The 141,458-nt window shown below is 51.7% G+C and overlaps 2 protein-coding genes across 5 annotated transcripts; one reads left to right on the top strand and one right to left on the bottom strand.

The window, feature by feature from the left end:
* Window positions 1-23,071: 23,071 nt before the first annotated feature.
* NEURL1B (neuralized E3 ubiquitin protein ligase 1B) lies at window positions 23,072-57,970 on the top strand. The gene is made up of 5 exons (XM_074604105.1): window positions 23,072-23,196; window positions 49,186-49,746; window positions 52,304-53,011; window positions 53,966-54,091; window positions 54,531-57,970. Exons 1-5 carry the CDS (start codon window positions 23,166-23,168, stop codon window positions 54,773-54,775), a joined length of 1,671 nt encoding a protein of 556 aa, XP_074460206.1. The 5' UTR covers window positions 23,072-23,165; the 3' UTR covers window positions 54,776-57,970.
* Window positions 57,971-61,275: 3,305 nt separating this feature from the next.
* On the bottom strand, window positions 61,276-138,643 carry SH3PXD2B (SH3 and PX domains 2B). 4 transcript variants are annotated; one of them, XM_074603906.1, is made up of 15 exons: window positions 138,441-138,643; window positions 125,647-125,727; window positions 105,940-106,015; window positions 95,062-95,138; window positions 90,711-90,802; window positions 80,161-80,186; window positions 79,761-79,796; window positions 73,508-73,642; window positions 71,894-71,998; window positions 71,103-71,186; window positions 69,689-69,806; window positions 68,178-68,404; window positions 67,555-67,604; window positions 66,949-67,074; window positions 61,276-66,023 (listed from the first exon to the last, which is right to left on the bottom strand). In XM_074603906.1, exons 1-15 carry the CDS (start codon window positions 138,510-138,512, stop codon window positions 64,527-64,529), a joined length of 2,802 nt encoding a protein of 933 aa, XP_074460007.1. In that variant the 5' UTR covers window positions 138,513-138,643; the 3' UTR covers window positions 61,276-64,526. The 4 variants fall into 4 exon arrangements, with proteins under 4 accessions (XP_074460007.1, XP_074460009.1, XP_074460008.1 ...); XM_074603908.1 differs by lacking the exon at window positions 71,103-71,186; XM_074603907.1 differs by lacking the exon at window positions 79,761-79,796.
* Between the last annotated feature and the right edge of the window lie 2,815 nt (window positions 138,644-141,458).

Below are 141,458 nucleotides of genomic sequence, written 5' to 3'. Positions count from 1 at the left end.
CTCTTGCTGTCTCACAGCTGTGCAGATGTTTCCCTCGTAAGCTGCTGTTTCTCAGTTCTGATAGATCTCCCAAAGGGCAAAGATGGTCCAGGCATCCCGAAGACGGTTTTGTTTGCTGGTCGATGCAAAGGCTTGAATTAGTGCATGGAAAGGTTAAGATCGAAGATACTTGTATTAGCTTTTAGTATGCCTTGGAGAAGGTGTGTTGGGATTTGTAGGGGTGGCAGGTAGAAACTTCTCTGTCTTGTGAACAGGAAAAGCAACATGAAACAAAGATTGCGCTGGTGGTTCTTCTCTAGGGGGAAGACTAAAACTCTGCAGCCAGCACAAATGTTTTTGTAAGCAGGTATGGCCATAAGGAAAACATCTGAGACATTGGGTGCATATTCTTGCCAAATGTTGAGGTGTCTTGTTTTCCGAAACGAGAGCAGCACTCATTTTTTTTCACACATTTTAGCTCATGCATCCATCTTTTGAATGTCTAGCTACCTTAATATCGTGCCTTTAGCAAGTCTGAAAAGCAGCTCTGCAAAACGACGAGCCATATGGATAGAAGCACTGAGTCTCTTCTCCCCACCAAGTCGCTCTTGTCTGGCACCAGCCCCGCTCAGAGCAGCGCTGCCTTTGCTGCCCCAGCACAAACAGGCCCGACATCTGAGGAACGGCCAATATTCACCACTGTCCTGCTCGGTGTCGGACTCCCCAGGCTGGGATGGGTTGAACTGGCTGAGGAGATGGTCTTTGGAATTCCACTAAAAAGGGGATGCTTTGGGGGAAAAACCCCTTCGTTATGGGAGTCACGTCACTGGTGCTTCACGTGAATTCATATTTGTAGCTTGAGAATGTGCAATAAATAGGTATATAAAGTTAAATCTGTTATCCGGCTTAAGTCTCATGCAGATGAAGGCAATGCTGTTTTCTGGAAAATATCTGACCTCCTAGAAACACCAACTTCTGCTGCGTGCTACCCGTATGAATCTGTCTTTGAGTTAGGGTTACATCCACGCTTAGTGAGAGCAGCCAGTCTGCTCAGTTTAGTATTTGGTTAAGAATAAGATAATTACATTTGTTTAGTTCTTGGTATGATAAAATCAAGGTCTGGCATGCTTGCTGATCTTGTCTTAACCCCAACAGTATGCACAGACTTAAGTTTAATACCACGGGACCCGTTCTAAGCTTACCTGCAAAAGGCACTGGAGCTCTGGAAGCGTGTGCCATGAACACAGACCCCTTTAGGATGAGGCCGTACATCCTCCTCTTTTACCCCTCACTCTCCTGAACCCCAGTAGTGGGCACAGACCTTACCCGGTGACAAGGGTCCTTTCTGGGCCAAATTCGAAGGCAAGAACTTGCCCTCCGAATTTTCCCTCCGAACTTTCCAGGACATAGCAGCAAATCCTCTTCTGAACCCCAGTTCTGCAGTCGGGAGTTGGACAGAAAAGCAGCAGGGAGGAAGTGGCGGGTGCCTGCTCCCCTGGTGTGTGTGTGAGAGCCACCTGGGTGCCTTGGGTTAAGAAGAACAAGGACTGAGGATGATGGGTGATGTCCGCATCCTGCCTACCACAGAAAGGTATGTTTAGGGCTCCCTTTTCCAAGCGTGTCATTTCTATCTTTACGTTTTGGGTTGGAAACGTCCTTTTCTTGAACTGCCCAGGGACTGTAGTGCAGGTGCTCCGGTTAGGGATTTTTATGTCAAGGGCTGGTGATGCCAGGCCTGGGCACAGTGTCTCTCTGGCACCGGGAGCGTTTTCCCTGATCAAATCATGCTCAGCCACTATGAGCTGTCCTGCAGATCGTATTTAAAGCAATAGATTTATATCATAAACTGTTTGCTGAAAGCACCATATTATTCCTAGTCCTGTGCCAAGGCTTACTTGACTGCACCTGCACTGTGACTTGGAGTAAAGGCTTCTTTCCTGCGAGCTGGATACAGTTTTCTTTCTCTGATTCACAGGACTTCCGGGGCAGTTTTACTGAAACAAGTGGGGAAAGGGGATACAGGCATGTTTTGGCAGGGCACAAGGGTGGGACCAAGCAGCAAGGACTGCAGGCGTCTGAATCTTGCTGTGCTGCTGGATGCTGTGTATCCTGGTCCCAAGGAGCCCCAGGCGCAGGCGTGAGAACGGAGAGCTGGAGAGGGAAGCAGGAGCTGGATGATGCCACATACCAGCGCTGCTGTTTGTCTCCAGTCCTTGCATACCAGTCCCATCGTTGTCCCCAAAGGGGCAAACTGGAGCAAAGTTAACCCAGGCCTGGTATGCGGGCAAAAGCATGTGGGCAGGCACACCAGCGCGCACCCCCTCATTGTCAGATGCAGATTCGTACTCCGCGTGTTGTCCATATGGTACTCGGTCACACAAAGCAAGCATGGCTCAGGGAAAATGGGAAAGCTGTCCCAGGCGAGATGGTTTAACTCTCTCCAACTTTTCCTCATCCTGGGAGGAGATTAAGTGGAGCTAAGGGCCCCACCTCATAATTAAAGGCATCAGACATGAGGGGCATGTAAGACAATTACTCCTAATTAGTAGCTGCGTGGGTTAAATGCCATCTTAGTTTTCCTTCTGGATGGCAAGGCGAGCAAGTGGCAGAAAGTCCTTGGCTGGGAGAGGGAACTGGTTGGCCTGCAGCTTTCTCCTTCCCCATTAGGAGAGCCCTTTGATGTCTCCGAGCGGTGACTCTCAGCCCATTAATTCCAGGCAGGTTTCAGTCTGAAGTGCATGGCAGCCACAAAACAAATACTCAGATGTCAAACCTTCTGCCCTTCCCTGGAGTAATGGACAGAGGCTAGAGAACATCTTTCGGAGCCTTTAAATACATATATTCTGTGTGTTGTTTTGTTTCTCCGCTTCCTCCTCCCATTCTGTGGCTTCACCTGATGGTCTTTGGGGAACAAGTGGACTATTCTTGGAGACCGTCCTCATCCTAGAAATCATAAACCTGACAGCTACCCTCGCCCTCTCTTCTTGGACTCGACCCTATCTGAAATGCTCATGGCACATCAAAGGAGCCAACACGTGCTCCCAAAGGGTCTGCTCTCCATTAAGGACACAAGTGCCCTGTCCTCACGCATCGAGCTACTCATGGCTTCTGTTCTCGCTGCTCAGTCACTTTTTACTGCATCCCCATGACCTGGGAGCTGCCAAAAGCCTTGCATCTTTAAAAGGGAATATTTGAAAAATAAAGTCGGGCTAGGATAAATCGCAGGGAACAACATCAGCATGTGAATAATATGGATAGGAGAAATTAGGTTGTAGAACTAATAGTTCTGTGGGTGGGACTGCAAAGCCTCCTGCAGCCCAGAGCTCCATCTATATAAAACGAGAGCCGTGCTCTCTCTCTCTTTCTATTTTTTTTAAAATTTTTTTTAAGAGCAGCCTTTTTGGTTCACCCCCATTAGCATTTCCTTAATAGGGATCCTTTCTCCATGTCAGCCCTTTTAAAGATTACGAATGAGACCATGGCTGCTAGAGGAGCAACTAACCTCATGGCCTTGTCCCATCCTCTGCCCCCAGAAGCAATCGGGCAGGGGACAGCCCAGGACACCGACCGAAGCCTTGGGCGACACTTCAAACATAGGCAGGCTGGTTTCCAAAGGTTCCCCTTGGGCTTTGAAGGAAACTAAGTTAAATGGAGGGAGTATATTAGTCATTTTAGCTGTGCAGGGTGTGTTGAAGCCCTGGCAGGGAGGCTGGCTGCTGGCAGGGCTAGGTGGGCTAGCAGCCAGGCTGGTCCCCAGTGCCCCAGGCACCCCAGGATTGTGGCCAAGAGCTCCCAACAGGAATCCACCTCGGCCTCTCACACCCTTTGCTAGCGACGATGGCTGCTGTCCTGCAGAAGCAGGTTTCGAAGCACTGTGGGCAGGGTGGGCTGGGGTAGCCACAGCTTGTGGCCTGTTCCAACTTGGGCCACTGGAAACCCAGAGGAAGTGTGTAGCCATGGCCTTGAACCTGTCCACAGGTATGATAGTTTGTGGCATCTATGAATGGCAATGGAAAACGGGGTGCAGTTGCTTCAGGGGCATCACTCTGGATCTACCTGTGTAGTCTGAATTTGTCCTGATTGGCCAAAAAAAGCTTAATTTTAAAAATTACTATTTATTTTCACATCATCCAAAACTGTGCAGAGTGTGACCCGCAGAAAGAAGCAGCAGTGTGATGGAAGTGGTTACTTTTCCCTCTTGCACTGCTCCTGGCTTGCACCAGATGCTTTTGCTGACACAGAAAACACCTAAGGGCAGGGTTTTACCTACACTTTGAGAGGCAAAAGCCACCACTTCCATGGGAAGAAGCAATCTCGCCCATCGTCCTGCCCTCCCGCCATCTCCTCCCATGTGTGTAAGCATGTGAACTGATTAGATAAAGTGACCTGGGTGACAGCTAACCTGGAGGGGAAGGTAGGCAAGATTAAAGGAACAATGAATTCATTTCACCGGTGCTGTTGGGTTAGACCGACTGCGAACGCTCACGGGACCGCGGGTCAGCGGCAGCGTTCACAGCGGGGCTCACGAGAGTTCGCTGAGCGATGCACGTACCTGGAGGTTCTGTAATCAAAGGAGTTTGTGTTGTTCTCTTTCTTTGTGGTTTGTTTTTTTTTTTTTTTTTTTTTTTTTTAAGTCGTCCTAATTAATTAAACAGCTGGTGGAATGGCAGGGCAAGCACATAGTGCAAAAACTCAAAGCTGCACAGATTTTTGGCGTGCACCTGATGAAAGGGCTTCTTCGTGTACCCTGGTGTCTCATTAGCATAATTACCTCTGCTCTGAGTCAACTGAAACATCAGCAGGTTGGCCATTTTCAAAGCAGAAGCGATTTTACCATGGCGAAGTTGATATCGGAGCATGTGAAATGCTGAAGAAAAACCTTTCTTTTTGCAGTGGTTCTGAGTTTTTCAACTGCATTATTGTTGTGGGATGTTTTTTTCTTGTTGAACATTTTGACAGAGAATTCACCTCATTTTCATGCAGTTTTTGGCAGGGTAAAAGTCAGCATTTTCTCAGTGAGAACTCAGTGAAGCAAAGAAACAGGACTAGGTTAAGGAGCGTGGCTAACTCCAGTGTAATTATTGAAAAAAAAAAACCCTAAGTGTGTACTGAGCAAGTGCCTCTTTGGTTTAGTGCTGTAACAAATTATCTATATAAGCCTGAGTTATTCCTGAGATTTTATTTCAGTTCAGCTAGTTTAATCCCCCACTGGCCCTGGGCACAAACTTCGCTGAGGACCTTGCTTGAATAAGGAGATGAGCGCAGAACAGGCTTTGCTGTTGCAGGCTTTGCTCAGTGAGCAGCATTGATTCCTGTAAGTGATGTCATTCCAGTGAGACCTTGTTAAGGGTTCGGGGCGTTGGGGATTCAGCCTCTGAGCAGCGGACATTGGGCATGTGGTAGATTTTTGGGATGATGGAGTTTGAAGGATGGGCAGTTTGAATTTGGTACTGGGAAAATGCGCAAGGCAAAGGATGGGAGCTTTGTTCCTTTGCACGACTTTTTCTTCCTGCAGCTGGGTTTCACGGGGTCAGGATCTGGGAGGTTGTTATTGGAGCAGACCCCAGACATATGGGTGCTGCGTTCAGGTCAATCACCTAAAGGAAGTCCAAGTTCCCTTCCCAGTCTTTCCTACCCCTTGCAGATAATCTATGACCAGTATCTGTAACACTGGGAACAGCTTTTGTCTGGAGCTGTCGGACCTCCTGGAAACTGACATTAACGAAGGGGTCACTGTCCCCCATCTATGGGGAAGTCGGTGGGGTGGACCACTCTGGTAAGGGCCAATCTCCACAGCACAGAAATGACCCTCTAGCAGTTTGACCCTAGCCGACAACGCAGGTGGCAAGCGGGTCAGGGAAGCTCATGTGTCTTTGGAAACCATCCCTCAAAGCACGATGCTGGGTAAGGTGTCCTTGAATCCTTTCCTCCTGGAGACCTGGGAGGAGAAGGAGGTGCTCCTACATACCTGATGGACCATGACCCTGACGGGCGCTTTGTCCTCATTCTCCCAATCCACTCCATGGCTGCAATGAGTGTGGCAAAGCTGTAAAACCGTAATCTTTTCCTCTCTAAAGAAAAAACGTTCTGAAAACATCTCTGCATACGCTGGAAGGACTCGTGCCAGAGCAGCAGGGAGGGTTTTCTCCCCCGGTGTCTGGCAGGCACAGTGGCTGCAGCAGCCACGATACAGTAAGCTGATAGCGTGCTCATGAGTCACTTCTCAAACACAGAACTGGCAAAACAGGCTGCACGAGGCCTCATCAGTGCTCAGGATATCGTAATTACCGTGGCCTAGCTCGCTGAGGGAGGGCAAACTCATGATTATTTATAGGGCAACCTTAGTGCAGTCATAGGCTCCTATGGAAACCCACGGCTGCTGTCGGGACACGGCCACAGCCTCACTGGGGAAGTGAAGATGAGCCTTTGGTGTCCTTGCCTCGTTGCCTCTGGTAGCAATTCAGTTCAGCAGGAGCATTTGTGGTTGAGGTGTTCTCTTGATGATTTTCTCTTACCTTTTAATGACCTGCTTCCACTTCAGCAAACCTGTTCTCCCCTCTGCTAAATAATCCCTTGAATGAAGATTTCTGGTAACTGGGAAAATACCACAAGTTCCACTTTGCTACAATCACCTTGGTTTTCTCTTTTTTAAGAGTGAGCAATTGTCCCCTGTGTGAGGCACGCGGGGTTTTGCGCTGTCCCGGAGCAGTCGTTTGTACCTGCTGCCGAGAGTCTCTGCCTGCGCAGTGCCCGAGCCCCTGCTGCTCAAGTTCTGGCTCCAGCAAAGGTCTAAGCAGAGTCTTCTGCACAGCCCGTTAGTCAGGTTGGTGCACATTCCTGGGAGCAGCCACTTACCCTTTTATAGCTCTTGCTTCAGCTGCAGTCTATGACTGCCTTTTCCCCAGCCAGTCTCAAGAACAAATCTTTCCTGTCGCTAACTGCCCATTTAGATTAAAAGATGGCAAAACAATGGGACCTGAGCTGGGACAAGAGGTACAGTCGTATGGATGGTATGAGCCTGTTGAGAGCTTGGGTGACCCTCTGGGAGCGATGACTGTTGAGGACAGACGATGAGCTCTGGCAGCAGCCGCAGGTAAAGGCAATTGCTGCACCTGAGCAGGTCTGGGTGAACGTACGTGGACACCAGCACCATGGGCCATCATACGCACCCTCCATCAGCTCCTGTTGATATCTGTCGTGTCCCCCAGGGCTGAGCTTGTTTCTGGCAGGTGCTTCGATGCAGCCAGTCGGCCCGAGCTGATTCCCTGCGAGGGGTGGGGGGCTGGGGGCAGGAAGGGTGTGCGTGGCCAGGGCTGAATGTGCCAGGAGGCATGGTCATCATGGCAGCCAGTCCACGGCATAGCCCGTCACACACCCGCGTTCCCTATGGATGTGACTCTACAGTGGTGTCTCGTTCCTCAGAAAAGAAGGATTTGAGATATATGTTTTCTTCCTAGGTGAGGAAAGGTGTGTGTGTAAAATGGGAAGCACTTTCTTTATCTCCTGTGGGGTCTTGAAAAGCATCCTCCATGAAAAAGAGGTCCTTGAGTCTAAATTTACAGCAGCCCGAGCAATTATGCAGCTGTATCTAACATCTGCAGCTCACAAGAAATCTCTTGCTTCCTTACCTTTGCATGTTTTCTTTTCTGATAGTCACAGGTGTGTGTGCAGGTGTGTGGTTTATTTAGTCTTCACGATTTAGGCGATAAATTAAACCAGGGCGCCCTTGGGTAGGATTGAATTCCCGTTGACTCCCGCTGGCTAAGCAGCACGTCCTGCTCAGCATCTTGTGGTTTTTTTGAAAGGAGAGGCGGGTCGGTGTGGTGTCTGGGCCAACACCTCATTGCCAGAATATCTACATTTAGCTGGTTTTGTCTTTGGACGCCTCTCTAAGTCTGCTTTACATCTGAGGACGTTAATGCACAGGAGCTGGGCAAAACCACAGAGGGAATTAGTGCCAGAGAGGAGCAGGGTTCGGCTGCGTCCCGTTCCCAGAGATATGCATGGACCTCCCCGTCCTCTCTCAGCTCGTGCCTGGCTGGGGAACGTGCCCGAGGAAGGCTGTGCCCTGCTTTGAGCGCCTGGTACGCGGTGCCTGGGCTGCATTTACCCTTCCCGGACTCTGCTGGCAGCTCAGCAGCATCGCGGTGGGTTGCCGTGGCACGCAGTCGCTCTCTGCAATGGCTGTGTGATACGAGCAGCCGCTTCGCAGTCCCCTAACATCTCTCCTACTCGTAGAAAGGGAGGGAGAGGGAGCCCAGAAGCATCTTCTTGCCCTGTGTGACAGTCCAGCACCCCCACAGCAGGGCTGCGGCGCTTGACCTGAGTCCTCAGGGCCGCCGCGCTGCAAGGAGTAACCAATTGCTCCCAAGTGACAAGCCCTGTCTTTCCATTTTAAGCCTATTTGTGAAAGGAGGGGTGTTCAATTTTTTTTTTTTTTCTTTTGATGCCAATCTCTATTGTTTGAGGAAACTTTTGCTAGGAAACCGGGACTAGGGAAAAGGAAACTCAAAGACAGAGCAGCCAAACCCTTTGCAGGAATCTGCTCTCCTCTGAAGGTTAAGGCTTGTCATTTTTTGATTTACCGAAAATGATTGGTGTTTCCTTTGTTCTCCTTTGCGGTGGCTGCTCTGATAAGCCCTGAGGGATGCTTTCCTTGGACAGATCTGGAACAATTACAGCAAAAGAAATAAGGAAAGTAAACCCATGTCCTGTTTTTCCTTATTCCATTTCTCGTTAATCAGCGATTTGCCTTGTTTCAGAGAGAGACTCAGGATTTTGCCTCTCTAATTGCCAAGGACTTTAAATGGCTGCAGACCCAGAAATACCATCCACTAGAGACGGCTGTGATGAGAGCGTTGCTGAACGCGCTATGTGGTCTGACCTTTTGGTTTTTGCAGAGCTGGCTTCTGGGGCTGACATGGCTCAGAGATGAGAGTCGTTTTGGAGCCCGATGTGAAGCTTGCCAGCAGTGCAGAGCCCTTTCCATACGCAGAGCAAGCCTGAGTCCCTTCCAGGACCGGGGCAGGGAAGTGCTGCAGCTCCCGGCGGAGCAGGGCTGTGTGTGGCCCAGAAATATGCGGGGAGATGCTGTAGGTCAAAGTCCACTGATAAAACCCAACCTGTTCTAGGAATAAGTATCTTCTACCAGGCTGGGTCCAGATGGTGGACGGGTGGGGACTTGGCCAGTCCTCTCCTGCTGTGTTGCAGAACACATGTCATGTGAAGTGGTGCTGCTGTGGGAAGCCAGCTCCGGGCCTGTTTTTTCCTAAAGTGGAGTCCTCTGGCACCCTGGGAGAGCTACTCAACAGGGTGCCATTCCCCTGGTTGTACAACAGCAAGCTTCGCTTAGCTGTGCCAGGGGCTTCCCCGTCTGGAGAAGGCTGGAGGCCCCAGCCCACATTCCCGCTGAAGCAGTAGGAGACTTTCCCAGTGACTTCAGCGGGCTGCAACCGGCTCCGTGACATCTCTGTGCCTTGGTTTCTCAGTGTAGAAATGCAATACAGCAGCCACCACCTCCTCGGCATGCTCTGAGGCTCGTTTGTGTTTTATGAAGTGCTGAGATGCGTGGGAAAAAATGTGTCGTGAAAACCCCTCCTGAGAAAGCAGAGCCTGAGCACTTGTGACTGCTGACTCTTTGAGCTGCGGGGACAAGCCTTGCCTACGGTGTTACTTGCTGTGGGCAGCTTTGCTTGGAAGCAGGAAGAAGGGGAGACCGCTGTCTTGCTGTTGGCGTAGAGCTTGGATCAATATGAACTTGAGGGAGACAGTAGCCAAATGACCCACTTGCCCAGTCCTCCTCCACCCCTCCCTACGTCTTCATGGCCCAGGCCTGGCCATGATGAGTTGCTCCATGCTGTGCTGGCTGCTGCAGCACGAGCACAACCCACCGAGTCTGAGGGAACATGAGGAGCCAGCAGCTGGTCTAGTTACCACCCTCGAGCCTTCTTCCTCTACCAGCCTTTAAGGCCAAACTGCAGGGTGACGGTGGTGCCCACCGAGCTGCTCCAGATGCCCCAGAAACCTTCCCTGTATTTTTTTTTTTTTTTCCGCTGGCATACAGCTGACAGCTAGCTAGTGGGAGCAGCTGGAAGGAGATACCCAGCAGCACTGTTCATAAAAGTCCAGATGAAGGATTGAAACACCTGCTAGCACCAGGAAAAATGTTTGCTATGGGACGTTAGGAATTACACCCTGTGGTGCACATGGCTGCTCGCATGCATAATTTCCTCATCATTGCCAGTTAAAAAGGCAGGTGATGGATGGGCTAGTGTAAGCCAAGAGCATAGGGAAGGCAGCAGGCTCAGTCCTTGCCAGGCAGTGGAGATGATGTCTTGCAAACTGTTGTCTTTAATACCTGTAGGTATTACAAGTATTGTTAGACATCACCTCCTTTTCAGTGCACAGAGATATATAATCGATGCTGCTCCCTCTTGCCTTTAAATAAAACCCCTCAGTAACAAAGTGCACTGCAAGAATGGGTCCTTCTGTTCAGAAGAGATGTGATGCTAAAATACACAGAGTGAATTCATAGCATTATGACAGATTTTCTGTTGATTTAATCTCAAAACTCAGTGTAGTTCTTACGCTGAGCAAACCCGGTCCAGATCAAAGGATCCCACCAGTGAGATGAGCTAGAATAGGTGCAAGATGAAGAAAGCTATCTGCCACCACCAGGGGACTCGGAGCTACATATCTGCTTGGCAGCATGAAGCTGGTCCAAGGGCAAAAGAGCTGGGCTAGCTGGAAGATACAGGGACTGAATGCCTCTCCCATGCTACACCCATCAACACAGCTTCCCTCCAAGAAGCTGATGAAGTTGACAGCTGCAGAGCTACCTCTGAACTGGTCAGGATGGTCCAGACAGCCCTGTGCCAGTGCGTGGTTCAGTTCACTTGCATGCGCATCCCCAACCCTTAGCACATCCAGGGGCAGCAACAGCTCTCCTGGATCCACCCCAGCTCATGGGCACACAGCTGAGGTGTCCCAGCAACACCTCGCAGGTCAGCCCAGGAAGCCGTGCCTTGAGCCCATGTCCCTTCCTGGCCAATGTCACCAGCCTCCTCGGGGAGCTGTGGCTCACCTTGCTGCTCTGGATGTGCTGCCGGGGCACTGAAATGGGAAAACTTATAGAAAAAAATTATGGCAACATTTTGTAGATATTGCTGCTTGGGGCGACCTCATTTTTCTCATGCATCTGTCTGAGATGCTTTGGAAAGATCTATTTTTCCAGAAGTTGCTGAGCCCTTCTCCTGGGCAAGCCAGCTGCCAGGAGTGAGCTGCAGCTCGGCTTGGGCATGCGTTGGTGCTGGCTGCTTCGGAAAAGCCAGATTACTACCTCATCTTCTCACCCCGGGCTGGCTTTGGCGTGTGCCTCGCAAAGCACAGATGCCCGAAGTGACTCACCAGTGTGGTCCTCGTTCGTGAGCATGCAAAGCCTGGGATGGGGCTCAGGCTTTTCAAAGGGAAGGGTTGAATGTCAAGCCCAAAGGCTGGCTCTCTGGCACTGCAAAAGAAAGGCTTTAATGTCCTATTAGGTTTCGTAACATCCCCGTCATCTGAAATTTCTTTGAGCCCAAACCCAATCTGGGGGCGTAATGAATTCAGCGTTCTCCCTCTATTAGACAGCTCTGATTTCTGCAGTTTTGTAAACATCCCCAAATCCACGTGGCGCGGTAGTAGTTGTCCTTCAGCCGCCTATCTCAAAGTGCCTCTCAAAGGAAGAGCAAAACCCTCTACCCTGCTACAGGTCGTAGAGGAAAATGCGGCAAGGTTCAGACCTCAGGCTGGTATACGGGAGAAAAACTGGCCAGACAGAGGTGTAGGGCCGTACCCGGCGCCAGCTCGCTGTGTGGAGTGCCTGCCGGGACGTAGCCCTCTGAGTGAAGTGCAGCCTGAGCAGACGGTCCTCCCGACGGTACTCAGGGGGGACCTGAACCGGCACCCACACCGATGTGGACGCATGCACTGCCATCAGAAACTGGCTCTGGGGAACTTCCCTGCTCTCACAGTTAGTCTTAGGCTTGGGATTCATTACTATAAATCGTTAAAAATTTAAATGTAGGTGAATAGCCATAAATCAGGTCACTGAGTTTAGGGGGAGAAACCCAATTGTCAGGCTTATCGTAGAGCTACGCCAGCGTTGCTGCTCATCTTCGGGAGGGCTGGCGCTGCTCCTGACTGATAGCTGGGCTGGGACGATGCGCTCGCTGCCCGTGTTGCCAGGTGCCCTGTGCCAGGAGCTGCAGTGACCCACCTGGGAGCACAGCAGAAAGCTGGGTGATGCAGCGGTGTGTGTTGGTTAAAAGGAAGGATTTCTGCAGCCAGCTGGTGGAAAGGGGCTTCCCCGTGAACTGAAGAGTTTGCCTAGCATATGCAACCCAGAGGCAAGATTTAGTAACTGGCGCTATTTATTGGAGTCTCTTTAAAACCGTGTTTCATGGCTGCAGGGCTGTTATCTTCAGTCTGAATTGTTGAGTCTCAGGGGGGTGTCTTGGTTTTTTTTAATAAAAATATCCTGTCTCTTTATTTAATAGCTGAGATAGCAGGTTTAGGCCAGTATCTCCTGGGAAGTCTCTAAAATTGGCAGCTAAAAATAAATCTGTAGATTTTAAGAATTACTGATGCTTTATAGAACATGGATGCATGTTTAATTTGGAAACAATTCTGCAGATGTAGCGCATCTTGGCAATTGTGTTCTCCCCTTTTTAGTTTGCTGATAAGAATGCATGGAAATAGGAACGTCATTCATTAGGAATCCTTCTGCTTTGTTCCTTTTGCCTGTTCCTTACATGTTCTCCTAACCCTCTCCCAGCGGCACCTGGAGATCTCCACCTGCAAAGAGTGTAAATGCCCGGTGCGGTGAGTCAGCCAGGCTTTCACCCCGGTCATTCTGCAGTGGTTTAAGATCACTGGTTACAGTGGAACCACCCTTGGGTTTTACTGTCTCTCCACCCAAGCTCAACCTTTTCCCCATAACGGGGGTGCAGAGGAAGGGCTTGGCTGGACAGCTGGTGGGGTCGTCACTGACGTGGGTGGCATCAGAGGACGAGGAAGGATTGAAGCTTGCCCTGTTGGCCGTTTGTCCTTTCTGCCAGCTCTGCGAGGATAGTAATGCTGAACGATGCCCTTAGACTCAAGTGTGTGTAGAAACTTTGATCCTGCTGTCACCCATGCTATGTCCAAGGGAGCTACATCTGGTTCTAAAGCCCTTAGGAGAGATGAATCAGCTGTTTCTCAGAAGGGTTATTATTGTTACTACGGCTATAGGCGAGCGCGCAGTAGCCCCAGCTGTGTACTGGGAATCCCTGTTGTGTTTGGTGCTGGGCTGCAGAGACTAAGACAGGCCGTGCCCCAGAGAGCTGCCTGCCCTTTAGGTTGCTGTCCTGGTATAATTTGCTTTTCATTACACACAAGCACTGGATAAATTTCTACAAATTTCTACACCGAGTCTTTCTGACAAAAGGTCTAACATGAAACCTCTTGCAGATTATTATTTTTCTTTTTAAAGTAGAACAGCTACTATGATTTTTTTCATCGCAGGGGAAGTGGCAACTCTCTAGGCTACCTGCTGTAGAAGAAAAACCAGGCACCATATGCAACGTAACTATCACTCGCTCTCTATCTCAAAAATGCCGAACTATGGGAGAGAATTCGTCCCACCAAACGCCCACTAAGCACATTTTTTAAATCTGGTTTCTCAGCCTTTCAGGAAAGGAGAAGCAAAATCTAGCTATGTTCTTCTTGCCTGCTGGAACTGGGCTCTGTTTCATGAAATTAAATGGCTAAGGAGGAAAAAAAAAATATATCCAAGGCAAAGATGGTATTCTCAACAAAGGGAACAGTATATGCAACAGCTTCTGCAGCATTCCTGCAACATGATGTCTTTCCCTGCAGACTCTCAGTTAGGGATTGATTGTCTAAGCAGAGAATTGCCCGATTCAGAAAGGCTTAAGGCACACTTCATGAACTGTTTGCTAAGAGGATGAATAGACGGGCATATGTGTATATAAATCTATAAATCGTGTCTTGTTCTGCGCTGAAGAGGACAGCTGAGATTGGATTCTTTGTCATTTGATTTCATGTTCTCGGGGCTAGGGGATAAAGGCAGCAGTGTTTCGCACATGGGGTCGGGATTTGATGCAGCAGCTCCGGAAGGACAATCTGTGGAAAACAGGAGATAACGTTTATTGTGAGTGCTAGAGCTAGAGCTGACAAAGAGAATAACAACATTCACGCTGCTCTGATGTGTTCACAGTTAAGGGAAAGTCTGGTGAGTTTGTCTCATTTGGGTTCCTCCTCTATATCAAAAGGCTTTTTTATACGAGCGATGCACGGGTTCTGGTTTGAAACCACGGCGTGTTTGGTCACGTTACTGTAAGTTATTGCTGGTCCTTGCTCCGCCGTACCCATTGGTGCCTCTTCCTGCTCTTCTGCTCAGAGATGCTCTGCTGTGTTTGTGCTGATTTGGCAGGACTTTTGATCAGGCTTTGCCCCACTTCGGCACTGGTGGGTTTTGGAGGAGGGGTGCTGATGGTGGGAGTTGGCACCAACCTTAGAGCTCAGACAGGCACTGCAGAAGAGCCCTGCAAGCCCCTGGGCTGTGACCAGGGGTCCTCTGGGAGATGCTCTGAGCAGGGAGGAGGGTCTGGTAGCCAGCTGCCCTGAGGAGCCCCCAGAGAGCCCCTGCTGCTGCCCAAGACGGTGGCCTTCATGCAGCACTGGCATACCAGCAGAAACGATGCTCTATGTGTCCCCCACCTCGGGGCGAGCTAGAGGAGGAGCTCACAGGAGGGGCAAACCTGAGTCCCTCAGCCAAAGACATGTTTTCTGCTAGCTGAGGCTGTGCCTGGGGGGCATCTCTTCTAGGAAAGCCCCTTGAGCAGAGCTGTTAGACCACACGGCAATCCCTACAGTGCCCACGTGAGCGAATGTGTAGCCCAGGCCAAGAGCAGCGCTGCGGCTGTGGGACATCCTGAGGCTGCTCTCACGTTGGTGCAGCTTCTCTCCAGAAATCCCCGCGGGTGGCTCTGCGATCCCAGGCAAACGTCGCAGTGACCCCATCTCCCCGGCAGCTCCGTGTGAAGCAGGCACGGCGGGATGTGGGCTCCTCCACGTGCAGGCAGCAGGGACGAGGGTGTGGGCAGCGCGGCGCAGAGCCGGGAGTGCCAGGGCTGAGCCCCTGGAGAGGCGCAGCCGGCGTGAGAGCCTTGACCCATCTCTCCCCTCGCTTGTGCTGGCTGCGCTGAATGAAACGTGGCAGATGTGCAGAACAAAAGGCTTTGCTCATTTCTATGTGGACAGTCTATCCACCTCGCTGGCCCCCGTGTGCGTTTTTCCTTCCAAGATGACGTGCTGGTGGATGGCCATGCACTGTCCCCTGTGCAGCCCCGGCCCGGCAGGTCCAGCCGAGCAGAGGTGCAGGGCTTTGGTGAGCTGTGCTCTGCCCCCGGCCTGTGCAGAGCTCTCCAGTGTGCCCCCAGCCCGTGCAGAGCTCTCCTGTATGCCCCCGGCCCGTGCAGAGCTCTCCCGTATGCCCCCGGCCCGTGCAGAGCTCTCCTGCAGCCCATCAGGCAGCAGCTTTGTGCCTGGATAGCTGGAATGGTAGCACGGGCATCCCCTGGGCATAGATCTTCCCGCTTATAAATTAACTCTAAGCCATCAAGGGTCAACTCCCTTTTGCTACAATATGCGTGAAAAGATTGGGAAGGTCAAGCAAGAAGTGAAATATGTTTTCTTCCTTGACAGTTTTCTGCACTATCCAGCATCCCTCTGCCCCTTTGCCCTCTCTTCCTATTTCATTTCAAGAAAGTAACTCCCAAGTAGAGACTTAAGAAGTTGGTCCCATATTTAGAAGGTGTTGGAGGTAGTATCCGTGGGTTTGGTTTTGTTTTCCCATGAGCTCCTAAAATGTAAAATGTTATCAGCAACTGTATTTAAAAGTGGCCTCTCAGTCATTGCCCTGTCTGGGGAAATGAGTAACAGGTGAGAGAGCTTAAAGGACGAGCAGACATCCTATGTTTGTGTTTCTCACTTGTCATCCCCTCCCCAAAAAGCTCCCAGAGGCCAGCCATTGCTGTCTGCCTGCTTCATCTGCCACAGCGGCCTCCCTTGCTTTACTAGGAAAAAGTTGGTCTTTAGTCAGCCCCAGGAAAGGCCAGTTATCTACCCCAGATGCGTCCCAATTCTGACAGATTTGCCTTGGCAGCAGCGTGCTGCTTTTCAAAGAGCTCAGAAGAAACCCTCCTGCCAGCAAATATAGATTGTGGTGGGGTTTTTTTGTTTTTTGTGGGGTTTTTTTTTTGTTTTTGTTTTTTTTTTTTCCATTTCTTCTGGATGGGTTTCTTTTTCTCTCTGGGGAGGATTTCTCAGTCTCCCAAAATTCTTCATGTGGTATTTGTGTCTCATAAAATGCATCCTCCTTTCCTGTAGAAATACTGCTCCCTGCTAATACCAGACCAGGGACTGCATGAATGGTGCAGACAAAGCCAGACTTCATGGACCCCGCAGGCAGCCAGCCGAAGGGAACGGGATAGCTTTGGAAATGGGTACCCGGTCTCCTCCCTGCCTGGTGACCCTTTGCTAAATATGGGCCAGTTTATATTTACCAAAAGCAGAGGGAATGGAAAGCTTAGGGGGGTCGGGAGCAAGAGTTGCAGATGTTAGGCTCTGGGTTTGTTTGTTTGGATCTCCCGAGCACACTCTGATCCCAAACTTTTCCGCTCTGAGGAGTGGGACTGGGTAAACGGACTCCGGTACTTTTAGTCCAGCCTGAAGTGGACAAGTGTCCACAGCTCCTGATTCACATGCACCTCCATTTCCTCCGGGCTGGATGTTCATCGTCCTAATTGCTCATCACCCTACCTGCCGAGCATAGCCTCTGCCCCCGGGGGTGGCAGGTCCTCCTTCAGGTGCCCCTGCCTGGGCTTCCCCACCAGCGAATGACAGCGAATCTCACTTCCAGGGCTGCTGAGCCAACGTTGCTTCTCAAGACTACATTATCCTGCGGTATTTGGGGGATGGGAGAGGAGTTTCCCCGAGGGTTCTTATTTATCTTCTGCATATCAATGTTTGTGAGAAGTTATGCTCGTTTTCTGAAGAGTCCCAGTTTGCAAATCTCTGTGTTTCCTGTTAGCGCTCCCTATTCCTCATGTTTCTGAAAATCATTCATTGTCTCTAATTAGCTTGTGACTGGTATACAGCACCCAGAGACTCTGTCCTCGTAGTTCTTCTTCCCAAGATCAGCCTGTTGCATCCGAAACAGAGTCCTTCTGCTTTTCTTCCCTTATTAAAATAGTCGTTTGCACTTACGTAAGTTCTTCAAATCTCCCGTGCGAACATTAGCTAACCCTGCTGGAAGGCACAGGCGTGTTTCTGCTTTGCAGACGAAGAAAGTGAGGCAGAAGGAGGGTAACTAATTTGGGAAGGTCACACAGCAGTGCAGGAGCAGAGCTAGGACAGTAATTCAGATAACCTGCTCTTTCCCTCCCGCTCCAGTCGCTGCCGCGCAGCACTAACAGGCCAAATTAAGAGATTATAATGCATAATCCATACTGGTGTGCCAAGAATCCTCTAAATCATATTACACTGTCACATAAAATGATGACTCATTTGATAACACAGCCCACAACCGGTTCCTTTATGTTAAAATTACGCGGACAAGACTGGATTTAAAAAGAAAAAGGAGAGCTTGTTATGTGTGTAGTGAATGCTGAGTTATAGATGCTTTCATGGATTTTATTTTGGCTGATGCTGAAGGAGCATTTGTGAGCCTGTTTGTTGACAGTGGTGCTTGGGACCAGAGATGCTGACATTCCACTAACAATAATAGGAACTGCCTCTGTTTGTTTCTAAATTGGAAATTCTTCCTTACATGGGCCCAACCCACCCTCCGCCCCCACCGAAGGAAAGGGCATTCGTCTGGGACTTGCAGATGGAGCATCTCCCAGCAGTGCTGGTGCCTCTGAGGCTGCAGGGTTGGACCTGTGTTCGGTCGTTGCCGGAAGCCCCTCTCCTCCCCAGGCCCTGTGGAAAGGGTGGGCAACGACCCAAGGCAATGCTTTTGGGTTCTCTGGAGAGAAAGCGCTGTTTATCTAAAGCAATTAATAACATGGCATAACAATCAGCCCAACTATGCTCTTCCCAGAAAATGATGCTTTCACCGAGTCTCCCTGTTGATGCCTCCTCTCTGCTGGCTCCACTCTCCTTGCTCCTCCCCGCTCATCGTCCTCTCTGCAACCCCGGCTTCTGCCCTTTGTGATGCCTCTGCTACAGATTGGGAACTGTGCTATTACACTTACCAAAGTCGTTTGGGATGTGGCTTGTGCAAGTGACATTGAACTGCGTTTTGCTGCACTGTGGTTTCACCGTTTCCTTTTCCTCTTTCTGCCTGGGCCGTAATTCCCGTGGCTGAGGAATCCATCGCGGAGTCCTTCGTGCCAGGAATGCCCACACATTCTCCGGCTGAGAGTTGCTCTGGCATCTCGTCAGAGATTACTTTTCCATATGCTGCGTGGCTGGCGCAAGTCATAGCCACTTGCTGCACTTTGCACGTAGAAGTGTGGTCAGGGCAGATGGTCACTGCTTCTTTGGAAGCCACAAAGGTCTTGCTGGACCATGGGACCGGTCCGTCTCTGTGAAGACATCTCTCCATTTCCCTGTCTGTGTCACAGCCCGTGGGTCACCTCTGGCCCAACACCATTCTGCCCTATCTCCCAGAAAATGTGGTTTGATCTCCCCAGCTTTGGGTAAATAAGCCTCACGGCAGCCAAATCTCCAGCAGGCAGTAAGGACTTGGATCAGGAAACAGCTTCAACTGCTGCATAGTCAAGGCCAGTTCAAGAAGCTCTTTGGAAGATTTTCCTACTGTTGTGCTGGAAGCTCCTGCTTCCCTTGATTTCTTAGAGGAAAAAAAAAAAAGTAAAACCCAGTTTCTGTGCGTGACCTGTGGAGACCCTACGCATCCTGTGCTAGTGCTGAGAGCAGGGGAGGAAAGTAATTGCTTTCAGCAGTTGGAAGGCGTGGGTGGCAGGATGGCTTTGCGCGGTGCCGGAGGACGCTCCGTACACGCATCCCTCCTAAACAAATACCTCTTTAGATGTGTATTATGGGAATTCAGGGAACAGCTTTGGTTTTTTTTGCTCCTCTCCAAGTAGGAGCGAGGCTTATTAGTACTCTCCATCCATAGGCGAGGTGCGGAGGCTGGGAAGTTGAGAGATGAGTAACTTTTGCTTTTTTCAGTCAAATCCGCTCTCTCCTGGACAGTCACTCCAACCAGTAGGATGAGGAAAGGAAACACAAGGTGCCGGCAGGAGCCTGACTTCTACAGGGGGAAGCACACACCACCGTTCAGTACAGCTACAGAAATGAGCTTTTTGCTGTGCCTGTGTCAGTTGGAAGGAATTATTTACGTGGTATTGCCTGGTGCATCCATGCTGGATATGTACTTGTCGAAGAAGGTGTGTTGTATGTCACTGATGGGCATGTCAGGGTAACTGTACTCTTTTAGACATGGTGGTATTTGCACGCTGGAAGAGCACTGTAGGCTCGTGCAGTCTAGACACGTATTTTTCCAGGGTATCTTTCGTCTGCAGTCTCTGAGAATTCCCAGGGAGCTCCTGCTAAGTAGGGGAGGGAAAGGGAGGTTTCAAGGTGAGACGTGATGGAAGTGGTTTGGACAGTCTCAGAGCTCCAGATAGATGGGGCTGAAAGAGAAATGGATGCTCCAAACGTCTACTCAGCTTTAGAGTCATGGACAAAAGGAAAAAAAGAACTGAAGGTGCAGGGGTGTGAAACCAGAGCGAGAGCCGCACTTGGGGAGCGGAGGAGATTGCTCTGCTCAAGCCCGGGAGGGCCGGCTGCCCTGAATGGGGAAGACACGCAGATTTTTTCAGTGTTTTATCTCACTGTTGCTGAAAGAGATGAGTCTGACATTATTTACTGCCATCTGTTAGATAGACAAGAATGGCAGCCGCTAACGGCGGTACCTTACATCTCACACCGTCTTTCATCCCCCAAAACTCGAGCCCGCAAGGGATTTACAAAGACAATGCAACCCATTTGATGCCATAAGAAGAGTTACACCTCAGGCTGGTATCTATCAGTGGAAATTTAGCTGTTCTTTGTAAGCTATTTGCATCTCCAGAAGCATTACATCTACAGGCGTGTGTTTGTGTGGCTGCTAACAGCCAGTACAGCCCATACCCTCTCCTGAGAGGTCTGGCCTGTGTACGTGGTTACAGGAGGGTTTGCATCATATCCCTCTCTGTGACAAACATCGGGTGGAATTCATCACATTTTCAATTCAGAAAGAAAACCGTCTCTCTTTTCTTTGTTTTTTTTTTTTTGTCCCATATTTTAAAGGCCTGGGTACACATTCATGCACAGAAAAATTTCAAGGTGATTAAAGTGAGTTGGGAAGCAGGTGTCCGACACCAGCATAACACAGAACGCCTTCCAGACTTTTTCCCTCGCGTGGTATTACCCTGATCTTACTCCACTGATCCCACTAAGATGAATTTATTATGGGGAGCAATAGAAAATGCAGAGGGAGAAGCAGCAGTACGGTGTGTGCAGCTACAAGCGCCCAGTGCTGCCAGTTGCATTCAACACCGTAAGTGTTTTGTGGCTCCTCCGCTCCCCAGTCTGCCCACGGGGTGACCTTGTACGTGTCTCCCGGGTTCCTTGTGCCTTGGTTTCATCACTTATAAAATAAGGATAACGTCACTCACCTTGTCTGCAAAATGGTTTAAGATCTAGTAATAAAAAAATACTAGGAAGGAGCTTAGGTGATATTACTATTTTATATCTATGAGACCGCCGATACCACAGCCAATGACACACGCGCGCAGGTCATCCCGTCCCTTCATCAAAATGAGAGTGAGAGAGGGAAGGGGATTTCTTAAGAGGAGCAGCCATCTGCTAGGCTTACAGAAGAAATTACTGAAGTGTGTTATCAATAGTTATCAAAACTTGCTGGAGTGGAAAGAATTTTAACATGCTAATGAGCTTTCATTTGCTGCTCCTCGGTCGGGACGGTTGGTTTCCTTTCTGCATTTCTCCAGGCTGAGCAGTGACTTTACGTTGCCTTTCAGTCGTGCCTCCCTCCCCCCCGTGCCGGTTTCTGGATCTCTTGCACTTTCTCAGTGTGGTTTCTGGGGAGGGTGAAGTCATCCTCGCCCAACTATTTCTCATACTTATTGTTTTGCATTGTGTGAAGCGGGTTATTTTAACAAACTCTACATTTTTACAATGCCAAGATGTAAGAGCGCTGATTGCATTCCTGGAGGCTGCCTCCGTGTCCTAAGGATGTGCATTTCCATTTTATTGTCTTCTATTTTTACCTCCTTTTTGGGGAGGAGGAAGGGCTGGAACACCCTTGGGACAGGCAGCCACCGTCTCGGGGCTGGTGTGGCCGGGGTGCGGAAGGAGGGACATGGGGCGTCTGCCGGGCAGCCCCCGGGGAGGTGACACACAGCCCACACATGGCAGCCACACGGGCTGCCCTGGCAGCCCCCGGGCAGCCGCAGAGACCCGGCTGCGGAGAACCCCCTCTGCCGCCTCTGGCTTTTTGAGGCTTATTTAAGCCCTAAAATAACAACTACCATCCCCTGCTGAGGGAAACCGGCCGGGATTAGCCAAAGCCTCCCATTCCCCGCTGTCTAGTGAAACAAGGACTTTCCCCTCCGTGTAAATAGGATGACATGGCTCCCCCCTCCCCTTCTCCTCCCTGAAGGGCAGCACGGTGCTCCTCTGACAGCCCCGGTGTGTGGTTTACGGCTCAGGGCACCAGGGACGGTGGGAGACATATGCTAACCGAAGAAAAGACAGCAGATGGGTGCAAGCACGTTTAAGAACAGCTGCTGATGTCTCGTTTGATAATCCCATTTTTAACAAATCCATATGATGGCAAAAAATACTGGAAATTAGGTTTTTCTGTCCCCCCTCTCATCTCCTGAGCCATACTTGACCCGTTCAATGCAATCTACGGATTAAAGGCTTGTTATTTTAGCTTCCCTACAATAGATCAGAGCCTCATCTCTGCCAGGCCATTGAGCCACTGGTGCTTGGCTCTCCCCCTCTTTCCACTTATTTTGTGTCCCAGGAGACGTGATCACCCACAGCTGTGACTTCTGCCGAGGGACACGCTGGATTTTCCCAAGCACTGTGCACCGCGGCATCAGCCCCGTGTGTTGGTTGCAGCCCGTTTTGTATCTCTGATCCTCCCATTTCTCCATTCTGAAAACTACAAAAACTGCCTCAGAGAAGAAAGGAGGCTTTGGCAGCATCACCCCCCAGCAGCACCAGTGTGACCAGAAAGAGAAAAGGAGCCCTTGCTCTTCTCTAATGGGGCTATAAACACGCTTTTACAGCGGAGATGGGAAGATGGAGAAATTGTGAGGCAAATCTTGTCAATATTGCACTTCAGGCTGTTGGCTGAGGTGTCCTTCGTCACCATGGTATCGGTGCGCTTCAAACTAATAACGAATTTGCCAACACAACACTCCTGCTAATACCCTCCATTCCCAGGTGGGGAAGCCGTGTCACTGAGACGCAAAGTGGCTTATCCAAGGTCACCCCGTAAGTAAAAGGCACGGAGGCAAAAAGAGCTCGGGGCTCCCAGTGCTTCCCAGTGCAGCTTGTACCCTTTGGGAAGGTGTTGCTGATGGAACAGGCTGTCCGGAGGGTAAAGCTGGAATTGCCAGCCGTGCCCTCCTGCTCCCCAAAATTTTTTTTTTCTAAGGGAGACAGAAGAATTTTATATATATCTATATATATATATATATTTTTTTTTTAGGGGAGAGAGGCAAAAAGTAGTTTCCTGGCGTCGCGGCTCTTTCCTGGACCCCAGGAAAGAGCCGCGGGCTGGGAGCTCCTGGACCAGCCGCCGCCCGCTTTTCACCGTCGTTTCTCCCCCCCGCTTCCCCGGTAACGACCCCGCCGCGCAGGGCGGAGCGCGGCCGGTGCCGGGGCGTCCCCGCAGCCTCGGGCGTCCCGGAAAGGCACCGTGGGGTGTGCGTGTGTGTGTGTGCGGAGGGGTGGGGGGAGGCGTTGCGGGGCGGGCGGCGGGGGCGGGGCGGGGCGGGGCGCGGGGGGCGGCGCGGCGGCGGGCGCGGAGCGGAGCGCGGCGGCGGGAGGCGGGCGCTGTCCATGGCCCTGCGGAGCGCCGGGCGCCGCCGAGCGGAGCCATGGGCAACACGGTGCACAAGACCCTGGCAGGTACCGGCGGAGGTGTGGGGGGGGGGGTGTTAAGCGGGGCGCGGGGGGGATGCGCTGCCCCGTCCCGGGAGATGCTAGGGGAGAAACCGGGGGCGAGCCGGGACGGCTTGTGCCGCCCCCGGGTGCCAGCCCCGCGCCCCTGCGGAGCGGCCCGGGATAAGCCGGATATTTTTTAAAAAATAATGTTTTTTTTTTTTTACTATTATTATTAATTTTTTTAATGGTCTCCGCCGCGAGGGGCACCGAGGCGGTGATGCTGGGGCGGCGGGGTGCAGCTTCGCCCATGTGGGAGCCACAAAAGCGGGTGAAGCGGCGCCGTTCTCCCGGCCGCAGCAGAGATCCCCAGCCTTTCAGCTGAATCCTTTCTTTTAGGGGCTTGCTTTTTCATTATCCCCCCTGCCCCGCCCCCCCCCCCCCCCCCCCGTTTTTTTTTTGTTAATCAACTTTTTAATGTGGCAAGACGTTAGTTGTTCAGAGTTGCTAGAGGAAAACTACTTGAAAGCGGGTCTGAAATGTTTGGTAGGCTGCCCTGGTTTTAAACTGCCTTTTTAGTGAATTCTGCTCTTACACAAGAGATGTACAGATTCTTTTCCTTTGCAAGTTCATATTTGTGGGGCTTTTTTCCTCCTCTGAGAATCGGTGCATAGCAAAAGCAGTTGGTCTCTATAGAATCAAGAGTATTGAATTACTGAGCCCTTGCCAGTCTGTATTTTCAGCTAGTTTGCTTTGCTTTGCTTTGCTTTTCTGCTCTTGCAGAGCTCCTGCGTTGCATCTTTTGTACTTTGGGCTCCCATAAATAAAAAGGGTATTATTAAACTTATTTAAAGAAGCAGGAGGACCTATTGAATGCACACACATGCCTCCCTGTAATCAGCCAGGGAGCTGAATATAGAAATAAAGAGAGGAATAGATTTGCATTTGGATGTGCCACATATTGTCTTTGCAAAGAGAGGGTGCTTGGGACTTCAAGGCACAAAAGAAAGCTGCTAGGCTTGTGGTTTAGCCATGAACCTGTGATTAGATTTCTAGTTGCATCTCCTCTTGTTCTCTATTACGTTTAAATGGGAAATTAGCTCCTTTCACAATAAGGAAGTTTTCTTTTTTTTTTTTTAAATACCTCACCAACTGGCAAATAAAGGCGTTGTAAGGAGTGCGTGACCTTGGCGAAAATTTATTTTGTGGGTCGGCTTTTTCAGCTAGAGGCAACATCAAGGGGCACATGCAAAAAAAAACCCGGGAGAGCCGGGGAAATATCCTTGGGTCAGGGGAGGTTACTTCGGTAAGGCTAGAACTTCTCAAAGAAAAAAATATCTGTACCTGCTGGGACGTGGGATCTGGCTGTGAGCTCTGTTCCAGAAGGCTGAGAGTTGTATCAGCCGTTCTGCCTCTTGCTAGAACAGTCTCTCCTGAGCAGCCTTCATACGCACAGCCTCACACACGTGAATTTAAAAAAAGGGATGACATCAGTTGTACCGCAGTTCTGTGATTAAAGAGTTCCTAGCGGTGCTTTCAAAAGAAGTCGCTAAGAAAGAGGAAAAAGTTTGATGGAAAGAACCGAAGACTTGATTTATGTAGACCTCCCGACTCTGACATTGTTCTGGTGGCCTAGAAAATTTCTGTCCAGAAAATCCAGCCTAGAAAATCCATCCTGCCAGGTGGAGACCGTCTGTAAGGACTGCTTTGCTGGGGATAGTCCATTTGCAAACATTTGTCAAATTGCGCAAGGCAAAAACACGCAGGATGCTTGAACATCGTTTGCTAATATGCTGGAAGATGCTGAAAATGTGTCTTTTCCCCAAATTCAGTTGTGTTTAGTTTTTACAGAGTAATGACAGTCAAAAGAAGCTGTTAACCTGTGGCTGCAGAAGAGATTTTGGATGTTTGCAATCTGGAAGTTTATAAACGTATTTTGTCAAGTTGGACACAATTCAGCAATTTTTCATATTGATGTGCGCGGATGCGTTGTTTGTCTTTCATTATCCAAATGGCATTACGGAGGGAAGCAGGTTTAGCACTGTTCTTGGAACAGTCCTTTTGAAAATTATAAAGTTTTTCTGGAAGACTGCATTGTTGGATGAAATCCTATTTATAAATGCTGTGACTGCTTAGAATTACTCAAAGATAATCAATCAGAATTAAGTCTTTCCTCTTCTTTGTTCAAAATGCACCTCTTTCTTCACCCCGGCAGACTAAGCAATGCACTTCCACTCTGGTTTTAACTAACAGAGGAATCGCTCTCCCCTGTCCCATGGGCTGAAGTGATTTATTTAGTAAAAAAACCTAAACCCCAGAACCAGAACACCCCCAAACTAAAATTTGCCTACCTGTTGTGTTAAATCGATTAACTGTAGAAGCCTACAGATGTTGTTTCCCTTTCGTCGTTTCATTCACCATTAATAGCTGAAGGTGGAAAATGTCTTTCCATTCTGATCAAATGCAGAGGAAATGTGGAGGGACCGTCATCGTTTGTCTCCTGGAAAAGCCGAACAGTCAACAATTCAGGTTTTATATAGAAATGGAAATACTCTTCTCAAATAGCAGAACTTAATTTTATATCCTAATGAAAGCAGTTCAACTCATTTTTATGCCTAAATTTGTTCGAATATGTTTTCCGTGCTTGTTGCATCTTTAAATCCGTGCACAGCCTCACCCTTTCTCTCCACGTTTCCATGCAATGATACAAGAGCACACGCTATCGGGTGCCGGAGAAATTTGTGTCAGGAGCTTGGGAAACTCGTGTTTGCCAAGTGTCTGATGGTTAGCACACAATGGATGGAGGCTTTGTCAAATTAACAGCGAGGTTTCTAACCAGAGTGGTATTGAAATGAGTAATAGGCTCGGGCTAATGAAAGGCAGCTTCTATATTTGAACCGGTTGAGGAGGCATTTGAATGGAAAAGAGCTGAGATGTGTCAGATACGCTTAACAACGGTCCTGAGGTGGTGGTGGAAATCGCTCTTATCTAGATGACAGCTAAATGATACATGACACATTCCTCCGGCAGGACGGTGGTTGCCTCCTGGGGCTGGCCTGGCCCCGGAGGGTGAGCAGGAGCTCCTCGCCGTCGGGCTCCTCTGCGGTGACGGTCCCCAACGCTTGGTGACAGCCCGTTGCCGACCCTTCCTGTATCTCCAGCAGGAGAATCTCCCACCACAGTGTGGGAATTTACGCTTGGACGTCAGTATTTTCTTGCCTTACCACTGCCCGTTGTCGGAGACAGTTTGCGGGCAGGTGGTTAGGCAAGAGCGAATTCTTTATTATTGAGGCATGCCGTTTTTCTGTCTCCTACAGGTGATAAACTAGGTGTGCAGCATTGCAGCCAATGGGTGGAACTTGTCCTGACCTGCAGCGTGGGCTGGGAGGCCGTGTGGATGCTGGTGGTGGTGGATGGGTCGCATACCGACATGGGGCTTTGTGGCTGCTCTTGCCTGCCGTGCTCCACGGAGGAGTTGCTCTCTTGAGTTAACTCACTGGTGAGCGAGGCAGCAAGCAGCGCACCCCAAACGTCATGGGTGGTGCTAATTCCTCCGTGCTAGTTAGCTTTCTTTGGCAGACACTTTGAACAGGGCTCAGAAAATGGTTAGTAGCCAGACGGGGGCATGAAGCCTCCCCTGAAGGATGCGGGGAGCCCAGGGGTACGTGAGGGCTGGCAGGCTGGGACAGGTGAAAATTCCCCTGACCTGGCAAAGCCCTTACATGGAGCTGCAAGGTGCAGGAAAAAAAAGCAAGGAATAACATCTAGGAGGGTTGGGCAGGCAGCAAGTGCCCTTGTGGTGGACGGCAGCTCGCCGTGGTGGGATGAGCATGGACAACTGCTGCCGTGGGCAGACAGGGCGGGCAGGAGGCACTCACTGGCCAAAGCACAACTAAAGGACTTTCCAGTTGGGATCCAGTTGTTGATCCTGGCCCAAATAGGGTCATTGGTATTTAACAAAGGAGCCAAATTCCCTTTTAAGAATCCTGCTGGGATCTGGTTGCAGTGCTTCTCCCACAGCCTTCCTCACAACTGCGAGGAATACCAAGTATGAGTGGCATTTGCGTCTGGTAAACACAAGGGAGAATGGGGCTTGTTCTGGCAGAAGTGACTTCAATTTCTTATTTTCAAGAAATTATTTTGTATTCTTAAGAAAAATGCTTTTAATAATTAACCCTTTCTCAGCAAGTCAGAAATCCCAACTTTAGACCTTGGCTGGGCTGAGGCTCCCATCTGCCAGCCTTTTGCAAAGCGGTGATGGTCGGTTACAGTAAGGCAGCAGGGGTTCATAGCTTATGGGTAAAAGATGATGTTTCTGTGTATCCTTTGTAAAATACTGATGCCTCTTACCATTATATACACAATTCTTTTTGTAAGAAATGAATAGCAAAGACCATGTAGTGGGAAAAGATATCTCTGCCTTTTCCAGGGGCTAAAATCTCAGCTTTCGGGAGCATTTTCATTTAGATTTGTTCTCTGGTCCCTCCTCCCCCTTCAGTTGCTAGTGGTGCACGGTGGGAGGGGTTCTCAGTATTTTGAATAGGGAATTAATTCAGTAAATTGGTTGGTTTGGTTCCAGTCTGACTTCAACAAAACTACAAAATAACACTTCAGGTTGTTCTGGTTTGAGTGAAAAAGGTACCTGTTCAGACCAGTTTTTGGTTTGGGTTTGGTTCAAGTCTGATCAACGCTGATTACAGGTGCTAATCCCGCCTCAATAACAGCCCCATTTTGCCTGTTTTTCTGCCTCTTTTAGTCCGGGACTTGAGCTTTCTAGAGTCTGGCATTGATTTTGCTGCTGACTCCCTGTGTGACCTTTGACTAAGTGGCTTTATCCTAGTCTTGCTTTGTATGTAAGGGAGGTAGGAAACACTGGCTCACATGGGTATACCAGAGTTAATTAATTAACATGCAGGCACAAAGCATCTCCAGGAGGAAGGTCGCAGAAGTGCAAAACAAAATAGATGCATTCGCTACTTCTTTTGTAGCTTTTTGCTTTTCCACTCTTCAAAAGGAAACCCGTGAAAGTGCCCAGCCTTCCCTGTGATTTAGAGCTGGAACAGGTTGATCGTATGCTGGGGACTATCTTTAACCGGCATCGCACAGCACATACCCAAAAACGTGCTGCAGCCAACTGGCGTGGTTAATTCAGCGCTACCATTGGCATCTCGGCTGTCGAGTCCCGGAGAAACAACTGTACTTGAATGCAGGCAGGCATCGCCTATCACGACGGCGCTAAGTGGAGCTGTGTGTCGTGCCCCGTGGCCGCTGTGCTGTCAGACGCACACAGCGCGCTGCCAAGTATGTCATTAAAGCCAGAGCTTTTCGTTGCTCTCCGCTCTCAGGCTGGATAGTGCCGGGCAAGTGCCCTCCCTTCTATTTTATTGTTTACGCTCTAGAGGGGAATTGCTTTACTAAGAGGTAGGATATCTGGCAAACAGCTCTTTTTCCCTCTTATTGCTTCAGATAATTGCCGCAGGTCGGAAGGAGCGGTGTGTCACCACCTGACCCTACTGTAGGTGCTTAAAATCAACCCCTGAGTCTGTGTGTGCAGGCAAAACTCTCAGAGAGCCCTCACCGCAGGCAAAGGAAATTGCTGCTTCCCGGCACGTTATAATTTGACAGCCTATGGAGGTGCTTAAGTATGTTTAAGGTGTTTAACTGTAGGCAGTCAAGTTTGAATTTGCGGGCATTAGTGTTTTCTTGACGTGAAAAGGATGAGTCACCTTGAAGCTTATGCCGTGCTTCTCTTCCCATTCTAGTAGGGATCCTCCTTGCGTATCACGTTCAGTGGCTTTTCAGTTAGGAATGCAAATAAGCATGTTCACCCTTGTTAGCTCCAGTGGATTTAGAGCTCAAGATCACTGAATTTTGGAATTGCACTTCGGGACAGTCAGTGTCCTGCTGCACAGTTTGCCTTGGAAAGAAACGTTTTCTTTCTCATCAGCATCCCACCATTTACAGAGCCCATCTGTGCGGGTGGGTAGCTAAAATAAGAGCAGGCATTCCTAAGGTGGAGTGTGCATGTCACTGTGATGGATGCGGTGGGTTCGGGAGAGAAGCAGGGAAGCAAATCTGCTGAACCTGGCAGGGGGTAGAGCTAGCGAGAACCCCGGAGCAGGGTTTCATGGGCTGCAAGATGGGATGAGGCCAGGTGTGATCCCCTGAAACACGTGTCAGATCCCATCTGAGCTTCCTTACGGGGAAGGTGTGTGCAATCTCCCCCATCTCTTCTCTTTGTATTTCCCTCGGTCTTATCCCTTTGTTTGTCTTCTTTCGTGTGCCTGGAGCAGTTTGGCATCCCGCTTCTGCTTCTTGCCACGGCAGCCAAACCGCACGGCTGACTCACGGCGTGCACCGTCCCTGCTCCTAATGAGCTCCTCGGCCACACGCTCATTTGGGGCTTCCTGGCATCAAAATATAGTTTGGCCAGCGAACCGTTCCCCAGCCTCTACCCAGAGGGCAGATGTGTGCTCGCTCAACCACAAGCGCCGAAAGAGGTGGGAGCCCGAAGGGCTGTCGGAAGGGACCTGGCACCATGTCACATCTCGGGGAGGCTTTTCTGTCTGCGGCAGCTGGAGGAAGTTTTGCTATGGGAGCATTTCCATACTTTGTTCTGTCTTCTCTTTTAGGCAGCTTCTCCACCCTTGCCCGTGGCGTCACTAATCTGCTGTGTCCTGGAGAGGACAGACCCTGTGCCAATGGTCTGTTTGATGGCCCCAGTGCCCTTAGGTTGTGAGGTCCTACCACTTCTCTGGAAACCTCCCCATCCCACCTCTTTGCATGCTGTAGATACAGCAGGACTGCCCAGGGGCAGTAGCTGGGGCAGTCCCTTCCCGACAGGCCCTTAGGTAAGATGTGTGCCCAGGGGAGGACATCCTTGGTGGGAAGGAGATGCTGTTTACTCTGGGTTGTTCCGTATCTCGATGATGGGTGTATTTTTTTTTCCCTCTATATGTTAAAAAGCATGAATCACTGGCACCGAGACGTCTGGTTGAAAGCCGTATCTCAGCGTACCTGTGCCAGCTTTTCCCTTCAGACCTGGATGCCCTGTTGTCTCAATTACTGAGTGCTGGAACATTAAATTCCTGGTGTCTGAACAGTTGAAGCGGGGCTTCGGGGAGGAGTGAGGGAGAGGAAGGTGATTTCTTGCTTGTTAATTTGTTTTTCCCTCTGTGTCCAGGGAGATACCTCCCTCTGCTTTGTGTAAGCAGGGCTTGCTTTCCACCCAGGAGTTTATTTCTCTCTCTCGGTGCTTTCAGACCTCTGGCGGTGGAGCAGCTCGGAGGTCTCCTGTTAAGAGGATCAGATCCCATCCCTTTCCCTGCTCTAGCAAAACTATGCTCTTTTTTCCTTTCTACACCAAAAGGACTGGTGTAAAGAAACCAAATCAGAGGATAAGAAATGACTTCTCGCTTGCTGCTGGAATTACGCAGGAAGATTCTTTAAAGAAAAAACATTTTAACTGCATTTCAAAGCTTTTCAGTGCAGCAGGGAAATCACATTTAGGATTTTTTTCAAGAGCTACTGATGCTTTGAAGGGAGAAAAAGGGATGGAGTTGTGTTTGTAGAGTTGTTGGGTAGGTAGTTGCATGTTACAGGTTTCATTTTCGCAGTTTTCTTGTTTCACTGTGGGTATTTACATAATAATGAGACTTTTGTGCTTTAGGAATTCGTCTATTTTAGCCATCCGTTTCTCTGTGACTCCAGGTTTCTTGTGATTGTACTCCTGATGGCATAATGTCTTATGGCTGTGTGGGAGAAATAAATAGCCCACATAAAAGCAAAACTCTTATTTTTCATTGCCCGGGTAGCGACACAGGGAAGACAGTCAGTCAGGAGAGCCTTTCCCCGAGTGAAAGTTTTCCATCAGGTTTCCAAATGTCAGGGAAAAAAAAGTTGTTTGATTTTTGCCCTCCTCCATAACTCGAATGTTAAATCTGCCAAGCCCTGCCTTGACAAGCCAAAGATAAAAGATAGAATATCCCATTTGGCAGCAGAAACGGAATAATTTCATTCAGGTTTATCTCTCTTTCCTCAGCGATAACTAGCACTGTGGCAACAGCTTTTCTCAGCCCGTTATCTGTTTTGGTCTCATCGGGGCACCAGCTTCTCAGCTTAACATATTCTGTAATTTACGGAGGGGAGTTCAAAAGTTATCTCCTCGGTGCGATGCTAAGGTCGAAAGCATAAATCCTAATGAGGGGAAATTGCTATTTCTTGGGGTCTTGAACTCGACACGGTCGGATAGAGGTTTTTTTTGGTAACAGAAAACACTTGGCGCTCGAGATCTCTCTTGTCTAGTGTCCTGGTGGTGGACAAAATTGCTGCTAAGAGACTGCAGTGCATTACAGGCTTTTGGGGAGGAGACAGGACCAGGCCCTCTGGGCACGTGCTCTCCAGAAAGCAGCCGGGCAGGTTAACACTGAGGGAAAGCCTTGGTGGAGTACAGTAAATTGGAATATCTGTGTCACTGGAGGTCTCGAAGAACAAGTTTGTTATTTATCAACTAGGAATGGCATTAGTAGAGCTGGTCCCATCAGAGGGTAAAGGTGGGCTAGATAATTCCTGCAGGCTTTTGTCCAAGAGGTGTGCCCCCAAGAAGCACCTCTTTAAGGGACTGTTCTTTGGTGGTCCTTTCCTCAGGCCACCATCAAAACCTCTTGATTACTTTGTCCTGCAAAGTGAAAGGGTTTCTAAGTATGAAAACTGAAATCATTTACTAACGGGCTGTTGCTTCACTTTTAGTGATAAAGAGCATTGGCTGGTGTATTGTGTGGTGGCCATTGTGCTGGCTTATAAAACAGAGATAACTTTCGTACGATGGTTCATGGGGACAAACTACACAATGGAAAAGAGTGTTTAAGTGGCTCGACTTTTATCTGCCGATCGGTGTGGGTTTGCTCTGGAGCAGGGTGCCCCTTGGGACTCCGGGGCTGGCTGGTGAACGTGGCCCTGTGCAGGACAGGCTGGGGACGAGCCTGCGGTGACATGGGGACACGGCACGGGGTCTGCATGAGAGCCTTGTGGGCGGAGAGGGCTGAAAAATAGAAGTTCAGCATTGAGACCATGTGTGCAGGGAGGGAAAGCTCGATGCCAGCGGAGCTTCCCTGCACTTGCGTGGAAGAAGGCTTGCAGATATTTCAGTATGCCAGGCATTTTGGTTGATCTCTCCTGGAAAGGAGATGTCCTTTGAAGAGTACGAGGCAGATCTTCACGCTGGCATCTGATTTGTGAGTCTTAAATAGCAATTACCGTGTGATTTGCCCGCAGCAGAACAGCACTGCTTGTGCCGCTGATGTGATCAAAGGGAGAGGGTGAGAAGGACAGATGCTTCGCAAGTCAGAATTTCAAGGAAAATCCGTCTCGGTTAAAGTTTATAAAAACTGTTCTTAGCCAACAGACCCTATAACGTGTCTTTAAATACCACAGCCTTGAACAGCAGTCTGTACTGAGTCATGCCTGGGGATTGCTGTTATTAGGGGATATTATGAGGGCTAGGAGAAGACAGAGAACGATACAACCACACACACACACGCAAAAAAAAAAAAGACCAAATGCTGTTAGGTATCCAAAAATCAATTTTCCGAGTCTGGGTGTTGTTTCCAAAAATGTCCGAGTGGCTCAGGGCACCGACTGCAGTTTGTTTTGCCCATCAGCAGCGGCAGTTGTGCTGTGGATGCTGGCCTCGCATGGACCAGCGCGGCAGCCACCCCCTGACGCAGGAAAACTTACGTCTCGCTTCACCTTGTAGGTTCAGAGATCTGGCAACAAGTGCTTTTACAGAAGACCTTTTGCATAAGTGGGACTGTGCAGGAAGAGATAATCTTTTTTTCTGAAATAAGAATGCCTTCTTCCAAATTCACTTAGTTTACTGCTTACGTTACCTGCTTTGAAAAGGCACGTAAGCATGCCAAACACCAGTGTCTGCACATAGAGACTGGCAATAATGAATCTGCTGTCCATTTGCACCCTGCCTTGTTCCAAAATAACTTTCATGTCTAGGCAAAGGATGCAGCTCACCTGCAAGGCTCGGCTGTCCCCTCTTGTTTGTTTAGCTATTGCATAGTAATTAAGATACTAATTTATTTTAAAGGGTTCCAAGAAATGCCTCTGCAACCCCAATGTTTATGTAAGCGAGAAAAAGAAATTCATAATTTATTGAATTTGTACGTGTTCTGCTGAGATTATTCATTGGAGAAACGTACTAAGTGATTTTTTGTATCCTAGTAACCAACTGTGGTTGCTTTTCCGTGAATAATCTTTGTAGTTTAACTTGACCAGCCAAATCTGGAAGGGAAAACTCAAGTAAATTAAATTTATCAAGGCAAATAATTACAAGGCACAGATAGCTTTTTGCAGGTGAGAGAGAACAGTTTTTTTTCTCCCTCATTTAACTACATAATAATCAGATTGACAGATGCTGTCTGGAAAGTCTGATTTTACTGAGTAGAACAATAGCGGAACTTTGAGTCGTTACGAACTGAACTTCAGAGCTTGATTTGTTTAATGTTCATAATTAATGAATTGCTTAAAACAGTCCTTTCCTCCCTCAAATAAGAAATGTGGCGGTTTTCAGCACTTCCTAATAGCAGTGCAGGTTATTTCCCATCTACGTCACAGAGGTGCCAGGGTGGAGGGCCCAGGGTTGGGGTCCCCCATGGCTTGGAATTCCTGGTCTGGGAGACCTAGTAAAATGCTTTGCGAAGCCCTTTCTCCCTGGAATGCCAGCCCCACGTGGAACAGCCAGAGCTTATCACTTAATAGAAGCATTGACATTTTTCTCCTTTAAAATTTATTTTGATTAAAAATTAGCCCCTTTCCAAACTCGAGTTTTGGGGGTTCGTGTTTCTTTTGAAATGCCTCTTGCTCTTAGAAATATTAAAAGCTAATTTTAGAAGCAAAACAAAAATAAAAATGTGCTTCGCAGCTCTCTCAGCATGTTTACTATTTCTCCCACCCTCCTCAAGCATTCAGCTGACCATCTCTAAGCAGAGAGCAGAGGTACATTCCTTCCAGAGAGGTCAAAACCGCTTCTCATTTTAAAACAAACTATTTTCAAACCATCTTTTTGCATGCATTCCTATTTAGTAAATGTTTATGCACCCGTGCAAAATAACTGCGCTCCTGTAAATACTGAAATCTATGGGCACGCCACTAGAATCGATCACCGAACCACGTCAGGCAGCCCTTAGCTGGTCGCTCAGGTTTTCCTTTGAGATGAGATTAATGGTAGAACCTCACGAGGCAGTCCCAGAGGGAGGGAGAAGCTTTCCTTGCGTGCCTCTGGAGCCTGGCCCTGTTTTCCCCCTCCCTGCTTTGCTCCCTGCCTCCCGTATCTTGACCACAGCCCTGCATCGAGCGCTCCTTATTTCCTCCTCTCCAATGGACTAAAGGTGTAGGGCTGGAACGTTAGGTAAATCAGTGCTGAGGACTTTTCTGTGCTTATATTCCTGTATTTTCCCTTTCTGAGCCTGAATACCTGTGCGGAGCCAGGGCATCACTTTGGAGTGGTTGCTGTTACGCATCTCCAGCCGTCATTCGTTACCGCAGACTCATCACCTCGGGCCTCTGCCCTACAGAGTCAACTCAATGCTCCTCCAAAGCTCTCCCTGTCTTTTTTGTAAGTTGTTTCCCCGGGGCTAAGAGCGGTGCTGGGAGCACTAGCTGTGACTTGTCTCTCTCTGTGGCGATGAAAGAGTAGCTGAAGGGAGTGATGCTGCCTTATAGCTCACCACTGCGCTGCCTTGGAGGGTTGTGGGTTTTGGGACCTGAAACGCTTTTTCTCCAGGGAAGTGACCGTTTTCCCTGAAGAGATGTTCGGGCAAGGCATGGTTGGTGGCAGTGGGGGTGTTTGGGGTGCAGACACAGCACTGCCTGGGCTATAGTGCTGGCGGATGATCGAGGCAGACGTGCCAGCTGAGCTCCATCCTTCTGGTGGCCCTGTGCAACCCCGTGTGCATGTGCTGCACCGGGGCTTTGCCCAATGTGGACATGTAGGTCCGTTCCCATGCCCGGCGGAGGCTCCCAGTGCTGCATCTGGCTTGGAAAGGTTCGTGGCTTGGCTGGATCTGCTCTGGGGAGGGTCTGCTGGTATTGCCCCCCCAGCAGCTCCTCCTTATTAGGCACCGCCTCAAGCTTATAAGGCGCTGTTTTGCAGGATCTTGTGTTCTCCAAGCAAAGGAAGCATTGCAATCAGAGAGCTTTTTTACCCCATTAATACACGACCGTATGGCACTGCTGGTGTGCAGGTGGGGGCTCCTGGTGGTTCAGCAATGGCATGAAACGTTTCTGCTATTGATCCTACTTGACCAGGGGGGCCTGGAGAAACCTAAGGGGGCACAGGAGGACATGCTGCTGTCTCACCGAGCTCTGCGGGCGTAGGAAGCTGGGCTGGAAAGCATCCCTGAATTTGCTGTGGTCAGGCAGGCACCTGCTCCGCCCTGGGGCTGTTGATGGGCAGAAGGTTGGCTAGTCCCATGGAAAAACCCCACTGTGGTGCTAATGAAGGGACTTTCTCATTAGGAACCAGTGTTTTTAAGCATATCAGCATGCACAAAAGTGTGAAATTGGAGGGGGTAAGGAGGGCTAGGTCGAGGCAGGCGTTTGGGGCATGTTGTACATCCCAGGGTGATGCTGTGGACAGGCTGTGCCACTTCCCAGCCTCTTTCCCTCCTAATATCTGCCACAAACAGCTCTTGCAAGCAGCGGGCTGGTTTCTCCAGCAAAGGGTGATGAGTTTGTCTTTGGTGGGTGCTCTGCTCTGCCTGTCCATCAGGAGAAGGTCAGACACGTACCAAAGCACATGCACACCTTGCTGTGGCACACACAGCAAATCGGTGCTGGAAGGTGGACCTGAGCCAACGGAGCTGTGCCAGGGTGGACATTGGCCACCGCCGTTTAGATGATTTTCAGTGTTATTTTTAGCTATCTTGAGCGCAGTTCGCTCCATTGAAGCCAATTCCTCGATGTACTGGCAGGCGAGGGACTAGACGGACAGGAGCGTGCCTCCTCGGAGGGAATGTGCCTTTCCGTGGGATGCAGGGAGGTTTTGGGGAAGCCGAGCCTCTCCCCTCCTCCTGCCAGCAGCAGATCGCTGCAACGGATGAGTTGCTTAGGAAAGAGCTTTCCTGCATCTCCTCAAGCGACCGCTCGGATTTGGTATTTCAAGAAGGCGCTGGGTGAGCGGTGCCACCAGTAACACCCAGTGCCCTCTGGATTTGGGACCAGGGGAAACCCCCTGTGGGTCTGTTTTGATGACTTCAGGCTTTCCATACATTTGGCATCCCTTTGTCAGCCTGTTTCCAGCTCAAAAATCCCTGGGAGATGGTGCGAGTGGCACATGCAGCATGGGAGACACTTGGTGCCATCTATTTTGAAGAAGCAGAGGGACAGCGTGTAGTCATGCCGCTGCCTGTGTTTTATTGTGGCCAGAACCACCAGAGGCTCTAAGCTGTCAACATGTAATTGTATATTTTTTGGCTGGTAATAAAATTTCGTTCTACCAAAAAAAAAATAATAACCAAAAGAACCACCCAAAGAGAAACAAATTCTTTCCCTCCACAGTTTTTAATGTGTGATTTATAGGTGTGTTTTTCCAAGTAAATCCAAACAAGGCCAGTGAGTGACTCTGAATTAAAGTTTGATTTGGTTAATTGAAACAAGAGCCATCTGGGTGGAAACGGGAGGTTTTAGACAGCTGTTTATATTGTTTCATGTGGGATTTCTAAAATTTCCGATTCTGTAGTTACTAAGGAGTGTGCTATTTGACCATACAGTGGGGTTTTAGAGGTGTAAATGATTTGTGAAGAATAAAAAAAAAAAGTAAGACTATAAAGAATATATAAACAATAAAAAATGCATAAAAAATAACAACAGCCTGCAGTTCCGTGGTAAACTGTTTTGAAGGCATTGACCAAGCGTGCTCTGCTGAACGATGGTCCGAGCTCCATCTTAAAAAGGTGGGAAGACATGATGAAACTCAGGACTTTATATTGCCTGGCCCTGCCCTGGGAGGCAGGCGACCGTGGGCGATCCCTGCTGAGATTGCGGTGTTTGCTTGCTGTGTAGTTCACACATTCACCCCTTCTCTTGGGAGCGATTCCTTCCTCCAGGGGAGGGAGCAGCAAAAAAAGGCTTTGGCCTTTCTCTGGCCAAAAAAAGCTGGCATTTTATCTTCAACAATGCAAGGAATTGTCTCTCATCTCCAGATTTCTTCGGTTCACCTGCCTTTATCGTCTCTTGGCTGGGGAGCCACAAAGGGAGAGTAAAGGGAGAAAAATGTTGGTGTTGACTTAGGTGTGCTGGGATCAAATCCCACTGGCGTTAAGAAGATTGACACGGAGGCTTAAAAATAAACCTCTCTTGCTTAAATCCTTTTTGTGTTGAAATAATTGAAGACAGTTGAGATGAAGAAAGGGGCTGAGGTCATTGTGTGTCCAGTAATGGTATGACTGTATTTTCTTTTGTTTGGACGGTTTAATGTCTTGAAGTGGCTCTTGTTTCCTCTTATTAATTCCTGTAAATATCACGGAAAAGGATCTCACAGCTCAGCCATGCAGCAGCCAAGTGTTGCACAACCACCTGCCTCTCAGACTGGCTTCATAGCTTCGCAGAAAACTATGCATTTTTAAAAAAATTTCAACCGAGGAAGAAAGGATGCATCCTTTTTTAGTGGAACATTTTCCTCAGTTTCTGGACCAGCAAAGAACACTCTTTTTTTTTTTTTTTTTTTTTTTCTTTTAAAGATTTTTGGCTTTGTTTCTGAAGATGTACTGTATTTAGAAAAAGCTATGACCTGCTTGTCCAAACATCAACTAAACCAGCCAAGGAAACGTGATATTGTTGTACAGGTTGGGCTGTCCGTGAGTTGAGTGAAGTCAACAGCCCTTCAGATCACTTGGAACGAGAGTTTGCCCAGTATGAAATTCATTTAAAATCTCCGGGCTGGGAGGGTGTTGGCCTCGGGCACCGGCCCACCCAGGGCAGGCTGGACACAGCTCCTGAGGAGTTACCCATAACCCATTACAGTTCCCAGCCCCACAAATCCCTGTCTGCTTTGCCATGCCTCCAGGGAAACTAGCCTGGCAGAGTGGAAGAGCTGTGCTTTCCCCCCACCCCGTATTTAATTATAACCAGTTATTCCCATTCCTTTGCCCTGTTTTGGATTCTTTACATATTGTTTCGGAAAAGCTTAGTGGGATCGCAGCCTTTGTATATATAAAATATAGGATGATTGAAGACCTGGCCACTTCTTTATTTAGCTTCCTCAGCCATGCGTTCCTCCCAAAGCATTTTCCCCTCTCGCTGCCAGATCACTGTTTAAACTGTGTGTAAATATAAAAGGAACTGCGGACAACATTTAAAAATGCTGCACCAAGTTGGGAGCGGGGCTTGCTGGAAAGAACGTCTTCCTAGAGACTTTTTTTTTCCCTTTCCCTGTGGTTTTGCAGCTCCGTTAGGACAGATCAAAAGCCCTGTATGGGTGCCATTGTTAAATGTAACAGCTCTCTGGTTATCCATCCCTGTTTGGACTGAAAGAGCTCCACAGTTTTTTCTTTTAAGCTGAATTCTGTCCTGTCCTCTGAGTATAGAGAAGTTGTAATTAGGAAGAAAAAAAAAAAGAGACCCTTAGAACCACTATGAAGAGAGGAGATAAAGACGAAAGAGGCTTCTGTAACAAATTTGAGGCAAAGAAAAATAGCAGGTTCGTTCCTTTTATCATAACGTTTTCATGGAAAAAGTCGGAGGCAGAAATGAATGGCCAGGCTCTCCTCTGCGCGCCTGTAGCATCGCTCTGAGTGCTGCTGTCACCCTTCATCTCCAGCTTTTCTTCCTCTGTAGTCCTGGCGCTGCACAATTCCTGCATTTACGGGAGAGTTTTCCTGCGTTTTGACGGAGCGTGGAAAGCAGACTCAGCTCATGACGCTTCAGGGCCCCAGCATCCCGCACCCCACCTGAGTCTCCCGCGGCGCCGCTCAGCTGTGGCGTGGGACGGGGCGGCACAGGCACAGACCGAGGGGGCTCTGACAGCACATCTTGTGTGCTGGCCCTTCTCCACACGTGCTTTTTGGAGGTGGGAAGGGCGTAAGTATAAATTGTCTGCGGTCCCAATTCAGAGGGACGAAGACAACATAAACGCTGGCTTTTAGGGTGTTTTCAGAGAACAATGCATCGAAAGCCAGGCTAAATTACCACTATTACTTTTCAAACCTTTTTTTTTCTCTCCCTGTTTCACAAGCTGCCCTCCTGGTGCAGTGCCGTGACGCTGCCTGTCTGTAGGGGATGGGTGGGTTTCCTGCATCAGGGAGACAACAAAATTCTTTCCCTCGTTTTGTTCCTGTCTGTGCTGGAAGCGACACATTGACAGGCTGTGGGAAGGATGTGCCAAGCTCCAGCACTCTTTCCATAAGCCCTGCATTGAAACCAGGGGATGGAATAAAATTGCTGCTCTGAGGATATTAAAAGGGAATGCATTTCATTCTCTGATTTCATTAAAAGCCATTAACATTGGAATGACATGGTCACTATTTATAAATCCCCAGTGCAGATGACTTGGTGCAGCTGGGCAGAAGAAAAGTTGTTCAATGGAAACAGGGAGTCTATTTGCATTAATGTTCGTTACATGCTCCTCTGGCAGTGGTGGGAGAGGGTGAGGCCATGGACCTTTTCAATGTCAGTGATTATGCCGCTCTCATGTTCTTGCAGCTCTTCAGCCAGTCACATTCGGGATTGGAAAAGGAAAACACCGGTTCAGAACGGTGCTTTTTAAACATAAAGCATTGCTCCGAAAAACAATCCTGAGCTGTTTGTGCTGTCTGTAGGGGGCAAGTTGTTCTTGGAAGTTAAGAATTAAAGGATGGAGAAGAACTGGGGGCGAGGAGGGAAACCCAGATTTGTTTTTTAATCTGTGAAAAATACTCTAGGACATAACTAGGATCTTTCCTGTGTGGTGTGATTAACCAGGAATGTATGGTGGGTGTCCTGCAGACAAATCAACGGGGTCCCTCCCCGCCTCAAAGCAAGAGCTGTGTGGTGGCCTCAGGCCTCCATGGACCAGCAGCACTCATGAACACAGCACGTTTTTTGGGTGTCTTTGGTTGCTCTTAGGCTGTGTCTGCGGTCTCTGCTGCAGCAGTGAACGCTACTGGCCTGGAGCAGGGAGGAGGGGGAAATTAAGAGTATATCTATGTCTGTCTTGATGCCGTGAAAATCCATGTTAGAGCCATGCTGTAGAACACTAAAACCACTGCAGACGAAGTCCTTCTCCTCTAATGATTGTAGGAGCAGCCATTAGAGAAAAAGCTGCCCTGATGCATGTGCTGTGAGACTGTCCTTGTGTCAGGCTGTGGAAAAAGGGAGAGCACGAGGAAGATGGTGCTTGACGTAACAGCAGAGTCATTGTTGAAATGGGATCCTTGGATGTTGCCCTTCTGAGTGGGGTTTAACTTGCAGTGAGCACAGCATACCTGATTTAAAAAAATTGATGCATCAGAAGATGGTAGGGGGCTTCAGACCTGCCCAAAGTAACAGCCATTGAAAAAAAAAAAAAAGGTTAGCATTGTAAATCCTTGGAAATTGGACCCCGTTTCTGTATGAATTTAGTAAATCAAAGCAGAACCCAACCGCCCCAGAGAACATGAGGGGTTTTGTCCACATCTCTGCTCTTTTCCTCCCATCTTTGGGTCTCCAGCTGAGTTCATTCCTCCAGACAAGTCTTTCCAGCCTGAAGTGTTACATCTTTTAGTGCTCTCTGCTTTATCGTGCGCTTCGTTGTGTGTTTCTAGAAAACAATGAAAATAATAAGTCACCAAAATACCCATTTTAATCACTGACTGACGAGCTGAGCATTTAGATTTGGCAAATGTTTAGTCTCCCAAGCTAGCAGTCCTCAGAAACCATTTGTGGAGTTGCTTAAACAGATGTCAACTGCTTACTTCTCATTGCTTTTGATCACCTCCCAAAACTGTGCTATGGACTCCGAGATTAGGACCAGAAGATAGAGTGAGCTGAGCAGCCCTCTGCTCTCCCCAAGTTAAACTTAACTTTCTAAAGCAGGTAACAATTTTGCAAAAACATAATACATCAAGTAAGAGGCACAGGTTTGCTCTCCTGGTGTATGAAATCATACGTGTTGCACATGCAGCATATTAGGGAGAACGTAGTCCAGAAATTCCCGATAAGAGCTATAGCAAGAGCGGCTGGCTGATTATTTTTGACAAGATGTTTTTATCATTAGCCAGTAGCCAAAAGTTTCATCTAGTTTTGCGTCCCATCTTTTATGACTTTCAAATCCCTGACATCTTTCGAAGCTCTTTGGCTCGGGAGCGTGGCCTTCTGACTGACACGAGCCAGTGGACTTGGGTGTCGAAGCCGTATAACGGATTACAATAAGCTGTACCATTTCCAAAGCTCCTCATCTATCACGCAGCTGCTTTCATCGCTCGCACTGAGAGACTTAAGCAGGGATTACGGCACAAACCCTGCCTTTTCTCCATCTCTCTCCCCCTCGCTCTCGCTCTGTCTCTCATTAACCAAGTCTAAGAATTTGTTACTAGAGTTGCAGACTCATTGACCCAGATTCGCTAATAATACGGGGGAGATGAGATTTTTTTCCCCATGCTTAATCGCTGGCTTCTGTGTATTCTTAGTGCTATTTATATGCAGGAGAACTAAAAACCTGTAATAAAGATGGGGCCGGCTTTGCAGCAAAATTCATGCATGAACAGAGGCACAACAGGAGAGAGACGGGGGAACAGGGAGACGGAGGTGGGCGTAGGTGGACTTACCTGTGCTTGCAGACCCAGCAGTAGATGTTTTGATAGCGGACCCTGCTTCCACAGCCTGGTCCACAAGGCCATACTGGTTTAGGTCAGGTCTACCCACTTTGCTCTGAAAATACCACTCCATCGAGGTCATGCACTGGCTTTCCTTGTGTTGAGTTTGAGTTCATTTACCACCAGAGCATAGTTTCTTGGCTGTCTCACTTGAGCAAGGAAATAAAAAACCCTCTAGGTTAAAGAATATTTTTCCTTTTTTCCAGATTAGGAAATGCTATTCTGCTTTTTTTCTTTTTAGTTTTTTTTTTTTAAGTTTAAATGGTCTTTCATTTGCACCTGATGAAAGGAGTTATTTCATTAAACCAAATGAAAATGTATGGCCAAGCTAAAGGCAAAACATCTTCAGTTTAGGGAAAAAAAAAAAAAAAGGAGGAGGTAATACCAAGGCCTGAAAACTTTTAAAAGTACAAGACACAAGAAGACTGTTCAGGGTGGTGTTGTGGCAGGTAGGCACAAAGATAGAGACCTGAAGACCTACGAACAGAAACAGAAAAGCACCAACAAGGAATGCAGAAGTGATAGGTCACTGTTATCCCACAGGTTACAGGTGGAAGGAGGCTGGGGAGGGCTTGAAGATGTGCCCACATTTCCAAAACGCAAAATCAAGCAGAATGTCTGGAAGTGGGTTGGGAGAGTTTCCCTGCCTGATCTGGGAGAGCGCTGGCTCTCCCCGGTCTTTGGGGCTCTGTGATCACTTCTAGGTCGTGGAAAATTTGCTGTCGGCACTTTTCATCCTTGGATCAGGCCTTCTGTCGTGGTTTATTTTCTGCTTCGAACCAGCTGGTGGATCTTGGAGAGAGACATTGGTGTTTCAGCTGCAATTGCCGTCTTCTGGCTCCGATGCTGGTGTCATGATGTGACGTTTGGTTAACCGGGAGAGCTGAGCCCTGGCGTTGGCTTTCCTGTCAAGGCAACCGTTCTTTTAAATGACGTGGTTGAACTTGGCACTCTTGTGAGCTCCCTACTGCAAGGAGAGGGCTTAATTTGAAAGGAGCAAGGATGCAGGAGCTCATTTCCTGAAGACATGGTGGGAGACAGGGGATGGAGCAGCCTGGAAACTGCCCGTGTTTGCTGGTTTGAGAAAATCAGAACAAAAGGATTTTGCCTAACGCTGTTTGCAAATACCTCTCTGCTTTCATGGAGGAACGCCTAGAAGACCAGAATGTGTCATTAGCCTCTGCCTAGAAAAAAAATGGGGTTTAGTATTATTTTTTTTTAAAATCACCCCTAAAATGTTTGGTTTCAAGCATTACCCACAGAAGCGAGAGGGTTTTCTCGCCTGAAAATCCTTGTGGAGACAGGCACAACTTGATTTTGTGAGTTAAAGTCAATCTCCGTTCTCTGCCAGGGATTTTTCTGGACTGTTCTGCAATGAAAAATGTTGTATGTCCATGAGATATTTGCATCGAGAGTTACCTCAGTGCCACAACACAACCTTTTTGTAGTGAAAAAAACAACTTCTGTCTTTCCTCGTCCCCTCCTTCCCAAATTAGTCTCCAAAAATGTCACATTTCCTGAGATTCACTACAGGCTCTTCAGTCTCCCCTTAAAGCCCCCACGTCTGTGTCACTCTATTGCACGCGAACCGTGTGGGGTCTTTTAACTCCCTGGAAATTTGTCTCAGGTTAGGAGACCTTTACATCAAAGCAGGGCTCTGGGCTGGTCATGCAAACCACGGGAATTCAAATGGGGGGTATTTATTAATTGTCAAGTTGAATTTTCCAGCGCTTGAGCCAGCAGGACCTTTGGAAACGAGGCCAATTTTTTGTAGCAGCCTTATAGTGGATTTGGTAGCCCAACTTTACAAATTCACACTGGTGAGTGTAGAATAGGCGACACAGAGCTCCCCGACGCGTTTTCTGTATTTAAATTAAAAAAAAAAAAAAAAAGTCTAGGCAGCGCACTAAATTTATATGTGAACAGATTTTTATCTCTTGTTCTCAGAAGATAAGATCGCGTCGGAGCAGAATCCTGTTTCGTATTACTGTTAACGTTTATTATCTGCGGTAACAGCTGAGCCTGCTTCTCCCAGCCTCCGGCAAGGCTCCAGCCCGGGTGCCCGCGGGCGGCCGCATCCTCCCCGGCAGCAAAGATGCACTGGGATTAGCGTGGCGAGGACCGGGCTTTTACCGGCCCCCGCGCTGCGATTGACTTTCGCTCGGCGCGGGTGGTTTCTACAAGCTCGCCATCATGCAGTAAACTTGACCCCATTGTTCCCACCTGTTGGGATTTTCCTGTTTGGAAGCAAAAGCCACCTGCCCCCCTCTCTCCAGACGCCTTGTTTAATGTTCAACAGGGTTGTTGCAGCAGCAGCGACCTAACTATCTACTGTAATAGGAAAAGGTTCCCAGTGTTACTGATAAAGCAGCAGCCATAAAGATAAGGCGCAGGCATGGTAGGTGGATTCCCTTTTGCCTGTGCAGGGAGCGTTCATGGGTGGATTTCAGGCTGCTCACTGCTGCTTTTCAGCCTGTTCTCTGAAGAGCCTGGGGAGCGCACGCTGCAGCTGCGTGCTGGTGAGCTGTACCTCACCCCCGGGGTAGCGGTCCCAGGAATTTCTGTTCCCTTGACATCCTTGCTTTATCCACTGCGCATCCCTGTTTGGCACCTGGCGGTGCCCCATAATTCGCCTGCTTTGCCATCCCACGCGCCTTTTGTCATGGATTTACTTGCAGGGGGTCCTTGGGAAAGGGGTGTGGGAGCCAGGGAATGTCTTTTGGTGCAGCGGTGGTAGAGTTAATACAGACGGTGGATTTACCCGTGGCACACAGGGAGGGCAATGCCCTCCTCCTCCGACTGTCAGGCTGCCCTCGTCCTAGGTCTCTGCTGTAGTGTCAGTCTCCTTGAACATTATTCTCCTCTCCATCATTTTAGGGCTTTCCATGGTATTATTCCTGGCTGGCTTGTCTGGACAAGCGAAGTCAGGATCAGTCTGGCTTAAGGTCAACTCTCCAGCTAATCAGCCCCCTCCATCCCGCACCCCGGAGAGCAGTAGCCTTGGAGAGGGCTCTTGTTCTGAATTTTGTCTGCTGCTGTCGGTGGGATTCCAGTGCCACAGCAAACCCGATGCTGTGAACAAATGGGTGAAAAAATTTTTTATTTTTAGAACTGGAACCATGATAAATATGTGGAATTTGTCCAGGGTCCGCCTGCCGTACCTTTTTGAAATGCAAAGTGCATGTTTGTTAAAATACCTCTCCAAAGGTCAGCATAACCTAAGAAATAAACGTGCTGCCCTTTTGGAAAGCAGGTGAAGTTTCCGATGTGCGATAGCAACTTGCAGTTGAGAGCATGGGTCCCCACAACCCAAATCTGTTTCAGTGCGGCCCGTGAGGATGGAAATGCCGCCTTCCAGCCGGGGTTTCTTTTGCAGGTTTCAGTGAGGAGCCCTACCCCGTTCTTAAGCTTCAGTTCATTTTTTTCTTCCATTTTCCTGGCTTACTTCACATTTGCTGAAGCCCCGCTCGTGTGTTTGAGGCACTCATGCTGCGAGCATGACGTTTGCCGTTGGTGCGAGTAGGGATGAAAAATGGAAAACTCTGGAATGAAAAGAAGCCAAATGCTGGATGGGACTTTAGGACATCACCCAGGGGGACCCAGTGAGTTCGTGTCCCATTGGATGATCTAGCCAGCCTGCTGACATGCTTACAAGGCTCATGGAGTGATGTATTTGAGAACCTTACATTTTTTAATCCTTTTAGCTTCCTGCAAGGTGGAGGAATACTGTTACTCTCCCCCAGACGTTGAAGTGAGGCCTAAAGAGAAGAAATTACTTGCTCAAAGCGTTGTAGGAATCTCATAGCTGAAAAAAAGAGCTGGCGTCACTCTTGGCTGCCTGTCACGGCATCGGGCACCCTTGGGTAGAGTGGCATTTCTGCCACGAGCTTGTCTGTCGTTACCCCACTGACGGGCTTTTGGGTGGGAAAGCACAGCCAGGAGAGGGGAGGGTTTGGAGAAATAGCAGAGGGACTGAAATGTGATCCGAACTGTGGAAGCCAAGCCGCAAATTAGGGCAATTCAGAGGCACAAACATCCTGTTGAACTTGCCTGGTCCCCGTCAGTACATAATGAGTAAAGCACATGCCCGAGCTCAGCTCCAGGCGCGTTTCAGTGGGAAAGCTCTGCCTCCCCTGCCTTGGGTTATGTCAGGCTTTATTCCTGGTGGCAACCGGCAGGTGTTCATGCGAGGGGGGAACGGCGTTATAAATAAATTATCCATTCATTTCCTTCTGGAGAATTTCCTATTGTTTAGCGACAATATGCTTTCCTGTTTTTAAAAAAAACCAAAACAAAACAAAAAGTGCCAAACCCCGGCCCCGAGTTCCTCTCTGGCAGGGTGGACCCAAAGCTGCCTTTGAAGTGAGTGCCCATGTCATCGCTCTTCCCTCCGCCGCGCTGCTGTCACTGTCACTCCCGCCTCGGTCCTCCGCGCTTTCCCGAAGCAGTGTGAGAATTACCTGCCCAGGGGCCGTGCCGGAGAGCACCGTGTCTTGATGTGTGTCTTTTCTCCGGCAGGTCAATGTGGGAGCAGGGCTGGTGCTGCACAGCGGGGGGGAGCAGGGCATTCTTATGATGGTGGAGAGGAGAATAAAAGCTCTCATCCCTCCTTCCTCCTTTTGGCCAACATGGGGACATGGAAGCCAGGGTGCTCGCTTTCACAGGGGAGAAATTTTTAACTATTTTTAGAAAACAATGCAGCTCAATGGATTATGAAATGAAGGGTTCTCTGCTCGGGGAGCTGTTGCCCAGCAAGGAGGGGTGTGATGAGGAGCAGCACTGAGCCCAGCAGGTCCTGCAGGACCCCTCAGCGGCTGGCCCGGCAGCACCATCCGTGGCTTTGCTTAACCCCCATCCCAGCGGAAGGGCACAAAGGTGCTGTGAATCCGGATAAAAAATGGGGAGCCGGTGTGGGAAAGCATGGGATTTGCCCTGCATTGCTCAGGGCCACTCGCCCATCACTACGTGCTGGCTGGGTTCATGCATCTCTCTGCTATGGAAACCCCAACCCGTATTTCCTCTGCAGCAGCATCATTTGTCGGGAACATTTGCAGACAGACACATGGAGCATCACCCACATGAGCAACGGGTGGCTCTGTGCTGAAAGCAGCCATCTTCTGCCTTTCAGCTCTTCGGGAGGCAAAGAAATAAGATTTCTCCTGGGAATACCCAAGAGAAATACCCATACCTCTGAGAGTATGGCCAGGGCTGACCCTGGGAATCCCCTCCTGCCCTGGGAGAGCCGTGGGGAAGCCTGGACCACGGAGGTGCTGTGCCGGGCAGGGGGACAGCCCCGAGGGGATTTAACACCCCGGGGAAGATTCTCTCTTCCCTGTCTCCCCCAGGACTCTGCCTTCATGGCTCTGGCATGGAAATGGGAAACGCCCCGCTGATGTAAGGGCAAGGATGTATTTATTTACATTCGTGCACGACAGGATTAACCGATACCTTGTGCTGCACAGCGATTGTCACGTGCAGCACAAACGAAGAGATACAAAAGACCTTGTATTCGTTCATGCGTTTGCCTGTCAAAATTTAGGACTGACCTTTTTTCTTGATGCAAACAGGAGCTTTATGCCTTTGTAGCTCTTTGACTCCTGTTGCAGATGCCCGATTTCAGGGGCTAATCGTGTGTTCAGATCTCGCCTGCAGCCTCTTCTCTTGCGTTCACAAAGGCAGCGGTTGCTTAGAGCATCTGTTATTTCAGACAGAAACGCAAGTCCCAGCCTCTGTCTGCCCTGCCTGGTAGGGTTTTGCTTGCAAAAAAGGTGTCACAGCTGCAGCTCTCCTGTCAGCTTCCCCAGCTGAGCTCCCGGCATCTTCTGGTGTTTTCTTCCAAGAGAGGAAAGCGTCAGAAAATCCTTCCCTGGTCACGAAGCAAAGCCAGGGGTTACACATAGGGAGGAAGCAGCTTGGAGGAAGGGACAGGCAGGCGGCTTCTAAAGCTTCAAACGTGGCAAAGTATTTCACCGCAAATGTGTGCTTGCGATGCAGTTTTATATTTAACAGGATGGCTTTGAGCACCCAGGACGCCTTCCATTTTTGCTTTAAAAAAGCACAAAGCCAGGTGAAAAGAGGAGGAGAGGTGGGGTGGGTGGGAAATGGGGAGACTGAAGTGCCTGTAGCACCGTGGTGGTGATGGTGGTGGTGGTCATGGGAGCCCTGGTCCCGGGGCAGGACCTCGGGATGTGTTCAGGGATATGCAAAAAAGATTGTCTCTGCCTCGGGGAACTTATAGCTAAGGCTTAAGATTAAAAGTTGGGCTTTTTTTCATTTCTGCTTCACGCTTGTGTGAACTTCACTTTAGGCCTCAAATCTGCTTTTCTTGAAATTGGTCTCGAAATTGCTATTGACTTTAAATGCTGCAAGATCTCACCCATAAATTCTCCTTCTCCCATCTGTAAAACGAGGATGGCAGGATTTCTGTGCCATCTGTGGTGCTGTGAAGCTGAAAACAATCATCGTTTATAAAGTGCTTTGAGCTCAAATGGGAGGTTCTGTGTAAAGGCAAGGCTTTGCGGGATGAAATGTTCCTCAATGTGCCAGTTGCATCTGATATCTGAACCAGGAGCTGGGTTGAAAGTTTTGGAAGAACAGTCTGGTGATGCAGAGGTGGTGCTCCAGCTGCTAAATGTCTCGGTTTATTTGTGGTGTTCAGAAGCTCCCGTTCATCATTACAAAATTAAGGGACAGAGAAGCCAGTGGCAGCATGTCCCCCAAAAAATCAGTATCGTACATCTGCGTTCATCTTGAGCTGGTCTTAACAGCCATGATTCTCAGAGATGGTGTGACTCTGGCCACCAGCTGGTGATTTAACAGCACGCGCATTGTAAATAGGAAACTGGGAGCCACAGTCACAAGCGTTAGGCCTTTCCGAGTGCAATAGGATGCGTCTGATGGGAACAAAAGGATGTTCGTTTCCATCCAGCTTTGCAGGGTGTAGAAGGGAAGCTGCCTAACCCTCGCCCCAGGAGACACATTTGCTTTTTATTCGCATAAAGCTGAGGGCCAAATTGGTGCAACAAAGAGCAGGTTGTGGCCGAGCACAGCGTTTTAAGATTAAATAGTGTGGTTCCTAGCGAGTAATGCAAAGCACGCCTGGCCAGCCCGTTGAGTTGCTCGGGCTGAGCTGGCTCAGGTCGAGCACTACTGACGGAGCTGCTGGTTTCTCCTTTTGCAGACACAAGCCACCAGACCCGCTCCGTGTCCAGCCGTCCCTATTATAGTTTGCCCAACAGCAGCCATGAGAGACGCTCGGTCCTCGCTATCACGGAGCCGCCGCGGTTCCACTCCCAAGCCAAAGGCAAGAACGTGCGTCTGGACGCTCACTCCCGCAAGGCCACGCGGAGGAACAGTTTCTGCAACGGCGTCACCTTCACCAACCGGCCCATCCACCTCTACGAGAAGGTCAGGCTGAAGCTGGTGGCTGTGCACCACGGCTGGAGCGGGGCCCTTCGCTTCGGCTTCACCATTCACGACCCATCGCAGATGAGCTCTGACGAGATACCAAAGTACGCCTGCCCGGACCTAGTCACCCGACCTGGATACTGGGCCAAGGCTTTGCCAGAGAGGTTTGCTGTGAGAGACAATATCTTGGCCTTCTGGGTTGACCGTCACGGGAGAGTCTTCTACAGTATTAATGACGAGGAGCCAATATTGTTTCACTGTGGTATTAAAGTTTCCGGTCCTCTCTGGGCACTCATAGATGTCTATGGAATTACCCATGAAGTGCAAATACTAGGTAAGTGTGCGTTTTGGCCCATGGCTTGCTCTTCTGGTTGCTCTTTCCACGGAGGCATGATCACGTAGAAAAGATGCGTGATCTACCTAGTTGATCATTTCTATGGGACACGAAGAAAACTAATTTACTATTGGTTTTGTGCCTCAAATTTTAACTGGTTTTTTTTTTTGACAGCAGTGGGGATCCAGAAAGCAATATATTTTAGAGATGTCAGTGATGGAAAGACCTGCATTATAGCAGCCATGTGAAGGGATAAATGGAAATCTTTACATGTAACTTTACCCAGCTTTTTCTGAGCTAGATATGCTGCTGTGGTGTGGAAAAACATGGTGCTGCTTTACAGCAAGGTCCCAGGGACTGAGGAGGCAAAGGTGACCGGTTCTGGCTTCCCCTGTTCTTTCCCAGCTCCCGGTTACAGCGTGAGCTGCTGCGTGCTCAGGATCCTTGCTACCACGTGCCGCATCTCCCCTACCCCTGAGCAGATCGCTGCATTCAGGGGGCGCCTGGCTCATTTACAAGCATCTTCCTTGGGGAGGGATGCAAGAGGGGATGAATTTGTTCCCGTTAGCGAACCGAGCCGATTGCCACGGAATGACTTCCCTTTTGTGGCTTTTACGGCATTGAAATTTCAAATGAATTCAGTGTCAGATGGAGTGTTTTGAACTAGTCTACACCACAGGGAATCCTTTTAAAATACAAGAGTGTTGCCCTTTCCTGGAGGCTCCTAGGAGCTGATTTAGTTTTAACAGCCAAGCTAAGCTGCACCTGCTCGAGGGGATGGGTCCTCCATCCTCACACCGAACAGACACCAGCGATAAGCTGTGAAATTGTTAGTCCGGTGGGCAGGCAGCTCCTTCGCGTGTTCTTCTGAATGGTACCAATTATTTTGCAGCCGAGAAGGCTACACAGAAACACCACTTTGCCCTGCCTGCTCTGCCTCAAATGTGTAATTAAACCTCACCAGTAGCTTATCCTGTAATTGCGATTGCGACGGACTCCAGCCTGTGGTGCTCATCGCAGAGGTGAAGGAGCGTTTGCTGGAGTGGCCAGTGCAGCTGCTTCACCAGAGCAGTCCTCCTTCCTCATTAGATTATAGCTAGAAAAATAAAACGCAGCTTATTTCTGCCCCCACCCCCAGTCCTGCAGCGCGCAGAGTGAAAGACTGGGCCTGAGGACACCTATACTCCGGGACATTTTTTTTCGGGATTGAAGTACTGAGCCCCACAAACTGCCCCAGGAATCAGGGCGATGCTCAGCCACCTGGGGCACCAGGGGACCCAGCCTCCTTGCTGCAGATGTGGTGTCAAAGCAGATGTGTTTGTCTCTCTGTCTCTTCCTCCTAAGCTTTTGCAAGTCGAGAAAGCTGTGAAATATAGCCCAAAAGCAGATGCACAAAATGCATCTTTCAGCATCATGAAGCTTGGATGTGTCTTACTCCTCTGTGTGAGGAGTAAGTTTCTTGCCAGATAACCTTGTGCTTGCTAGAAGCAGCTGGTCCAGCCATCAGCCTGCACTGGTGGCCTCTCCTGCATGGACTTCTGAGCCATGGCAGCCTCTGCTTTGCAGCTGCTGGATGCATTTGGGTGTTTTTCCTTCTTTGATAAAAGCCTGGTGATTTTTTCCTCCAAGGAGCTGGCAGCGTTGGTGCTGGGATGCTTTTCCCCTCTCCATCTTTGGGAAGACCAGGAGTCTGCTTCATTCACGCATGCTCTTAACTTCTGTGTGCTTTGACTTTGCTCAGCTGGTTAATGCCTTCCCTTTGGAGTGAAGTGTCCAGGGGGGCCCGGGCAGCGCTGGAGGTAGAAGGAAGGGCACTCCCAAACCTCCCCACACCTTTAAATACACCCCTGTCCTGGCATGGCTGAGGTGAAAATCTGGGAAATGAATTAAGGGTCAGCATCCTGAGTTTCCCTTTGCTGTGAAAGAGGAAAATAACTCTCTAACTGTAAAAACCTTCTTTGTAACACCTGCAGCAAGTACCTATTGTGGCAAGCTTTCAATTCAGATTCTCTGCAGCGGGGTGAACACCCCTGAGATAAGAGGCTTGAAATCTTCTTGTAAAATGACCTCTCCTGGACACACCTGTGCCTGGACACCTCACAGCTGTAAGGCAATGACAAGGAGTGTAAAAGGAGCATTGATTCACGCTTGTGCTCCTTCGCCCATTGCTGTGTTAAACATTTGGCTTGCACGAGACATTGAGATATTGAAACAACAAGATACTGAAACGTTTCTTTCTTCTACGGAGCACCCTCCATAAAACAGCTTTTCCCAGTTCACCAGTGCAAGGAGCTCCCAAATTACATGGGCGCTTTGTAACACTTGTTTTTTCTGAGCTAGTGGCAAGATGCAGTCATTTTTCTGCGTGCTCCTCATGAAACTCGCCACCGCTAGCCTTTCATTAGTGGTTGACCTCTGGCTAATTTTTTCACTGTTTTTCCATTCAGAGGAACAGAATTCAGATAATCTGTAGGCAGAAATAATAACAATTGTAACCGTAAAAGTAGTCAATTGTATCTTGACTCTAATGTCCCTTATCACTGGGTTTTTCTCACAGATAGCATGTTTGCAGAGACCATGACCACTGCCCGTCTCAGCACGGCCCGTCTCAGCACTTGCCTTCCACAGAGCAACCACGATTCAGCCAACTTCAATAACAACGAACTGGAGAATAACCAAGTGGTGGCCAAAATTGCAAACCTAAACCTAAGTCGCGTTCCAGGGCTTGGGACAGACAACCACATCATCCCCTGTTGCCCAAACCGACGGCAGCGTGCCCAGGGGGTCCCAGCCTTCCTGGACACAGACCTGCGATTCCACCCAACCCGGGGACCTGACATCACCTTTTCTCAGGACCGGATGGTTGCGTGCACCAACTGGCAAGAAAGCAATAGGACTTTGGTGTTTTCTGACCGGCCTTTGCACATCGGTGAAAGCCTCTTTGTGGAAGTAGGACATCTTGGGTTGCCATACTATGGTGCCCTTTCGTTTGGCATCACTTCTTGTGATCCGAGTACTTTACGGACAAATGAGCTCCCAGCAGATCCAGACTTTCTCTTGGACCGCAAGGAGTACTGGGTGGTTTATCGAGCGTTCCCGGTCCTCAACAGCGGCGACATTCTCAGTTTCATGGTCTTGCCGAATGGAGAGGTGCACCACGGGGTGAATGGAGCCAGCCGAGGAATGCTAATGTGTGTGGACACCTCACAGTCCCTCTGGGTGTTTTTTACAATCCACGGTGTAATCAACCAGCTCAAAATACTGGGTAAGTGCAGCCAGAAGAAATCGCACCGGGGAGCCACCTGGCTGGTGAAGGTTCCTGGGCCAGAACGGGAGCCGCAGGTTTGCATTCGCAGCGTTGCCTTTAGCAGGTGGTCACCGACGTGAGGAAGCAGCTCCTGATCTCACCTTGTGTTTGCAAACAAGAGGGAGCGAGACGTGGTAGCTGTCACATAGATGTATGCAGCCTATATAAATCCCCCAGAAAGGGATGAGAGTTGAGAGGTAAAATAAGCAGCAGGTAGGGCGGCAGGGATGGCTGTGTGGGGGACAGCTGGTTTTCAGAGGAGTAGTTTTTAAAAGGGATTCTTTATAAGCTCACTGTTCCAGCCAACAGGTATTCAACTCCCGCCTTGGTACTGGCGATGATTTTTGTGAGCGCAGCTCTGGTTTAAGCACGTGTGTTGCTGCTGGGCAGTAATCGCTCCCCAAGCACTGCCACGGCTCGGGGATCAGTTGTCACTTTTGGTCTATTGCTGGTGACCAGTTCCAGTGCTTGTCCTTCCCTCCTGGTAAGGATTCTGTCAGAAAAGCAGATGTTGATGACTTTGCAAAGCGGGTTTTTCTCATTTAAAGCAATGCCCTTTCCCAGCTGCCCCTGACCTGACAGTGAGACGGTGATAGCTTGAGGCTGCTCCTGCTGGAGAGGTCGGGACCGCGGGGAAGTGACTTTACACCCCAAATGATGGCTGTCAGATGACCTGGTGCTCACCTTGCTGAAGCACTGACCAGAAATTGGCATAGCGAGGTCCAGGCCATCCATCACATCCAAAATCCTGCGCCTGTATCATTACTAAGGGGCAGCACATAACTCAGCAGCTGGATTTTACCCTGAAGCACCCCGTGCATGTGGGCTGGGAGCGACTCACGGGGCTGGGGGGCGTTAGCCAGGGTTTGGGTGCCTGTCTGCGGCGGGCTCAGCTCTCTCCTGTGTTTGCAGGCACTGTGCAGTCCAGCCCAGTGACCGTCTCGCCCTCAGGATCCCCCGGCGGCTCGCAGTACGACAGCGACTCGGACATGGCCTTCAGCGTCAACAGGTCGTCGTCTGCTTCAGAGTCGTCCCTCGGTAAGCAGAGCCGAGCCCTCGGCGCCCGGCTGTGCCGGTGACGCCGAGACAGGAGTGCGGGCTGACGGACAATGCTGGGGCTACGCTGGGGTTACGGGGGAGACGTTGACCCCTCCTGCGAGGCCACCAGAAATACTGGGAAGGAGACACAAAGCGGTGGGAGGATTTTCACGGCCTGAAGAAGAGCTGCGTGTTGCTTCCCACTTTGTCAGTCTGTCTAATGGCAAGTGGTCCCTGCGGGGCTGTCCGTGCTACAGCAGCGACGCTGTGATAGCGGGGGGGTGCGGTGTCGTGTCTGGGGGGTCTTATACCCCAAATGAACCAGGCAATGACAAAGGAAGAGCCTTAAAAATTGACATGAGTGTGTGTGTGTTGTACGGTGTCAGATTCGCACCATCCTGGAGACTAAATGATCGCCTTCCCTCCTCCTCTTTTGCAGTGACTGCTCCCAGCTCCCCCCTGAGCCCCCCCATCTCTCCCGTCTTCCCCCCTCCGGAGCCATCAAGCAGCAAGAACGGGGAATGCACCGTCTGCTTTGACAGCGAGGTGGACACGGTGATCTACACCTGCGGACACATGTGCCTCTGCAACACCTGCGGTCTTAAGCTGAAGAAGCAGCTCAACGCCTGCTGCCCAATCTGCCGACGGGTCATCAAAGATGTTATTAAAACATACCGCCCTTAGCGCCCGGCTCGGGCTGTAGGAAGGGGGAACGCCGCTAGCAGTAACCATGCCTTTCCGTCCCTGCTTATGGGTTATCGTGCTGGTCAGTCGTTATCAAGTGGCTCGTTATCTGTGTTTCCTTATTTGACTGGTAGGGCACAATTCAGGGATAAAATTGAGCTGAGGATCACGTAGGGCCCCAAGGCACGGCTGCCGTGCCAGCTACGCTGTGTGCCCATGGGCAAATCCAGGGAACTGTGGTCTGGACCCGACCCAGCTGCAAATGAGAGATTTCCCGTGCAAAGGCTCTTTTTTTCCTCCTCCTCCTCCTCCGGGGGAGGCTCACTGTGGTGTGGGTCAGGAAGGGGAGGTTGCCACTTGGTCAGTGCCGGGTGCCACTGGGCTTCCTGACCCCAAAACCCCAGCAGCTCTGGGCTGCTGCCGGGTGCTCGCGCTGTGGTGGGACAAAATTAGGACAAGGCCCAGTGGGAGGGTTCAAAGTGGACAAAACTGATCTGGAAATGTCATTTTCATCCCTGTACGGGGAACTAGCGAAGGCCAAAATAGTAGCACAGCCAGATTCTCACTTGTTTGGGTTTCGCCCCCCTGAACAGGCTTCTGGGGCATCTGAAGAAGCTGGTCTGGACTTAGATAAAGCAGCTTTTGCTTTCTGTGGCAGAGCAGGGACTTTTGGCCAGGGAGGCTGAGACGCGGGGAGCAGTCACAGGGTAGCAGTGAGGACCACGAGCCCACCGAGAGTCCCAGCCAAGCCCAAGTGCTGCAGCAGCGATGGAGCAGCGGGTGGCAGCCATGGGCTGCTCAGGCACTGCCCGTACGTCTGGCTGCCGAAGCCGTAAATTGCAACCTGGGGATGAGATGGGTGTTTGGATGGACACTGTGCAGTCCTGGCTTACGAAAAGCGTGGGGCTACGTCCGTCCGTAATGATGGTGTTTGTCACCGCCAGGCACACGCGCCTGCATTTTGCTCTGCTCCTCTCCGCAGGCGGCATAGCTGCCGTCTCACGCCGTCCCGCCCGGCTCACCTCCCCAGCCCTTCCCCTGCAGGGCTCAGCCTTCCTCCCGCCCCGGCACAGGGACTTTTTGGAGCCTGTGGTGAGAAATTAATTTCTGACCCAGTCCCAGCAGGCTTAGCTTTTTTCTGGGTACTGTGTATGTGCTGATTTTACCTGCTCTTTCTCCTGCCTTTCCAGGTTTCCCAGCACAGCTCCCAGCTGCCTGGGTCCCAACAGCAGATGAGAACTTACTGAGATGAACAGGGGTCTTTACTTGGGAGGAGGAAAGAAAAAGGCTCTGGGGCTATTATTAGATGGTGGGACTTAAAAGGTAAATGGGTTTCAGCTGTGATATTAGACAGCTACAAGCAGCAGCAACCTGGGTGAGCTGGGCACCGTCCGAGCAGGCGGCAGCGGGGCTGGTGCAGGGAGCTCGGTATCCTCCCTGCTGCTCCCGCTGGAGACGCCCTCCATCCTCCGTCCACTCCCACCGCTCCTCTCCGGTCCTTCAGCCCCAGCCTGGCTGGTTTCCAGCTGGTCCAGGTTCATAAAGAGGGGAAAGGAGAGGATGCAAATGGAAGGATGAGAGTCATTCTGGTGTCATTCTATCTGGGTGACCACGTGCCACCGAGTGCGTAAGAACGGCTTTCTTCAGAAAGGTGCAATTATCACATTTTAGTCCAAAAAAGAAAAAGAATAACAATGCCTGTACTTTTCAGGGCTTCTGGGCACAGAGGGGCAGCCTGACGTTGTCGGTGTCTCTCACCTCACCCTGTCTCCTCCGAGGTGCCAGTAGCCGTGGGTTTGTTGTCGTCTTGCGGTGCCGCTGCCTGGGTGGGGGCTTGGCGATGCCGGCGGTGCCACGCTTGGTGAACCCAGCGGCACTCAGCCCCATCCCAGCCCCACGCTGCCATCACGCAGAGCGCACCCGGGGGAGCAGCTCATCTCGGCAGGCTGTGCCAGCATGCCAGCTCACAGGGCATGGAGAAAACTTTGAGAAAACTTTTCTTTTTTTTTTTCCTTGAGGAGCTAATTAACATTTTAAGGGTCTAAATGAGAGGCTGCTGTAGAGTGAGATCTCACCCATTGACCGGCTGCACGGGCACAAGAGCCGGCTGGCTTTGCAGAGCCCTGTTTGGAAACTCGGCTCATGCCACTGGCTGTGCCACCGCCGAGGATGTTGAGCCCTCAGCAGAGCCACTGGCACTGCCCTTTGCAGACCAGGGTCCAGCTGCCGTCCGTGGGCATCACACTACGAGCGTGGTGATGGCAAAGTGCGTGAGCACGGGATGAAAGGCCAGGTGGGTCAGCCCCTGCCTGGTGAGCGGGCTCGGTGGGAAGCCTTTGCGTGATGAAGAATTCAAGGAAAGCTGTCTGAATCCACAGCGAGCGATGCTAGCTTGGATCAGGTCTGGGCTAGCAAAGGCCAGCAGCCGTCCCTGGGGCCGCTCTCCTCGTTTCAGGGGTGCCCGGTCACTTTCAGTGGCTGGTTACAGCTGCTACGGGCAGAGTCCATGTGCTTGGCTGACACCTCAGGTCCTCAATGAGCGGGACTAATTGCGTACCTGGGGTGGGGTGGGGTTTTTTTGGTGTAGCTCTCTTTTTTTTTTTTTTTTTTTAAAGCCAGCAAGGAGAAATACCGACTCCGCCCCAGGCTGTGTCCCAGCTGTTCAGGACCCATTGCCCAGGTTGAATTTTTGGTGTAGCAGCCAAGACTGGTTTCCAGAAGGGCAGCATCCAGCGGGGCCAGCAAGGGAGAGACAGGGGTCAGGGGCCGGAGCGCGGCCATGCAGCGAGTGGGACGGGAGAGCAGTGAACGCGTCCCCCTGCCTATCCGAGAGCAACAGGATTTTTTCCAAAATAGGCCTCTTATAAAAGATTTCCAGGAAAAGGTAGCCTCTTACAGATTTAATTGTTAGTACTCGTATTGCTATTTTTTTTAAACAGTCCGATGATATATGATTTGTACAGAAGATCTGTTTGTGCCTTATAAGGGTGTCTGTGCACTTTTTATCCTTTTTAAAGCAACTTTTAAAAAGAAAAAAAAAGGGGGGGGGAGAAAACAACACAGATCAATGGTAGTTTTATAGAATTTTGTGTTCACTGAGAACCCTGCTTTTTTTAGATATATATATATATATACCGGAGTGAAACAGTGTTTATTTCCATGGATTTCCCCCCCCCGCCCCTAATCTATTTGTTTAAAAATTAAAAAAAGGAAGAAGGAAAGAAAAAGAAGAGATGGGGGAACTCTTTTACCTTCCCCCTTTCCGAGACAGTTCCTCTCTTATCGTTACCTTTATGATTCAATACTGTGACCTGTACATCATGTTTAAGCTGAATCAGATTTTGGACCTCTGTATTAGGCTTTTCAAGCAAATCATCTGGGGGGCCGGGGGGGGAGGGCATCGCACGAGGGAGGGAGCTGCACTTCTCCATGTCAGTGCTCTATAGCGTTGTGTTCAGTGCCGTGTGTTTTACTTTTGTCCATTTACCTGTTTTACATTAATATAATTTTACTTGTTTATGAAACAAATAAAATTTTGGCTTGTAAGGAGTGCTCCCGGACATTTAAAAGCGATTGACCCGGAGGGTGAGCGAATCCGTTATTTCCAAAGCGTGGCAATACTAATACATAGAGGCAGGGCACCGCCGTTCAGCTCGGGCACCTCCGCTTCAAAAAAAAAAAATAAAAAATAAAGTTAGGCACTTTAAATACCTTGCCTGAGCTTTGCTTTGCCCCTGGGTCACTGCACAGTGGCTGCTCAGTCCCTTGAAGGGCAGGGCAGGACAGGGCCGATTCCTGGCTCATTTCACCTTGCAAAGCCTCGAAAGTTTGGCCAGCCACCGCAGTAAAAGCAGGGTGCGTTTCAGGGCTGCAGAGGTGGGGGGTGTCCTGCGGCAGATGCCCTCTCCTAGTGCCTCAAATTCCTCATCCCACCTGCACCGCCTCAAGCAGGGCAGCTGCCAGCCTGGGCCTGCTCCTGCGCCCGCACTGGGGCTGTGGCAACCTGGGGACCGTGCCAGCTGGCCCAGGGAGGGGGTGATGCAGACATGGGCAGGATGGCTGCTTTTTCTTTATCTTTCTCCTTTTCCTTTTCCTTTTTCTTTTTCTTTTTATTTCTTTTTCTTTTTCTCCTTTTTTTCTTTTTCTTTTTCTTTTTCTTTTTCTTTTTCTTTTTTTCTTCCTCTTTTTCTTCTTTTCCTTTTTCTTTTTTCCTTTTCCTTTCCTTTTTTCTTTTTGTGTGTGTGTGTTGTGTTTTGTAGCCATGCCCGGCTCTTTATTTCACAAGCAGAGGCCAACAGAAGGCTGCTCTGTAAACTGTTTATATCCCAAAATGTGGCCCGCTGAAGCCAGACACCAGTCAAGCAGCCTCAGATGTGGCTTAAAGCGGAGTGGAAGAATTCATTCATAACTCTGCCCTGGCAAGAACGCGGCCATAGTTAAGCATTTGCACGAAAACATTCATGAGCCACAGGTGGCGAAGGAGCCTGGCAATGGCTTTTTATGCCAAAATGCCTTTTTATAAACTCTGCTGCCCCACTTTAGCTGGAGAGCTGATCCTTGTGAGCTGCCAGCAGACTAACGCTGCTGGTCTTGGGCCACCGCCTGACTTTGTACGGCACAGCATCAGTGTGATGACCCGTTCCGGCCGCTGCCAGCCCCATACCTGGGGAGGACCACTGCCTGCTCCCGTCACCTGTGCCCGCAGCCCCCACCGCCGCCCTCCTCCCCTCTGCCAGCCTGGGTGCCGTGATGCACGTTCCAGCCCAAACGGAGCCTCCCATGGCCGAAGCCCAACTCTCATCAGCGCCCTGCCAGCTCTGCTCCTGGCACGGCCACACAAGCGCTGGAGATCTGGGCAGCCGCCGGCATCGCTCAGCGCCAGAAGCAACGTGCCCACGGGGACACGGCGTGGCACCGCACCGGCGGCAAGGAGCTGGTGGTACAATACTCCAGGCCACACTGGTACAGGTTATGTCCTAGGCCCCAAATTTCTCCCCGGCGCACTCATCTGCTGCTGGGTGGCAAGCGGCAGCATCAGGGCAGGTGCTGTGTGCTGGGCTGGGGATGTACAAGCTCTGCGCGGAGCGTGGGCAAGCAGGGGCTCGCTCCTGGCACAGGGCATGTGCTGCAGGCCGATGGGCCAACACTGGCTGTCAGGGGGAAGCAAGACAGGTCCTGATGCTACATGCAACAGGGCAGACACCAGGCTGTCACCTGCTGCCTGCACAGCCCCGTGTACGGCCCTTGCAGCCCTGTGGGGGCCAGGTGGGTCATGGCCACCTGAAAGCCAGAGGTGAGCATGGACAAGGCTTGCATGTCCCAGGCTGGCAGGCAGTGAGCCAGATGAGGGGAAGATGCTCTTGCCAAGTCTTTCCCCCCCTTCTCATTTAGCCTCTGCGAAGCACTGTGTGTGTACAATACCACAGCCCTCAGCTAGAAGGCACTTGGGGTCTGGGGTCCAATGCCTACTCTTGCCTGAGCCTTTTTAATTAATGTAGCCCCATAACCCAGTCAGCCTGAACCCCCAAGACTCCCTCAAGATGGGCACTTCCAAAATCACCAGGCTCTACCTGCTGGCTTGAGCTCAAAGTAACACAATTTCTACGCTTGCACTGCCCCATTCACTGGGATACAGTGAATGGCACTGATACAGGCTTGGGCACAAAGGTGAGACCCAGGGAGCTGTCGGGGTCCCCATGACCTTTGCCGCTGCCAGGCCCTGCTGTGTATAGCGGGGATGCCCGGATGGGTGGCACATCCTACCGATGCAAGGCTGGGACGGTTGGCTCTGCAAGGCTCCTCTGTCTACTGGGTCATCGGGATGGGAAGAAAAAGCAAAGCTTTGCCGAGTAGTGTTTAACCTAGCAATGACATTTCTCCTTCTCATGAGCACTGGGGTACACCCAAGACCTGTGACGGGGGGGGGGCCGGGCTAACACCCCACCTGGGAGTGTTGATACGGCAGTAGCCTCCCCCCACCACAGCTGCACAGGGGAAACATCTCCCCCCCACCTGTGTCAGGGCAGCGCAGACACCACACACATAGCCACACCTGAACTCCTGCACTGTATCCAGCGTGCGGTACCCAAGAGGTCACCTGGGGCACAGCAGTGACGGAGGGAACTGGGTTATCTGTGGCCAGGGACCCCCCCACATCAAAAGTCCGAGCACCGTGACCAGCCCCAGCCCCCTTGCAAGGGCTGTCGCAGCCAGAAGCCCTTGCCGCAAGCCCCCACGAAGCCAGGCACACACAGCACTGCCCATTTTGTCTCCTGGCAGACAAAACACCCCAGGACAGAGAAACACTTCACCTGGAGATGGCTCCTCTGCGACACGAGGGAATGCAGCTCACTGGCGGTGCACTCGCGGCTCACTGTTGCAGTGACAAGTGGCACATGCCAGAGCCCGAACCAGCTCCTCGGGCAGAGCTGCCATCGCTCCGGGCAGGAGAGCAGCACACCTCGAGACAGCACCCCAGACACAAGCCAGCCAGACACGGGTTCACAAGGGTGCTTGAAACCAGTCAAGCAGTTTCTTTTTATTTCTTAAAAAAAGGAAACAAACAAACAAACAAAAAATCCCATCAAAAAAACCCCAAGAACCCACCAAATTAAAAAAAAAAATATCAGTCCCCTAATGGTGAAAGTATAGATACGGCATTTACACAGCTACATCTATCTTCCGCTGAACCCCCCCCCGCCACCCACCCGCAATAACGTAGATTTATATGCGCCTACATAATACAGCGAGACACGGACAGACAAATGGGCTTCGAGAGCCTGCGAGGAGGAGCGGGGCCTCCATCCTGCCAGGAATGTGCCGAGCCACAGGAACCCCCCGACACCTGGCTCTTCTGCCCTAAACCACGGCAATGCCCCCCGCCTTGCCGCAAGCCCCAGCCTCGGGGCCGTGCTGGTGGTGGGCAAGGAGGGAGGTTAGTCTTTGGCTGATGGGGTGATGCGCCTTGTGGCCAAGCGCAGGGTACCGAGCCTCCCGGCCGCCCTCCTCCTCCTCACGAGGTAGTCGGGGAGCTTGGCCGCGTTTGACGTGCGAGGTACAAAGAGGAGAGGCAGCCTGGCAGAGGGCACAGGCAGCTGCTGAACCGGGGGGGGGGCACGCGTCGGACAGGGGAGGGCAAAGCCCTGCCAGCCCAATGGCTCTCGGCATCTTCCCGACGGGAGCCGTTGTCCAGCCTGCGGTCCCTTCGCAGACGGAAGAGCGGTAGGGAGGGGTAAGGCTGCAGGTGCTGGCACCCTCCCGAGGGTGACCCCCACCTTGGGCACTCACCCTGCCTTCTTGGAAGCTCTTTGGGAACAAAGGGGTGATCCTGTCACACGCTCAATGAGCCAAATACAGTACTTGTGTCAGCAAAATGAAGCACTACCAGTTCTGAGGTTCAGTCCGGGAGAAAAGCAGAAATAGCCCTCATTTAGTATGGAGGTCACAGAAATAGCACTGTCCCCGCTGAGGAAAGCCAGGGGCAGTGAGGTCTCTGAGACAGAGAAAGGAGAGACACTTCTCAGATTAAAAGGCCATTGAGCAAAGAGAGAGCAAGGACACAGTGCCATGGGGAAAGGGCACACAGCCCTTCCACCCCCTGGGGGAAACTGCCAGAGCGGATGGGGGGCACAGGTCCAGCCCCCTCCCGGGTATGATGGGGGCTGGATTTGGCTGCCGGGCAGCTCTGGCTTAACTCTTCCTGTCCCCCTTCCTTTCCAAAGCAAAAGGGATTTACTGGAGCAAGAGATGCGCAGAGACAAGGCAGCATTGTTCCCCCAGCCCACCCTGCAGCTCTCCCGGGAGCACAGCAACACCTCGCAGCGTGCCACGCAAGGAACCTGCTTCTAGGATTGGGCTGCAGATGTATTGCTTATTGCCAGCGCAGGTGACTCAGCCTGATGGGAGGCTGATGTGCCACTGGAGAAAACCGTAGGTGGGAGGGAGAGGAATCAGCCGGAGACCGGGGTGCACAAATTCCCACGACTAAAAATGAACCTTGGTGCTTCTGGATATGAGGCCGAATTGGGATGGTCAGGACTTCTCTATCAAACCAGGGTTGGGACAAACTGCCCCACTGCCTTCCCAGAACGACCCTGGCCTGAGGCACTACCAACTTCAACTCCACGTTTCCAGGATAGAAAATACAGGACAGAAAAGGAAGTGAGCGTCTGGGGGAGCAGACAACACTGCTTCAATTCTGCCGGCCTCAAATTAGAGGGAAAACTATAATTGTTTTCAGCAGCAAAACAATGTGGCTGTGGAGCTGTGGCTGCAGCGCTTACACTTGCAATTAGACTAGAAAGGGCAACAGGGCTTGGTCAACAAGAAACCCACGGAAGCGCAGGGTTTAAAGCTCTTCTGGAGAGAGAACTGTGGCCCTGAATCTGCAAGTAGCCAAGTACAGAGGGAAGGAAGCAGCACTGGGGAACGATGGTTCATCCACGCTCGTCCTCCTGCTGGGATAAGCAACACCGCAGGCAAGATTAGGCTTGGCAGGCAGGAATGTCAGCACGGAAAAAAACCCACCAGGCTCTGCTTGACCTGAAGCTCCCCAAAGAGCCCACCACGCAGGATGAAATGAAAGTACCTGGAAGACAGGCGGATGGGGTGACAAACAAGGCAGGGAGCCCCTGAGCACCAGCCACGCCTTGCAACTGGTTGTGGGGAGGAGCTGAACTCCCACGTTCTGGATTGCACTTGATAAGATCAGCACCTACTGAAGGACCCACCTCCCCGCTGCTGCCCGCCAGCCTGGGGAAGCTCTGTGGGTCGCGGGAACGCGTGGTCCCCTATTAGTCCAACAGGCAGGGCAGTCTGTGTGGGAAGGAAAGCAAAGCATCCTCTTTCCAGGGCTTTTGGGGCCATTTTGGTCCTCTGTGCCTTGCATAGTATTCTTCAGCTAGAGAAACAAAACACCTCTCGTTGTTTGGTTGCAATACTGCGTGGAAGAAGCCTGCACAGTGTCCTGGATCAGCACAGAGAGGACCTGTGCATGTGTGTGTGTGTATTTTTGTATTATTTTTTTTTTTCCTCCAGGAGGATATTGAAGTTAACACTTGTCGTAGAGTGGGGAAGGACCAAGGGACGGTCCCGTGGCATGCACGGTGCGGGGAGCAAGGCACAGCCCTTATCTGGAGTGCAATGCCTGTGCCTGTGCGTACACACAGAGCTACAGGGACCCCGTTCTCAACCATCATTCCTCTTTTTGCCGCATTCCCTACGGCTCTGCTACACACCTGGACTAAGCAATGTGACCTACAACATTTGATTGTGACCCTGAGCCTCAGGGAAAGGCAAGTCCTTTTGTGCATCCAGATTTCCTTTGCTGGTACCACGCCACGCTTCGCCCCTCTCCCTGGCTACTGCCGTATTTCTTTTCAATTCCCCATACAGGTGGTAAAAATATCTATCAAGATCCATCTTCCCAGCGCAGAGAACCATGGTAGCCATCATGTAGCCACCAAGCTTGGCCAGAGCAGCCCTGGCTGCACGGCTGGGCTGCCGCTGTGGCCACGGGAGCAAAGTGCTCGGGGGGACGCGGGGAGGAGGGTGGGTGGGAGCACACGGGTGGGGAGGGGAGGCCGAGCTGCTTCCTCCACGCTGCCACTAACGTGGCAGCCGGGATGCATGGGATCTCAATTATTATCTGTTTTTTTTAAAGCCAGCCTCACAGAAAACTATAAATTAATCTGCTAATTAAATACTCAGGTGAGAGACCGGGGAAACTCCAGCCCTGCGAGCAGAGGAGCAGCTATGGCTTCTTCCGTAGGTAATTGGAAGGGATCCAGCCCTCCCAGCACGGCCCCCCAGTCAGGACCTTGCAAAACCACCAGCCGCTGCTGTTCTTCTCGCGAACTTCAAACAAAGTCCCTTCTTTAAAGCTGTTGGTCTCCTCATCGCCTTCAAAATCTGCCACTGCCACATAGAGAGCTTCCCTGGCGATGTCCGGACTGGAGATCGGGGCTGAGGTCCTCTCCTTAGCTTCCCCTCTCTCCACCGGCTTGGATACGACCTTTGGGCTCACGCTACTTTTCACTTTGGTTTCTTCTTGGATGGAGGCAGAGAGGAACGGCTTGGCTTTCGGAGGAACCAGCATGGGCCTCCCTGGCACCGGGGATGACCTGATTTCGGGTGCGTCCCGTGCCGGGGCCCTGAGCTCCGCTGCGGGGCCGGAGGCAGGACCCCCTGTTTTCTTTGGGGGGGGTGGTCTGCGGGGTGGCACAACGGGGCGCTGTGGTGGGGGCTCCCTGACACCTGGGGTGTTTCCTGGGCCTGGGGGAGATTTGGGCAGCGCCTCTTTCACGGCATGGCTGTCCAGCTTGGGCAGGGGTTTGCTCTCCGTGCTTGGTCGCTCCTGAAACCTTCCAGAAGCCTCTGAAGAGACCATGGCGTTACTGAAAGAGCTTTCTCCAGCAGCGGTGTCCTGCTCTGAGGGTTTCTCTGGGCACTTTGCAGGTCTAAGCTTGCTCCGCAGGCTGCAAATGTCCAGTTTATCATCAGCTGGATGTGGGTCAGTTCGGGGGGCTGCAGCGGGCTTTGGCCTGATCTGAGGTCTTGACTTCAAGAACGGATTCTGGGCAATGGGCTCAGGCTTGTCCTCCACGGGCTCAGCTTTTGGCTTGGTTGGCTTGACAATGGGCCGGAGGTTTGGTTTCTTCACCTCCTTGGCTGACACCTTGTGTCCACATTCCAGTCCCATTTCATTTTTCAGCTGGAAGAGTTTGCCCTTCTCCGGTTTCAGCTCAGGCTTCTTGCTGTCCTTTGGGGCCACCGACTGCTTGGGTGGGATCATGGGCAAAATCATGCCTGGGGGCTTGGGGGGAGGCCTCTGCCTCTCCAGTAACTCGCCTTCCGATTTAATGATCGACTCCTTCCTGGGTGGCAGGCTGGGCTTCTCCTCCATGTCATGGTCCACAATCTCCTCGTAGCCACCAGCAAAGGCTAAGTCCCCACTCTCGGGGGCCTCCTTCCCCTTCCAGTCTTTGGCCCACTTCCCACCACAGTCTGTACCATTAGGAGGAGCCTCCGGCAGAGGACGACATGGTCCCGTTGCTTCTTCACCGGTGCTGCTGTCAGCTGCGGTGTCACCAAGCCGGAGCTGGGCCATCTCATTGGGTAGCGGAGCCAGGAAATTTGGCCTGGACGCATTGCTGGTTTTCTTGTACTTATCGATGAACGTGGCAGGGGCCCAGCCTTCCTTCTCTTCAATCTGAATATACCACCAGCCACTCAGGTTCTTCTCAATAACCTGCCAGGAGGAGAGGAAACTTCAGACATGCATGCAGGAGCCCTCTCTGCACAGGAGGGGATGCTGGCTGTCACTGAAATTATGTCTGGGTGGCACACGGCCTCGGTGCCTCTCCATCCTGGTTACCAAAAGCTGTGTAATCACAGGACTGGCATCCTAACAGGAGGGGAACCTGCGAACGACCTCTGCCAGGGGGCACCTGCGTGCCATGGGACCGAGGAATGATATAGCCATGTCAAGGAGCTGCGGCTGAGCTGTCACCATCCCACCAGGGAGACAGGACCAGGATGCCGGGTACTGGCGGTGGCCACTGCGCGGCACTGTTGGAGCGGTCAACCGGCAGCGACACCGCACGGATCAGACACCATCCGGCCTCTGCGTGCTCCAGAAGCGGGGCTGGGACCTGGGAGGACCTGACTAGGGCAGCCATAAAGGAAAAACCCTCTTAGAAAGGCGCAGCTTACATTTTGTAAAGCAAAATCACACCTGCAAGAGGGGTTCTGCCCGCAGAGGCCTGTGTGCTAGGAAAGCGATTCTGAAAGGGCTTTTAACTTTACACCTAGCCTAAATAAGAAAGAAACGCCATCTCTACCCCGATTTGTGATGTGGTTTTAAGTAGCTCAGTAGCTCTGACAACACAGCACCCGCACACCTAGGGCACAGGAGGCCGCCAAGAGCATCAGGGACTCCAAAGTCTCATGAGCTCATACAGGTTTCTCTCCCACTCTAGGAGAGCCCTGGGATGTTAACAGTCCACAGTGGCAATCACATGCACTGCCATGCCTGGTTTCTACTCAGAACGCCATGGTGAGCATATCTTCCCTGCCTGGAAAGGGAGCTCTTGCCCAAAACAGTTCCTAGGGCAATGGGAGTCAGGAGCGCTGCACTGACGTGAAGATGTGAGAAGGGAAGATGACAGTCTCACCTCTACTTTCATTCCTGCCTGGAAGCTGATGCCGTCAGGGATGGTGGTCTGGAAGTCAGCGATGGTGTAATATTCCTCTTCCACTTGAGGAGGGACAGGAGGTTTAGGCAGGTTCAAACCACGTGGCTATGACAAGAAAAAAGAAAACCCATCAGCATGTTTCTACAGAAGGTGCAACACAACTTCCGCACAGCCCACCAGCCTGCAGAGACACAAGCCAGCATGGCCAGCCCAGGGAGACCAGCTCTGCCCATGCAGCATCCTCACCAACACAAACCAGCAAACTGTTTCCAGGCTGAGCAGAAAATTGCTCAGCGCCAGAGCCCTTGCTGACAGCCGAGTCCCCCTCCCCAGAGGGAGGGAGCCAGTCTGCAGCCTCCTGCTGGCAAGCCAGCCTTGCGGGACAGACTGGCCAAAAGTTCATTTAAAGACCACATACAAACAGAATAGTCTTAAGACAGCAGGGAGGTGGCATGTGGGCATGTGTACTCCAGCCTTGACCAAGAGAAGAGCCCATAGTACAGGGGCAAGATCCCAGGTAAAGGATAAGCAGTTCTCTCCGACTCCCTTTGCCATTGCTGCTCCCCTACATCAGCTGGCACTTACGATGGTGAGATCTCGGCGAGGAGGGGGTCTCTGCCTCATCTTTGGTGACTCTGTGGAGGAAGAATTTCAGATGCTGTTTGAGCTCCTGGCTGTTGATTGCACTTGTGTTCACAGAAGACAAGTGAAAGAGAAAACAGAAAGGCAAGAGCCAAGCCTGCCCCATGGGCAAGGAAGACGAAGGAGGAACCTGTCTGCCCAGTACCCTGAATGGCATGGGTCACCAGGTTTTGAGGGCATCCCACTGGAAGAGGAACCAGCTTTGCACCATCGGGTGCCGCTGAGAAATGCAGCTGAGGTCACCACATGAAGCTGCTTTATCATTGCAGGCCTGACCCAGACGACCTGACCTGCAGAGGAGTTAAAAGGCCCCAGCTTCTGAGGAGAGCACCTCCAGTCTGGGAAGGGGAGGCTTTTATCCCCATCACATTTGCTGATCCTCAGCAGGTCCCTGGGCAGCATCATGCTCGTGCCCCATCTGCCTATGCAATGTCACCTGCAGACCTTGCTGCAGAGTTCACAGTGCCTGCAAGCCTTCTGCACCCCGTTACACTGCCCAAAAGCCTGCAGGAAAGGCTGCGCTGACACCCCAGCCACCACTGGCCTCCTCCCAGCCGGCCACTTACTGCGTCGGATGTCAGCATTGGGCAGGGGACGGCTGTCGAATCTCCCATCCCTTTGGCTAGAGAGCCCATCCTTCTCTCGGCTTGCCACGACCTGCTGCCGAGAGATGCCATCCAGATCCAAGGCACAGGAATGAGCGGAGGAGCCTGACCCCAGCTTCTGCGAGAACATCTCTCCATTCCCCTTTTTGAGGTAGGAGGCGGGGGCCCAGCCTTCTTGGCCCTGGTACCTGTGGTGGCAACAATGGCAGTGTCACTATGCAGAGTCCCCGTGCTGGACCACAAGCCCTTCCCAGAGGAGCAACCCACTGCGCTCGAGTGGCCTTGAGCCATCGGACATCCCTGGAGCTACAGCCCAGGACACGCGTTGGCTGAAGGTACTGCACAATCTGGGCAAAACGAGCTTGCCTGGCGTCATGCTCCGTGGCACGTGGGCACCTGGAGAGCTCCAGCCATGACTAACGCTCCCGTGCAAGCCGGCCGCAGCCAGCGGGCCAAGGGCTGGGAACAGCGTGAAGTCTGATTTCCTTTTCACCTCGGCAATGGCACCAGTTCAGGAATGAAGTGCATTGGCAGGGGAAGCAGAGGGGAAAACCAGAGCGCTGCTTCTAGGATTGACGTACCTGGTCTTTGGAGAAAGCACAAGCTCTCTGCCCGAGCGCTGGCAGCCTGGGTCCCTTCCCTGCTCTAAATCTGCACTGTTTAGGAGAGAAACCAGCCCCGTGATCTGATTGAGAAACCACATCCGCGGAGTCTCCCTGCCATGCTGGAGGGTCCCACGCCAGCGTCAGAGACTCTCCCTGCTGGCTGGGCCGCAGCCACTGCACTCAGATGGCACCAGCTACTGAGCTTGTAATTGCCTTTAGAGCTCTCGTGGCAGCTCTCCTCTGCTTAAAAAGTCAATGGACATTTTTCTGGGGCTTTGCTGCTGCCAAGACCGCAGGTTCAACGTAAGGTTAAGAAAATTGCAGTATGTGCTCCCACCCTGCTCAAGTCCGGCTGTTTGCTAGACCACAGACAAGAGAAAATGAGCTTCCAGGAGAAAACAAGTATCAGCTTGGGATGATATGGAGTCTTTGGCCTCAGCAGACCCTGCACAGAGCAGACCTGGCCCGGACAAAGGCCCTTCTCCGCAGGAGCCTCCTAACACAGCCAGAGGATCCAGCCTGCCGCCAGGACACTCTGGTTTTCCCATCAGCAGCACATGACGTAACACTGGTGCTCTTACACGGGTTCCCTTTGCACTGCTGGGGCATGTGATGCCGTGATGCAGTCCACCTCCCAGCACAGGAACCCGGGGGATTTTAAAGATGTTTAACCACAGCTATGCTTGGCTGAAGCCCTGATCGTCAGCTAGCCTTAGTTTGTAGGGATGGAGAGAAATGAGTTCTGGTACTCTGCCCTTCCTGATACCCTACACTTGCCTTTGGACTGTACGTCCCACACGCATCAGGTCTCTGCTTTGCAGAGCCCCAGCAGCGGTGCCAGGGAAGAGGAAGAGGCAGGGACGTTACCTGATTTTCCACCAGCCCTCCAGGTTCTTCTGGATCACCTCCACCACAGCCCCTTTGTCCAGGTTCATTTCATCCTGGTCTCTTGCGGTATATGGGTAAATAACGGTGTACTTCTCCTCTGTCGGAAAGAAAGTGCAGTTTCATGGATGTACTGTTTTATGGAAACCTGGACTCAGTTGAACAACGGTTAAGTGCTTTATATAATGATAATTCATGTTGTAATACAGGTGCAAACACACAAAGATACACAACCATTCATAAAAGAAATGCCAGTGAAATGTATTTCAAAACAAACCCAGCTGCATTTTGAAATGTAAGCTTTGGTGAGCTAGTCTGGCCCCAAGGAGAAGTTGTCTGAAACAGTTCCTCCTCTCCCTTAGGACTAAAGGCTATCTTTTGTATGACAGCTCTCCTCTCGCCTGCTCTTCACAGAAGCCCTTCCATGCACCCATTTCAGTTCAAATTTCTTTCTCAGAGCCTTTAAAGAACAGCTGTCCTCTACAGAGGGAACAAAATCCCATAGACATCAGGGAGTAACCCCACACACAGAGACGTGCTCTCACGCACAGCCCTCAAACCACTTTACAACAGCAGCTCCACATGAACTTCCCTGTTCAACAGTTGGGTCCCCCAAGACATTGGTCAAAGCCACGTGGTGAGCCTGGAGAAGAGTCTGATGTCCTAGACCAAACAATGGTAGGCAGGGACATGGATGCTCTCCCCTTCAAGAAGAAGGGAAACATCCTAAGAGCCATGTGGACATGTCAAACAAAAAGGCCCATCCATCCACCCTTCTGCTTCACCTTGTCCTGTCCTCTCTGGAGGAAACTCAGGAAAGCAATTGCTTGTGCTTAAGCAGAGCCGCAAAAGGGTGAAGGCCATTTTGTGAAAAGTCTGCTTCCAAACCCCACTCCTCTGGACATTCGTGTATCTTCACCGTGCATATTTCCTGGCTTTGTCTTCTTGGAGGAGCGCAGCCCTTGAAGGGCCTGATTTCCCACCCCCTTCATGCAAACTAGTCAAAGCAGAAAACGTCCTGTCGCACCCAGCAAAACCAAGCTGGCTCTTCTCCTCCTGACCACATCTGAGCCACCAACCCCAGGCCCATCGCTCAGAGGAGCTACTTTTCCAGGAAATAAGGCAGCAATTGCATGAAGTCTGCACACATGTGTTGGGGGACAGCAGAAACTCCAGCCTCTGTACACAAAACAAGCCTCAAAAAGTTAGAAGGAAGAGCTGATAGAGGAAAGAGAGGTGGACATGAGTGGGCCTAATGGAAGGCTGAGTAGCACGTATGGCACGCATTGAGGACTAATACAAGCAGGGTCCATCACATGCAAAGCGAACAAACATGCACACAACAAGGCTCCAAGCACAAAACACGGGCAGCAGAACAAGTCTCTATGAAGTCCACCTTGACCCCATCCACTGGTGTACAAGTCCCCAAGAGTCCGACGGCGGCCAACGTGCCTGGGCAGAGACCAGTATCTCCGTGGGACTGGGAAGAGCATGTTGGGGAAGCAGGAGAAGGACAAGAGAGGATGTAAGGAGATGGCACTTCAGGTCCAAGAGGAGACAGGGCTGACACCAGAGAGTGGCACAGACTGTACTCACCTGGAGCCCCCTGGGACCCCCACCAGTCTGAGCTTCCCCTCCCACCTCCATCTCCCCAAGATGAGGGGCTGAGCCAGCTACAGCACTGCTTTGAGCATCCAGCGGTCAATGGGAAGGATGCATTCTCCAGAGGCGTTTCAGATTTGCTCTAAGCAAAGGTTGCAACCTTGCTGTTCTCATCATGTGAGCTCACGCATGCTCTGTTCTGCATGGGTTTAGAAGACAAGGGAATTTTCCTAGCTTTGCTCCTCCTCCAGTGCACGTAAAACAGCTCCCTGGGGCCTAATAAGGCATTGGGATGGCAGAACCGGGTGTTCCCTGGAGGTGGCACCTTCAACCCCTCTGTGAGGGCGCAGAAAGGCCATCAGTTACACCACCACTATCCAGCTGCCCCACTCCTGCTACAGCGCCGGAGCAGAGCACTGGGCAGGCAGGACCACTGTGGGCAGACATGACTGAAGAGCACGTGTGGGTTTGTCCTTCCCCTCGCTCATGCCCTGCCTAAGTCAGGGAGGGCTAAGCACTCCTGAGAGCAGCTCAGTGCAGTTCAGCATGAAGAAGTTGGGGCAGATGTCTCCAGCAGCTTCTTACCTTCATCAGGCTGCATTGCGAACTCATCCTGGACACCATCCTGTGCCTCCAGGCAGGTGGCCGGCACCCAGCCTTGCTCCTCCGACGTGCTCACAAACCACCACCCTGAGAAGAAAACAGCAGGCAGCTCAGGCAAGGGCTCCCACCAGCCAAAAACTCCTTCCCTCTCTCCAAACCATGAGCCTGGGGGGGCTTTGCCTTCTCCTTGCTCCCTACACAGGAGGCTGGGGTGACCCCAAAGCAAGAGCCAAGCGTTGTCTGAAAGGGAGCACAGACAGCAGCACAGCAGAATCACAGCTGAATGCTACCTACGTGTACAGTTCCTCCCTCACAAAACATGGGAGAGACCCTGAGAACTGCATGGCTCCAGCCATCGCATTTGCGTTTTATTTTTTTTCCCTTTGTGGTTCATTTTCCCTCAGTCTGGGTCAGCAAGCCCAGGCCAATTAGCAGAGATGAATACACTGTCTGCAAATCGATAGCTGACTCCAGCTGCGCGCTCGCCTTCTTTACATTTGCGAAAACAGTAAATTTGAAAAGCTAAGAGCAAATGCAGGATTAAAACATGAGCTCTCCCAGCGGAAACCTACCAGCTCCGTAGCGGCCACGAGCAATTCCGGGCCACCCCGGGTGTCCAATCAAAATAAACGTGTGCTCCTCAGTTATTAAAAGCACAAGCTATTTGTGTCTTCAGGGGGGAAAAAAATAAAGACTGAGCATTATCCTCAGAACCTCAGCAGTGAGTCATTTAGAAAGACAACTAGATTGTCGGGGAGGGAATCAGCAGCTACCTGCGTGGACGGGAAAATAAGGGCTGACATTTGATAAATAAATTATCTGCCATATCTTCTGAATTGGCCGTGCTAGTAGGTTTCACTTGCTTCTGGGTTGCTTTTATTTTCCCCATTCTCGAACATAGCTGCTGGTGCAACTGCTCCTCTGGGGACCAGGTTTCCAGAATTTTAAAATCTATTTTCGCAATTTATCTTTAACAACCCCCCCCGCAAGCAACTTTTATTAACTTCAGGGAATAAATTCCCCTTTTCAACAAACTCCAGAAGCTGGGCCCATGACGTGACGCGATCCCTTTGCAGAGGTTAAGAGCAAGCTTAAGTTTGGAAGCAAGCGAACGGCTCGGCTGCCTGACCCTGCTCCGCGGCCGGGTGCTCCATTGTGTTCGGAGGCAGGAATTTGCAACGGCACAATGGGCGCTTTCATGGGCACCATGAGAGTGTACCCCGCTGTCAATAAAACAAGCCTGCCAGCTCCGGGAATGGCTTCTGTCCTCAGGACACATCGGCCAAGTTTTTCATCACGAAGAAGCATAAAGTAGAGACTGTAAAAGCTGGATGGCGCCTGGCGCTCAGCACACGGGTGATCAGACCCTTCCTTTAGAGACAGTGCCCAAGTCTTGTCCATGCTCATACAGACAGCCTGCAGTCCAAAGCTGCATCCCACCTCAACTGACCATCCAAGGACATCCCTGTGAGGTGCTGGAGGCTGTTGTGCTTAAGGTCCTATTAGGAAAACACTGACCATACAGGATTTCTACTCCTGCCCCTGCTCTGCAACACAGTAGACCCAAAGCCCTCTGCCAAGCCAAACTCTCTGTACCTGATTCGTTCTTCTCAATGATATCCACCAACTGGCCCACGCACAAGCTGATCTCGGAGCTCTCCTGCTTCTGGTAGTCCGCCACCACGACATACTGCTCCAGCACCAAGGGGTCGACCGACGCAGAGTCAGCTCCTGCACAGGGGGAACAAGAACCGACCCGTGTGGCAGGGTCAGCACCAGCTCCCGAGAGCACAGGCCACCGCTCCCAAGCACCTGCTGGCCCGCGAGCAGCTCCAGGACACCCTGGGGACCCCAGCGTGAGAGACGTGAGCCAGAAACTTGGGCAGAGTGAGGAGGAGAGAGACCAAACCAGCAGCCAGGTGAAATGGGTACAGCCAGGTGAGACCTTTCACTTGCTACCCACCTTCCTGCTCACAGACAGAGCCATCCAAGCAACCCCACCACCACCACGGATGCGCACGGATGCTGTCAGAGACTGAGTGTGGGGTCAGGGCTGTCTCCTGTGTCCTGGCATCAGCTGCCCCAACGCAGGGACGAGCTCAGACCCCAAGCCAAGACACACCCCCCTGCGGTGAGTTTTGCTGTTCCTGGACACCCAGGTGGAGGGGTGTTTGTGGGACAGAGCAGCACCCCGCTCTCATCATTGCCCTTAAGCATTCAGCCCCCTTCTCGTGACTCGCCAGCACTGTTTGCTCTCACAGCTATGTGCGTGCTCCACTAAGTCCTCCTGCGGAGATCCCAATTCAATGACGGAAAAGTAAAAAAAAAAAAAAAAAAAAAAAAAAAAATATATATATATATACCCCAAGGAGGTGCAAAGGGGCAGGATTCACCGGGAGCAAAGCTTTCCCGCGGGCAGAGCGGTGCCCGACCCCCGGCGGAGAGAGGGATGCGGCGGGATGAGCTGGGCGCTGCGGCGGCGGCTGCGCCGAGCCCGGGCGGGCTGCAGGTGGCACTGCGGGCTAAGGACAGGGGACACGGGCGAGCCCCGCCAGCCACCCCCCGCCCGGCCTCTGCCAGGGGACCGGCAGCGAGGCACAGCAGGGCGAGGCTGGTTTGTACTTTGCGAGCACATTCAGGTTTAGGAGAGGGCTGGGGATACGGATGCTCCCCCTTCGCTTGGTGCTGCTTGCTACGGTGGCGCTGCAGCGGAGGGTTCGGCTCACATCTGTCTCCGTGGTCCCAAGTTTGTCCCTATACACTGAGCAAAGCTACCTTTCCCTATACGCGCACAGAGCTTGAGGTGTGCAGGGAGAGCACGACGCGACCCGGGGCTTTGCAGACCGAGACGAGCAGACACTGTGGGTGCTCGGTGCCGAGTCCAGCCGATTCAGCCCCACCGACCCGGGTGCTTGATCGGGCTCAGCCTCCTGCTAAACCAGCCGCAAGGCATTCTGTGACCCACAACACCAGCAGCACCTGCCCCATCTGCCTCTGAAAGCCTCCAAGAAGCAAAAAGGTGTCAGAAACTCTTGCCCATGGCTCCTCTCCACCCCGAGCCCTGGCTCTGGCCTCCAACCCAATGCTTTGCCTTGTGAGCTTGCAACCTGTCAGATGAGGACACTATTCTATTGCCCTGTTCTCCCCAGGTGCAATAAGAACAAAATAATATTTGCCAAGTGCTTTGGTAAGAGGATGGTGCTAATTATTATAGCAGGAGTGATACAACAGAATCACATACCTGACCATGGGCGTTAAGTCAAATTTACGTGGGCAGTGCGTGTATCCTGAGCAGGAAGCCCCAAGTTTTGGGTCAAGGTAGAAATCACATCTGACCCAGCCCTCTATCTGCTATGGCACAGCAGATATACGGGACAATTACCTCCCAGTCTCTGAAGGGTGTGAGAAAGAAATGACATAGACAGGGGTGGGCTCTTGGCACATAAAGGCAAAACGCAGCAAAGACAAATTCAGGGCATGTATCAGAAGGAGAGTCTATGGTCAAGTGCACCTACATTGCAAGAGGACCCAATGGCTCCCCCATCCCATGAGAGGTCTCAGCCTACAAAAGATCTTTCTTATGGAAGAGCCTGTTGCAGGGCATATGTTCCCCCACAGAAAACCTAGGGTGGCATAATCACCCTGCAAAGGGATGAATACAGATGGAGAAGATCTAGCAGGTCTTCAAGCAATCCTAGGATGCTCTGCTCCCCCACAGAGAAGTTCTCCTGTGCCCAAGGTCACAACCTCTCAAACTGGTTCTGAGACTAAAAGACCACAACAAAGATTTAAATGAACAATGTAATCTTCGGGACAGTCTTATTTAAAGGAAGAGGAGGCAAATTGTCCGTATTATTCTCCTATAAACAGCACTCTGCAGAGCTCCAGGTGAGCTGGCCGAGTGCAGAGGATCTGTTACCACTAATGAAAGCTTCCTCCATGCCAAAACCCAGAGGTGGGGCACAAGACAATTAAAAATAGCCCTCTAAAGTGAATGGTGGATGCTAGGACTATCTGTTCTACTAGCTCAATTAAAGGTTTGTGCTTAAAGTGATCAGAGGATCTATCCAGCCCCTGAGAGAAGAATAACAGCTATAGGAAGAGAGAAGTACTCTCCTTTCTGCCTCCCTCGCTAAAATTACACCCATTGCTCTGAGGCTATTTGTAGTTTCACCGGGCAATTTTGGATCCTCCAATTAAACCTATTAAACCAGCAACAGCAGTGGTAAACTGAGCTTGGAGGAAGAAGTAGGAGTAAATTTCAGGGCCGCCTTCACCTGGCATAATCATCCTGAACCACAAAAACACACACTCAAGTTAACAACAAAACTTCCTACTTATGGGCAGACTTAGTCTCTTAAAAATAGCAATGGTGTAAACCTCACCATCTAAGATGGGAGACAGTGCTGAAGCCCTGCAGCTGGGGAGGGGAGGAAGCGTTAGCACAGCCCAGAGCCCACAACAGCGTGAGTTTTGCAGACAGCTGTAGGCAGGAGGAGCACAGACTGTGTATCCTGAACCCCCCTCATTTGTGAGACTGGCACAAACGTGGCCTAGAGAAGGGACGAGCGTTGGAGTCAAGAGACCACTGAGGTCCTTGGAGTGGACCTGCAGAACTGATGCTTGCCGTGGGCGCAGGAGAGCCGCCCTGGAGACACACTCAGCTCTGCAGGCAGGGCCAGGCAGAAGCTGCCTCCAGGCAGTGGACATCCCAGCTACCAACCCAAGGACTGCTCAGCGCAGTGACCGCACTCTCAACACACGTCACATACGAGTGATGGGTCAGCCTGTAAATCTTTGCAGATTGTGTTTGACCAGAAACTTGGCCATTCACCCAAAGCGTTGAGATGTACAAAACCAGGTAGGAAAATCTCACAGATATAGGGTTGCTTGCGACATTTCCAGCCTTTCCAATTTCGGGCTTTGCAGTATCAGTGCCAAAAGTGAGGACTTTCTTATGGGGCTTGGACACTGGGGCCTCCAGAGGGAAACAAAGAGCGCAGGACTGAAATAAAAGAGGGGGCACAGGCATTTGTTTTTGAAGCCTGCCGTTGCTATACACTCTATCCCTTGCCTGATACACCTTCCAAAAATGTCATGCTTTATTCAACTTCAGATAAAGTTTCTTCCTCCTAGTCCTCTGGCCTGTGCTAATCTGTCCCATGGTCTCAGGACAGCCCTTCCTCTCCCAGACCTGATGAGTTTGTGAAGATCAGTACCGCAAAAGTGAGTTTCTTCCTCCTCTCTCGTGAAACGGGCACTAGATGTTGTGCTGTACTCTTTGCAAGCCCTCTCATCTCTCCAGGGATTTTTCCAGAACTGGAAAATAATCACATGGAAATACCATTCACCAGTGGAGTTTTAGAAAGGTCCCCTGCGGCTGCTGTAGGATACGAAAGCTGTGTTTTCATTGTTCCTCATTAGGTGGAATACTGTGGTTTGGGGTCTCCACACCATAGCAGGCACATTATGTAGCACAGTAAAAGGGATGTGGCCAGACAAGAAGGCATGTAAAATGAAACTGGTAGGGGGATATTGGAGCTCTCTGCCAGCCTCCTTGGGCAGCTCCTCCCAAATATAAAGTCTGGAGACAGTTTCAGGTTCCCCTGCACCAAGTCAGTGCCACAACAAACCCATGACTCTCCATCTGTGCTCTCTGTTGAACTGCAAGAGGAGTGAATAGAAACGCTCAAAACAGTCTTGGGGACTGATACGATGACTACTTTTAGATGTACCTAAGTCAGTAGCCAAGTCAGTCTTCAGAGTCCCAGAGTCTGGGAATAATCCACCCCCTGCACGCTGCAGGCTGTTTGGAGCCTGGGCCCTTGCCTAAGGCTCACAGACATGTGGGACTACAAATTCTGGTGAAAAAGCTCAGTAGATGAAGCAGATTTTATTTCCAGTGCTCGCTTACACCGGGCCCTCTTAGCAACAGCAAATGTCACTTGAGTCTCTTGGCCACCACAGGAGACCGAGGGCAGGCAGCACTTTAACCCACTTCGTATCTCAGTGTTTGCTTAAATCCCATTTCAAAACAGGGCTTGCTGTGCCAGGAGCTCCTTCCAACGCTCGCCTGACGAGCAGCTCCCCCCCTCTCTGGCAATGCTGGGAGAAATAAACAACTGGGAAACAATTCTCATGACTTCTGTTTGTTAGCAGCTATTGCTTGCCCCCTCCTCAGAGAGATCGCCTATTGAAAGGGGGCCTTGCTGCATATTTGCTACCTCAAAACAGGCCTGGCTTGAGGAACCGATGAACCATCAGGCACTTCCACAAGATGGAAGAGGATTCAGGGTGACAGCAGCAGAACCAAACTCTGCTTCTGCTGCCAGAAAATGCGCGACAGTGAGAGGAGTCTCTGAACACACCTGGCACGAGGCGTTAGCCCTTGGTAACGTTACTGCACACAAACACCTCCCCCTGATGGCTACCGCACACAGGCCAGGTGCCTGCCCTGCCAGAGCAGGCTCTGCCTTGGATGTTATCCAGCCTCTCCCTCTTCCCTCCCTCTCAACGGTGCCAAGCAAACAGCATCCCAAAGAGCATCTTCTCTTTGACCTCGGCAACATTCCTGTGTCACATATAAACCCATCACGCCAACAGGACGGTGGAACGAAGCTGCCCATAAACCTGCAGTGGGAAGGCAGAGCAAGCTGTGAACACAGAGAGGAGAGAAGCTCCTGCTTCTCCAGCAGCCAGCATCCTTAAATTGAATTCTGCCCTCAAAGTTACGGCAGAAATTTTCCTCCTCTTCTCCTCAACCCTAAAGAGGTTTTCTTTCCTCTTGCTTAACGTAAGCGGACTGGGTTCAAAACACACACTGATCTCACAGGGAAACGTAACACCTTTCCCTTACTCAACAGATGTTCCTGCTGAGCCAGCACGCAAGAGAAGTTTTCAACACGGGGGAGACTGTACCTTTGTTTTACCTCTGTTTTAACAAAAGAGAGGAGAAGGAAAAAAACTGCAGCCTGTTTTTGTCCCCACCCACAGCCAGAGACTTGTCTTGGGTAAGAGGCTGGGACACCATCAGTTCTTGAGGGAGGAATGCCCTGCAGATCCAGTAGAAAAGAAAGGAAAGTGGAGTTAAGTCTTTGAGTCTCACCTGTATCTTTTCTCTCTCCTCCGAGAGGAACCCACTCATCTACAAGCAAATTTGGTTACACAGCTTATGGCGGTCCCAACTCTCAGGCCAAAAACCTTTCCACAACCTATTGCAGCAGAATCTCCATCCAGCCAGGACTCAGACCTTTCTTCCCAAAGACCCTCACGCTATTTTTATACCTTATGCAGCTCCAGTAGCTGAAAGATGCCCTCCCTAATCCAGACTCAAGGCTTTTCCCCTCTTCTCTCCTGCTCCTTCTGGAAAGTTCAGATAACTGCTAAAACACACCAACTAGGGGTGTGTTACCCTCTCTTGAGGAGCAGGGGTAGAGCATCCCAGACCCAACCGTCCACCCAAAAGGTCCCAGCTGGTGCAATCACAAAGCAGAACGTACCGCTGCATTGGGAGACGCTCATCCTCACGCTGACCACCATGCAGCTCAGACCCTCCACCTGATTTGGGAAATTTTGCATCTCCATCCTCCTGGCTGCAGACCAAGCCCTGTCCTTCACCCAAGACCTGTGACACAGCCCCTGCATGTGGAGCTGTACTGACAGCCAAGCACCAGTCCCAGTCCGGCGTACCTCCTCTCCACTACTGCCCCGTGTCCACCAGCCACCACAGAAAGCTACGGAGGATGTGACAGCTTCTTGCAAGGGGCTTGCCCGCCCAGCCCGAGCAGGTGTCCCCCCCGGCAGAAGGCAAAGCGAGAGCAAAGGCCAGGTAGCAAGCGGCTGTTACTACCTCTCTGCAGGAAAGAGGCCGTTCTCTGGATAAACCCTGATGGAGGAACAAAACGACGGGAGACGAGGCATGAGGTGGGGAGGGAAACGAACAGGGGGGTGGCAGCAAAGGTGGCAATAACTTGATTATCAAGTGAATGGGGAGGCCAGCGCAGCATCAAGAGCTGCAGGCATCCGTCCCACCTTCAAGAGCACCACGGGAGGCGTGAGGGGATGTGAGATGGGGACTTGGAGGCTGTAGCGAAACCCCAGGTGAATGGAAGGGGCACGCCGTGTAAGGGAGCCCCACACCCTGTGGGTTGGCCCACCATGGGGCCAGGTCCTTGCCCCACTCCAGGAGACCATGGCTGGGGGTGAAAGGAGGAGCTGTTGGAACCGGCAGAGAGGAAAAGAGTCCTTACCAGACCTCTTCTTTCCAATGGGGTCCCTGAAAAAGAGAAGGAAGAGCGTCAGCAGAGGGATGGGGGCAGTTGTGTTGTTGGCCACATGATAAACCTGTGCAGGAAAGCACAGCAGGGCTGGTCCCAGCAGTGGGACATCACCCACCTTCCAAAGAGCCTGCCTTTCCCCCCTCATTTAGTCATTTAATGATTTTGTCTTTCCCAGGGTGAGGCTCAGTTGCTGGCCTGGCCTCCTCGGTGGCTTGGTCTGACAGCCACAACTCCCGCCATTTCACTTGGCAAAGGCGGTGGATTGGGACAATCTGGCAGCAAAGTCAGGAGCTGGGGAAGCCCAAACCCCCAAAACTGCTCCCAGCACAAACCACAGCTCCCACAGAAGTGGGCACCACTTTGAAGACAGATAAAGAGGGAAATACTGAAGTTCCTCCACATCCCGTGCCTCTCTCGGGAACAAGGATGGGGAGCGGTTGGGGAAGGGGAAAACATTTATACCCCAAAACAGTCCAAGTCATTAAAGTGTTGTAGAGAGGATGAGCACCAGGGCTGTGCAGCAGAAAAAGTGCCTCCAGAACACAGCAAGCAGGAGCTATTGGTAGTTATGGGCAGTCAATGAGGCAGCTTCAGACCAAGTCCTCTTACTATGGCCAGCGCTGGCCACAGGGCTGGTGAGATGGGTTAAAAACCACAGGTCCTGGGTCCCTTCTATTATTCGAATGTTGCCAAGAAACATGGTTGCTGAAGAGCCTCAAACCCAGGGCAGAAGCACAACCCTCTTCAGGCACAATGAAATTTGGGGCATTTCATGATCGAAAAGCAAACAAATCCAAATTCCAAATCAAGGAAAATATGGGCCCAGAAAAGCCTCAAAAAATCATGGGTAAAAAACCAAGACACCCAACCAGCCTGAAACCCAAAGAAATGCACCAGGCCTGTCCCCAGCCCAACCATGGTGGTCCATGTTGCCACAAAAGGGCTCTCAACACTTCCACATAATTTGCTGCTGTGGCCTTGAAATGCTGCTGTAGTGTGGGGTGATGGTAGCCTGCTCCCTGTTCACTTACAGAGGAGACTGCTTTCCCTGCTTCTGAGACTACACGTGTGACGGATCAAGACCATCTGGCTAAGATAGAATATTCTGGTACCAGAAGACAGGCATCAATCCTTGTTACTTCCAGGGAGAGTAAAAGCACAGAGCAGGCACTGGAGCTTCCAAGGAGGAAAACATTCACCTGGTGGTAAGGGGACCCTCCTGAGGCTTCGACCTGCTGACCACTGCTTGGAGAGGCAGCTGGACCAGCCCAGATGGACCCCAGGAGACCCTTCACCTGCTTACCAAGTTCACTGGCAAAACAACCTTTTCCTCTCCCTCCCCTTTTTTTTCAGGCCGAGCAGGGAAATCCCTCCACGCTCTGCAAGAAAGCCAGCCAGAGCTGGCCTACTCTTTGTTCTCTTTCGAGCTTATCTGCATTTTCAGACCACAATTATTGCAGACATTTTACTCCCCGAGAGCGATGGGGTGATGCCAGGACTTGGCTGCCTTCAAAGACTGACCACCCACCCTGGCAATGCGTTCTGCTCGCAGTGCCTTATCCTCCCAGTCCACCCTTCCCTTTGCACCTTAAACCTCCGGTACTCATCCATGGAGCTATCAATGAAAATAAATCAAATGCAACAAAGATGGACTAGAAACAAATGGGACATTGTTGTTTAGAAACTGGAGACTATCTGTTAAGTTCAGAGACCACAGAACTGTACAAAGACCTGAATACCATGGCCCAGGTACAGAGACCAGTGGAGGAATCTATTGGAGCATCCCAAAGACATTTCTAAACAGAGACCACATTGCAGAGCTAAATCAGAGTTTATCAATAAGCCCCATTAAATTTACCCCAGCTCAGTGGTACGGCGGGGAAGGGAGGCAAAGCAAGGCCAGATGAGCGCGCTGGAGATCAGCAGGTGGGCATGGCACCCTCGTGCTGATGGAAATAACTGTTGTTTTTCCCCTGCCATCTGCTAAACCTATTACTGTAACTCATCCCCCTGTTTCCTTTCACCGGCTGCTCCGTCTGAGTGAGGGGGCAAGGAAGGAGCTGCAATTTCACTTTGCTGCTGGGTTGTTCCTGGCACGGATACAAAGAGCTGCAGGTCTGAAGACCAGCAGCCCCAGCCCACCGCCTCAGAGGGGACAAGAGCTCAGACAAGACAGGAAACAGCAATAAACTCCCGGCAGCATCTCCTCCTCCTCCATTCCCTGTGGACCTGAGAAAGGCACGCAGCAGAGCCTGCATGCACAGCTCCCTGGAAACCGGTGGCTCCAGAAGAAGAGAAGGAAAGGCCAGTCTGCCTTCCACTGTGAAACTCATTTAGCTCTCACCCCCACAACAGCCAGGCTGTGCAGATGAACCAGGCACCCACAGCACAACTACAAGGCAGTGATACACAGCTATAACTGTGTGCCACCAACAGGTCCTACAAAGCTTCCCAGGTGGCAAAACCCACAACGGGTTCTCCAGCTGCTTCTCAGGACTGTCCCAGCTCCTTGTCGGGAGCACTGAAGGCGAGGGGTCCTGTATGACTGGAGTCTCACTAAAAGCACTGAGGCAACAAGACAGTCTCAGGGTGCAGTGGGCTGACTTCAGTGTCCTTCAAGAACCTAATAATCCCCCAGTGCAAACCTGAAAGGAAACTCTTACACATGGAGAACTCAGCACTAACTAATACTCCCATGTCACTTTTTTTTGAGAAAAAAGAGTCCGATTTCTCAAGCATCTTCTCTAGCGTATCAGACAGCATCCCCCTGGATCCAGTGATGGGAAGGAGTGAGATGGGGAGCACAAGGCTGCAGTGAGGGTAGGAGGGAAAGCTAACAGCTTGGGAGGTAGCTTCAGAATAAACAGAAGCTGGCTGTTCTTCAGCAATATGTAGGTGAGCTGTTAAACTGCTTACTGCAGGACGTTGCGGACACTGAAATCTTCATGGGCTTACAGGGTCATAATTCAAGCGAGAAATGTTAAATAAAAAACATAAATTATAAAACCAAGAAACCCCTAAAGGCTAGAACATTGTCTAGAGAAGAACTTACAAGCTTGCTTGACTTTAAACTCCTTCCTAAGGCACTCACATTTGGTGGCTGCTTAGCTCCCCCCGCGGTGTGCTGCAGGGAGGCGGCTCTGAGGTTGCCCCGCAGAAGAACCCACCTTGCAGTGGGACTCGTGGGAGGAAGGTGCCCCGACATGCGGCTCGGGGACCTCAGCACCACCCCTTCTCCTGCTGCCCCACAGCCCTGACCACAGCCAGCTCACGGAGCCGGAGAGGGACAGTGGAGCACCGACACACGGACAACAACTCCAGCTGCTGCAGGGCCAACCGCACAGGAGCCACGATCAACATGCACGATGAGACAGGTCTGAGGTCATCATTCCAAGAAAACATCTCCCACAGAAAAAACCCCAGCTCTTGGCAAAAAAAACCCCTTCTGTAACACAGTAATGCCATCAAAATAGCTATCAGGAGGTAGTTCATCTTGTATGTATTCAGGAAGCTTGGAGATGTTGGAAGTCTTAGCAAAGTTTATGCAGACGAGACAGACTGAGAACTGGGGTACAAGAGAGCTCTTGTTTGGGAGAACCGATGTTCAGCAAATGCTCCACTGAGCACTGAATGGAGGCCCTGTCCCCCACGCGGCAGTGCCCATGCCACCCCCATGTTTAACCACTGGAGAGTCGGCCAAGCTGAACCTCCGGGGCTCAGCAAGCTGCCCTGTGAGCACAGGAAACCAAGTGCTCTATCCATGCAAGGAGCTCCCACGGGCACAATGCGTATTTTTGCAGAGTGGATTCAACCCGTCTGATATTTCTGTCTGCTGCCACCTAGGAAAGACAGCTGTCAGCAGAGAGTGAAGGAGACCACTATTTTGGAGCTGAGATCTAGCCCGAGCTCCTCGTGAATCCGCACGTAGGCACCAGCAGAACTGCAAGAGAAACAATTCATTAAACATGCTGTAATTTGTCTGGATAGCGGCACATGGCTCAAAAGCCACAAGCCAGTAAGTGTCCTTATCCAAACCAACATCCATCAACTCATCCATCAACATTTACCAGCAAAAGCTCTTGGAATGGCTTCCTAGATGGAACAGTCAATCCACCTTGGAGCAGGAACCTGAGCCTCCCCTTTTTCTATTAAATCCCCTGTCACCTGGCCCAGTTCATGCCCGTATTATCCCCCAAACACCACACAAGGGTGACAAGGAAAAGGTTTGCTCCTGGAGCAGCTCAACTACGAGGAACGGTAAACACACAAAAAGCTACGGGGAAGCAGAAAGAGACGAGACTTGCTTCTGGAAGACAGTGGCTACAAGTTTGCACTTCTAATTTATGGAAATAGGGGAAAGGAACGGATTTGGTCCCTGCTGCAATAATGGCAAGATTTTTCTGCCCAGCATCTTCTTCTGGCACTTTCGACCAAACAGAAATCTTTTACCCACCGACGTCTGCCGTGGCCCTAAGCAGAACCTTTCAATTAGTCCATACGGGAGACAAGCTGGCACAGTCGGATCACATCAGGGCTGATTCTCATTTTAGCCCAGTTCTCCCTTCTCTGATTTATTGGGGCTGGTGCCCGCCTGGAGTCCCTGTCAGTCTGCGTGCGGGAAGCAATCCATTACTGCAACTGCCAGTGCCACCCCCACCTAACGGCACGTCACCAGGGCTTCGGTATAAATAGAATAAAGACGGGCTGCTGAAGTTGCTGCAGGCATAACCTCGTTAGCAGCATACGCTTCCTCATCTGGTCGGGTCCCAGCTCGTTATCATGCACCTTCCAAGCCCGGATCGCACAGGCAGCCCCCGGCCATCACGGCCCTTTGCTGATTCAGCAGAGCTGGGATTCAGCCCACACGTGGGACCTGGGTCCCGCCCGTCCCCCTTCTCCCACTGGTGATGCTTCCCCTGGCACACGGCAGGGAGGAGCGGGGTTTCTCCCTCTGCACTTGGTCCTCCACCCCAGCAAGGAAAACATCCACAGCAGCAGAGCTGAACTGCCCTTGAAACACTCCCAAATCCTCCCGCTTTAGCCAAGGGCTGGGGATGCGAGCTCAGAGGGTGCCTGCACATACATAAAGGAAGGAAGAAAGTAATTTTTAAAAGCTGTCCAAGGCTGCGGCTGCAATGGAGTTTGCCCGGGGTGTGTTTGCCCAGAGGAGCTGCAATGCTGCAGCCGCACACGGCAGCCAAAGCGACAGCGACATTTCGCTGGTGCCCTGGGGGAACAAAGAGCTCCATCAGGCCAGGCTTGTGGAAAGATGGAGAAAAGGGGCCATTCTCCAGTAAGCTGGGAGAAGGAAGGGTGGGGAGTCCCTCCCCATCTTTCCTGGAGCCCCTTTAGGCACTGGAAGGGGCTCCAAGCTCTCCCCAGAGCCTTCTCTTCTCCAGGCTGAACGCCCCCAACTCTCTCAGCCTGTCCTCACAGCAGAGAGGCTCCAGCCCTCAGATCATCTTCGTGGCCTCCTCTGGCCTTGCCCCAACAGGTCCATGTCCTTCTTGTGCTGAGGTGGAATGAAAATATAGTTCCTCAGTGCTTCCCTTCTCCATTTTCAGTGTCTTTGGGGTGTACAACCATAAACTGTGGCAGCCACCAAGACCCAGGAGTGCTGGGAAGCCGGGGCAGGGACCCACTGCGGTGAGCGGGACCTGTGTTAGCAGATCAAGGGCAGAGGGACACCCTCACCTGCCTCGGCTGCTTTCCTGCCAGGAGAGGACCAAACCCCAGAGGCCACCTTCTAAATCAGAACACAGTCCCGCAGCAACGCCGCTGGCTGAGACGGCAGCAGGGAAAGCCACCCACTCTCGCTTCACACGAACAGCTTTGAAGATCCGCTCAACTGGGAAGCAGCAGCCCAAGCGATGTGCACAAGTGCCTTTCCTGGAGGTTGTTTGCTTAGCGGCAGCAGGAGGAGGTTTCCCATCCATCTGCAGACTAGGCAAGTCAGGCGCGGGGTTTCTCTGGTTCCCACCACCCCGCGGCCCACCCAGCAGGCGGAAAGCACTGCTCCCAGTACACCTATTTGGGTGGTAGAGGCTGGGAAAGCCAAGCAACGCCAGCGAGCGGGGAGGAGCAGCAGCTGAAGTTCATCAGCCAAACCCTCAGCTGGGGTCTCCAAAGACAGGATGAGCACAGATGTAATGCCAGGTGCCGCAGTCTCCACTGAGACACGGGCTCCACCTCAGCTATCATCTGCTCTTGTAGAGGTCATGAGCCCTTAACAAGCCTTCAGAGAGCCCTGGTGCCCACCCCAATTCTGCGCTAAGCCTCGTGTGATGTCCCGGGCAGAGGGTGCGCATCAGCCTTTGGCCCTGCCCTCCCTTTGCAGGAGACCTGCTGGATGGACAGACCCAGCAGGTAAGGATGAAGATACTTCAGAGAAGAGGAATTTATGCCTTTTAAAGACATCAGGACCTCCTGAAGCTGGTAGCTTTCAAACTGTGAATCCACAGCCCCCAGAGTGAGGAGGGGTGCTCAAGGACATCTTTTAAGCACATTAAGAGACAGTAAATTTCCTCTACACATGCCTGTGCTCCCACTGGAGAAAAAAAAATCGGGTTCATAAGCTAAAAGGTTCAAAACAACAGCTTTAAGCATCCTATATATGATGAGATGCTCAGCTACCAAAAAGAAAGCAAGGAAAGATGCTTTTAATGAAGGGTGCCTCCCGTGGCCAGGGGCACCTCCTGTACTGAGGGCAGCAGATCCGCAGCCCCTGGGCAGCAGCACGATGCTGGCTCCTTCCCCAGCGTGCTCCGCTTGTACACTGTGGACAATTATTAAATAATCACTTAGTGTCTCGCTTCACTACGGAGTTAACCTGGGCTCCTGCATGTCCCAGAGCCGAGATTCAGCTGGCGAGGAGGGTTAGCAGCTGAATGCCTTGACTCAGCAGTGGCTTTGTGCCCAGCTGTTCAGACTTCCCCAGCCTTATTCCAGAAACTCTCTGCTGTGGCTAAAAACAGCTTTAAATTGGAAAAGGGTGGATGGGAGGTAAGGGGGATGCATGCAGCAACTTCCCACCTCAACAGCCAAGCATCCTGCTGTCGGTCAAACCTGCTGAGATATGCAGGGAGCAGGAATTTGATGATTTCTCTGCTTTGCAACTACGGTTTTCATCGGGCTTCCGTCCAACACCAGGGAGAAAAATACCACATCCCCACAGATTGCTAACTTTCCAGAGGATTTCTCTTTCCATAACCATTTCAGTTCTCCCTCCACCCCCACCACTGCTCTGTGGAGTCACCTTTTCCCAAAAGTAACCAACCCCTCCGGATTACAGCCCCACTGACCCACCACCAGGCAGCCCTCCGAGGTAGAAGCAGTTGAGTTAGTTATCCCAGTCCAGAGCTTGCTGGACAGGCATCCACGTCACGAAAGCCACCGATCATCACTGCCAGCAGAAACACCACAACCTCAATCCACTCTCCTGTTTGAAGTGGTCCCTCCGGGCAGGAGGATGCTGGAAAGTTGGCGTGTGTGTGCGGAGGGGGTGGAGCAAGGGCTTCACCTCCCTCTTCCAGCCCCCCAACTGCTGGAGACTCCTGTCTCAGCTCCGCTTTCCGCTGTGATCTGCTGCCCAACTGGAAGCGATGGGGGGAAAAGGATGCACAAAGTCAGCATTTGACTCTTTCCCTCTCCGCTCAGTCCTTGTCCACTTGATCTCCCTTTATGCACGCCAGCGGCAGGGCTGGGGCTTGTAGAGCAGGCGAGAGACTGAAAAGGGCAGAAGGAACTCACGTTGCAGGGCTGGCAGCCACCAGTGATCTCGTTTTGTTGGTGCTCCCAACAGTGCAATGGGGCACTGAAGGGAGCTGCGCAGAAGGAAAGGAAAGCCCTGTCTCAGCCCAGGAAGAGCTCCAGCACTGGGGAAAACAGACACTGCAGGGGCCCAGAGATAGATGCATGGGCTGTCCAACCTCCTCTTTCCATTCCCAAACGCTACCAGATCCAAGGACTAAATTCATCCTTTGGAGTTAAACCCAGAGCTCCATACACTGCAGTCAACCGTGGCCCCTGAAAGTGGTTTCACATTTTGGGGTGATGCAAGTTAGGTGGATCTTCTACCCCTGCTCCAGAAAAAAAAATTAAGCAGAGGGTGCATCCAACAGTGCTCAAAGGCATGTCCCCTTCACTGCCACCAGCCGCCACTGCCATGGGCGTGCTGTGACCTGCGGTGTCAACTGGGGAAGCCGAGGCGAGGGACAGGGAGCAGAAGGCTCCCAGCCACGCTGCCACGAGAGCGGCTGCTTGGCTTGGCACCGAGCATGCTGACCAGTCCTTTTTTCCTGCCCTCATTCCCACTTTTCAGCCACCCAGCATAAAAAGCTGCCTTTTTTTTTTCTGGTTTTTTTTTTTTTTTTCTTTTTTTCTCCCCACACTGTTCATGGCCTGGCTCCCTTTCAAATTCCCGGAGAAAAGTATTTATCTGCTGGATGAATGATGACATCCGGCCAAACCCCAGACACGCCATCACGTCTGATCCAGCCCAGCCGTCTATCACAGCCCTCATCTCGTTATTGGTACGCTGGCGGCCGGCCAGCACTCGGGGCTCGGGAAAGGGCTCCCACCAATCTCTCCAGAGGAGAGAGTCAAGGACTTTTATTAATTAGCATTTTGAATTGTAGCTAATAAATACCCCTCTGGCATTCAGGCTGGGATAGGAAACACAACAGAGACGTCCTTGAGATGCTGTAGCATTCTGCTGCTGGAGGCAAATGGACAAGAGTCACCTGCTAAGTCCTTCTGCGAGCTGCAAGCTCACCTCTCCTCCCTGAGAGGAGCAGGCAGCGGGACGGAGCACGACCCACTGCCGGCTTCGGTGGTGCATCACCCACTCACCCATCCAGCACTGCCGTGGCCGAAGACTCACAAACACAGGGCAATTTTGCAGTGAGTGCAGTTTTGCACCCGGGAGCTGCTCAGCGGTCCCGCAGGACGCTGTGGGATGTATATGAGGATGGACCCCGCAACACCAGCACACGCTTGGGATTGGACTTTGGGCTGGTGCCTCCGCTCCCCTTGTCTGTTGGACCCAAACCAGGGAGACAACGAGGGATGCAGCACCGGTCGCTGCTTGGCCGGACAACCAGGAGCTACAGCCTCAAACGCAGCTGAGCTGCACCACTCTGGGGCTGACGCTCAGCACCCAAAGGTCTCCGCATCTGAATGTGCTCCTTGTTCTGGCCATGCCACAGCCCCCACCCCGCCTGATTTCTGGCTCAGTCTACACGACAAAATAAAGGTGAGGAAACCGGGTGCACGGCTGAAGCTGCCCTTAATCCACCACACGTGACAGTGCCTCACCACCCTCTCATGCAGGGCTCCAAGACTCTTGCACCGGTGGCCCCCCACGTCCCAAAATAGCCCCAGGGCTGTTAACCCCTGTGATAAACCCCCACCCAATGTTCTTGCAAGCTCATCTTTTCCTCGTGCCTCTTGCTTGCCCCTGAGCTGCCGCCTCGGCTGAGGGATGCCCGCCGGGGTGGCAGGTTAAGTGGTGAGCAATAGCTGGGCAGGACGGATGAGAGCGCCAGCTGACAGCAAGCAATTAGTTAATGGGCTCCAGGGCCCTCAGACCAATCTCATCAAGCTGCAGGAGGAACGATGACAGGCCAAGCAAACAGAGACAGGAGCCAAAAGAGGAAAGCAGGGATGGGGGGAAAGGGGAATTAAGAGAGGGAATGAAAAAAATCGAAAATGTAGGGAGAATATATAGTCCACAGAAGCGTAATACTTAGCTGGAGACCTGAAAGGCTCAGCGTTGCTGCTCAGAGGAGAAAGACAAAATCCCTTTATCTCCCTCCTCACCCTTCCAATACAGAATGATGTCAAATCAATTTACTGCCTTTCCTCTCACAATTAATCAAGCCTCCTCCATTGCTCAACCTTCGGTAGAGCCGCGCATCGTGTCACATGCAGCATCAAGAGAGCAGCAGAGCAGGAGATGGAGGCGGCTGCTCAGATTTATGCTGCTTGTGATTAGTAAGAGATGGGTGGCTCCTGGCCAAAGCAGCTCATAGTCACAAGACTTATAACCACACAGAGTTGCGTAAGGCACGCAAGATTCCTTGCAAACGTTCCTTGTTTTGCATGGAAAGACTCCGGAGTGTTGTTACGGATGGGGCTCATGGACATAGCTAAGGGAAAGAGCCTTTCAAACAAGGCAGAGGTTGTTAATAACCATGTGAAATGAGGCTTTTCAGACTGACCATGTTTCTGAAACCAGCATTTGCGAGTAGAAAGTGGCTCGGGAGAAGAGCAACGCTTCATGGGGTCCCAGAGAAGTGTTTCCACTTCCCCACTGGAGAAGGCTACACCAGGAGTGGGCAGAGGTGTCCACCTCGAGCTGCACAGCCCCTGTTCCCTCTGCAAGAAAACCTCCAAATCCCAGATATGTGACTCGCGGTGGGCACCGCTGATGAATGTCAGACTCTTATGGATACCAGCAAGTACAAGGTAGTTTGTGTTTCATCGCCATCCTGGCGGTGGCAGCTGCCCAACCAACTTACTCTTTGGGGGGCGTCAAGTCGTCAGGTCGTGTCTCAAAGAACTGGAGAACTTCCTCGCACTGGGAGATGTAGGGAGGCAGCTGGATGAGAGCCTGCGGATGAAACAGAGACACTGGTGACGGGAAGCATCAAGACTGAGGAAGGAGCTGAGGGAGGACAGGCCCTCAGGAGCACAGGGGGCTGGGTCACGGCATGAGGAGCTCGGCACCCATGTGGCTCCCGGCACACAGGAGCGCAGAGCCAGGCTGGAGAGAGTACTGCAAACACACACCGTAGGGGAGCAAGACACAGACAGCCCCCAGTTACACCCACCACACCGCCCCCAGCTGCAACTGAAGACTGAAGGAGAATAAGCAGAGACTGCCTGGGCCCTGCTTAGCCCAGCCCCAGCCTTTTGGACAGATGTGCGCTCACAGGGTAAGAGCCACTGAGACATCCATCCCAGCATCCAGCCTCCCAGCCACGGCAGGGCTCAGCTCCCCAGCTGTGCTGTGAGCAAGGAGCCATTGGGAAAGGCTGGGCAGTTTACGCATGGCAGACTCTCAGTGTCATCAGTCCTGACTGGCACATCGCAAAAATGCTCTGCTGGGCATCGGCAGCTCAGGAAGAGAAGCAACAGGAGGCAAAAGCGTGGACACCAGCTCGGCAGGGCAAGGGCTGGAAGGCTGCTACGCGTGCTGGCGCATGGCAGGAGCTACAAACTGCCTCCGCTTTTCTCCTTTCCCTTCGAGGAAGCCTGTTGCAAAAAGACAGGCTTCAACGGTAGGACTTGCAGGGTGAGAGTGTGCATGTCTGGGAGCTGGGGGCAGAGTCCGGGACAGCCACATTCGCCTTGGGCCAGAGCTCTTGTAGGTCCTTTCCGAGGTGGGCTGCAGCGAGGGCAGGGGCGGCGGGATGGGCGGCTGCCTGGCAGAGAGGGAATGGAGTCCCTGCTCTCTGCTCCTGGGAGGGAACAGAGTCACAGATGACGGTGACTGCAAAAAGTAAAAAAATATAACCAAACATGCAACTGAAAAAGGGCCGATTTGAAATCAGGGAGCAGTGCTGCAGCCTGACCTCGAGAAGATGTTTAACCAATTTTCTATATAATTCCCGTTCCCCTCCATTTGCTGTCACAGCAGTCTCGTGACAGCAGTGTAGGCAAACCAAACCTCCGCTCATTTCTGTATTGGAGACAACGCCACATCTGTAAAGCCCCAGGGTTACCACACAGATCAGATGTGGCTCCATATTGACCTAATTGCTGGCCCCCAAAAGCCCTTCCAGCCATTCAGCGTACAGTCAGTCAGTGCCAGCACAGCAGACGGACAGACCACTAATCATGGGCCAGCTGCGATCAAGATCATGTGAGAGGCAGGAGGGAGCAAACGACTCCCTCTGCAGCTTTTGGGTCCAGGGAAGGGCTATTCAAAGACCAAGTTTTGCATGAATGCCATTCCCATGTGGGTACCGCTTCCCAGTTCCAGGCATCCCATGATCTACACAATTTCCCCCATGAAAAAATCACTCTGATTTTGTGGCCTGAAGAAGGCTCCGTGTCCTCTGATAGCAGGGGACGATCACAGAAAACACGGTGTGCTGGAAGGATGAGAGGCAAGACCCACAACTCATTTCTCAGGACACCTTGATGGAAGCCCACCTAGAGCCGACTGAGCTGGCACAGTGGTGGCCGAGTCAAGCAGGCCACCCTGCAGCCCAGCTGGCCATGGTCTACAGCAGCTATGGCCACCAAATCAAAAATATTGGCACAAATAGTGTGACGTCAGTCCCACCTCTGGCTCTGGCACCCAAAGGAGTGAATTGGGGAAGGCCTTCAGCACACAGCTTCAGCCCATGGTGCTGGAGCCACAGCAAGTCATTTTACCCGCCGTGCTGCCTGCAAGCCTGAAGAAACAGGTCATCTGCCAAAGACAGACAAGCACTGAAATCCATTTTCCAGGGAGTGAGAAAGGATTATTCTCTAGCAGCAATCTTTTTAGTGCTCCGCCCAGCCTTGTTGGGATAGAGCATCACAGCATCGCAACTCCTTCAACAACCCTCCAACTAACACTTTCTCAAAATCCCTTAGACAGGAGGAAGGCAGTTCCCACACCAGGGAGAAGACCAACAGATGTAGAACAAAAAGAGAATAAATTGGAGAAATGGGAAGAAATTTCAGGCCTCCGCTCCCGCTCCTTGTCATTGCTATGGTTGTTTGAAGTCTCATTTGGTGACTGGTTGCTCTTACCAGTTGCTCTGATTCTTTTGCTGCTTTTCTTGCACCTTACCTTAAATTACCATGTTTTTCAGCACGGCAGGAACTGGAACAGAGCCCTTCCGCAAGAGCACCGCCTTATGAAAGCAGTGGTTCCCTCCCTTGCTCCTCTCACCTACTTCCACCCCAAATCTCACCCACCTTCTTCCCAGGGCTCTCCCAGAGAACAAAGACACCCACTTCTCTTGCAGGACATGGCAAGCAAGCAAAAACTTTCTTACAGAGTCTTCTGTGGGAACTTGTTCACAACGTATTCACCTAACCCTCAATTCTCACTCAGCAGGGCCAAGCTGGAGGAGGTATTTTGTGTTTCTGTTCTGCACCACCACCATCCAAACACGTGCAACATCCACCTCCAACGATACACACGGCAGAAAGAGTGTGCTGGGACCCTGCGGCCGCGATCTGCAGCACGACGTGCCCAGGAGGGACGTCTCTCTGCTCTCGCCGACTCCCTGCTCATTGTACATCTCCGCAGCCTTCAGTCCCACACCCACCTTCAGCTCAGCAGCTTTACGGTTAAGTAACAACAACTGGAAGGCCAGGCACAGTGTACATTTTATTACTTGGTAATGCATTAACGGGAGGAGGAGAGAGCGGCCCTCTAAGTGGGTCATATAACATCAGCCATTATGTTCCAGTTGTTAAGTCAAATGGATTCATTATATTTTATGCCATTAATGGCATCATTCTGAAAGAGACAGCTGCAGCATCTTATCACTTAGGGACTTTTTCTTCCCAAAAATTAAATTTATGGATGTGTGTGTCTGTACGTAGCTGGCACATTTCAGCGACTCAGGAGACAAGGGGCTGATCACCCCCAGCTGGAGCGCAGCAGTTACTCACACCACCAGTTTCCCCCAGGCTCTTTGGAACACATAGGTCCAAGCACACCTTGCACTACATCTCCATCGCTCTGCTCTCATCTGCTGTCCTGGTCTGCAGTGGTTTTCACCCGCAGCCCCACTGCAGAGCTGTCAAGATGCATTTACTAATTCATCTTTATCCTTTGTACTTGTTATTCCAGCCACAACATCCCTCCCATAGGTCTGGCTGAGTCCCAAAACCCACAGTCCCGCCCCCACCATGCAAAATCCTAGGCCATAGTCACTGCTACTCCTCCCACACCTACGGAACATGACGGACATTTCACATTTCCCTGTCTTCTGCCTTGGGTTTTGCGGTCTTTGGATATGTCTTCAACAGCATTCATACTGGATTTTGGAAGCAGTAGACCTACCTCCGGATGATTTCATGGCTGCTGCACGTACTAGTGCACCTCTTTGATGTGATGAGATGTGGCATGCTTTATTTTTGCAAAAATATTTTTTGTGGAATTCAGTATTTTGTTTTTCCCAGAAAAAAAATGCCCTTTTTATTAACACCGTAATTTGCCTTACGCTTAAGCACAGTCTTCTGTTCTTCAAGAGTATGGGGCGAATCATCTCAGCCTTATCAAGGAAAGGACATAGAGCCAAAATACAGTTGATTGTCTATGACGAGATAATCTCTCTTGGCTTCCAATAATTTTCTGCAGGCACAAGGCATCTTACCCCTGCGCAAGTAACTGTTTTGCATAACCAATAACAGGAGTTTATGTCCCATTTTGGGACCATCCCACCAAAAAAATGCTGTCTTTACATAAAACGGCAGGTCTGTTCCCAATAGGTGGGAAAGGAATGGCTCTGGGAGGAGCCGCATCCCTCAAGCCTAGTCCTGCACACAACCACTTCACTCCAAACCTACCACCAGACAGGACACGGCCAGGCAGCCAGGTCCTCTCCGGCCCATCTGGAAATCTGGTTCTGGTTTGCAGCTTGAGAAAGAAGAGAAAGGGAAAGCACAGCAGCAGGGTGCAAGCTGGCGTGGAGCTGGGCCACCCTGCACCCTGGGTCTCCAAGCCCTCAGTACTAATCACGTGGAGTGAAAAGAGAAACAGGGGGTGGGTCTTCATCCCAGAAAGGGTTTGACAGTGAGGGATAGCCCTCACTCCCCGTTCTCCCAGCACTAGCACACCATTATATACGATCAGTCAAACAGGATTGAGCCTGATCAAGGTGGCTTCATCTTTGGTCGAGAGTAGAAACCTCCCCTTACCTTGCAGTATTCGTCGATGGGTATCAGGCGCTTGACTGCAACATCGCGGATGTGACTCCGTCGGAAGAGGATCTTTCCTGAAACAGGAGAGACGGAGAGAGAAGAACAGGTCAGCACAACACCCAGGAACACTCTCTTTTGAATCCCTCCGTCAGGACCTACGCCCTGTGCACCTTGTTCTCACCAAAAGCACCATCCCTATATGGAAGCATGTTCCCTCCCATGGATTAAACACCTTGTTAGAATAAAGTACGTTCAAAGCGGCAAGCATGTTCAAGGAGAGAGAAGAGGAAACACTTACAAGCAAGCTGCACCCCCACCTTCTCTCACCAATGTGTCAATGATGGAGGAACCACCCCCATGAAAACGCATGCCTGATACCTTACAGTCTGCCGGCATGCAAGTCCCGGGTGTACAAGCCCACTGGCAAATGCCAGAGATGCGGACATCCCTGCGACTGCCGGTGCAGGTGGGACCCTTGTTGTAGGCTCCAGGCTTGCTCAGGGCATCCGGGTCTAGTGTGGGCAGAAGCCAAGCCAGAGGGTTCCTCTCTGTGCAGCTCTCGTGTCGGAGTGGTCCTCAAAGCCACGGTGTCGGGACTGCAGCTCTGAGTCAGACCTATAGGATTTTCCTTCCTGTCTGGGGTTTATTTTTGTTCTCCATTAATAGGATCCTCTTGCCACTCTGTTTCCTCCCCTCTGGCTTGTGGTACAGGCCTCTTTCCTTTGAAGTCTAATGAGTCCTAAATGCTTCAAGCTGCTTTCACAGGGAACAGCTTCTCTGGCATTTAATGACAAAAGCCATTAGCAGAGAGTGAAACAGATATGCAGAAAGGTGGCGATCAAAAGGACTGGTATGTGACAGGATTTCGGACTGGCACTTCCCAAAGCACCAGGAACACACACACTGGCACTGGTTGCAATATAATCACCTGGAAAATTGTGTTTTGCGGGAGCGAAGTGGCTCGTAACGAAGTTCCCTGAAGTTCCTCGTGACATCTCCCATACTGCAGGGAAGGCTCTTTTTGTCCCTACTTGGGTTTCCAGTCCCAGCACCAAACCCACAGAGAGCATCTGATGTGTCTGGCCATGGAATCCCTTCACTTATCAACGAGGTGACCATGGGGCAACCCAGAAGCCAAACTCCCCTCACAACCAAATACCAACACACCCTCTTTGCAAGCAACATGAAAAGCACTCTGGAGAGTCACGCAGCCCTTTGCTGCACCACGACTAGCATCAGCCCCTACAGCGAGCCTTCACAGGAGCCACAGCACTGCTGGAACCGAAGGCTGGATGCTACCAAGATACTCGCGAATAGGACGTGTTAAAATGGCCACACGCTTATCAAAATTTTAAAACCAGGGGCTGGCTCACTCCTCTGCTTCTCCGTGACTTGTCCAGGATCTGGAACATGCCTGACTTGTGCAGCCTGCCAATGCATTTTTTAAGCAGAGATGAACTAAGTCAACCCAACCTCAGCTCGCAAGGACCGTGAATCAGAACTTCGTGGAGGAGCCAAATCTCCTGCTAGGCTCAGTTAATGCAGAATGCCTTCGAAACCGGACCGTCCAAGGGAGCACACAGCAATCACACTCAGTGCTAGCTCTGTACTTGCCCTCCAGCGAAATGCAAAGGGTCGGGCCAGCTCATACCAGAAGGATTGCTTCTCATTTCTGTCCCACTGACAGCGAGGGGCTGAGGCATCCATGGTGGGAAACGCTCTGCTCTGAAACGCATTCCTTCTCACAGCCTGCCGGAGCCAAGTCTGGCAGTCTTTACGATACAGTGAAAAAAAAATAATAATACCCCTCTATTCAATCTGTCTTTTAGATTTTGAGGGTGAACAGCCTGGGAACACAGAAGCTGTCTGGAAAGACTGGGAGCGATAACCAGGTCAGAGCTCCTTTCCTTGCCTATAGCAATTATTTTCCATCAGACAAGCAAATGATCAACAGTTTTCCCTTCTCATCAGCAATCACGGCATATTTGCCGCACAGGTTTCTATTTGAATGATGATTTTGAGAAAGATGAATGGATCGCAACAGTTTTGTTGGCAATTGTAAGGAATAGCTGTTTTGGCTTTGTGGCTGTCAGAATGAAATCACTGATGGGTGGGTACATTATAAATGTCTGAAATAATAAGCTCTGGGTGTGGGAATATTTAAATGTTTAACAAACAGATGCTAGTGAATAATAATAAAAAGAATATAGTTTTGGGGAATAAATACATCACAACAACTGAAGTGATCTTAAATTAGCCCAGGCACAGAGCATATGAACCAGCAGGAAATCTAGCTCCTCTTTTGATTTGCTCTAGATCTAGTATTTTTCAACAAGGAAGTTTATTTTGTAACAAAAAGTTGGTTTTTTATCAAAGTGCCTAATTAACATAATTGCAGAACCTTCAGTGCTGCCAAATACAGCTACATAAATCCTTGACTTGAAAGGCAAGAGAGAGCAGGAAACCGCTTCCCTCCTGGAAGGGAAAGATGGGCAACTGCCTCGGTCAATGAGGTACAACATTCTCCTGGGCACATTTTCCTTCGGCCGTATCTGCAAAAATGGAAGAATGGCGCTGCCCGCTCGGGCTTCTCATTTGGCCAAAGACCTTATAATGCAAGAGAAATGCATGACATTATTCATCTCGTATCTGCACCCCCCATTGCTGTAGCTCCAGGGGACACAGCAAAGGCAATGGCGCCCATCACCCACACCTTGTTCTAAGTGTTCTCTGCTTTACACTTTTTTTGGGCCCCCTCCAGGAGCTTGTAAGGAGTCCCAGTCTAGCACCTGGCTTACTGCCCTGCTAATCCTCCAGGTGGCTTCTTTTCCTCCTCCCCATAGCAGATAGTCCTTCATCGTGAAAGAGAAGGTTCAGGATTAGCTCCTCTAGATCCTAAAGAAAACACATGGCAAAGAAACGGACAGATGGGCCAAGGCAAGAGAGAAGTTAAGTCTGAAGACTGCGTTGGGTAATCGCTGCCCTGGCCTCTTCCAACCAGCAGCCTGACACGCAGGTACCGTGCAGAGAAGGGCTCGGTTGCTGGCCCAGCTTTGGCACGGTGTAACATAGCTCCAGGCAAAGGCAGGCCACGCAGAACAGTGAGAAGAAACATCTGCACAGAAAGATGCCAGCAGAAAAGAGGGAAAGGTCTCTGGGGCTTGATTTTCCACGGTGAAGTTTCCCAGTTGGCTGAACTGTTCACTCAGTAAATCTGCAGCGTGAGAGATGCAGAGCGACAGCGGAGGGGGAGCAATCTCAGCTGCCGTCGTGGTATCTAGCAAGAGCAAGGACAGCCTTGATGCCGTTTGGATCCTTGACTCCTGGATGCCTGCAAACTCAGCAAAAGTTGCTCCAACGTGAGAAAAATAACCACCACCTCAACCTTTTAAGAACATCCTTTGGCGAGACTCACTTTACTCCTAAGATCCTCATAGCAGTGCTCCTGCCCTCCGCCTCCATGTCCGCATGAGAAATACAAAGGGAAAAACATGTGAAGGAAGGCAATTCCGCACATCTTGCTGATTAGTGGGGTTTTCCATCAGCTGGTAAGGTCAGTGCTGCTGCAGGCTCCACTTCACCAGGTTCTCACTCTTGCCACAGCTCAAGCACTCAGAAATCAGTAGATTTTCTTATTTACACACATAATGTTACGCATGAGTGATCAGAGCAATGAGTCTCCCTCCCTGCTAGCACAAGAAAGTCACTGCACAAGGAAGTGTGATAAAATACACTGTCCTTTATACACACAAACAAAGCTGCGAGTAGACCAAACGTTTATCACCTGGGAATGTGTCAAGTAAGTTGATTTTGGAAAAAGCAGGCAGAGATAAGGCACTACTACAGAACGGCTGCCCTGGCACATCTCCCTGTGCAAGAAGTACCCAGACTCCAGGCCATGCTGCCTGTTGCAGCATGGACAAGGAGTAACGGTTTTAAACTAAACAAGGGAAGATTTAGACTAGATATAAGGAAGAAATTTTTTACAGTGAGGGTGGTGAGACACTGGCATAGGTTGCTCAGAGAGATGGTGGACGCCCCATCCCTGGAAACACTCAAGGGCAGGTTGGACGGGGCTTTGAGCAACCCAATCTAGTTGAAGATGTCCCTGCTTATTGCAGGGGGGTTGGAGTAGATGACCTTTAAAGGTCCTTCCAACCCAAACTAATCTACAACTAATTCTCACCCTGCTGCTCTCCCCAGGCCCCCCCAGCCCTGTGAAGGAGAAGCACCGTGTCCTTCCCGTGCCATACATGCGGTGCTGAGCTGATGCCTGGGCTGCGGCTAAAGCCAGCTGTGCTCTTCAGAGACAGCTTCCAAGCAATCGAGGCTTTCACCTACCCAAAGAAAAGACGAATTGAAGAGTAACAAAGCAGCAGAAGACATGTTTCCGTCTCCCGTTGCCGACTCAAGCATTTGTTTACTTGTTTTATCTCCTTGTTGACCCTGGTTTGTTTTTACAACCAAGCAAATACCAGAACAGGCGCTTCAGCACTGAGGGCACCAGCTGGTTCTCAGAGGGGGACTGGGGAGGGGGAAACCTAATAAAAAGGTCCCAGCCTATCACAAAGCCAACCTCTGGCCACATCTGAAGGACTTCTGGGTCAGAAGCAAGCGCCTCGTCTCCCTGGCTCAGCAGCAGCAGGGCAGAGGCGGGGAGACCTTGCAAGCAGCCTGGAAGCATGGCTCTGGGCTTTTCCCTTCCCTGGCCAACCCCTACCCTCCCTCTTTTGACCCGCCTGGCACCATCGGCTCAGCTCTCCACCCAAATTGTCCCAGTGCTTCTGCTTCTCCCCTTTGCCACCCTGAGCGCTGGGCTGACGGCAGGGAGCCGGCAGTATTCTTCACCCTGCTGGGAGCGAAGCCTGGAAAATCACGGTGCCCTTGATGCTGTTTTGAGGCTCCATCAGTCAGTGGATAGAGTTCACAACCTCCTGGGATGTGATGCTCCCCAGTTAGAAAGCTCTATGTCCCACCAACACAACCATGCTCCTCCTTTCTTCCCTTCTCCTGAGGCAACACTCCTCTCCCACCACTGCTACTCATTTCCACCCACCGTGGCCAAGAGGCCCACTACTCGTTATCAAGAGTTCATCCAACATAATGGATAAGCAGCAGATCCATCCAGTACACCCCTGTGAACCTCATGCCAGCCAGCACTGTCCCACAACAGCTGCTGTCCCAACTGTCCCACCCTAGGGAGAGTTTTCCTGTAAACCACCAGCATGGTTTCCTTCAAATACCACCTTAAAATCTTCCTTTGCCACAATCCCTGCGCTCCTTTCCCCCACAAAACCCCACCGTGATAGTCCTTCCACTGATACAGTCTGGCCAGGACACCGGGGGACAACCTGCTGGCTTTTACATCCTATCCAGCAGTGAACTCGCTGGAGCAGAGGTTGCCCTTCTGCATTTACACTTCACATCACTGGGCTCAGGCCTTCAACAGCAGAAATAGAATCATAGAATCATTTTGGCTGGAAGAGACCTTTAAGACCATCAAGCCCAACCGTCTACCCAGCACTGCCAAGTCACCACTAAGCCATGTCCCTCAGCACTACATCTACATCTTTTAAATACCTCCAGGGATGGCGACTCAGCCACTTCCCTGGGCAAATAACATTGGTGTGCTGCCTCGTACCCAGCTGGGCAGGAGGAGGAGGTTGGTGCCCACCACCCGCTCGCCGGTCATCCCTGCGGGGCATGAGCTCTATCCCCCATGCAGTGGAGCTGGCACCAGCCAGAGAAGGTCCACTGAAGGTGCTCAGTCTGCCCACCTTCCTCTTGTGCCAGAAAGCTTCTGCCCTCCCAGGACTGGAAGAAGCCCCTTTTGTGGCTAATCAAGGCTGCTCTGCTTTATCTAATTGACTGAGAGCAAAGGGTGCTGCTGCAGCAGCTCCGGAGAGGGGGCTGCAAAGCGATGGATGCAGCATGGCCCCCCTTGCCTCAGCCATTCATCAAGGACTGCAAAGTGTCGGAGGAGAGCTTCGGGAAAGGGCTGATAAGGAATTCGGGTCTCCAGCAGTATGAGATAGAGCAGGCAGGCCACAAGAGCTGTTAATCTCTCCAAACAAACAGGTGGGGAAACAGAGCTCTGCAAATTATTCCCTCCTGTGGGAATTCTCCAGACAGAGCTGAAGTTACACTGGGGAGTAAGGAACCGAAAAAAACAAGGCAGAGGGATTTCAACCAGCAAAATGGCTGAGGCTCCTCTTCAGCCAAAGGCTGTTACTGGATCTCAAGCAAGCTGGAGGGGCAGAGAACCCAAACCACATCACCCTGCCGATGACGGCCGTGAACCAAGCCAGATATTTCAAGAGTGGAAAACCGCCTGTGCCTCTTACTTTACCCTGAAGGACTCCCCACCACTCTCCCCCCACCCCACAGCCTCGGAAAGAATTCACTTCTCTGCACCTTTCAAATCACATCCAGATTTTCCCTGGCACAGGTTCCAAACTCACTTCAAAAAAAGGCAGCCCCAAATGTACATATAATTAATCCCAGCCCAGGGAGCAGCCAGCTACGTGGGCTATTCCTAGGATGGGGAAGCAGGCGTGGGAGACGGCGTTTCCAGGAGCCCTGCACTTAGCATCTGTTTGGCAAAGTCCTGCACTGTGCACATATCCTGGCGAAAAGGAGGGGGACCAGGAAAGTGCCTCCGGGGCCGTCCTGGGTATAGAATAAGCACAGAGTCGCATACATTGTGAAATGAAGCCAAATCAAACAGAGCCGCTATCAAGGCAGCCCCTTACACTCTCATGGTTTGAGATCCTGCTGCAGCAGGAGCAAAATGTTCCCAAGGCCATTGCTTCTGTGGCCTACAGTGCCATGCGATGGAGAAAAACTTAAGGTAGTTTGTTTAAAGACAGCTCAGAGGTCAGAAGCAGAGCAATTGCTTCAGTGCAGCACTCGGCCAGGGGTAATACTGGTCTGCACGTCAGCAGGGATAGCTGGAAACCTACAGAAAAGGCAACCGTACTGATTACTGGCTGGAAGCTAGCCTGGGACTGCCCATGAATAGTGCTACAGCACAGATGCCCATCCTGCTAGAGCAGAAAATAGTAATTAGGACCCTTGCCCCATCTCCAGCTCTGATGAAGATGCAATGGGACTGGGGGAAGTCAGATACTGTAGCTGGAAAAGGGATGAGATGTTCTCCATCTCCTTCACGGGGTCTGTGTGGGGAGCTATTAGCATCCCCACAGCTGCTCTGGGAGAAAAGCCCCAAAGTATGTGGGCAGCACTGGTGCCCACGCTGAGCAGGTTAGCAGGCTGGGAAGGGAGGAGAAAGGAGGCACCATTCTGCTGTTGGAAATGATCTCACCGAACCCCCTTTCTCCTCCTCCCTTCTTGGGAGTTCACTATTGTCTGTAGCTCAAGCTTCCTAAAAAGCAATTTTACAGCCAAGGTTAGCTCAGCCTCAGGCAAGCCCTCCTTGCTGAGGCTCACGTTTCCAGTGAAGCAGACTGGCCAGGATCTGCTCCAGGCCACTCGGGCTGTACAAAGTTTGGAAGGCTCCACTCTCCTTATAAAAGCTGTTTCCTGAAAGATCTGGCACAGCCCTTACACAGCGGGCCCAACTGAGCTCATTTGTTTTCTTAGTTCATTCTTTCCTGGGGTCTCCATACCATCATCTCCCAGCCAACAAGCACGTAACCCTTAGGCTGGACTCCTGCGGGTGAGGACGGAGCTGCCTAGCACAATGTCCCCCGGGACGGGCAGTGACAGGTCTCTTCTCTCTCTCCAGCTGCTCCTGACTCCACTCCAGGGACCGCAGTGGATGCCATGCCTGGGCTGGGTGCTGCCACAGCTGTTTCAAGGGGCCATCCCTATCACCACATGAAGCTGGGCAGGCTGTGCTGGTGGCTCAAAGCCAGCAAAAGTAGCCAAGAGGCCACTTCAAATTCCCCTATATGGTGGCAGAGGCTTTTCAGGCACGGCGCAGGAGCACCGCGATGTCCTGCCAGGCCAAACCAGACCCCACCAAGCTGTGCTATGGGATGAGTGCGGTGCCAACACCCGGGAAGGGACAACCCCCAGCCCCAAACGCCAAGTGCAATTGCGCTGCTCCCCTTTGGAGAACCCAGCTTTATGACTCCAGAAGAGCTGAGTGGGCTGAAGGGACTTGCACTTATGAGAGCATTTTCTGACACCATCAGAGACCTACTTCAAAAGACCCAAAGTCTCTAGAAATTCCCAAGAAACCAAATCCTCGAAGCAAACATTAACAAAACGAAGGAACACAAAGCAAACAGAGTTCCTGTGGGCTGGACATTTTAATTACGGAGTGATCATGGAGCTCTCTCCCCATTCCAGGAAACCAGTCTGACAGACAAACCCAGATGGCACCTTCTCAGGTCGTGGTGGTGACCCTGAGTTTGGGACGCTTAGGGGTTTGCTAAGAAAGCCAGAGCTGCAGGAGGCACAGGGTCGCAGGAGACATTTTTTGAGAACTGAAGCGGCCACAATGTCTAATGTTACTCTACAACGGGCTTCCCAGAAAGCGGTGTACTTTCAGTAAGCCACTGGAGCCAAATCTCCCCTGGTAATGAAATTCAGATGCTAAACATGTTGCTCAAAATGGGATTGGGAGCAAACGACAGTACTCACAGAAGCTGAACATAATCAAAATCCTAGCAAGTCTAGGCATACTAGAGCCACGTTTTGCAGAGAAAGAGACGCAGGCTGCTTGCACCAAGCTCACCTGGATGGTACCCCTAGGCAGAGAGACATGAAGTTTGGGTTGAGCTGTTAAGTAACAAAACCCATTGCCATCCCAAACTAGGAAGGCCAAGAACTGCTCCAGAAAGGAACCACCCTCTAGCACAGCCAGCAACTAGTAACAGAGCCTTCCTTTACTCCCAAAAGAAGTCTTCTTTCAGAAGCAGACACAGCTTGCAAGCCGTCTCACTAGGGAGGTACGGCTCATCGTCCAGCTCCGGAGAAAGCCACCAGCTCCTGACCCCTCCATGATGCGCAGCAAAGGCAGGAGGGCAAAGGCAACATGATTCCCACTTCTTAATAACACAACTTCCCCGAAGCAAGAGGACTTCTGAAGCTGCCCCATGAGGACAGGCAGATGTAAGATTATCCGTCTTTCCAGTGGCTACCTCCTCCTCGGAGGTAGGACACTATCTTGTGCTGGGACCTTCTCACTACAACCACCCCTCGCCCTGTGCTGGCACCTGAAAATACAAGTGGTAAAGCCACAGGTGCCAGCTGCTTTGCATCAATAGTCGCTCTCTTCTTAGGTATCACAGCCACTGCAGAAATGAAATGTCAAGAAAAATTTCTGGGAGAAGCATGGACAAGCCATTTTCCAAGTCAATGTGTTACTACCTCTGAAAATGGTATTATCGAATTCTGTTGCAAAAATGGGACCAGAGCAAAAGGGCAAATGTCTCTGCAGAGGACACACATAAATGCACAAGCTCCTCTAGAGGACGGCCATCCTAATTCCCCAAAGCTGCTTTCTTACACGAGAGCCAGGCTTTATTTTCCAGAAACTTCAACCCCCTTTTTCCAATGGAAATCCCAGCGACATGCCTCTTAGCGAAGGGAAACTATTTCAACACCAAGAAGAAGAAACAAATATTGATGAGTGTGCTGCGAGAAGCACTGCTCCAACCAGGCTTCCCGAGCCTGATCGGTGCCTTCCAAAAATAGCAGCATTTTGGTGGGAATTTTCTGCAAGTGCAGCACGGCCAAACCGTACGTCCAATTTTTCCAAGTTATGCCCTTTGCCAGTTTGGCTTCCATTTTCCCTCCCCGCTCCTTGCTGGCAGGAGTACTTGTACAGCAGGGGCTTTTCTGCTGTATTAATGTCAGGTGCGCTTTGCTTTTGCTGATGTTACAATGCAAGGACAAGCCAGAATCAGAAATCCCTCTATGGGAAGCCCAGACAAGAGTCTCTCGCTCAGAAAGGGGTGCAAATGATTTTCTTCACGCCGGTCAGAGAAAAGTAAAGCCCACTAAATGCCTTTATGTTTCTAGAAAAGCCAGGAGGCAGAGCATAGCACAGCACAAAGGGCTGCACTAAATGGACCTGACAGTCACTGGAAGTGATTATGGTACCGTGACATTTCTAAATATGCCCATTAGCTACTTGGGGGTGGGGGTAAAGACAACTCTGTGGTCAAAGCCATTAGCTATGGGTGTACGAAAGACTCCCAGGGCCCCCTCAGGCTGGTTATTTTTGCAAGGCACATTAAGGTTCCTTTTTGCCCCCGTAGCAGCAGCACCAAAGGGCAGCCACGAGCAATCCCCTGCACCACAAAGTTTGCAACGGGCCATTGCATCCCTCCCTCGGGCACACAAACGCTCAGCCGCACGCTGGGCTGGCAGGGCATACGTCATGCCGCAGAAATCCTGGCTTTGAGCAACCGTCCCGGAACATCACGGGAGGAAGCCAAGGCTGTCAATCAGCTCGATTTAACATGTGGAACTCAATTGTTATTTCCTTCTCTCTGGATGGCCCTTTGAATTGCACGGGACAGGAAAAACAGCGTACAAGCAGTGCCTGGGGAGCCTCACACCATCCTCAGCCCTGTGCTGTGCTGGCCAGGCCCCTTCCGAAAACCAGCAGGATGCTGCAGGATTGCTCCTGGCAGGAGCTGCGCAAGCGGGGTTCTTATCTGAAGTCCCCCCCTAACAATTTCTGGAGGGAGAAAGAACGACTGAGGGGTTTAACACTCGCTGGGCACATTGCTAACAAATACAGATGTTTTAATGGACACGGCACAGGCCAAGGACTTGTTATTGCTGAGAAGGTTCAGGAGATTAGAGCTAAAGCATGTGTATGCTCACACAAAGACTGGGAAAAAGCTCCTGCCGTGCCAAAACCGGCATGGTTTTTGCTGGAGCCCCCTCACCTACCTGGCAGAAAGGGGATGATCCTTTGCTTGGGGTCCTTCTGCCCTCCTTCCATCGGAAACTTGTCCAGCATTTGCATCTAGAAAAGGAAATGCAAGAGAGGTGATTAAAGTCAGTGACTAATTTGTACAACACAAGGCCACCCTCCCCAGGAGGAGGCGAAGCTCATTCTCCAAAGCAGCAGCATCCTGAGACATCACTCATGGCACCATCAGCCAGGGAGCTGTGACCCGCAGCACCGAGGGAAGCACATCCAAAGCAGTGCCAGAAGCACAAGATCTTAGCGTCATCTCCACTATTTTCAAGACATTTCTCACCACTGATGTGGCTTATCACTATCACTCTCCTCAGCACGTGTGATTTACGTAACCTGCACTTCTGCAACTATTAAATTTCATCCTGATGGGCCTTGGCCGCTAGATCTCAGAAGTTCCTCAAAAAAGGCAAATTTTAAGCTTATTAGCTCAAGCATAGCACAGCACTGACACGGTTCCTGGACTACAACTGACTTGGACTCACAGCACCAACTCATGTTTGCCTGCAAAAGGCCATAAAGTTACACGTCGAGTTTGGGGAACACTTTGTGCTACACAGGCTTTGAGGGATGAATGTTTTATGGGATCTTCAGCATTAAACAAGTAATTTCCTGACTGATGCAACAGCACTTAGGACATTTAGTCAGCAAAGAGAGGTGATAACTCCTGCTCTTGCTGGATGCCTGCACTGGTGCTTCAGCGCATGCACACAACTTTGCTGCAGCTGCTGTGATGCTTAATACCGGTGCCCTGTCAGGATTCATGTCCTCAGCATTTCCGTTACTTGGTCTTGCTGGAAAACACCATTTGGACTGGGCTTTGTACTTTACGCAGAGCAGAAGAGGAGAAAGAGCATGCCCAGACATCCATCCAACCACTCAGATACTCCCTCCTTCTGAAAGAAGGGGAGGGAGATGCAAACTCTCCCTTATTTTCTCTGGGTCCCGGGTCTGAGCTCCGTCTCCCATCACTTGAAGAGCTCACTGGTCCCCGGGGTATTTGAAATGGTTCTTGCCCTCTCCTACCGGAGCTAACGCACTCTGCGTAAATAGTTAAGTGCTTACGGAAGCACTGGAGACAACCTGCCCAGGAAGTGTCCTGAGCACCTACAAAGTCTAAGCAGCTATCCTCCTCTAGCCCAATTAATATTTAAAGTATTTCATGCAAAGAGGAAGCTTTGCAAGGGGGGAGCCTGAGCCATTTCGTCCCAGGAGAGGCAGCTGTGGGCAGCGCTCGCCCAGCCCGGCAGAAGGACGGGCAACACCGAGCAGCCCGACACACAGCCACGCTCCCTCCCATCCCTCCACCATGTAACATCGGAGCCCCTTCACTACGGGGAGTCCACGCAGGGCCAGACTCTGGGATCTCAACACCCCCCGGAGTTGTGTCCCACCTGGCTCCCTGCTTTTCACGGCTCTTGTTCTTCGGCACCTATTTTTCTGCATATTTTTTACAGGAGGTCTCTCCCCCTAGCTAAGGGCTGTGGACTCCTCTACTGTTAGCCACAAGCTTGTTTAAAGTGCTGTAATGCTAAAGCTAAGCCCCCCCCCTTTTTTTTTTTTTTTAATATAGCCCTCCCCACCCCTGCACATGCAACACTTGCAATTTTTTTTCTTGGATCTCAAATGCACTGGGATAAAATTCTTGAGGTTTGGTGGAGAAGGGGCAGAGTGAAGGAGGTATTTTTCCTACATTTTCAGAAGAAATAAAAACCTCCCCCAACGCTCCCAAAGACAACAGGAAAACCAAAAGAAGCTCTCAAACATTCTCTTCAGAATGAAAACAAGACAACTCAAAACCAGGATGACACTAAGCACAAACGGGCCCTGTTTATAACTTCTTTTCAAAACCAGTTTTAAAGGATTTACAACAAAGAAAATGACTCCAGACTCAGCAATAACTGGGGACTGCGGTGACATCACCAGCAGCCACCAAGCCAGCCCGAGCGCCGCCGAGCGGGGACTCGCCTCCCCGAGGCACTGCAGGCTCCCAGGGCAGCACAACGGCCTCCTGCTCTTCCCTCGATCCACGAAAATAAAGCATGACACCACATCCCCGTTACCCTGCAAAACAGCCGTGCTGTGCCATGGCGGAGAAGTGCCTCTGGCCCTGCTCTTCCTGTTGGGAAGAGCTCGGGAGAGCTTGTGACCGGCAAAGGGTGAGCAAAACAAGTTGCAAATGCCGCACATCTGATTGCTGTTAAGCAACGCAATAGTTGAGTCGCTGGAAGCATTCCCCTCCTGTTTTGAACGCGGGCTGAGGATCTCTCGCTGCCGGCAGCACTGAGAGCCTCCAGGACACAAATGGTGCAAGCTGCCTTTTCTCCCGTACGCACATGCCAGGCTGTGCCTCTGGCCGGATCTGCTCCCAACCACGTGATCCCACCAAAACTGGCCAGAACTTCATCCCACAGCGTTTCCATTTCCTTTTACTTGACCAAAAGTGCCTCTTGCGGGGGCTGCTCAGTGAGCAGGAGGCGGCATGGGGACCCTCCCCCTGCAGCCCAGAGCCACCAGCATCATCCCAGCCAGACCAGACCCTGCACCGCCTGCTGCGTGTTGGTACCATTATGCCTGTGCACTCACCAGCTGCTGTCCTTCTCTGGCTGGAGGGAGGAAAAGTGGTGACAAGGTGCCTGGAGCACCCTCCAGCACGCACAGAAAGAGAAGGTGGGGAAGGAGGAAGGACAAGGGATCGGTCCCATGGATCCCACCCAGCCTGGCTGCCACATCACGCAGCTCCGGAGAAGGCAGCAGCAAATACTAGTTCATCAGTTTTACTAGGCATAAGCCTGTGGTTGAAGAACAGCTAAAAAAACCCACTCCAAAGAAAACAACCCCAGCGCCGGCTGTAGCCATGGCAGGCAGTTTGCGTTAGCAAGATACAAGAGCACACGTCTGCAGAAATACAGTCCGTGGGTCACGGGCTGATGGTTCTTCTGTGGCACTACGCGCCGTAAAGCTGCAGCAAGGAAAAGCACAGAGCAGTGATGGGAAAAGGTCAGAGCTCCAGAGCTGAGAGATGCTCCAGAGACCCGGCGGAAGAGCCAGCTGGCAGGTCTCTGGGTTTTGAGGCTCCCCGAACCCTTTCTGGCCCATCTTGCTCCTGCTGGTTTTGCAGGATGGGAACTACAGCTCAGGTTGTTATAGTGCTCTTCCCCAGGAAAAGCAAGAAGAGCAGGCACAGCCCTGGAAAAGGGATGGAAAAAGGGTAAAGGTGCGGGTAAAAGTGCAGTAACCCCACAAGCCCCGGGGGAGGGATGCACAGAGAGGCATCAGAAGATGGTCTGCAGAAATGAAGGCACGCTGGTGACAAGACAGGACAGGTCTGCTGGGAGAGCATCCCTTCTCCCTGTCCTCGGCGGGGAATCGCACTCCCCAGCAGGCAAGGAGTTGTGGCAGGGAGGTGTTTGGCACGGGGAGGCTCCCACAAATCATCTCAGCAGCGAGGGTTTCCATCCAAGCTCCAAACAGGACCACTCACATCACATTCCCAGAAGGGAGGACTTGCCTGGCCATCCAAGAACCTGGGTAGAGCGGGAGACGAGGCAGGCGAGAGGCAGACAGACACGCAGCCCTTCGGAGCGCAGCCATCCCCGCCGAGCACGGGAGAGCGCGGGGAGGCCAAGAGGCAGTCTGGCTCTCGGCGATGCACTGCGCCAGGTCAGGGAAAAAAATGTAGGAAAAAAGAAACAATAATGCCATTGTTTCTCCCCTTCCAAGATTATTTTTAAGTGTTTATGACAGAATCTTAAAACAAAAAAACGAAACATTGGAGCAAATGCAGTTTAAAGCATTTTGGTGTGCTTTTGTTATGCAGGAAGCTGTTGTCTCACACTTTTTGCCAATTCCTTGGCAGTGCTGCTGGATGGGAGGGTGATCACGCGGCTGCTGGCCCTGGCACCCTAAGCCGGGATGGGGGCACGGATGCCCCAGCACCGTATCCGATCCGCAGCGGGGTCCCCAAAACAGCATGTCAGGGTATGGCGTGTTCATCCACATTTATCTCCACCACCGGTTTATCTTATCGATTAGCCGTTTGTCTTACTAACCCAGAAACGTCTATGCAGTGAGTCTTTCTGGAGTGAGCCACGGCTGAAGGTCTGTGCCCATGGCGGGGGGCACACTGTCCCCACAGCCGGGCTGTCCATTAACAGGGCCAGCGATAATGCTGGCGGGGCCACCCGGGGAGCAGGAGCCTTTCAAAAGCAGCTTTGTATCAACAGCCAACACATTGGCAGACAGCTTCTTCATTAACAGGAAACTCGTCAGATAATACCCTAATTGAATCAATTAAGAGTGCTGCGGGCTGCAGGGGATGCTAGGGAGAGGGGAATGTATGCGCTCAGCAGTATTCCCGGGAAGCAGAGCATGCAGGAAGGGCTTTGCCCAAAGAAGAGCTGATGGTGTAACGCCAGAGGGATACACCACACAGACGGCGTAACGCCAGAGGGATACAGCCGCTGGAGGAGCAGGGCCACAGGTCTAACAGCCTGCGAGTGGCCCGTATTGCTTCCCCGCCGGAATCAAACTCCAAGAAGGCAAAAAAAAGCCAAATTCCAGTAGGTAATAAGGTGTGTCATCACTTTGCTTCTTTTCTTCTGCTTTCCACAATAAAGTAGAAAAGTTTTCCCCTCTAAAAAAAAAAAAAAGAGAGAGAAAAAAAAATATTATTTTTCGTTTAAAGCCGATCTGGTGGGAAGAAAAATGTCAGGGTGAAATGGTAAACATGGAGGTCCTGCATTCCCCCGATAACGATGAACCAGAAGGGCACAGGATTACTCTTGCAGCAAGTCCCTGCAGCCGGGGGAGCTGAGCTGTGGGATTTGCTTTAGTCAAGCTGCCCTAAAGCCCAAGCTCTCCGTTACTGAGTGCTAGGGCTTGCGTGGCAGGTACCGGGGCTGCAGAAGAGAATGCAAGTCTTTGCCAGTTCTGGAGGGGATGGTGGTTCACGTCAGCCAACAGCAAGATACACCAGCACGGGCTGGGCATGATGAAATACCCAGGCGAGGAGAGCAAACTCTTCCACTCTTGCACAACACCAGGAGCCGACGTCGGAGCCAGGCCACAAGCCGTAATCGCAGGCACCGGGCGAGGGAAGTTCGCCCTTCTCTTATCGACAGGATTTGCTTTGGCTGCGTGGTGGAGGTTCAGTGTAAAACCACATTCCTCCTCCTTGGTCTAGCAAGAGAGAGCTGACCTAATCCATGCCTCCACCAGACATGTCCGTTATCCAGAGCGGAGAAGTCAGCTTTTGACACCAACTGAAGGGAAAATGGGGAATAAAAAAAAAAGGAGTTCAACAAAAGGCTTCAGAGTCCAGCTGAGCGGGCGGCGGCGGAATCACAGGAGACTCTTTGTGAGAGCAACAGCCTCCCCGCTGGGAGAAGGCAGCAGCTTGCCACGGGGGAAAGATGGGTGCGAGCCAAGCCTGCTCTCATCCCACACTCCCAGACACCCCGTCGGCCCTGTCCCTCGAGAGGGGGGGAATGCGGCAGGCAGCCGGACACACCGTGTGCCCCCCTGTCCCCGTGGCAGGGAACTCCAGATGGGGACGTTCACACGCACCACTCACCCTGACCTCCATGTGCTCAGCAGGACACTAGTCAGGTCTCCTCTTACGGGAAGAAGAGTCTTCCTCCAGATTTGATCCACTGAGGGTCGGCATCCCACTGATCTCCAAATGCAATGGGAAAGGGAAACAGGTCCAGCAACCGCCTGCCATCACAGCAGCACCCTGGCCCCACCGGGATGTGACAAGGGACGCGGCTGCGGGCTGAGAAACGGAGACTTTGCAAATGTGCTCCTGCAGATCAAAGCACCCTTGTGCCCCGGAGCCGGCTGGTTCGGGGAACATCTGCCAAGCAGAGAGTCTGGGAAAGATAACGACATCTGGCAATGGCTCACAGGCTACTGATGTTTAGTCTCCTTGCGATGCTACCTTCCCTGAGTCCCCCTGGACTGCCTGTGAAGAAAGAGGGGGTGAAAACACAACAGTCCAGGAGACAGAAGGACCAAGCTCAGATCCCGAGTATGGCGGTGCCGAGCTCAGGAGGTCAGGCCTGGGGCAGGACTCCACTGGTGCGGCACCACATAATGCCCGTTCAACGGCCAAAGCGAGTTGGTTGTTCAAAGGCAGTAATGGGAGCTGAAGGGCCACACAACCGAGCGGTTTCTTGATGACCACAGTTTCTCCCCCTGTTCCTGCTTGTTTGGTGCAAGGGATGAGTTCAAGGGCATTTTACACATTAGCAGGCAGAGGCGATCCTGACGTCCTCAGCATTAGGAAATGGCATCACAGAGGCCGGATTGTGAAAACCTGATGGAAAACTTTAAGCATCGCTCAGCCATAGACAAAAAAGAATTAACTGAGGTCAGAGAAAAAAAAAAAAGGCTACCCAAATTGGCAGCAGCTGCCGCTGCAAGAGAAATTTCCTATGAAATCACAGGAAGCGTTAGACAGAGGGAGATGCTAGTGCCTGTGAATCGCTCACTGGCATGGAGAGGGCAGCGGGAGCAGGGCTGGGCAGGACCCATCCCTCTGCCCGCGCTGGCGCCCCCCGGCCCTGGGCAGCCCCAGGACCAAGCCACTGCCAGGTCTGTGGGTGCTCACCCATAAACCACATAGACTGGAGCCTGCAGGATCTGCCGGCACGTGAGGGCTCGGAGGACATGGCAGCTTCACATCCACAGGTTTGGTCTGAGTGCAAATGGTCCTCCAAAAGCTGGCCAAAATGCTTCCACTGCCCAGGACGGGAGATGCGTCCAGCACAAGAACCCACTGATTCTCTGACAGAAACGTCAGCCACGCTCATCTCCAGCTTAAGCAATCAAGACCACGGCGGGCACTGCATCCCGGGGCTGCCGGGATTCCCAGTGGAGGAGGCACTCGGCCCCAAGCATCTAACCCCTAAAAGCCTCTATTAACCTTGGTGTAAGGAGCCGCCTGTCTTATCATCCAGCCTTGAAACTTAAACACCCAGAAATCACTAAAAGATTATCATGTTTGTTTATTAGTGACAAAACGATGGGAGTTTCTAGTCGCCGGTATCACCATCGCAACCATGTGCTAATCGCAGCAGATGGGCGAGAGTCGTGAAAGGAGGAAGAGAAATACCCTTGTCTCCAGATGCGTCTCTCTCTGGTCAAGCCAGGCCCTGCTCCCCGCAGAGATTTCTGTGGCTGTTCTGTGTTCATCTACAAGGCGCATTTACAAGAGCATTAAAAAAAAAATAAAATCAAGACTTTCAAAGTCTGTATGTTTTCAAAAGCAACAAGTAGCTCCAGGTGCCCACTCTGAGGCACCCAGAACGGAACCAGAGGGCAGACAAAGCTGCGCCTTCCCCAAACCCAGCTTTAGGCAAGTCATCAGGTGAGACGACCCGAGATGGTGGGATCCAGAATCGTCACCCATTTTTTGGATGGCCCAAACAACTCCTGAAAAGCACTGCCTGCTTTCTTTCCTTTTGTAAGCCTGTCAAGAATATATCTGGGAGACACTAAGGAGAGAGTTTAGTGTTTAAAAAAAGAAAAGGAAAACCTCAAATTTGGAGAAGGGCACCAAGCAACCTCCATTAACACAGACTCCTCACGGAGCTGCTGATCCCTCGGTCTGCTTCTTGGGTGATTAAAATGTATCACTTTTTACATTTGATTCATTGTGAATCCTGAAGGTCATCATCCTCTTTACTAATCCATTTTCCACTTAATTTCTGATAATTGCAGCCTCTAGCTTGCATTAGGCCGGGTAGGCGGGTCCCAGACTGCACAGATGAGCGCTGAAAGCTGCAGGGCTCCATGCAGGCACCAGGAGCAGAGCATTAACACCACCCAACAACCAGCACAGCATCCATAATTCACCACGGCGACCCAGCCAGGGGAAATGACTCTTGCCAGTAGACGTGCTTGGGAACAGAGCAGCAATACCCGGGGGTGACGCTGGTCTGCGCCGCTTCCTCTTCCCCATCCCGTCCATGGGAACGTCCCTCCAGCACAGCCGCGGCCGTGTCACACGAGGAAGTACCCCTGGAAGAGCCTTGGCATGGCAGCAGGGAAGAGCTGTGTCACCTGCCCCAGCCTGTGGCCAAAGGCCACAGAACCACCACCGCGACCATCGCTGCTGCTGTCACGGCAGCAGCAGCCGTAGGGAAGGCTGCAAAGATGGTTCACGTTCACCCACATCCTCCTGCCTAACATCCCAAAGTAGGTCTCCACTGACGAAGTCACGAGATTTAGTTTCTATTGTGGAAATGAAAGCAACGGTGGAGAAATACCAAGGCATTCACCCCGTTTGATGTGCTGAGCAGCCGAGGCGCAGCAAGGGAGAGGTCTGTGCTCAAACACTCCAACCAGATCCAGTTTCACATCTAACATGGTGCTTCACAGCAAGAGGCAACCTTCAGTCAAGCGTTTCAGTGACGGGTCATGGACAGACTGTACGGGCATGCCACCCCACTCCCAGCTGCACGCTTGCCAAAGACTCGGGGTGACTCGTCCTGAGCTTCTCCTCCAAACAGCTCACAATCCGACTGCTCTTCAACCCCTCCTTTCCTACAGACCTTCCCCACTCCAGATGAGGAGAACCAGACCAGCGTAACATTCCTTCCCTGAAATTAATGCAAAGTTTTAAATCTGTGGCAGGCCCAAACGTGATGAGACAAAGGAGGAGGCATTTGAGCTACAGGCAGGGCTGCAAAAGCTGCAGTCCTACCACTTGGGAGAACGCCGCTGGTCAGAAACACCAGCCTCATGACCCTCCTCTTGCATCAGACTTCTTGCTAACAGTCTATTTTCCCTGCTGCTCGTTCCCTAAACACAAACCCCATCTTCCAAGCAAGTACAGTCAGCAGAAAGGTCAGCGTGGAGAGACTTTTCTCTCCACGCGAGGGAGGATTTCATTCTGCTTGAGTTCATGGTGGTGTCCATCAAGAGCAGCTCCATGGCAGCCAGTGACATTACACAGGTGGAAAACGAGAGCGAGCCATGCCAAGGTTTTCCAGCATAACTCAACTTTAAGGAGCACAAACCTTGACAGCACCCTCATTTTAGAGCTCTTCTCCAAGCGTAACCTCACCACAGAGACATGAAGAGAGAAAACGTGAAAAGCCTCTGGTCAAATTCACTGACTGATAAAACCCCACCACACTTTTGGGGCTTAAAGCAGCCACCTGTTGGCAGGTGGGAAGCAGTCGCCCCCCAGACGGGAACCTCAGAGCTCCCTGGGAACTTTCCAACCGGACTTTTTTATTTCCTGAGCTGGGCGGAGGGGTGGGAGGGGGAGAGGAGGGGAACTGGAAAAATGCTGATTTGCCAAGAAGAACGATCAGCAGACAAGTATCCATTTCAATTAACGTTTCAATTCGAACGGTGAAACCTAACCACTAAAATTAAAAGGATTTTTTTTTTTTTTTTATGTTTTAAGTGACTCTTCAAGGGCAAAGCTTTTTTCTTTTTTAAATTAATAGTGAAAAACTAAGAGAACATTTTACACATGCTGAACTGAGTTTCTTTCTCTGCTAAAATTTAAACACTAGCTTTCCTCCCAACTCAGGACAAGGAAACCTCGCCATTTCGAAAAGCTGCAGAGCTGCCCAGCTGGCTTGGCACCCTGCATGGCCGAACACAAAGCCTTCTTCATTTCATCAGCCATTTTCAGCATGTACGCGTGCAGTTGAAAAAGATGGGATTGCAATTTTCTGTTGACTGAGATCGAGAGAGAGCTCCAGGATTTTGGGTCGCTACCAGAGCTGCTGTGGTTTCCACACCCCAGCGCGCCCCAGGGCCGGAGAGGGGCAATGCCCGCTGCTGGCAGCAGCTCTACAGAGAGGGAGGAAGACCCACAACTTAAACGTTCTAAAAAGTTATGTACCCTCCATTTTTCAGCAATATTTTTCAAAAAAAAAAAAAAAAAACCCTCAGCAGCTGCGCTCTGCGAGGCTGAACCCCCTCGGCCAGCCCCCACCGACAGCTCAGGGGTGCCCGGGGCAAACTGTCCACCTACTCGAGAGTGAAGTTGCCCAATATGGTTGAACCAACTGAACCTCCACCTGCAGCACAAGACAGGGAAAGGTCTCACCTTCACTGTCCTCCTCCTCATTCCTGGCCCGCCCAGAGCCACTCCGAGCCCATAGGGAGATGGGGATCAGCCCCAGAGGATTCCCAAAACCACTCTCCAAGGAAGGCATTTCTCAGTCTGCTATGAGAAAATATCTCTTCCTCTCCAAAAAGGTCAGGTACCAGACCGTGGCTGATGGTAAATGATCAGCACGCTGAGCTTGCAGAGGGAGCACAAGGAACTCTCCGTAAAGTGCACAACTGCACTTCGCATATTAAAATATACCCGGTTTGGCTAATTTAGTATGGCATCAGCACTGAAAAACGACATTCTAATGAAAGCTTTTTCTTGCCCAAACCCTAAATATTCTATCAAAGGCAGTATTAAAACAATAAATTCACCAACCATAATTAAACCTCCCAAACCTAATCTCCAAGATCTAATTTCCATGCTGCCAGGTAAAGACAGCCATAAACATCATTTGTAATTCACTGCTCAGTGACTCACCCCCACTGATATGGTACCAGTAAGGCAGAAAGGCTCAGGGAGATGGAATTAAGACAGGGAAAACGCTGGCCCTCCTGATGCCACCAGATCATAAGGGAGACCATTTTGCACATACGTTATCACTCACGTTGCGATCCTAGATAACACCAGAATATAAAAGTTACCAAAAAACGGGGGATACAGCAGCAGCCTGCAGCCCGGGGATGTGTGGGAGCCATAAGGTGCTGGGAAGATGACCAGAAGATGCCATGCATCCAGCAGCACTGCAACACCCCTACGGCGATGGAGACACAAAGCCTCAGCCGCTGGCAGAAAAACCAAGGAGTCACCATGGCACCATGGAGGGGAAGGGCCGGCTGCTGGAGCCCTACAGCATCCACCCACTGGCACCACGTCACGTTTTCCCCTCTCCATTTTCTGGTTAACGAGGTCCCCTCCTCCCCGCTGCCATCCGTCTGGAAGGCATGAATCATGGAGGAAGGGCAGATCCCGCACACCCATCCTTCTCTCCCCGCGAGGTCTCCCCTGCTCCAGCTGACCTCGCTGCAGCTGGCACACACCTGCCCTCCCCGTCCCTCCCACAGGACGCCTGCCACATACCCAGGAAAAGTCTGTGCTGGATCCCAGGGATGGGAATGAGGAGCCAGGCAAGCCTCAGGGCTGAAAGCATATAGGAGAAGGGAAAAAAAAAAAAACTCGCAAGGAAAAGTAAAAAGAAAGGAGCTTCACTTCTCGGATAGAGTGGAACACTGGGAAGTGTGAGCAGGCAGTTAAATCTTGACTTGTCCCCAGGCCCACTGGGACCCCATGGAGATCATTGCAGAGGTCCACACCTCGCTTGGCAAGGGGACTCCAAGCCTGTGAGATGTCCTTCACTGAAAGCGTTTTCCACAGCCAGCGCAGGAGCGGTGATTTACAGCACCGTGGTAGACCTGCGCCAGCCTGATCTAATCGAATGAAAGGCACAGAAAAAAAGCGAGAAATCAAGACTGCAGAAAAACATGTCATCCCTTCAGCTTCGTCACCTCCCTCGGGAAGGGCAGGACAAGCCCAGAACCACCATCTTCCTCTGTCTCTCCCAGTTCTTATTTCCATCCCCCACTCACCATCAAACTGCACAGACGCTTCCACTTCTTAGATTTCCACGATATGCGTGTGGTACATATTATGGTCAGTACTATAGTGTATGGATTTAGTGATGTAAATGGGTCCCGGACATTTTACTAAAAATCCTGCACTCTGAGATACAGACTCCTCCACACTGAGTTACTGCTGTCCATCCTCAGCTCCTCCTCAAGCACCATCAGGCACCTTGAATGGCTCATTTCAGGTCCAGGGCTGCTGCCACATAATATAAATTGTAGGTCTTTCCACCAGGAAACGGAGCTGCATTAGATTGATTAAGAGCACGGCGGAGATGCTGGGGCTCATGTCAGCCCAGACCCACGCAAACCTCACCAAACCCCCCCGGCCCCAACCGGCTCCAGGCAAGGACCTGGGCACCTCCCCAGGGACCCATCCATGGCAGAGGGCAGGAGAAGGGCTGCCTGCGAGCTCCTGCCCTCTTGGGGATCCCGCTCAGCCCTCCCAGCAATGGGGCAGCTGAATTTCCAGAGCTTTTTCATCAAGCAGCTGGGGAGTGGAAGGGCATTAGCTCACCCCTGAGCCGGGGAGAGGGGTGTAACCCCTCGCCTCGAGTTACGGGACAAGTTTTAAACACCGCATTACCGAAAGCCTCACCAAATAAAACCACGCCTGATTGTCAGCAAGAGAAGTTAGCTCCATCCCCGAGGAGCTGAAACTATTTAAATCATCCCACCTTTCTGCCTCCCCCCTCCATGTGTTCTGCTCAACAGGGATCCCCTCTGGATTGCACCCACCAAGTGATGCTTCGTATGGGACGTACTTTCCCCAGGGCTGGGAAGCAACGGCTGCAAATGCCGTCTCCTCCGGTTGCTCTGCCAGGTTTCCGGAGGGAAGAAGACCAGGGGGTGCCAACACGGATGAATGAACGGAACGCGGGCTCAGGAGCTGGGGCCACCTTCACCACGCAGCCACCACAGCAGTGCCAGGCGACGAGCCTGGGAACAAGAAGGGACCATCTGATGGGAGCAGGTGGAGATGAGAGCCGGGAGGTGACAGCGAGTCCTCGGGGCTCACAGCAAGAAGCACAACTGCACTGGAGGCGAGGGCAAGGACTGCAGAAACCTGGCCAGGGTGCAGACACAGCCTGTGGAGCTGCACTCTCGGAGCAAAAGGAAAAGGCAAACGCTGGCCACCAGCTCGGAATAAACCAAAAATCATCGAGTGCTGTTCCCAGCAGCTGCTCGAGAAAGGCTTTAGCTACGAGAACCAAACATCATTTGCACTGCAGACACGCGCTGCCCGGTGCGGCCGCGCTCGCCCCAGGTGTACGCTGGCCCTGGGAACTTTCATCTGACACCGGCTGCCGGCGAGGACGGGCTGCCGTTCCCCGGAGGCAGGCACGGCTTCCAGCAGCTCGCAGCCCCGCTCGCCTGCCAGGCACAGAGCGCCGCAACTCGTCAGGGTGCCAGCTACAGCCAATTATAACTCCACTGACCTGCCTTGGCGCTAGCACGCACGGGAATGCGCTGGCTCCCGGCTGCCAAACGCTGGAAAGCTATAAATGGGAGACATTTGGAGAGAGAAAAAAAATTAGGGAGCCAACTTTTAACTAGGCTGAAAGTGCATTGGACTGTATGTGTTCTTTGTGGAGAGAGAGAGGAGGAGAACGATAAAGACCTTTGATGCACTGCTGGAAAAATACCGGCTGTTTCTTCTACAGAGACAGAGGTCGTCCTTATTTAATGGAAAGTGTTTCTTCTCTTGAGTTAGATTACGGCAATTCACCTTTTCTATACTCCTGCATACCGCACTTAAGCTCACGGCTCTCAGTGCAGTCTGGGCACAGGAAAAAAAGAGTCATGGTGCTTTGTAGCAGGAGCCTCTCTGTAGGAAGCTGGGGGTTTTTTCTTGTCCTTGGTCATGCAAGGGCCTGTCTTTCATGATCCAGCTGTCTAAGAGCGAGATCCTGGTGATTTATTTTTGTGGCGGGGTGAAACCACGAAGTACATTGCACACGCAACTGTGCAGAATTTTGCTGAACTCTATAAACCCTGGAGAAAAAAAAAAAAAGAAATCCCCGAAGTGTTGAAATAAGATTCCTGTTACGAAATAGCTATCGAAAGAGCTCTGTTTACAATCCCTGGACACAAAAAGACATCCATCTCCCGCAGACGCAGAGGCCGAGCTGCCTTAGGGCTTTTTCATCAAAGAGGCCGGCAGGACCAGGTGGGACCCAGAAGAGGGGTCAAATCCAAGTGGTGCTTCCTCGCCTTGTGTTCCCACCTGAAGGAGCCTTGTGCTGTTTGGGACATGTTACTTGGCACGCCTGCCCCTTGCTTTCCACATCTGGAGAGTTAAGATAACACTTACTTCACCTTTGTGAACTGCATGCCCTGCCAGGAGCCCAGCTCAAAGAGCAGAGGAGGAGGAGGAGGAAGGTGAGCATGGGACTCAGTGTTGGAAGCAACACACAAGGCTCGTTTTAATTTTTCAAGAGTCCAATGGCCTGAAAAAGGCTGACGAGAACAATTCTCTGTGTGCCAGCTAGTGTCTTCTGAGCCTGTTTTAATGTTGTGTTTTATTAAAAAACAGTCTGAATTACTGAGATATGGACTTTCCCTCCTCCCTGTCTTTGCCTCGCAGCTGCACGTGCACAGCAGGTGAAGAATCCCCTCCAGGAGGGCTAATCTGTCTTCCACGTCGAGACGACACGCACAGACCATTGCCTTTTGCCAATTTTCTCATAAAAGTAGGCACCACTTCAACAGCCTTTTTTTATATTTTTTTTTTTTTTTTGGTGTGTGTTACACACAAAGCTGTTGGCCTGAGGGTTGCAGGACTCCCTCCAAGATGACATCGCTCCAGGTGGGTCAAAGCTGAAAGTTTCCAGCTAAGAACCTGAAGGATTTGTTAAACATATGGACAAACGGGAGGACTGGGAAACATATTCCATGTGTGTGCAGAAAGGAGAGCCAGAGCCATTTCTAAGGTTGCTTAAAATTGTCAATTTTTCTGTCTCTGAACCGTGCAGCAAGCACGCCTACTCCAGCCTACGGCACATCTCCGTACCTTGGCTCAAAATTGAACCTCCATGCAGAGCAGCAGCCACACAGCATCACCCTCTCCTCCTACAGCCCTCAGGCTGAAGGAAAGGTTTCTGCCTGCAAGGGGAGAAGCCCTGGGGGGGGTTGTCCCCAGGGAGGGCAACCCTGAATGACAATTTGACTTTTAAGGGCTTGCAGCTGCCTGTCAGAGGAGAAGCCACTGCTTCGGTGGTGAGAAGGCAGGACACAGCACGAAGGACAAAGCCTGTTCCAAGGGGGAGGTTTGAGACCTGGCTCCATCACGGCTCGCAAGCTTGTGAGCTTTGGCGTCCAGGATGTAAAATAAGACAGGACCGAAAAGAGCCAGGCAAAGACTCGGGGTGGAGGACAGGGCGGCTGCAGCAGGAGGGTCAAGGAGGCCAAGGACATGGAGCAGGGCAAGCAGGGGGGTCTGGTAATAGCGGAAAAGGTGTAAGAGGGTCAGGTTTGCGTGTAAGGACGTTTTAGGAGTGTGGCAAGACAACAGTGGCTCTTGGTCACATGAAGACTTGAAATGACTACCATCGTGGCTGATGAGCTCATAATTACAGAGCAGGGAAAAAATGTTTCTTTTTTGGGGTTTCCATAAAAAACACAAAATACAAGCCAGTATCTGTTCTCTAACCAACAGTGTCGCTCCTTACACCCAATGCTTTCAGGAGGATCCTTTCAAAAGACGTGTTAACCTCCTCCCAAGTGATGCATCCGATGTGATCCAACGGAAGAGCCCTGCAGTCACCGCACGGCTCTTCCCCTGCCGGCAGGGCTGGAAGCATCTCTCGGGCACGCAAGACCCCGATCCTCTATCACTGTTCACCGGAGACAGCCCCTCACATATCTGATTACCAACTTACATGCCAGCTAACGTTTCCAGTGTACCTGCCAGCCCCAATTAGTGTCCAGAATACAACTGGCATCCTTGCAAGCATCAATCTTATTGCCTTTATTTCTTAGGAACACCATCCATCTGCTCCCAATAGCTCACATCTGGCACACTGACTGTTACGAAAGAGCCTCAACCCTATTCGAAGGAAATCATTCCTCCAGCCAAGAGATTCAGGCAGAACTGAATTTAGTATTTGTAGTTACAAATTTACTACAAGCCATACAGTTACGCGAGGTTTCAAACTTTAGAATTACAATTTCATCCACGGTTTGGATTTTAATCCCTAAAAAGTTGCTCTTATGTAAATCGCCACGTGATGGGAGACATTTATGGAGAAAGTAAGGATGAGAAGGGGCAGGAACCTGAGGACAGAGAATCCACACAGCAAAAACGCTCCTGAGCGCTACCCAAGTCCCTGAAGGTTTCCTCCTGCAACGCGCAGTGTATAGGAGGCGGACCCAATCCTTGGTTTAAGCATTCCCTTCCCACTTACACCGCCTGGCGTGGTACCCTGAGCCTTCCTGTGATGACCCCAGAGCAGGAAAGGCTATGACCTGCACGCTTCCCAAGGGATGAGGGCCACCACTTCATCTGCTTGAAAAGCTGGACCGGGACCAGGAGGAGACAGCCTGTGCCTCGTGCTGGGACACACAGGCTGAATTGCGGAACGAGTGTGGGTCACCGGCCCTTAGAGAGGAGGTGACAATCATCTCCTGCATGACCAGCGGATGGCTCATGGTGCGGCCAAAGCAATGAAAAGGGGTAATTAGGCAGACAGAGGAGGTCTTGCCACCCTTGGAAGAGAAAAATGGGACAGTGCTTGGAAAGACTGCTACAGCGATGAGCTGTAAACCAGGACTTTTGCAGAAAAGGGGTATCGGTGACAGCCAAAGGGAACAGCTCTGGAAGTTCACAGTATTCAGACAAAACCTTGAACGCTCCCAGCCGACAACAGCACAGCCTGCGGCATCACTGCGACCAGCAAGGTGGCCTTCGACATTCCCCATTCCAGTATGGGGAACGCGGCTGGTCTCGCGTCTCTGCATCCAGACGGAGACAGAGCCCAGCACTGGGCAAACTCCAGGCTTCACCCCTGTCTCGGCTGAGCTGGAGGTTTTTTGAGTGTCATTCCTGCCTGGCTGGGGAGGGAAGAATACTTTGCCCTCCGGTTGCAGTGGGAGTAGGCTAGCCGGCGAGGCTCTCAGTAGTAAGTGTGCATGTGTTTGACTTGGCCCTACTCCTAAAATAATTGTTTGGCCACAATGGAAGGTGACAAGTGGTTCAGCTGTGGCCCCACAGGGAATATCAGGAGAAAATCCCCAATAACCGTGCCTGGGCTGCTCCGAACTGCGGCATCACATCAGCCCCCACCCTGGTCCCCACCAGCCCTCGCTCCCGCTCCAAGAAGTTCTTCTCCCCTCTCCTACTTGGATCAAATGGCTTCCGTGTCCTCCTGCCTGGGATTAGCAGGAGGGTCATCGACAGCAAAAGAGGCTGCACCAACCTTCACCCGAATGTGGCCAGAGCTGCTATTGAAAAAACAAAACCCTGCTCGGCTTCTGGCAGGAGCATGGAAAAGGCAGCCAGAATCACTGGGAACATAGATATTAAACTAACAAATATCTCTACCCAAACATGCATGTACTGTGATTGCTCAAGGCCCTAAGTATGAATAAATTTGGATGGATTTTCACTGGATAACATGAAAGACAGATTCTTGACACAGGGATCACCTGCGGCTCAAGTTTCCAATTCTTCCTGCAGTCATCGAGAAGATCATCAGAACTGGACCCGGCAAAAATATTTTTCCCCTCTTACTATGTTTTCAGAAGCAGCCGAACCATTTTAGCCAATCAGTTATTTTGTGGGGGTTTGGGGTTTTTCTTTAATAACCGGAGGCATGAATAATTTCCAGCATGGAAAATTTCTGCCTAAAGAGCTAAAATTGGCATAGAATCATCCATCAGTCATATAATAAAGGCCTCCAGCAACGGCAACAGTAAGTGCTACCAAGCCTACCTAGAGCATTTTTTTCCACTGTGCTAAGCGGATCTGTTTCACTCCTCGCCTTTCAATCCAATTTCCACTGTACTGCACCACAAGTTTAAAATAAGGACACCAGGAAGCATGTGTGATAAGGGGGAAGGAAGGCAAAAACCACAATTTCATTCATTCTTTCAACAGAGCCAAAAAGGAGTGGTTACTTTTTTTTTTTTTTTTTTTTTTTTTTTAAGAAAAAGCTGCAAAGAACAGGGAAGGGGGGAGATGTTTGCTTTAAACCTTCCCATCTGCACCATGACATATATATAAAGCATCTCTGCCTCTAAAGATGCTCTAGGGTGTTTTGCAGAGCCAGTTTGAATCTCTGGCTCCAGACAGCCTCCAGTGACGATGCTTTCCATCTAGGAATGTGCACAGCTCCAGCCAAGATGGAAGGGGAGGAAGAGAGGAAGGACGGCCACTATTTCCCTCCATGTCCTTCCCCACGAGGAGCAAGGCAGCCCAGGGAGACGGCACAGCTGGAGGCATTGGTTTATCACACATAGACTGTGCCCCCCTTGCAGCAAATGATGGATTGAGCTCGGCCACCACCTTGGAGCACCACCGAAGACGAGATGCTGTGGAGAAGGAAGCGCTGAGCTCCATTTCCTTCCAGCCCTGGCTGCTGCCCAACAGCTGTTCCCTGTTTATTTACTTTAATATTTCCTTGGTTACACAAGCAGCTGCGCACAGCTTAACCCCTGCCTGCACCAGCAGCCGCCCGTGCCACCCTACCTTACCTTGCCCGGCAGGATGCTGCAGGACAGCAGCACGGGGCAGGGTACGGACACCCGGGGTCTTGCCAAAGCCGGGCTCTCGCTGGCTGGCCAGGGCTTACCCGACATGGTCACCCTCATGGCCATGTCCACGGCTCTGCAGAAGGTGCCTTGTTGGGCAAGGGACAGGGCGCCATCGACGCGAGCAGCCGTCTCAAACAATCCCAGGCTGACCTGAAGCCAGCTGAACCTGGGAAAGCCATCTGGGCTCCCACTGGGTTTGCTGTGCTAGGCAGGCCCAGATGCACTGTAATTTTAGCAGTGTATTTGTGTCTGGACGCAGCGATTTCAGCAAAGGCATCCGCCTTCCTAGGCAACCACAGCACCCTTTCAAATAAAGCATATAGCGATGTTCACCTTCACGTGCCCAGCTCCTCTCCCAGTCCCGCGCATGGGCCAAGACGGACGTGCCAGTGACTTTTCTGGCAGCTGCTTGCTGGTCCATAGATCACTTCATGCATTTTCCTTTCTCATCTGCACAGAGCCTGTTCCAGCAGCTCAGTTTGTGTTTTGGCTCATAAAGCTCGGCCAGACCCCTTGGCTCATCTCCACCAAGGAGGGGGTGGAAAACACCCTTTGCCTGCTTGCCCAGAACACCAGCTTCAGTTTTCTGCAACCCAGCCTGTCCCGATTGCCTTTCCAGCCTCCTCCCTCCCTCCCGGCTCCATTTTTTCCCTTCTATCCCCTGCACCAGGAGGTGATTGCTAAAGCGGCTGCTGTCAGCTGCCCTCCAGGCTGGCACTGCTCCACACCGGGCACTTCCCCAGTGCCCGCTCCCCAAAACGCCAGCCAGCAGGACACGGACCCAGGGAATCGGCACTTTTCGCCAGCAGTCCTGTTTTGCTGTGATAGCAGTTGGGAAAGGCATGGTATTAGCTCCACAGAAATGGATTTTAGGCCTAACTTTATCCCCCCCCCCCCCACCAAGCAAACAAAAAACCCCAACAAGGACCGCACCACTTGCACAGATTTTGGAGGAATTCGAGGACACCTAGGCAGCCCCACGTGCATTTAGTCCAGGGAGTCACAGCAAAGCTCTAACCCCAAATGTCCGCCTTTCGAAGTTGCCCTGTTCTTGCTTTGTTCAAGAATGTCCAAAATTGCATTTAAGTTTCCTCAGATCAAAACATTTTCTGGTAGATTACGAAAGGCATGCTTAGCGCAAGGCAGAAACCACGCTTCTCAACTGACCACAGTCTTCCACCCTCCGACGTCAAAACCCCAAGAACTGGCGAAATGCTTACCTGCAGGTCGAAGAACTTGCTGTACCGTCGGTATATGACTTCTGTGGACCCATTGGACCAGGTGACTTTGATGATGTACACCTGCAGGGAACAAGAGGAAGAAGTCAGAGAGGAGCAACCCAACAACCCGCACCGCAACCCAAACGCTGCTAAAGCTGCCAACGCAGCCCCCACGGCTGGGCATCAACCAGGGAAGTTCATGGGAGCACTTAAAGTCATTTCAGCAGTTCTAGAAAATATGTAAGACTAAGTCGTTAAGCTCCACTGCTGCAGCTTCACTGTCTACTAAATGCGTATTGATAGTTGTGAAGTAAGACAGCTCCCTATCCCTAAACAGGGCCATACATCACATGTGAAAGGGTGCTTCTATGTAAAAACAGTTAAAGTCTCTCCAGACACATTACGAGTTAATAACTATGCCTTGGCCATCCCACCGATGGCTGCAGCATCAGGTTTGATGTAGACATCCCAAAACTGCAGCCCGCAGCAAGTCACCACCACCAGCCTAGGTCCCGGGGCTGGGTTTTCCAAGAACACAAACCCACAAGGTTCAAAACTCCGTCTGTTCTTCCATAAGCAGCTCTGAGGTTTTGTTTACTTAAACTTACTGGGGTGCAAATTACCCTCCTGTTCCTTAAAATGCAACACGATCCATCCTAATAATTGCAGGTTATTCACAGACCACATGATCAGGTTTTTACTGGTGATGAATGCAAAAAAGAACCCACCCAACTCAGTTTTTTTTTATTCTCCTATGAAAGACAACAAGCAAATAACAGAATTGTGCAATTACTTATCTAATGTCCTCGCTTGTTGCTCACAGAAACCAAAGATGACCCTTGATGAGATGCCAGTGTAACACTCAAGTGATGCAAACCTCAGCCTTCACTAACTGATAACAGATTGACTACGCAGAACAACGACATGTTCAATTTTTCTTCTAATAATTCCCACGTCCTGCTTATTTCCACCACAAATTCAAGTGTCAATTCACTGAAGCACGAACAAAACATTCAGATGCTCAGGTGAACGGACCTGCTAGAACTCCGGTTAACATAATGAAGCGTGAAGGCTCTTAGGATGCTGATGTTTTGGTGTTTAAAACTGAACCCCTTAAGAGTTTCACAAGGTTTCCACAGAGACGCACGTTTTTCCAGATACTGGAATGTGACCAACATCCCAGCCCAATATCGAAACTCAAACACCAGGAGACTCAAATAGATAGCACAGTGCTAAATTATTTGAGCTCGTCAAACCTACTTGAATGCTTTACTAAAAATCTAATCGAAAGGTCACTTTGCTGCTCCGAGGGCTGATGCAGCGTGACCTACCAAGGTGAGGAGACTCCTGAGGAACCACAACCTCTTCCCAGTGGAATCACTTCCAAATTAAGACGGAAAAAGAGGCAGCAAGATGAAGCAAGCTCTTACTGCTAAAATAAAGAACTTCAGTACTTTCAACCCAGCAATTCAACGACCCCTTTTCCTAAACCAGCTGATCAGCCCAAGCACAGCTGCGACGGCTTTGCTGACTTGCAGTGAGCTGTCTGGGTGTCACAGGCACCACCACCCTCTCCCAGACAAAATCCAAATTGCTCAGCATCACCTCTTAGGCCTTATTCAGCTAACCACAATCCTCTCCTTTCATTCACAAATTCTTTTTTTTGAGCTGAAGGACCTGTGCTTTCTGCATATTAACACAAGGAAGACAGAGGGCTCCTGCAAGACAGCATCCGTAGCAGCTGTGGAGACCTGGATGGACCACGGTTTGCTACAAGAGGGGCCCGGACACTGTGCTCACCACCAAACATGGCTTTACTAGTACTCTGCACTGGGATGGGCACAGTACCTATTAGAGCACATGCTCCTAGACCTCAACAGGCCATGGACAACTTGGCTGAACATAGTTTGCAAAGAAAACAGGTTAAGTTGCGTGATGTGGCCTGTGAAATATCTGACAGCATCCATACGGTCACCACCACACCATCAGCAAACTAAGCGTTAACCTGACGCTAAGAAAGCATCCAAGCCGCCTTTACCCTCACCCCAGGACTTGCCGGCAGGCCAGCATGAGCTCATTTTGGTTGGAAGCTCAGCTGATATCCCAGCTTTCTTACCAGTCCACAGCACTTTACGGGGTTATATCACTGCTGGCTGCCTGCCTGGAGAAAGCCTTCCACTGGGGCAGGAGGAAGAGCCAACTTTTCTTCACTGTTTATTCCTATCCTGCCTTTATTTGGAGTCAACAGCTTATTAGACTGGGATTTTAATCAGGATGTGGATTCGCTCAAGCCAAAATGAATTCAAAGCTCTTAAGGGTAATAAAGCCATGAGATTTGAGGGCACACCACGCTTTATTATACCCTTTGCAATTGAGGGAAGGAGCATTTCTCCCAACCGACAAGCTCACTCCTATTTTGCTGAAATGCAGATCTGACAGGAGTCTGGGTAATCGTTTCTCGAACATCCCCAGAAAGGTCTCCCGGGGTATCTCCTCGCCTACTTGTGGGAAGCAGAAAAGATGGGGAAGCCCACAGCTCCTCAGTATCTATAAAAACACCCTCTCAGTAAAGCTGGCTTTCTTTCTCCTTGTGAATACCCCTCGTCCTTCACTAACAGCCCAATCCCACCGAGGTATTCAGTTGGCCAAAACCATCACAGGTCTTGGTCTCTGACAATACCTAATCCAGTCCCTGCTGTCCTAGAGGCAAAAAAAGACACCAGAAAGCGTACCTCAGATGCTCTCCTTAACTAACAACAAAAGTGCAGATTTTGTAAGCGAAGAAAGCTGCAGTTGGCCACCAGTGAAGGTTTTCACAGGGACTAGAGATGACAAGGCACTGAGCTACCACAAGCACCCACACATCCCTTTCTCAGGTGCTTTTGGAAGGGACTTTATACCATCAAGACAGTTTTGAAAACATTGCATTTGGTCTGAAGTTTCCCTCCCTGGCCTCCATGACCTGCCAGGAGCACCCCCCATGAAGCAGCAGCTTAAACAAACACAATTTTGTCCTGGTAGGAGCCACTCCATCACCCACTCCTGCAACCCTTGGTCCTGCAGAGGCTGCTTTGAGGACGAGCTTTTTCCCAGCCCAGCTGTGTGGGTGAGGACATGTGGAAACAGTTATTTCATGGGTCTTCTCCAGCTCCGATTTCTACGGTCCTTCAAAGAAATAACACAGAGAAACCACCAGCAGGCCCTTTCCATGCAAAGAGCGAGGGGATCTCCTGGGGCTGCAGCTGGAGCTGCCTCGGGGATGTGTACCCACAGGGAGCATTGATGGGAACGGGGGGGGGCCACTGCTCGGATCCCGCTCCGCCGTTTCCTCAAGGGGTGGGGAGAGCTGAGCAGATGGCAGGGAGGTGGCGGGCGGCCAGATCCAGGAGGGGGGCTCTGCAACCCCATCACGTGGCCTGGGCCCATGGCCAAAACCAACAGGCAGGGCTATCTAAATATTTAAAGCCCTTCCCGGGCCAGCGGTGGGGTCTGCACCATGAAGGGAACGAGCTGACTCGGTGAAACCTGGGAACCGGTGCCTCCCCTCCCTCCCTTCCCTCCGGAAAGGATGGCTTACCCTGCCCCACTCCCAGCCCAAGAGCCTCCATCCCTCGCTCCGCTCCAGCCTACGTTGGCGCACACATGTCAGGTCAAAACCCGCAGCTAGGTCTGATGCCTGAAGGCAACGGGCCAGGCAGAGCTTTGCAACAGGCAGAAGTCACCGGGGCTCAACCCTCCCGAGCTTCATTTCAGCCACAGGCCAGGGGAGGCTGAAATTCATGCCCCTGCTTCCGAAATCCTTCGTACGCAACTCACAGCGTTGGTCCTACTACAGCAAGGCGCAGAGGAGGGGTACAGAGCTTTCAGGGTCACTCAAATACACTCAAAATCCTGCTTTTGGGATTAAGAAAGCCCCATGCGCATACTCTGAACCTCCCATCACTCCTCTCCTTGCCCTCGCATCGGGAAACTGCAGGCCCACGCTGCAGCAAGCGGAGTTACGGAGCAGGAGTTCCTGGTGGGACAACCTTGCCAGAGCTGCAGCCAAGACCAAAGCAAGGGAACAAGACCTGCCCTCCGCTCCGGGGGGCTTTTCACAGCGGGTGCAGAGGCCCTGGGACAGTTTTGGAGGTGCAGATGGATGTTGTTTAATGCTGCGAGAGAGGAGCACTTCACAATGACGCCAAACGCTCCCCGTGCTCCTGTCCCTTGAAAGGCAGAAGCGGATCAGATCCTTCACAGAAAATGGAAACCTGCAGATGCAAAAGGCTGAACTCACACAGACACCATGGGGATTTGGCTCCCAAACTCCCTGGGTTCCTCCAGCTCCACACATTACAAGGAACTGGCCGCTTATCAACTACTTAAAAAGTACCGCTCGAGATGTTTACCATCAGGACCTCCATCGCCCAGGATTCTCCTTGGCCAGATTAGAAATCGAGTGCCCCAAACAGAAATATAAAGATGGGAAAAAGGCCCCAGGGATCTTGCAGCTGGGCCCAGCTGGGCACTGCAAGCTCGGTGTCCCCCCAGTGTAACCCCGTGTCTGCCACTGCTCCCTCCTGGCCAGCATCTCTGGAGAAGCACCTCCGAGGGAGAGCGGGCCGGTGGAAAGTGGGACTGAAAACCCTCATAAGAGAACTGTCAAAAAATGACAGGTTGCTAAAAGAAATGCAAATGGCACCTGGCCAACCGTAAGAGAGCTGTCAACGAGAGCTGCCAGTCAGCTCACATGGCAGCAAGGGCTCTACAGCCCCCGGGGGACACGCAGGGGACCCACAGCGGATGAATGCCAGAGGGAGACCCAGGACATCCCTGTGGGGCAGGACAGCACCCCATGCAGGGCGCCAGCTCCCGTGTCGGGCATCGCCAGAAGAGCAGGAGCCAGCTCAGACCCACATCCAGCGCGGTCAGAGTCACAGGGACCAGAGCACGAGAACAGAGGGGACGAGAAGCCAGCACAAATTATGCCTATCTGAAAGGGCAGCCAGAGATTTAATGTTATTTTATTTTTCCTCTTGAAGAAATGAAGTAGCAAGCACAAGCCCTGGGAGCCATCAGACCCCAGAAGTATTCTTCCAGGGACTGATAAAGACCCTCGGTGCTGCAGATAGCAATGGGTCCCGGCAACTTCCACCGCTCAAAGGGACCATGGACTCCGGTGTCCTTCACAAGCCCTCAGTCTGGCACCTTCCCCAAGAGGCACGTTGTTCCATACAACAACGTGGCTGGAGAGGAGATGATTCAAGCAGCTGACTTGAGGCAATGGAATTAAGAAGATACCCAAAAAAAACCCTAACAGAAACAGTTTCCCGTTCTTGAAACATGAGGCCGTGTGACCTCCTAGAAGAATCACTTCTGGACCGCTGGCGTAAACACACAACGGACATGCATAAAACACAACCTGGGAAGCAGCCTGGACTGCTTAAATTTGAGGAGGAAAAAGGCAGACTGAAGTTGCAGGAAAACCTAGAGCTACAGTTTCGGCCTCTCTCCTCCCACAGCAGCTTTCCCAAGTTTTTCAAGGAGACTTGCAAAGTGTCCCGGCTGTGGGGGGCACACATAAAGCCCACAAATAAGGCTTTGGGGAGCGGGCGGGCTAGCTGGCCGGCCCGCAAGCTCTGCCTGGCACCTGGCATACGACTGGAGGCAGCAAATCCACGCCGAGCTCAGCACCATCCCGTTACGCCAGCTGGAGCACAGGGGCAGCACACCCGCACCGACACAGCCCTGCAAGCCAACAGCCCGCCAGCAGCACGCCCTGGCACGGCACAGCCCTCCCTGGGTGGCTCTGCAGCAATCCCAGCCCCGAAGCAACCCCGCACCCAGAGCTCCCACACGCCGAGACCCTCCCGTTTCCACACCAGAGGCACGTAAACGACAGCAGGGCAGAAAGCAACGCCACGGTCACTTGGAAAGACACCCCCATGGGGCTGCAGGGACACTCAGCTCTGCCCACCCACCACCGACGGGCATCGGCGTAGGTCCCCAGCCACCCAGCAGAGCTCCTACGGCAAAGCCAGACATAACAGCCTCCAGCAGAGGCAGAGCTGTCTGCAATGGGTTTGAGCCTGTGTGGTCTCGGGTCCAGGGAGACTATGTACAATAAACCTCTCTGTGGAAAACTCCACATCTTTAAAGCATCTTTCGCCAGTAGAAGAGGAAAAAGCATCAGTCTCTTGATTCCACCCGCACTCCCCCACACCCCAAAACACAGGGAAGTGATGCGAGCGCCTCGCACCCTGGCTTCGGCCGCTGCCGCGAGAAAGGAGCACCGAGAAATTCAAAGGGGCAGAGAAACCAAAGGAGCTGAGGGATCGAGCCAAACCAGAGCAGGGTTTAATATAGAAAAGGGAGTGGGAAATTGTAAGAGGAAAAGAAAAAAAAGGAGGGAGGTGGCTGGAAACAAAGAAAGTTCTTGGCGGTGAGCTGCTGTGCTTGGCCCCTCTCCATCAGCCTGCGCTGCCGCAGGCGTGCGGGGCTGGGAGGGGGAGAGCGGGGATCTTGTGCCGTGGGACACCGAAGCTCAGAGTGGGAGAGGGACAGCCGGGCCCCCGCTCCATCCCCAGACACCTTGTCACCCCCTCGCTCCTGCTCTGTGGACAGGGAGAGCCGGGAGAAGGGTCATGCCAGTTCAGACAGCACTGGGAAAAGCAAGGAAACGCATCCCAGCGGTAACTGCAGGGCATGGGGGATGCTGCTGCGGTCCCTCTGCTCTAGCAGAGGAGAGAGGCGGAAGCAACAAGTCAGAGCTGCAGGGAGGAGCTGGGTAACGGGGATGCAGGCAGCATGAGGACGGGCATATCCTCACTGCCGCGGCAAATAACCCAAACTAATCTGCCCACGCACCCAGGACTACAAAGCAGCCACCTCCCCTCGCTCTGATTCCTCCCTTCGGCTGTTCCCTCCCTAAAACCCCAGCGAGCAACGGCTCTTCCCGCTCCGCTGTTGCACGGCTCACCAGGGCACACCAACCACGGGCACCCCGAGGACAACGCACCGAGCCCCGCTCAGCCGTGGAGCAGACCCCTCGGCCCTACAACATGCGCACCCGCCTGTTTGCTCTCAGTCACACTGAAGGTCAAACATATGGATCCATTTGTTTCCTATTTCCCACTGCTACGTGAAACGGCCGGAAGACAGAGATACCCTCCAAAGCAAAGCTGCGAGGGATCAAGGTCACCATCCCTCCAAGCGGGCAGAGGCGATGGGTGGCCCCTACACCCAGGTTCACTGCTGGAATCATGTACGAGCACCAGCTTTCCACACAGAGCTCCATCCGCCTCAGTGGCCGTGTGCCAGGCAGGATTCGGCCCTTGCACTGAACTGCGACATTCAAGTTTTTCAACAGTCTTAAGTAACATGACTAGGGAAGAAAAACAAAGGAGAGTTTGCGTTTGAGTGTTGGTTTTCATCCACAAAGCCAATAGCGCTCCCTTAAGCCACAGCTCTCTGGAGAGGGTGGGGGAAAGGAAGGACTGGTGAGCTCTGTAACGCTGTGCAGCACAGCAGCGCCAGGCGCAAGGACAGGTCCAAATTTCTACCAGCTACGGGCTCCCAGCGCCCTGCCTGTGGCCTCCCTCGAGCAGGAGAGCATCGGCCAGCTGATGGGAAATGGGATGAGATACAGCAGAACCACAGGATACGGCAGCAAAACACTGCTGAGGATGCTGAGAAAGCCCTCAAACCTCTGGGGGCCACCAATGCTCAGAAACTCTTTGCCGTGGCAGAGGCTCCAGCTTCCTGGGTTCAGCCTTACTTCATACATTCTGGTTTCGCTTTTGCTCTCTTTCCTTCCCAGCTTAAGTAACAACCCCTGGATGGATTTCACACTATTCATCTTAACCTCCTGTTCCCTCAATCTAGACACACACACAGCTCCTTCGGTTCCCCACAGGACATTCCCACCATACCAAGAGCACAGTCACGCTCCCCAGAGAGCGTGGCACGGGGGGAGTCATCCCCCAACGTCCTTCTTAAGCCAAGCAACCGGCATGATTCAGAACGGCAGAAATAACGCAGCCGTACAAGGTGATACTGCGCCGGTCCCCGCAGAGCCCTGCTCCAGCTGGGCAAGTCAGGACCAGGGGCCCACGACACGCAGGTCCATGGGGCACACGGTCTTCAGAAGACAGCTGCTCTACACGTGTAAGGCACCTAAGAACAACAGAATCTATAGATTAGCAGCTCTCGTCCTCTTGCCTTTTGAGCACTCTTCTCTGAATGTTCCATAATCAATTCCAGATAAGCAACAGGGTTGGGTTGGACAACGAATGAAACCACCAACAGCCACTACAAGGAACAGAAGCAGAGTAGACATCTACTATCACGTCACAAATTCCACGTGAAAAATACAATACGCTTGCCTTTTGAAAGCGTTTTTCATCAAACTTGTTTTAAAATATCCATAGATGCTATCATCTAGGCACCAGATTCCAACACGCACTGCTAATTACTTTCACAAGGCAGCTGCCACAAATGAGGTGTTTCAATATGCATGGGTGTTCACCTTGTTTAAAGTTTGCTATCTTGTTAACTGAGCTTGCAAAATACATGTATGCCGCACACTTTGTTTAAATTTCCCTTTTTCAAAGTGGCACGTGTGTGCATGGAGGCCAGGAAAGGACGTCCTGCAAGAGCATAGTCCAGATTTTCCAATAAACTAACAACCAAAGAGCATGCTGCTCTTCCTTTCCTGTCGGATGTATATGTATATTTTTGGTTTGTCCTCTGGAGCAACCATTTAAAACTATATGAACTATGGAAGTGTTCTTGGTGGACAGGATGGTAGAAATGAAGACGTGATTCAATGACATTGCTATTAACACACGGAACAAAACATACAAATTGTAGCTGCATTGAAACAAAAGGTCCTGAAGCTTGCCTAAGGGCAAAAAACCAACCAAAATCTGGATTTAGTAGGGAGAAGCTTTATTTTGGGGACTTCTACTAGAGAATAACAAACACAAAACTATAAAAAGATCCCGTGTAAAGTCCTTTAAAGGAAAATTTAGTCCATTTCAACTATGGCTTTGCTTTGGGTCTTTTCTGAATAAACATTCATTTATCAGAATTTGAGACTTGGCCAGACCATAGAAATGACAGTCTGCTACTCTGTCGCCCAGAATGATTATTTTTAAACTCTGCTCTTGGACTTTTTGCCTTTTCAGATTTGTGGTACGGCCCCGGAGCCCGCGCCGGCAGCGTCCCTGAGGGGCATGAGCTGTAATGACTTAACACAGGATTGTATGGGAAATGTCACTGCAGGGTGACCCTCCAGCCACGGCCTGAGGGATGGGAGTCCCCTTGGAGGGTGGGCTGCCGACATCCTGAGCTCGGTTGTTCTCTCTCAACAGAATCAGAGCAGCACATCCTGCAACACACGTCTGCAAAAGGATAATTTCTTGCTGCCTCCATCTGCCCATGAAAAAAGCTTAAAGCCACAAGCGTCACGAGTGCAGTTGAAGCAGCCGGGCTCAGCAGCCCAGGAGAGGTGCCACTGCAGGACAGCGTGATGTGGTTTCACAGCCGGCAGAGCAAATTCAAGGCTCCTGTCACTCCGAGCAAGAAGCTCGGTTATCCTTCCCCTCTCGGCCCCTCCATGTGTGTGAGCAGACTTGGTTTGACAAGCGCAGGAGCAGACGTATGGGTCTCACACCATGCCAACACCACGGCAGCAAGAGCCTTCCAGGAGCACAAGGCTGACTGTAAGGAGAAAAGCACGCAAGGGGGGAACAGCCCCCGCTAATTGCAACTTAGCCTGACCCCTGCTAGTGGTGCTCACTGCAGTACCCACCAAAGTGTTTAACGTCTCACCAAGGAGAAAACCAGTCAAGAGGCCATTCCCATCTCCCCTGTCCCCCAAATGCCTCTAAACACACCTGGGCTTCCTTTGAATAACCCACCCAGCTCCTCCCGCCCTCTGGTCGGGTACTGGGCTGTCACCAGGGTAAGGAGGATGGACAGGAGATGGGACAAGCATGCTGTTGTCCGGCATGTCCTTCCAGGGAAGCACAGCCACCAGATGCAGCAAGAAGCGGCAAGACTGCAGCACGCTGGCATGATGCTCCCTTGCACCAGGATTTGAGCCAGTGCCGTTCACGGGCACACACACATTTGAGGGCACAGGGCTGTGTTCGGGTCCCCAGCTAAACCCCGACACTCAGCTCAGCACGTGTGCAAGCTGGCACCCGGCTACCCAAACCCTACCCGGCACCTTGACGGGTCCTCATCCAGCCTGAGCCCCCCAGCTTGGAGAAACACTGTACCTCCTGCTTCGAATCAGAGCTGCAAAGCGCAAAAGTTTTTGTCCCGGGCAACACAACTTTTTTTGTATCAATTACCAAGGTGATGGGTGAACTACGCTGGCTTGAATAGAACTGGCCTTTCCTACAGCCCCTCCCCACCGCAGGCGTCAGTAAGGACTTTGAAACACTGGTTTGATCTCACTTTTCTGGGAAATGGGAATTCATGACTTTCTGCTGTGGCCTCACTACAGCCAACACAACTGCACCTTTGTCCGGCAAAGAATAGCCTGTGGCCGATGCAGAGAGGAACCCGAGCAGCGCGGGTCACCCGCCGGCCAGGCCAGCACAGAGCAATGGGAGGAAAAGCCAGTGTGCTCTACCAGCCTCCCCAGGGAGAGCAAGCAGCTGCCCCAGGGGATGGAGAGCACGTTTATGCTCAGCAATCAGAAGCCAGAGAGCAAAGGTTTAACATGTACACTTTGTGGTTGACGAGGATTTGCAGCGTGCCGGCAGATACAGCCTAAAGTAAGATGACTCAGCCACGATTTGCTGCCACTCCTCTCCCTCTCTTTGCAGGAGAAAAAAAAAAAAAAAAGAGAAAAGAAGGTTTTGATTCCATATAATTAACTGGCTTTGTGGATCTGCCGAGTTCCAATCGATTCCCTCAAACAATGCGAGCGCTCCCATTCACTCCAGCGCTGCCCCGGGGAGGCTGCTGCTTGCAAGCTGCCGGCCCCTCCCTGGGCTCGGCCCCACTGGCTCTCGCTGCCGGATTTCGGTCCAAGACAAGTCCAAGGAAAGGTTAGAGGCAGAGGACTCAAGCCACCGGGTGAGGAGGGCGCGAGCGGCGGCGCTGCACAGCTGTCTGTGCTGTGTGCTGTCATGGGCTGTGTGCGGCCGCCTTCTCCCACCACCCCGGGAGCATCGGCTCCTGTGCCCCTACCCAGCTGCCCCACCACAGGGCTCTCTTTTGAGAAAACACCTCTGCCCCAGTTTTCCAGCCTCACAGGGATTATTTGTGCCATGCCCAACCCCACCCACCTCGCCCCTGTGAGCGGGGACAGTGCCCAAAACAGACCATGTCCAGTACTTGGGGTGCACGTCCCAGACGTGGGGACGCAGATCTGGATGGGTGCGAGGAGCCCCCAGCCCCATCAAGAGAACGAGAAGGCCCAGAAGTGAGAGCAGAGGAGCAGCCGCAGGCGACCCCGTCCGAGCCCTGTTACGGGACCCGACGGCAATGCAACAGATCCGCCAAGACAAACAGCAGCGTACGCAGCTCAGCAAACCTCCTCACGTACACGCTCCTCCAGATCGGCTGCATAACCCAGCTACAATGAGTAAGTCTGGGATGAACATGGCAGGAAGCGGGGGGGCACGTCTGGAGCTGGGGTCACGCTCAGCCAGGGCCGATAAAGCCACAGGCAGGGCAGGAGAGGAAGAAACGGTGATAAGGGGTTGGGCAGCAGCAGCCACATCACATCCCTGGATGCAAGGAGGCGGGTAACAGCCCTCCTTTATCCTCCCCCTGCATCCTGACTAGAGCTGGCCTGCCCTCTGCTTTCCTCCGACTGTCACTCACTGCCACAAGCCAGCCGGGGTGGCCCAGAGAAGCCCCTGCTCTCCCAAGAGCTTGGGGAGCCTGGCTCTGCCAACACGCCATGCTCCAGCCAGAGCCGACATCCCATCTTTGCAACCCAAACGCGCCACAAGCAGTGTGTCACTGGGTCACCCTGGTCTAAGGCGAACGAGGCAGGGAGAACATTTTGGTCTTTGTTTTACAGTTGTTGCCAGGATTCACCCACAAGGTCTCCACGGATGCCTGGAAGCACACCAAAGTTTAAATGATAATAATAAAAAAAAAAAAAAAAAAAAAAAAGTAAAAAGAAAAAACTCAACCCCTTCAAAAACAGACAAACCCACAACCGTTTGGAGGATGCCCTGGAGCGTGCAGGAACGTGCTCCCTGGCAGCTCATGCAGAAGGGGTGCCGGGGACACGAGGGAACACCTCCGCAGTGGCACCGTCCCAGGCACAGAAGGAAGGAGCCAGGGGGATCCCTTGCCCCGGGACTCTGCAGCCAACAGGTTTCAGAGCCCCTCTGCCCAACGCCGCAGAGGCACCTCTCGGTGGTGCCCCGAGATGCCGCCTCCTCCCCTGCCCCAGGAGACCCTCCAGCAAAATCCCACCCGCAGCAACTCACGGGCACCTCCCGCCGGGTCCCGCACAGGGTCACCCCCGGCGCTGGCACCCCCTCCCCCAGCACGGCGACGTCCCTGCCCGCCTCCCCCGGTAGTGGGGGTCTGAGGGGGGAGAGGCAGCGCGTCCCCGCTGGCGGGGGGGGGGCGCACCGGGTGGTCCCCACGGGAGTCGCCGGGGGTGGGAGCCGCAGAGCCGGCAGCGCTGCCCCCCTCCTCCTCCTCCTCCTCCTCCTCCTCGTCCTCCCTCCCGCCCCGCTCCATGGGGGAGCGGGGCCGCCCGCGGGCCGGCAGCGCCCGGCCTTTGTTTGCCCAGGGCCGGGCGACCCGAGCCGAGCCGAGCCACTCACATAGTGCTTGTTGGGGATGCGCCGCTTCTGCACGTCCAGCACCTTCACCTCCGCGATGCTCCGCCTGGGCATGCCGCTGCCTCTGCCCCTCGCTGCCCGGCGCCGGCGGCCGAGCGGGGAGCGGCGGGGCTGGGGGAGGCTCTGCCGCTCGCAGCCGGGACCGGAGCCTGCAGCGCCGCGACGAGCCCAGCCGAGCCGCCCGCCCGCCCGCTGCCGGGGGCGGGAGGCGGCCCCGGCCCGCCCCGGCCTATCCCGGCCGGCGGGGCGGCCCCGCCGCCGACCGCTTAAAGGGGCGACCGGCGCCGCCCGCCCCACGCGTGTCCGCTCCGGGCAGGGGGTACCCCGCGCCGCGGGTCCCTCCCCACCCCGGGATGGAGTGCGAAAGGCAGGTCCCTGGGGAGGGCAGGGGTTTTCGGAGGGCCCAGGTGGCTGCTTGAGGTGGCCGTGGGGGCTGGAGGGGCTCCGGGCTCGCCCATCTTGCCGGCGGGCCGGTGCGTGGGCTCCGTCACCAGATTTGGGTTCCGCTCCCCGCGCTTGTCCCGTAACAACGGCCCCCAAGACGTGGCCACCGACGACCACATCCCTAAAGGATCCAGGAAATGAATTGAGCAGAAAAAGGCGGCTTCGTTGGTTATTGGCATGGTCAGATCAGCAAAACTGCCTTGCCCAGGACGACCCGCACACCCCTGGGAGCTGGGGGCTGAGCTGTCGCACCCCACCTCTCCTCCCTGGCAGCCCACTCCCGCATCCCTCACTCTATGTCCATCTTGGCCCTTGGCACAGCAGAGGAGACAAGGCAGTGACCAGGCAGTTCTCTGCATCGGCACCACCCACAGCCTCCGTCTTCCCAGCAGCTCCTCAACACGTGGCATAACCACAGCTCTCTTCCCCATTGGGCTTTTAATTACATTATAAAGTTACTCAAGGCTTGCACTGGCAGGTCATTAGCTTTCATATGAATTTAATTTAATCATAAACAACTCATCTCACTCCTTAGCAGCTCCTTAAATGTGGCTCCTTTTAATACTGTTAACTTTGCTACAGCCACCCCAGAGAATGACGGAGGCGCAGGCAGGTTGCCAGGGCTTTATTGCCCCCCTTTGCCCTCCCAAAAGGCTCATCTTCATCCTCCTCCCCCTCAGCTAAGCCCAAGACCCAGATGCTGTCCTGCAGGAAGGATGCTAGGTTGTCCGAAGGAGACATCACGCCACTGGTGACTTCCCTGGTGCCTGCCAGTGTGCCACCACAGGGCTGGTTTATTTGTGGATCAGCTGCACATCGCTCCCCTCCCTGCCCCAGCCCTGTTGTCACTCCTCAGTCAGACACGTGTTGAAGGTAGGTGGGCAGCAGGCCACGGTGAGGCCCTGAAGTGCCCTCCCTCCCTTCTCCCACCAGGAAAGCCCTGACGTTCATTAGGGATGCTGGGGCTGGACCTTGAAGTGCTAATCAAGAATCCAAGCCTGGGAAAGCACCAACAGGCAGCAGAGCTGCAGCTTTTGATGTGTGGAGCGCCCAGCTTGAGCAGATAAGAGTTTTACTGGTTTTAAAAGCCCTGAAAGATGCATGAATCCTCCAAAGGATGGTCAGGAAAACATCCAAAGCAGCTGTGGACCATGTTGGTAAGAGAAGAAATGTACATTGAGGAGATGTGGAACACTGGAGAAAGAGGGATTAAGAGAGGAGTGAAACTATTATTGGTCTTCACATGCTGAAAGGAGAAACCAGGGTAGAGAGCAGCTGAGGGCACTGGGACTGAGCAACACAGAGGATGTAACCTGAAGCGCTGAGGACTGAAAGGCCGGGCAAGGGGGTCACAGGGATAACACAAGCAGGTAACTGGATATGTAAACCACAAAAAGAGGCACAGAAACACGCTAAACAAAATGCAATAGATGTTCAATTGCAAGGTGAGGGGAATTAAGTGAGGCAACTGAGTTATGAATGCTACAGCTGCAGCCGTCCTGCCTGCTTCGGGTGCTGGTTTGTTCCTGCTGGGAGCGACTGCGGGTCTGCCAGGCATCCGGGGAGAGGGTGACGTTGGTCGTGCGTACACAGAGCTGGTCTGATGCAGTCTGGTAATTTGGAGTGCACACACTGACCCTACATCCCTTATGCGCTGAAAACAACATAGCCAGGTTGATCATCTTGCTGCCCAGTCCATCTGTACATTAATGCAAAGTCCACCATCCAGACACCTTGGGCTCACTACCCATGAGCCCTAGGATCAGTCTGCGGGGGAAAAATATTTAAAAAAACAGCTGGGAAGAGCAAATTGAGTTGTGAAGACTCTGAACTGTGTTTTCTTGCCAGATTTCTTTAGTCTCGCTTTAAAAGCGGGGATAGCTGCAGCACAGAGAGATGGTGTAGGACGGGGGGGTGCTGGCCAAGCAGCCGATGAACAGCCAGAGTCCCAGGGGCCACCAGCTGCAACACCCCCCGCACCCGGGACTCTGCACAGCACATCAGCAGGTCCTAACTCCAGACTGTCGCTTTAGCATGGAGGCAGGCGATAGATTTTGGAGGGAGGGGGACACAAGTTCTGCCCATTTTTACAGCCACAATGCTTGCTCCCTGCCCTCCCCCTCCACAAGGCCCATCCCCAGCTGCTGTGGAGCATCATACTGCCGTGCACCTTCATCAGCGACCCTCGTGCTGGCCTCCCCTTTTCCTTTAATCCTGGCTCTACCACTGTGTCTGGGAACACACAAGAGACAGAGTGAACACCACAGGGTGACACTGTGAAGGACACCTCCCAGCCCAGAGGGACACAGACAGTGCTTTTCTCGGGGAAGCTTTGTGCTCACCTCCCCTTCTCAGGGGGCACAAATCCTTTGGGATTCCCTTGCTGATAAATCCGCTTCCCTGTGCCACAAGGGCCCCACATGGAGATGTGTGACATGAAAAGCAAAGGAGAACATATGAATGACCACCCACGGCACCTGGGACATACCCGCTCCAGGGATCAGACCCCAGTCTCCTGCATTCAACCCTCCAGCTCCTTTCTGTGTACTGCCCTGG

Source organism: Larus michahellis, chromosome 11 (assembly GCF_964199755.1).
Source record: "Larus michahellis chromosome 11, bLarMic1.1, whole genome shotgun sequence".
Classification (NCBI taxonomy): Eukaryota; Metazoa; Chordata; class Aves; order Charadriiformes; family Laridae; genus Larus; species Larus michahellis.
This window is presented reverse-complemented; position numbering and strand designations above follow the sequence as displayed.

What these genes read in the sequence shown, in the direction of transcription:
- NEURL1B (XM_074604105.1), top strand. Translation starts at nt 23,166, where the DNA reads ATGGGCAACACGGTGCACAAGACCCTGGCAG. An exon ending in CCATGAAGTGCAAATACTAG is followed by an intron (nt 49,747 to 52,303) that starts GTAAGTGTGCGT and finishes TTTTTCTCACAG; the next exon opens with ATAGCATGTTTGCAGAGACC. An exon ending in TGCTTCAGAGTCGTCCCTCG is followed by an intron (nt 54,092 to 54,530) that starts GTAAGCAGAGCC and finishes CCTCTTTTGCAG; the next exon opens with TGACTGCTCCCAGCTCCCCC.
- SH3PXD2B (XM_074603906.1), bottom strand. Translation starts at nt 138,512, where the DNA reads ATGCCCAGGCGGAGCATCGCGGAGGTGAAGGTGCTGGACGTGCAGAAG. An exon ending in CCATCGACGAATACTGCAAG is followed by an intron (nt 90,803 to 95,061) that starts GTAAGGGGAGGT and finishes TTTCATCCGCAG; the next exon opens with GCTCTCATCCAGCTGCCTCC. An exon ending in CACCAGTGGATGGGGTCAAG is followed by an intron (nt 69,807 to 71,102) that starts GTGGACTTCATA and finishes TCTTTCCGACAG; the next exon opens with AGGAGAAGTACACCGTTATT.